This window comes from Nipponia nippon, unplaced genomic scaffold (genome assembly GCF_047370975.1).
Source record: "Nipponia nippon isolate SJK-2023a ecotype South Korea unplaced genomic scaffold, ASM4737097v1 scaffold_4, whole genome shotgun sequence".
Classification (NCBI taxonomy): Eukaryota; Metazoa; Chordata; class Aves; order Pelecaniformes; family Threskiornithidae; genus Nipponia; species Nipponia nippon.
In genome coordinates, this window is record NW_028262358.1 from 54906243 (window position 1) to 55008529 (window position 102287).

Here is a 102287-nt window from a genome sequence, read left to right on the forward strand (position 1 = left end):
ACTGACCAGGGCCAGGCCTTTGAGTATTAAACACGCTTCAGGGGACAGGCACAAAGAAGTGATCAGGTGCTGGGGAGCCTCCCGTGCGGCAGAACTCAGAAAATAGGTCAGCTGTCCTTCAGCTGCCTTGCAAAAAGAAAAGAGGGGGGAGGAATGAACTTGTTTTTCTTTCCTTCCTATCAACGTTCTTCCAAAGGCAGAGGGGGAAAAAATACCCATCTCCTACAAGCTGCACAACTACTGATGTTCAGACTGCGGGTTGTTTAATCTTTCTTCCGCTCCGAGTTCTCCGCTCCTTGGGCTGCTAAGGGATGCGGGTGCCCGAGCAGTGCTGGGGCAAGCAGGAATGCTGCCGCAGTGGATCTCCTCCTGCTAATCCCTCCGAGCACGATGGTGCCGGGGCACTGCAGTACTCTGCTCCTACCGCCTTTCTAAGCAGAATCACAGCTCTGTAGAAAGACCTCCTTTCTCTACTCTGGCTTTAATTTCCTCACTAATCCTGCAAACAGGGTTGGGGTTTTTTTCTTTTCTTTTTTTCCTCTCTGTACAAAGAAAAACCTCTCTATGAAAAAGAGGGCTTGTACTTGGCATGTAGCATAGTAACATGAGCATAATAAACAAGAGTGGCTGTCCCCATAAATAATAAAAGGAATGTTTCTCCTCACATGGCAGCTTTTCAGAGGAGAAAAGGCAGGGAACAGGTAGTCCTGCTCTAATGCGCACGTCACAAGCTCTAATCCCTGCTTCTGTTGTTTTCTTTGGCAAGCCACCAGCCAGTGAAGCAGGGGGTACCTCTCTGCTTCGCATTCCCTTGTAACTTTTACTTTGTTTCTTATCTCCTGTGCCTTGTGCCTGCTGGAAACTAGAAGGCTCCTTAAAAACACCGCTGTATTTCTTCCTTCTGTCTCTGCAGCGTTTTACGTTCTCACAACGATGGAGCCACGCTCTGCTGGCGATGAACTTGGACTCATAATACCAGCTCGGAGGTGAAAATAGACCGTTCTCAGCTTAACATCCTCCTGATTTATGCTACTGCAGCAAAGGTGATGAGCTTTTGATATACGTGAATAACTGTATCATTGGAAAATGTTTCTGATGTTGTTTCAGCTGCTTATGTAAAAATGTTAAGCTTCCTCACCATTGGGGACATGATTTACTGGCATGTCAAAATTTCCCTTTTCTGGCCACTTGGTTCAAACTTTGAATATATTGTCATTGGCTCCAGTCTTCAGAGCCATGTGTGAGCTACTGCAGTAGCTGAAAACACATGCAAATTATCCTTTTATTCTGGGTGAGATTACAACATTAAAACAACAACAACAGAGAAAGGCCTGTGCAGAGAGTATCATAAATAATTTAGCTTAAGTGAATGCTGAAATTAGTCAAGGCACCGCATTGCTTGGCTCCAAGCAGTCTATTTGCAGCCAGATATGTAGAGTACCCTCTGGCCAAAGCCTAGCCTTTCAAAAATGGAAAGCAGGAAAAACAATATGATCTTCTTTTAAAGAAGCATGTTGGAATGATCTGCGGGGTTAAATATACCTAGACAGTCCTCCGTGCCATAGCTCCAGTGATCTCGGGAGAAAACAGACCGTTTATAAAGAGCCCTAAGCTGGGGAAGGAGATAATGAAATGTGCTCGTGTATTATTGGCAAGTGCTCTGAATGGTACAGGCGAGCTAAGTGCATACAGTATTATCTTGCATAATTATTGGGTCACTCTACTGTAAACTAAGTGGTTGCTATACTTAGCTGTACTACTGCGCTCACTGCCTGGCTAAGGGCTAGATCCAGCTCTCACTCAAACCTGGCTGTATTTACACTGGGTTCAAAGGATTGAATCGGGGCCTAGTGATTCGTCTTGGGGTGGCCTTCATTTCTGAACAGCTGAGATGAACGTGGTGACAAAATAGTGACGGGCATTTCTAACCATAGCAGTAGGGATGCTCCCGCCGCAGGGGTGTCTGGGCAGCCCCCGGGGGTGGGGCGCTGGTTGCGGCCAGGCACCGCGCAGCCTTTCCCATGGAGTCCAGGGCTTGAAGACGCAGTGAGACAGCAGGTGGACAAACCCAAAGAGGTGACTTGGAGGATTTCAGAGAGAGGGAGAACTGATGTGAACTATGGCCTAGATTATTTTGCAGCGACTGTTTAGTTTGCATGGATCAGAAACCCCAGATAATCTCAGCCGGGGAGCAAGTGTGTGTTTCTCATAGGTTCCTTTGAATGTGGGCAGCACGTGCAGGTAGAGTTTGAGGTGAGACTTCTACCAGCAAAGTACAGGAGATCAGGGAGCAGGGCGCCTGGGCACTCACAGATTTAAAAATGGCTCTGACAGGCAAAAACTGCATTCTGTGGAAGGGGAAAAGCTGAGGGAGTTTTTTATTATGGGCACTTTCAGAACCACCCTCCTTAGCACATTTAAGAGTCCCGAAGTGACTGTGCAGTGGAATCAGTCATGGAGAATGGGGGAGACCCCCAAGATAGCCCGAGGCAATTAGTTAAGGAACAAAGTGTGTGTGTGTGTGTATGTGTCCTCATACAAAACCACACAGCCACTGAGAGTTCAGTAGGCTATTTGTACTGACACAGGACTGCACTAATGTCAAGAAGAGAGGCTATGAAAACAAGGGGCAAGAGAAGGAAAAGAAGCCAAGATTACAGATCGAGATGAGATGGTAACAAAGGTCAGGAACTGAGATACAGAAATGGGAAGTAGAAAATGCAGCAGCAAGAAATGAAGTTGTGAACAGAAGACAAACGGAGAGAGAATGGAAAATTAAAATAAATTTAATATTTCTGTTGGTTAAAGGAGGATAAATAGCTTGAGCCTTGGGAAATATACAAGGTGAGAGAATACACAAAACAGAAAACTTATGTAAGGAAAGCAGTGGGAGAAATCACTGAATAACACTCATGTGGCAAAGGAGATGAGAAATCTGTCCCAAGATGCTAGTGGCAGTATTTTCTCTCAGCTGACAGGTGAAAAAATGGGTTAGATTTTATACCCTTATTGCCCTTAACCACTGCTACCACTTTTTCTAAATGGCTATGCTGCATTGTGGCAGGCTCCTACCAGTCCTTACTCTGAGACGTTTGCAATAAAAGAGTGTATATAGAGGTAAGTAGAAGTGTAGGTTTTATTTATATACCTGTATTGCCTGACGTATTACTAATGCTTTTCAAGTCCCAGAGAAACACTCTGAATTACTAGATCATAAGGTCAATTTAAAAAGGTTCCTGATAACCGGGGCTTCTTTCAGTTCCAGTTTCATGGGAAAATGTAATGACAAACCCTAAACACTACGGATCCCCTGTGTATAGAGCCATCCTCCCCAGGGCAATCCCTGGGTGTATTGCATCAGGTGACTGCTGTAATAGAGAATTTCCTCTGCCAGGCACACCTGCCCTGCCAGTGGTGTCCGCCATCCAAACAAGCGGACAGGAGGAGGGAATAGTACTGCCCTCCGAGGAGGTGGTGAATGTGCTTTAGGTAGAAGATGAAGGATCTTTAACACCTCGTCACATCTAATGCATCCCTAGTGCCACTTTCATAGAGGGAAGAAAAGGCAAAAAGAGTCTGCTTTTATCAGTTCCACATGAAACATTAAATTCCGAGTCAGATTCTTCTAACCATGTGTGTTTTAAGCTCAATAAAAATATCTTTTCCAAAGATTTAATTCTGTTTGTAAACAATGTGTTTCAAAAGGACCTAGATCCAAATGACTATTGAAAGAAGAAGCCAAGATCTGACATAAAACTTTAGAAAAACTTCGGCAAGACGTTCAGCCTTCATATGACCTGAAGAGTAGCAGTGGAAATAGAGGCTTAACCCATTCACCTCCCTTCCTGTGTGAGCTGGGACATGGCTCGCCGCAGGAGAGCAGCTGTGGGCACGCACACGGGGAGGTGGCCTTCGCTGCATGACGATGCAGAGCACGCTGCAGCTCACCCCTTGCCATTGGACTCGGACTGGCTATGAACCTTGAGTACGGATACAGGGTTGTGAAATACTGTGGCAAGGGTGCTTCTGTTTCTTCCTTTCTCTCTTTTTTTAAGCTGAAGACTGCTGGTGTGGTCCTTGGGAGCCCAAAAGTATATCATCTTTATGACACAAAAATTCATCTTCCAACTACAGTGAACCAGTCGTCTTATGGCAACTTGCAGGTGTTTTTAATTCCTTGGATGTGTTTACCTGCTTCAGAGATGGCTAGTTATGAAAAGGTAGCTTGGTTTTTGAGACTCAGAGCTGCGGCTTTGTAACACTGTAAGTGAGGCCTGAGGTACACTTGCAAAAAGCATTTCCAAAGCAACTCCTTCATGAGAGCTGTTTGGTTTTTTCACTTTCAAAGACATGAATTCTGCCTTACGTATTCAAGATTAGGAAAAAACCTTACCTTATTGCACAGAACTATTTGCCTTATTAAGTCATGTTCACCCCATGTATATAACCAGAGCACCGAACAAGATGCCGTTAGGGCTAGGTACGGTTATTAGAAACTTGTTACAAGTCAGAAAATCTCACAAGAAGAGGAACTTGGTGTTTCTTATCAGCAATCTTCATGTCTCTCCTTGTGGAGGGGTCAGGATGCACAAGAGCCCCTCATGAATGTTAAGGTGAGGTCTAAATGAATGTTTCAACAAACAAAAATTATTTTTGGAGGTTTTTGATCTTCAGTAAGCTCACACATGAAACAAGTTGCCATGACTCAATAATCTTTTTTTCTGAATCCTTACAGGGTTTGTTTGGTTTGCTTTGGTTTGCTTTGGTTTGATTTGGTTTGGTTTGAGGGAATTAAATTATGCTTGCAGTTTAAACCTGCAGCGTGTGCATGCAAGGTAGAAGGAGGTTGCTTGGAGGGAAAGGGTTATACATTCAGTAACCTTTGTATATTTATTTGTTCAGCATGCTAGCTTTTGTGCTATTTGCTGGGAAGGAATGCCTGCAGAAAAAGCTATGAGGTGGCTCAAATAAAAAAGCCAAGAATGTTTTGAAAGCCTCCCCCTTGACTTCTGATTGAAGGGACCTGTAGAGTTTTTGGCACATTATAAATCTGTGTTTACTGAAAAGAAAAAAAAAAAAACAAAACACAACGCAACAGCCCCACTCTGATTCAGGGTTTATGTCTATGAAAGTCTATGCCAGCCCCAGTTTATAGAATGTCAAGCGCTAATAATTCACAATAGATCCAAGACAAAAGAAGACTTTAACTACATTTTGGGTCAAAACATGTACAGTATTAAAGTCTAAAAATACTATGCGATTCGATCTTAACAGAATGAGAAGATCCAAGCTTACTCCACGTTGTTCCAACTTTTCTCCTAGAAACTTGAATGTAAACTTTGTGTTTAAATATAAACCCACCTCTGGATTTGGCCTATTCTCTTTATTTATTTTATTTGCCATGCTGCTGAAAAGGTCATGCGCACTAAAAGACTGCCCCTCTCCTAATCTTTTTAAGCTATTGACGGGGTAGCTCATGCAGAGCACTTAGTTTCATTGTGCCTCTAGAAATGGAAAGCCAACTCTCTTTCTAATTCCTCAATCCCTTTTTTCACACTGCTGCATTTACATTTTTCTCTCTTAAATACTCATTCTGGCCTTTGGTTACTGACACACACATTCGGTATGGGACATAGATAGATACATTTCACAGTTTAGAAATAACTTGGGCACAAAACTCTTCTTCTAACAAGATAAAACCTTTCTTTATTAAGTCCTTGCTAATACCAATGGAATAAGTTGGCATTTCATTATGTATTATTTGTTTTAATCCTATCTGCCAGCTGTTCATACAGTTCCTGAGAACTGGGGCAGAAGAACTTTGGGAATAGAAGATTGTGTGGCTACCTGGGGTATCACCAACCTCATAACCTAAATCGGAGCTCTGAAGATGAAATCCAGCACTCAGGCACGTGAGTTTGTGTCATTTTCTGCACAGCGCCTTCTCATTTTTCTTAAACTTCTGTCTTCTGAATTTTCTTGGACATTTTCACACCCCACCTTGCCTATGTGTCCCTCATCGCTTGCACCCTGGAAGAGGTAGAGCTGTCTGCTTATAATGGTGATGTTCAGCTACACTGTGGTGAACACCTTTTGTGAGGCACTGGATGAATCAAGAAGTTCAACCCTTTGCTTTCATCCCCCCCCCCCGCCCTCCAAATTTTAAAAACTCATGTTTGATCGCTCAAATTAAAGAGTGAAAATGTAATGAACAGATGCTTCATTACATTATATAAGCATACAGACTGAATAAATCCTTTAGAGCTAGTTTCTCTCACAATTTAAGGAAGGTTTCTCTTGCGAAAGGGAAGGTTTTCCACCAAATGTTGGCATCAGAATACAGCTGCTGTCATGGATTTTAGAGGCAGAAGAAACCTTTGAGACAGAGAGGTTTATTAGCATTACAAATGATGATGATTTCTTTCACTGACACCCAGAAGCTTATAGGGACTCAGCAATAAGCAGAGGTGTTGTGTCTGAGACATCTGACCTCCCTGAGGCATCTCAGTGTGTTCTGCTCACAATCTACCCTCTTCTAATTTAAAATCATTACCCCTTGTCCTATTGCAACAGGCTAAAAAGTTTGTCGTCATCTTTCTTTTAAGCCCCCTTTAAGTACTGAAACGCCGCAATAAGCTCTCCCCAGAGCCTTCTCTTCTCCAGGCTGAACAACCCCAACTCTCTCATCCTTTCCTCATAGCAGAGGTGCTCCATCCCTCTGATCATTTTTGTGGCCTCCTCTGGACCCGCTCCAACAGGTCCATGTCTTCCCTGTGCTGGCACCTCCAGACCTGGACACAGTGCTCCAGGTGGGGTCTCACCAGAGCAGAGTAGAGGGGCAGAATCACCTCCCTTGACCTGCTGGCCACGCTTCTTTTGATGCAGCCCAGGATACGGTTGGCCTTCTGGGCTGTGAGCACACATTGTCAGCTCATGTCCAGCTTTTCATCCCCCAGCACTCCCAAGTCCTTCTCCTCAGGGCTGTTCTCAATCCCTTCATCCCCCAGCCTGTATTCATACCAGGATCTTTCTCTCTTTGTTTCTCTTTTGATACAAATTGTTTTGGAGCAGATGGAGCTATTTACAGGTGGTAAGTTGAGCTGTGTTGTATGTTATGAGGAAACATCCAGAAAGCTGATTCTGCATACAGCAGCAGGAACAGGGCATGCATTAAGGGGGGGCGGGAATTGGAGACTGGAGACCTGTAAATAAGCATAAGGGTGGTAACAAAAATTGCCAGATTTAGAAGTCTGGAAGCCTCGCTGATAACCAGAGCTTTACAAAGTTGCTTAAACAGAAAGCCTATGAGCTGCTTTATTCTGCTCTAGTGGAATACAGAGGCTTATTTTGTACTTGCTGGCCTTTTGATATTTATTTTGTGTGGATCAGGCAAAGAAAATGCTCAAATGAAGAGTAGGACTGAATCTTTAAAGCATGCTACATTGTTTTGTTTATTCCTGCACTTTATCACTGCAAACTCAATCATCTTTGCTGGCAATTTAGAGACTCCACAGTTGCTCTACTCTCAGCACTGCCTGATAATAGGAGATTTGTGAAAATATCTCTGTGCAAGGGAGAAGGGGGTGGACAGAAACAAACTTTTCACAATAACTCAGACTTATCTCAGTGGTAAGTTTAGAGAGAAACAGCTTTTTAAAAGCTCCTGCTGCCTTTGGAACAAGTTGGGAGGGGGAGGCAACAGTATCACTTACATTGTAAAGTATTTGTTTTTAAACAGAGAGAAAGAAAGAGGTATTTAAAGGGCGGGGGGGGGGGGAGGGAGGATCGTGTTTTTCATAGCAACACTTCGCTTTCTACCAGTAGTTCTAGAATTTCCATTAGACAGAAAAACAAATAACAAGGCTGCCAACCACAGAGATGAAAGAAGCAGCCAATGGAGAGAAACAGTTTTTTACAAATAGTACAGCGATGACAAAATATCAAGGCTCATTGACAGCACTGTCAAAGCTTAAAATTATAGTTAATGATACAGTAGTGGCTCTCTGACGTTTTAAAACACCACGGCACATAGATTTCTCACTGTATTTGCAGCTTCCTTCTTCTCTAGAGAGCAACAAACTTAAACTGATCCTGCTGCTAGGTGATAACAGCCAGCGTAAAACAATTATCGTCTCAGGCTATAGCATAAATTGGATCAGGCACTCCTCTGTACACGTTGTTATCAGCCTGCTGGGAGCAAATATAGCACTGTAGTATCAAGAGTCAGTTCAAGTCAGGACTTGGGTGACTGAGCAGGTGGAAGTTTTACATGTCAGATGGAGGAAGCTTAGTGCAATATTGAGTAGCAGTTACATAAACTCTGCTAGGACGTTACCACTCCTTTACAGACAGGCAAGCTGCAGAGGATAGGGAGTTTGAAGTGGTTAAAAAAGTCAGGTAGTCCACAGAGATAAAGCTTCTCTTTAATTTCTGTTGGACTCAGGTTTATCAGCAAATGGTTGATAACGAAGTAACTTTGTAAGCACTGAAGTGCTTACATTTGGTTTAAAGTGGAATTTAGGTGCTTAACTGTAGCCATGCAGCCTGCAAAACACCCAGCCTGCTTCCTTGCCTGCCTCTCCATCTGAAGGCACGCTAAGTCGCACCACAGCGGCGGGTTCTCTCTCCCGCACCGTCAGTAGGCACTGAAATGTGAATGAGACACAGGATTGCCCATTCGCTCAGGATGACCTTGTCGTGAGTCTCACCTTGGAGCACCCACCTCTCTGCATCTGATCCACAGAGAGCTGGCACGGACAGCCATTGCTGTGCACTACGCCACGTCTGCGTGAAATGCACTGGCAACCTGGGGACTACAGCTCAGGAGTCACCTCTGCCCAAAACCTTGACACCGGGCTGTAGACACAGGCTCTTTATTCCTCCTTCCACTTTTGGCACCAAGAAGTTTTTTTTATTTGAACTCTGCAGTAACTCAGGCTAACAGATGGGATGCGGGAGGCCCTGCATGAGAATTGCCTCTAGTGGGGTGGGTGAGCACACATGTAGGAATGACGGGGAACCTCTCTGGTTGAGGAGGAATCCACACCCTCGTTGCCTCCTTTCTGGTGAGTACTGTAGGCCACCACACAAAATGCAGCTGGTGAGAATATTCACTGGTGTCCTTTGGTTTAAATAAGTGCCAATAACCAACCATTTGAGGAAAGAAAGAGCATGGAAACAAGTAAAGGGAGTGAAAGTACAGGTAAAAAATGGGATTGCCTCTAAGTTACTGAGGAATACACAGTTTCAGGAGAAGGGTATTTAACACCAAGAAATTAAAATGAGCACACCTGAGGTGGCAGAAAAGCTGAAGGACCTGAATGTGCTCATTTGAAGGGTGGGACAGAGATAATACATTAAAATAGCCAATATATTGGAAGAACTAGCACATGAAATGGAATCCAGAAGTAAAGATTTTTAATAAATAGCTGAGACTTGGTCAGATAGTGAGGATAGGACATAAATAGCAAATACTGTGTCTATGATTAGGATGAAGCGAGACTACAACATAAGCAGCTGGATCCATTGATCATATCTCAACCCTATGCAAGGCTTGTAAATATTGGAGGAAATATAACTGAAGATATTGAGAAAAATTAAAAATAAGATAAAATACAACATATACTTTAGGAGTAGATGATGCCATACTGATGAGGTACATGTGTTTACCAACTGATCTTCTTGCTGACAAGGCAAGCATTGGATCCAATCCATCTGGATGTCAAAGAAACACATCAAGGAAAACAAGTTAATGTAGCAAAGATGAAAATTAGTAGGAGAAAATGAAAGGTGGCTAAGGGACCAGCTAAAGAAGAGACAAAAAAAATTAACCAAAAAACCAAGAGAGGATAGGATTGTTGTCACTGGGGGACAGAAAAGAGGTGTTTAAGGTAAAAATCAGCACAGGCGCAAGAGTGAAGTAGTATAAACGTCCCTAACTATATTTGCATTGAAAATTTAAGAAGTTTTGAAACATCAGAGGAGAGAGGTCTGGAACAGCTGCCCACTCAGTATAATGGAAGCAGCGTTTTAAGACAGAACTTTGAAAACAAATTTAAGCTTGATAAATTATAGACTGCAGGCCTGACTGATAACAGGGACCTGGGCTTCATGAGCCAGGAGATCCTTTCCAATCCTTTGTGCATAAATTGGAACACAGGAGCTGGAATACTCGTGGACCAGTCTTCTTACTAATAATGCATGAGGCGATAATTTCTAATACCAAATAGCATTAAAGAATAAAGGGACTTGTTCCTTTATCACCTGTTAGCCTGAGGGAAGAGGTAAAGAAGAGAAGTATAGCCTTTTGGGAACCATAAGACTTTGTACAAATGCAGATCTTTTTTCTGTTTACATTGAACAACATTTTTTTGCATGTATCTAACATGGTAGTGTTTTACATTGATAAAGGAGTTGATCACAACAGTAACAAATTGTGATAAGCTAACAAAAATGTTTGCATCTTCATTACAAATTTTTATTGTTTAACCAGAATCATGTATAATAGAAATAGGCCTGTGGAGGGACTTAAAGAAGTAATTTAAGCCATCCCCTGTAGGATGAACTATACCCTACAGCATTCCTGACAGATGTTTATATATTAACCTGTTTGTAGAAATCTCCAAAGATGGAACTGTGTGACCTCCCCTAGCTATTGCAATGCTTTTGTTGCACTCACTGTTTAGAAAGGTTCACTTAAGGTCTAGCCACAAACCTTGCAGCAATTGAAAACTTTTTTTTTTTTTTCAAGCAACTGTTCCATATTTGAAGATTGTTATTTTATCTGCCTTCAACCTTTTCTTCTCTTGATCAAACAGCACCAGTTCTTTCAATCTGTTCCTCATAGGTTGCATTTTTCTGACTTCTAACCCTTCCTTGTTGCTCTTCTCCAGTTTCAATAAAACTGATCTAAAGCCATACCGAACTCTGAAAGCCAGCACTGAGTAGGGCAAGATTACTTTCTGTATCTTGCTGACTTTACTCTTGTTTATAAAGCCTAATGTGACGTTGTTTACTCGGAAGTTCTTCCTGTTTTAAAAAAAGATCACTTCATGAAGGTGAGAACACGTGTCAGCCAGGCGTGTTCGAAAAAAAGAACTGAAAGAAACTAATGTGAATGATGACCAAGAACGGGCTCTTAGTAGACACGTTTTTAATAAGCTGTGAATAAGAAAAAAACCCACGCACAATTAAAAGCCATAGGTTTTGAGTTTCAAAAGGAAACACAGCAGCAGAAATAACAAGGAGAGTTGCTTGTTCATAAGTTTAAATCTAAGAATTGAAGAACTTTGCCAAGGGAGAGTACACTGGTAGAAATGAACCAGCAAACATCAGTAGAAATTTTAATTTCTTTTATTTTAAGCATGTTGGAAACTAAAGGAATTCTAATAATAGTTAGAATTTTATGTAATACAAGGCAGAAATGTTGAGAATATCATGGAAGCAAAAAAGTGTTCATATAATGGAACTGTTCTGTATTTTGAAATAATTCGGTGATGCATTTGATCTATTTCCCAGCTTTTGCTGTTGTTGGGGTGAGGGGGTTCTGTGTTTTCAGGTTGTTTTGTGTTGTATGCATGCCAAATGCCAGTGGCTCCGTGCTCCCCGTGTGCCTCCATTCGGCCTGGGTTTCCTTCACGCGTGCCAAGGAACCTGTTCTGCACTAAGGGAAAGGACCCATCCTTTGCCCAGGTAATTCTGCTGCTCTTTGTGGTTTTGGAGAGGTTTTTCTACATGTAGATTTGTTTGTTACAAATCTGTTTGTTGCTGAGCTGTCCTACATGCTTGCCTTTTAATTAAGACACTTGTAATGTCTCCAGAGTTAGGTGGATGGCACATTATTTTTTTTTCTTACCACAAAAGGAAATAAATATTTTACAGGTGAGCATCTTCCTACAGAATTAAAATGTTAGGAATTGCAGCGCTCAACAAATGTCTTTATTAACAGTGTTTTCAGGCATCACTCCTGACAGGAACCTCTTGCTCACTTCTGATTCTCTGGTTTTCCCATAAAAATAAGATGACAGCGTTACCTCTCTCCGCCTCTCCCCCCGCCTTTACTTTCCAGGGTAGCAATATAAACAGCACTTGCTTTAGAGCACATGCAAACAACTGCTCTGCATTATGCTATGTGATTAAAAGACACATCGTACTGTTTGCAGTATCTGTTGATTACATGCTCTTAAGTAGGGTGTTTTTAAGGCACGTGTTGCCGCCACGGTCCAGGTACTGCGTGTTGAGCAGTGTCATGAAAGAACTCTGCTCACAAAACTATCTTGATTAATAAGGGGTCTATTTCGAGCTGGGCTGCAGAGCCAGCTGGAGCTCTAGCTGCGCGCCGCAAACCACTGTCTGGTGCTTCCTGCAGCCCTGTGTTCCTCCCTCTACTTCTGCATAGGTTGTGAGAAGCCACATGGGAGAGTTTCTGCTTGCATGGAGTGATTTCACATAGCACGCATTGCTGCCGGTAGGACGCTCCGCACAATCTTGCCTAATACTACCTGGAGTTACGCCATGAACATCGGACCCCGCTACAACCTACACTAGTCAGCTCCACAAGGTCAATGACCCAAAGCCTTCAGATTTACATTTGAAATGCTGCCCTAGCTAGTACTAAACCAGGAATTAATGCTCACAGCACCACAGACTTTGTGGAGTTTAAAATGTTTATTTTTTGTATCAAAAACACAGTCATGAGGCCTCTTAAAATACATAACCAATTTGTTAAACGAATCTTTTTTAACTACTGATCTTTTCCTTAAGTACAAAGATTAAAAGCTGTATTAACGTAATGCTTGGCCAGGTACAGAAAGTACCAGAACAGAAAGTCTCTCTGCTAGCTACTTTACAGCGACACTGGAGCTGTGCTCAGCAAAATGTTTTAAGTGTACATTTGAACACCCTGATTATCTGATCTGCATATTTAAAGGCAGGGCACTGGATTATCTCAAGAAGACGTAAACTGATATGGATACTGCAACTCTCCTATATTTCAATAGCTATTTTCAGCCTAATTTCAGTGCCTAGAAGTGGTACCACCACAATACCGCTAAAAGTACTTCCCAAAGTAATATACATATTTTTTCTTAAAAGTTGTATGAAATTATTGCTGTTTCAAAATTACCCGCTTTTTATTGTTTCTCTATTATAAGATGGTTAGAGCAATTTCTAGGAATTGTTACAAATCAATACGAATAAAAGGCAATGTTTGCCCCAAGATATTCGTGAAAGAGTTCTTCATTTTAGTGAGACAACTGCAATATGAAACACCTTACAGGAAACGTAGGTGTACTATCTGCAAGCCAACTCCTTTATTGCAATGCCTTGTGTTTTAATGTTGTACACTATTATTTTATTGCATCATCTATTACAGCATGTCCTTGCATCTCAGCAGAAAATTACACACTGTACTGCAACTTTTTTCCCCTCCCTTTTACAACATTTCCATTTGATTCCATTCTGAAATGATACCAGGTACTGGTTTTCATCACTGCATTGCTTCAGGGTGACTACGTATATATAATTTTCCTGTACAACTCATCATACCTCTAAAAGAAACAGAAAACACTTGTAGTTATATTGCCCAGTTACATGGCCACACAGTCTATGTCATTCCTTTTTTGAAGCTGCAAACTACAAATTTACTTATGCTACAGGTATGAGAAATAAAGGCTGTAGATTAAAGTAGATGGAATCGTGACGCAAAAGGAATGGCTTATACATTCTTAAACTAAAAGTTGGATAGATTAAATTAGTGATTTATCACAGATGAACAACCAAAAGGAAACCTGTTAGTTAGGGCATCTTGGCTTAGACACTTTAAAAATCACCTCTGGCCTCCTCTTGTACAGTGTGCTGTGGTTACTTGTTCGTTATACAGGTGCCAAGTCTCAGCTGCAGCAGCTTAATACCGTGTCTTCATTGTTTTCCACATCTGTTCTTCTTTCATTGTGATCTTCCTTTGTTTTTTCAGGGTTAGGATAACTATAATCGAAATAATAACCAAAACCTAACTTTCTTTTCTGGGTCCTTTGTTGTATGTTATTTGGGGTTTTCTCCTCTCCTATATAACCTGATGGGTAGAAGCTAGTTTAGATTTAAAAGTACTGATTTGCAACCCCAAAGTTCCTAAGAGCACTAATCATACTTGAAACACACTTACTACTTGAATATTTATTGCCTTGGGAATGCACAGGTACTTTTGTAATTTAATATATGCATTGCCTTTGTAGATCTTCATTATTTGAAATAAAAATGTGTGCATAGTACTGTAGCAAGATTTCTGGATAGAAATATTACTCCTAAAAATAAAACCGAAACTCTCTAAATTAAAAACAAAGTCTGTTTATGCTGTTGGGCATCAGGTATTTACAAGCGAGCTGACAAGTGACTTATCATAAACAGAGAGTTATTAACAGCGGTTTTTCTGAGGGTGATGGTCTCACTAAAATAAATACTCAGTAACAATTATTTTAATCAGTAATAGTTCAATGCATGTACAAATTTCAGATGACTACCAGGTATTGGATTTTGGTAGCTGGGAAATGGAACCGGATGAGACATCTATGATTCATTGAACATAGTTCCACAAAGCCGCAATAATATGTTTATGTTCCATTTTGAAACTGTTTTTCACTCTCCGCTACTGTTGGAAGACTATTTCAGAACTTCATTTCTGTGATTAGAAACTTGTTTCTAATTTTTACTTTAACTGCAGCCTGCTACCCAGTACCGGGACTGATTCTGACAAAGATTAACTGAAACGGGTAGGAGTTTTCCTTGGAGAAGGGCTGATGATTAAGCTTTAAAATATGTAGTACATTAGGAAAAAGCTCCCAAACTGGCGACCTCAACCTGGTGGGAGTTTTTATGGTTCCATTACTACAGCTATTTAAAAACGCAGCACTGAGTTAACTGTTGGTGAATCTGAACTGCCATTCTGGCCGTCTCATACGCTAGCCTGGCATATGGGGCTGGTTGCTGTATACAGCTTGGCACATCTTGGCTTAGCTGGCCAGCCTGGCTTAGCCCCAGCCTTGCTGCTCTTGCCAATAAATCAAACTCCCCTTTCTCCCACGCTTCTGGTCAGCGCGCAGGTGAGTGCTGAGGCTTCTTTGCAGCACTGCCTAGACACAAAACCTGCACGCATGCAGCACAACACCATTTCCGTTTGTGCTCAGGTCTCCTGCCCATCAGTAGAAGATGACAGGCATACAATGGAAGTGAGACGTGACTGGTATGTGCTGTGGGTTCCACGGTGCTTATTTCCAGCTCAACAGGTAGCACAGCGGTTTACTAGAAGTGTGCAGTTTTAAAAACGATGCAACTTTACCTTGATTAATGATATCCGTACACATCACTGCCATCACTGCAGAAATCAAAATGGGACCTCAGACGTGTTGATAAAGGGGCGAATTTTGAAGAAAAGGCAACCTCTGACATAAGAGGTAGGAAGAAAAATGGATTTTTTTTTTTTTTTTACAAACCCTGCTAATTAGAGTCCCATAACTGTCTGTAAGGATTACCAGAGAAAACATTCTCTCGGAGCCATTTTTCTTCCCATCTGTCATCTCATAAGTTTTATGCAGTCAATAAATTTACTGTTTAATGTTTGTTTGCAATGTAGGGCATTGGGACCTTGAACAGGTCTTCACTGAGTAGTGGACTGTGCAAATAAGATATGAAAAGAGGATTGAGGATCCTGAGCTTTGAATCCCAGTAAAATCAGGAATTTGGTAACAGTGGAGTCATGAAACCTGTTTTTTCTACAGACCTGTGTGTCAAGGCTGGCATTCCCAGTGGATCCTCTCATGTGTAATAAGGGTGAGGGAAGCCCCATCTTTATTCTTCCCTTTTGCAAGGACACTACTGTCTCTCTTTGCACCCCAGACACTTATTTTCTGAAAAACTTGAGAATTACAAATGTCTCCATCTGGAACTGTCCAATGGGCTCAGAGGCTGTGGCTGGGAATGGGGGATGAGCACGAATACCTGCAGGCTGCGTACTCAGCAACCTTGTCCCCTTTGGAAAATTGGCTGTAAGGAGAGGGCTACTAAAGAGGGGAGAAAAAGCTAAGTTGAAAACAAATTATTACGTCTTGTCTTTTGAATGAAGGATTTTCCTTTTGAAAACACAGAAAATACAATGCACGTGCATTGCCTGGTGATCCAGGTGTGAAGTAATGCTAAAGGAATAAATGAAGCTGCTATTGCGAAAGAGTTTAACACATTTTCTGTGTAAGGATATTAGCGAGAGGATTGCCCATTGGGACTGCGCCATTGCTACTGGGGAGAGCCACGGCGCTCGTGCAGAGTAAGCTGCTGCGATCGCTGGCATCTCCATATATAAGACAGATCTGTTCTGAACAGGGCCACATAGCACTGCACTTAAAATGCCGAAGGAGCTATAGCTACACTAGAATTCATACTTTGCTGCACTGTTGTTAGCAACAGAAAGTTTTTGCTGGAAAAAATAAAATTAACATAGACACAGTCTAGTAGCATAGTATCCATTCTGGTTTTGCAAATGATGTAAGTTCTCTTTAAACTCTAGATGTACAATACCAAATATTTAGAGAGGTTCTTAGCATTAAAAATAAAAACACATCAGTGCACAATGCATACAAGAGAATAAGTTAGCTGACATTTATTGTATATATGCAATTATATGGTTTATTTGTTGTGTAAATCATTTGAATGAGCAAATTCAGGTGCATGTGTGTAATGGAACTCAGCGTTTAAAAAGCTTGGCCTCCTGTCTGTCTCCTTCTCTGGGGAATGCAACGGTATCTCTGGAACAGCCAGGCCGTTACTAAACAGTGGGAAAATTGCTTTTGAAGCTTGTGCTTGCAAAACATTTTTTTCTTTGATGTGTAGTTTAATTTGCTTTTGGGGATGCAAGGATGCAAAAACTGTTTTTCATCAAATTAAGAAAAATGAAGGTGATTCTGTAGGAGACTAATTAGATAGCTATCTAAAATAAATGTTTTGTTTAACGCCTGGTTTCTTCTTTAAATACATAAATACCAGCTAGTGTTTTAAAGCTTCTGTAGCTGTGAATGGCTCTGCTGTCCCCCACTGCAAGCTACGTTTTTATTACTTCTTCCCAAGAAATTTATTTTGCTGACATGGGCCCTAATCCAGTAAAGTGTTAACACATATGCTTAATTTTAAGCATGCGAGTAAAGCCAACAGAACTGTTCCTATGCCTAAATTTAAGCACAAATTTGTGTTTGGCTTAGCTGGGGTTATAGTTTCTGGGTTATGTTCTTGAGGATTGTGTGTATTTCGCAGAATGGGTGCCCTCCTGATGGAACAACAGACTTTCATGGGTTTTTAAGGTATTTTGTTATCTATCAGAAGATCTTGAGAAGAAAAATGTACCAACAAGTAAACACTAAAATTTTTGGACATTAATGCATTCCTTTAAATATGTACCTTATGCAACTCCTAACAAACTTCCCACAATTTCCTCTTCTACCTCTATGTGACATTGTAGTAGCTGCAAACAGCTGAGATACTAGCTGGCTGTTTTCATGGATGACCATCTTATTTTCTGTACTGGTTTTCCTAGTTGTATTGAGCATTGTAGCTTGGAGGCAGGGTGACCTTTCTTAATTCTAGCGAGCTGATGAGTTAGAAGTTCAATATTTATTAATATTTTGCTCTGTGATACTGAAATATTTTTAACCATGGGTACATACAAGTGATCTTTTCCCACAGAAAAGGTAAAAGCTTGAGAGATGATGGCTGAAACATAGCTCAACTTGGAACTTGAAAGTCACACAGATAGAACAGGAACTTGGTAATTTTGACACAGTAGCTAGAGGATAGCTGGTTACATAGTGAATTGTATTCCTGCAATTTTCACTCCTGCTGGCAACCTCAGACAGACCTAGGGCAGAGTGGACCTGGAATCCAAGCTGCCTTCTCCTTACAAGGGCTTGCATGAGCTCCATGAGGAAACAAACGGGTACAGTGCGTATTTAAGCTTACATGACTGATTCTGTTCTGTTACACCAGTGATTTTTGTACAGAAATGGAGAATCCAGTGCCGCTCTTCATCAAAATTTACTGTTTCTAATACATATCAGCATTAGAAAGCTCAGAGTTAGTTACTGTTTTCTTTAATATGGGGTGGCTTAAAGGCTTTGTGTGTTTCATTTGTACTATGCAAGCTGTCAAGCACCACAGCTGAAGAGAAGAAAGAATGCAGGGAATCTGTACTAAGCTTTAATTTTACTTAATAGCAGGCACAGGATTTGTTCAGAGAGTTTTATTATTGGGTGAGGAGTTAAGGTAATTACAGCCGTGGGCAGAAGGCCAGAAGATGATGGAGAAATCTAATACCATGAACCATTTAGGTTTAGAGAGTATGTTGGGTTATTCTTTAAAATATACTAGCCACCTACCAGTAACCTCCTCCACATTTGGGGGAATTTAAACACAATGTAATTATTGCACCTTCTGTGTTAACATATATAATAAGATTAAGTATATTGCAGTTTGCACTCTCACTCTCACATTTACAAAGTGTGTAAAGGAAAGGGATTTGGCAGAAGTCAATGAGACAGAAGAGGTTAAAATCAGTAGCTGGAAAATGAAAGAGCTGTAAGACGTTCTGCAAGGGTTTTTACTATGAAAACATTCATGCCCGATTTGAATCTGGAACAGGAAAGTCATTTGTTTGGACTTCAAGGTAGGTTTCCTGTCTCAAATCGGCAAGTTATACCTGTCCAGAGAAACACTTAAGCCCGTTCTTTGCCTCAAGTTTCAACACAGCATCAAGTTTAAGCAAATGGTTGAAAGGTATCCTGAATAAAGATGGACTTCAGCAAGAAACTAGGTGTTCTGCTGAATCAAGACCCTAAAGACATGCAGTGACTATATGCCAGTATTATATAAATCTTAAGAAAAGCAGTAATTTATTTTTATCATTACTTTCTACTGAATTTCCCACAAAGCACAGGAAACAGTGGATTTGGGAAGAAACATAACCAGCACTTCTTCTGAAGTATCTTGGAGTCTCACATGGTCTTGGCTTTCTGTATTTTACGTCACTGACTTATCAAAAAATAGTTTCATAAAAGAGGCATACGGTAGCATTAAATAATACTAAATTTGTCTCCCTAGTAGGTATTGACTCAACTGTATGTCATGTGGACATATATGAGCCTTTATTCATACATTTTTAATTCTCTTACTCAGAGCACTGAAAGATCTGTAAATTGTTGATGCTATCAATGATGCACTTTTTCCAACTTAGTCAAGAGATTGATTTAATACAGCGGTCTTTCCCTGTTTTAAAACAAGTATCTAAAAAACTTCAGAGTTGCTTTGGCTAGGCTAAGATATTTTCCTTCAAGTGTAAACATTCTTCTAAGACACTCATAATCAATATAAATTTCTTTAAGATATTGAAAAAGATATTGGGTCTTTTAAGATATTGGAAAAAAAAAAAAGGTTTACCAAGTCTCCAAAAACATATTATTTCGGTATGTCAGATTAATACATAGCCTACAATAATGCTTCACTCTAACACAGCTCACTATGTTTTTAAAATTGAAATACCAGGGTAGGCAGTCTCTCTCAATGGATTTCCCTTATGCAAAGGCCTTATCCAAATCTTGCGAGGCTGCTAGAACTCATGAACCACTAAGGCACCTCTTAATCACATCCTTATCTCAAATGTCATGTTTGCTCTCTACTCCTAAATAGATGAGCTGTTAGGAAGTAAAAAAGCTGGTGCTATCTTGAAGAAAGGAAGGGAGCAACCTGGAAAACCAGGGGAGTCTAAACAGTGATAGCAGAGCTGTTTGTCTACTGTGGATTGAACAGAAAAACATCAGGGCACAACAGCTTTTTGTAACTGCACACGTGCAATCTAAGCAACTGGCCTTCACTATAGTCTTTGAGTAATTTGACGTGAAACGCATTTCTTTACCAAAACATTTTCTTCTATTTGAATGATTATACTTGTTATTTTACCTGTTCATAAATTCTAAGCTCCTAGAGCTGATGTTTCTGGTTAAAGAACAGTGTTTTGGGTTCGATTTGTTCTTTAAACCAGACTTAGAATCACGCTGAGATTTAAAACAGAAGGAAAAGATAGTAAACTGGAGTATTGACACTACAGTTTCCAACACACTCCTTCAAATAAATGTCAATAGCTGGACTACTCCTAGACTGGAAACAAAAAGGGTTTTTTTAAGCTATTACACAGCATAAGCACTCATAGTGGGGTGGGGAGACAAGTGCTGAGAACCTTCACTTGAGCAAAGCTATGCTGCGTATTGATCACAGCTTTGGCTTTATGCTGAGGTTCTGCAGTTGAACTTACTTCCAAATCCAGCAATATCCACTTCTTTACACCAGGCTGGGCAAATTATTGCACTGTGGCACACAACTGATAACCTCTAGACAGAACAGAAAAAGTACAATGCATGAATCTTGTGAAATAAGGTGAATTTCTATATGTCCTTGTCACATAAAATTCTAATTGTTTTTATAGGAGAAGCTACGGACGTAACCTCAGACTGGGAGCTTCCAAGGACTGTCCTTTGGCCAGTGAATGCTACCTCTGTTTTTGTCAACCTGAAGACTGACAGACTTTCTGTCTGGAAGAATGAAAAAGAAACTGCCAGGTGAATGTTCAAGGGAAAAGTGGTGTTTTTAAAGCTGCCGATATCACCTTTTTCTACTGCAGAAAACTAATTTTAAACTCAGTTTCAGAACCAATTATGCCAGTTGTTGTGGATTGGTTTTAACTGGAGTTGTTCTCTTACCTTTTCTAAAAAGCATTCTTGGGAAATTTCAGCATCAGAAATGGCAGTACCAAGCTGACAAAATTGACTGTACTTTGCAGAAGTGTTTCTCCTGTACAATATGTTGAGAATAATTCCCCAATCCTATTTATAATTTCACTTGCTAGCACTGAAGAATATAAACAGTTTGATAAAGGTTTTAAAAACATGAACTCATACCTTGTATGGCCAAAAAAACGGGTAATATCTAAAATCTGCAGGGAAAGAAGCAAGGCTCTGAATCGACCGGACTGCTGGGCAGGCAGCTGCCTGTGCCTCGCTGGTGACTGAAGCCTTGATTTGCATCACGGTAAGAGTTACATCCAGATTTTAATATTAGATACAGCCTCCTAGTTCTTGTTACAGATACATGGGACAAGAGTTCTTTTCTGAATCTCAGCGCACAGAACAATTTTCTTAAGTACATCATTCTTTGATTTTGGAAAGGTATAAAAACTATTCAAAATCAGCCACTATAGAGGAGAGAAGAGCAACTTTAGCAACGGGCTCAGACACAGAGGCAGCGTGGAGAGTCTGGCAGAGGGCTGAAAGGACCGCGCAGCTCACTCACATGATCCCAGTGCTTAAGCATTGCAGTAAATACTGCCGATGGAGCAGTGAGAGATGGTCTTTCGCTTTCCTGTGGCAAATCCCTGTTTTAGCAACTGTAGGCAAAAGGGTCAAATATTTAACTTGGTATTAAACTTAGCAAAATAAACTCAGTTTCTAGTGCACAAAACGTATGCATGTAAGTATACTATCCTATCTGTCTGAAAGGTCAGGTATGGCTTAGCAAAGTTTGAAACAGTTGGGCTGGCAGAGTTAAACAGCAGTGTGCTTGAGCGGATGAGCGGGCAGATCATGAATTGCCTACAGCACAAGAGAAAGGCTTGATTAATGTATCTGAACAATTACAGTGGAGCAACCCCGGTACAGCTCTCTGTGATCTGATCTTTCCATTGCGTCTTCTTTCTAGGTGCCCCATTACCCATTTTTGGAAGGGACTATATTCATTTCTGGCTGGGTTTGGGGAAATACTATTTTGTTTACAATTAACAAACACATTTCAGCAGACTCTCAGCCCTGTATAACCTTGTCTCAAGACGGGCTCAGTAATAAACTTTGGGCACAGGCGTTTCACGCACCGTGCTGCTGATGTACAAAAGAACTGCAGACTTCTCTGCTGTAGCTTATGAAAATGACTGATTCTTACTGGAATGTACATACACACCTATATTTCCACATTTTGTGAGGGAAAAAAAACTGTCTTCCTTTTTCCCTTTTTTCTTTTTTTTGCCTCCCAACATAACCACTCGCTATTAGACTCGGTGTTGTGTTCTCTCTCTCCCTGCCTACTCCAAGCAAAGCCAGTCTCTGCAGTTGCTTACCCTGGGATTCCCTCCGTTTGACAATTTTAATTAAATGCTGTTGAGAGGGGTTTTTTTCACTTGTTAACACTTGCATTTGGAAAACATATTTTCAGTCATTTCTGAAAATATCCATTGTTGCAATGGCAAAGTCAACTTTATTCCTTGTAACAGACCACTTAGCCTAAGTTGTCACAAATAATTTACTTCCTGCCTAGCACATGTTAGGTTTTTTTTAGTTTATGTCATTTTATCTCACAATTGTCAATTGGCCAGTCTGACAACTGATGTCTTGTGAAGAAAGTATGGCCCTTTCTCATCACACCATTGCAATGGATAGTGCAGCTTTTAAGGTCTGAGATGACTGTGGCCTGGCAGCGTTGTAGTTCCTTTCATACGCTGGAGCACGCTGGAAATCACTGGTGCCTCTGGGAGTTAAGGTGGGGAACAAAGATCTCTCTACTGATTTCTGCACAGCGCCGCAGGGGAAATCTGAAAGCCCCACCACATCCCTGTCCCTGCCAGACCCCATTCTAGGTTGCAGGTTTTCAGGCAGTTTTCCTTCCGCTACAGGTGATAAAGATTACTTTTAAATGATTTCTGTTTCTGACTGTATTTTGCAGGGTAGGATTACCCAAGAACGGATGGATACTGTCCATTGTTAGACAGCGCAGGCAGCACCTGCTCACTGCAGGGAGGAAGGAGGATCCAAGAGATGCAGGAGGAAAGGAAATACAGGAAGAGTAAGAAAGAGTAAGCGGTGTAAGGTATCACACCCCCAAAACCCAACTGATTTACTGGATGACTGTACAAACTCATCTAAAAGTTGTCTTTTCACTTAAGATGAAACTTCCCGAATTATGGAGATACAAAGACCTACTTGAACACCCCGCTGAAGTCAAGGATGCATGTCTTTCTATCGTACGAGGAATTTGATCCCTATTTTCAAGTCTGCACGTTAGGACCCACGGGGCCTCCTGCGCCCGAGGCTGGCAAGGCTCCCCTCCTCGGGATCACGGCCTCACTGGCCCCGCAGAGCGGGTCGGGGATCCCTTCCGCAGGTGTTGGCGGCTGCTGAGCTGCGTGGGGACGAGGGCTTCACTGGCCGGCGTCCGGCCCCTGCTCGCCCGTCGGCATTTGGGGAAGAGAATTAGGCCGAGCTATACCTCAGCAGGGTGATGGAAATCATGTACTCCACATAACGCATGAAGAAATTTAGAGAGCGCACCGGTATTTCTGACAGAAAGCGCCTGGCAACTCCCTCTCAGAACAACTGTTGCAGATACAGGGGTGTTTTTTTTAATTAATCCTGCTTTTCCCAGCTTCTTTTTCCCCTTGCAGATGCTACCCTCTGCGGGGGCCGCCCTTCCTCCCTCAGCTCTCTTAAACCCAGCTTGGTTTCCCGCCGGCCTCCCCTTTCCCAGGTGGGCGGCCCACCGACCCACCCCCTGCTGCCGCCGCCTCCCTGCCCTGGCGCCGAGCCCGGCGGAGCGGTGGCCGCCGCCAGCGGGGGAGGGGGGCGGCAGCCGCCGGGGCAAGAAGGGGCGAGGGAAGCGAAGGGGCTGAAGGGGCCGGGGCGGGGCCTCCGCGCATCGCGGGGCCGAGGGTCGCAGCGCCGGGCCGAGCTGGGCCGCGGACCCCGCTGGCGGCCGTTACCCCACGCGCTCCGCGCGCGTGCTGCGGAGGGGCGGGGCAGCCGGCGCGCGGCACGGGACGCCCGCCCCCGCGTAACGGGGAGGTGGCGGCCCCTGCCCTCCGCCCGCGCCGCGCAGCCCCTCCCCCCACGCCCCACCCTGGGGGCGGGGGCGGCGGAGGCCCCGCCCCCGAGGCCCCCTCCCCCCCGGCGCCCATTGGCGGGCGCCGCATCCCGTTAGCACCCGGGGCCCGGTCTCGCGATGCTGGGCCGCCGCCGCCGCCGCCATATTGTGACACTATTTTGATTTGGAGCGCAGCGAGCGGGGGGAGGGGGGGCCGGGAGCGACGCGCAGCCGGAGCGGTTCCAGCTGAGGACGGGAGCGGCGCCGCAGGCACCCACCCACCCACCCCGGCCTCCCCGCTGCTCCCGCCCGCGGCGGCAGCACGGACTCCCCCCTTCCCTTCCTCCTCCTCCTCGTCCTTCCCCCCCGGAGCGGAACGGCGGCGGCGGGAGGCTGCGGAGCGGGTCGGGTCGGCGGGGTCCCCCCTGCCGGGCGGAGGCGGCGGCGGCGCTGGTGGCGGCGGTAGCTGCCGTGGTGGGGGAGGCGGAGGAGGAGGAGGAGGAGGAGGAGGCGGAGGAGGAGGAGGCGGAGAAGCGGCGGCAGCGGCAGGGTAAGGCGGACCGCGCCGAGGCGGGCCTGGTGGCAGCTCCCCGGGCTGGTTTCCTGGCGGGGCTGGTCCCATCCCCGGGGGGCTGCAGGGAGAGGCGCGGGGGGCTGGCCCGGCCCGGCCCGCGGGCCCGAGAGGGGCAGGGGCCCGGGGCGCTGCCGGCGCCCCTCTCCTCGCCGCGGGCTCTGGCAGGGCGAGGGCAGGGGAGGCCTGCGCGCGGGGAGGGGGCAGCCCCCGGCACCCCGCTCATCCCGGCGTGGTGGGGCGGGGTGGGAGTCCGCCTCCCCGGCGGGGTGGGGAGGGGAGGGGAGGGGAGGGAGGAGGGCCGGCCCGGCCCGGGAAGCCACCGCGCAGCGGGGCGTCCAGCGAGGGATGGAAACTTATTTTCCTGCGCGGGGAGGGGTCCGGGCCCGCCGGCCGGGGGGCGCGGGGCGGCGTGCGTGGCGCTGGCCCCGGCCCCGGCCCCGGCCTGCCCCGCGGCGGGGGGCTGCGGCGGCCCGCGGAGGAGCGGAAGCAGCCGGCCAGCGGGCTGTCGCCTTGCGGGGCGAGGGAGGGCCGGGGGCCGGCCTGGCGCCTGGCAGGTGACAGGTGTGCCCGCGCTGGGCGAGGCTCCGCCATTTGCGGAGGAGGAACCAAGTGTCAGAGGTGCGAGCGCTCGGAGCCTGGCGTCTCTGCGGGGGCTGGCTGGGCTCGATTCCATATATAGTATATTTGGGACGTTAGTTTCCATTATTCGAGTCAGTTTAATTGTTGACTAGAAATTCTTGAAATGGTTCTGATAAGAGGGAGTTCGAAGAGAGGGGATGCATACGGTCTTTTTTTTTCTTTTCCCCATCGCTTTTTCTGTTTCGTCCCTCTGAGAGCCCTGGGAACGCTGCGCGGAGGTGCGTAGTACTTCGTCTCATTCATTGAAACGCTTGCGTTAACCGGACTGCGCGTTCAGCCTTTTAGATGTTGCGAGGCCTTCAGGACAGGGACCTTGTGTTCTTTGTACTGTACCTGGCACCTCAGCAGACTCTGGTTTCTGCCCAGCACCTGTAGGTGTTTCTGTGTTAGTGATAGTAAGTACATACTTAAAAAAGGAATTCTGAAGGAGTACTTCTTAGCAAGGAGTAGGTTTCAGGTGTGGTTTTCTAGTCATCGTAAGCTTTTAGGGTATTTGATATAGACTGAATAAAGCTGTTTCTGAAGTTCAACTGGAGAATGCTGAAAATGGTGTTGCATGTAATTTTCAGTACTCTGACTTATGTAGGTGTTTAAAAGACGTACGTTTGAAACCGAGTCGTTCTCTTAGACTGCTCAAATTGTTTTATATCAGAACTTTAGCCACCAAAATGGTACTGCACATGCACTGAAGTAAGGAGGGCTAGCGACTATAGCAATACCACTATATTCGTGATTGGCCACGATTTGCTGAAACCAGGAATAATTTTCAGCTTAACTAATGATTTACCAGATAAGCAGGCATTTGCATTTCATGTACATATTTCAATTATTTGTTCTTTATCTGTATTATTGCAATTGGGTTTTGTCAAACCTCAGAATTCTGGTATCTGCCTTTGGCAAGAGGGAAGTTCCACTGACAAATTAGGAGACATGTCATCAGCTTCAGTAAGTTCTGCCCTTCAATTTAAATGAAAGTTTCAGTCACTTGTGGCTGTTATCCCTATGTTAAACTTAGAGGCTCATCTGTAGATAGTATCTTGGCTTGCGCTGCAGCAGAATGGATGCTGAGCTGACTCTCGATTTCTTTTAAAAACTGAGAAGACCTGGGTGGTTTTTCTCATGTTGCTTCACAGGAGAACCTGCAAAGGGGAAGAGGGGAGGAAGGCCGTTAGAGAAGATACTCAGTTTCGGTCATCCCAATTTTGTTTCTGAGAGATGTTTGATAAAGCATCATCCCTGTCATTAAATGTGGGGGCAGTGCCGCCATCTTGCTATGCTACCCTTGTTTACACCAGCTTTCTGCGAAATGTAAACCTTTTTCCTTCTCAACATCAAGAGAAGTCAAAGGGTTCTTCTGTCTTCCTTTAAATTTGCTGATATAAAAATAGAATTGTTGAAAATGGGCATTCTTCCTATGACAGTCTCTTGGTAGAAACTTCTCTTTTCCAGCAGTGACAGGATGGAAGAAGATGGTGGTTTTTCTCACCGTGGCATTGCTTTGAAGGCTGAGGTCCTGTGTTGTTTTGTAATGGTCTTTGGCTTTATAGATAACTGGTGTGCTTTTCAAGCCTTGTAGAATTAAACCTGTCATCTGTTGAAGAGATTATTCTCAGAAAACTTATATATATATATATATATTTTTTTTTTTTTTTTTTTTTTGCTAGGCAGCTTAAAGAGCTTTTGGCAAACTATTTCTTTGTGAGAGTGTGCTTTGAAACATAAAACTAGGTTGCTCTTCATCCTGTTGCAAGTGCCACCTCCTTATCGTGATCTCCATGGCTGGAAACACTGGAAGAAATAAGCTGGTCAGATGAGACCTCAAGTTTATGAAATGACTGTAAATTTAGGACTGAGGGATCAGGCTGATCTTTTCTGAACTGCTGCAAGCGGAATGCTGAACGATGTTGCTGTTGGTGCTTTTACAGGAAATAGAACAAAAATTCCAGTGATTCAGAACTGGATTTTTTTTAAAGCTGTACTCAAAACTCAAATATTTAAATGATTGAAATGAAAGTTAACTTTATTCCCACTAATGTGTACGTGATTAAGTTTTTGTTGTTGTTGTTTTCTCTTTAATTGCATAGTAGGTTATCTCAACTGGAAAAGTATACGCTTTCTATTTCAAACAGGAAAAATGCTGGTGGATGTTCTAAAACATCTTGAGCCCTGCTTAGCAAACTGACCTGGGTTGGATTCCATGTATTTAAATGCAACTGTGAGAGTGAGAAAGCTGTCAGATTCACAATTGGATAATATTTTTTATAAACTCTTAATTGTAGTCAGAGGTGTCAGTATAATAGTTGTTTCAGTTTCACCCTCTCTTTAGAATGCTTACCAAAAAATCACTGTCATAATTAGTTAATGCTGTCCCTGACAAAAGCTTTTGTAGACCTTTTTCCTCATTATAGTAAAATTAGGAACCTACTTTCATTGAACTGATCAGCAAGCTCAACTCTCATACAAGAAAGTATTCCAAACAGTATACAGACATTTACTGAGTTCTTTCTAGCTTTGTGTTATGCTGCCTTTGGATTTTGGTGTTCCTTAATCAGTAGTAATCGGGTTCTAGCGAAACCAAGTGAAATGCTTGACATAGTTAAAGTTGAAAGATCTGTGTTGTTTGTATATGGTATCCTCATATTCTTGGAACGTCCGTTGTTAAATGAATGGCATCACTCAGGATGTTCTTGTTGCCATAGGTGCAGTTAAGGTGTAGTTAAATAGTTAATATTTTTAGAATGTGTTAGACTTTTTTTTTTGGTGGCAAGACGTTAAGCACAGCTTATGGTAATATGCTAAATAAACTTTGTTTAAGTTAGTATCTGGCCACAGAATTTAAAAAAAAAAAAAGAAATCCTTTTGTTTAAAATATGCATTATATTCTTAGAAAAATGCTATGTGTAATCAAGTTCTGTAGCAATATGGAAAATGTATAGCTCTTTCCTATTCTGAGCACAGATGAAGATCAAATTTCACTGTCTTTAATGATGAGTGGTTTAAAACTCATTCAGATCCTGATTGTACTATGAGCAGAATCTAGTTTTTCCATTATTTAAAAATAGGTGTTTCAGAATGGATGCAAAACTTGTGCTCCCTTCAGTGTTTAGAGAAGCATTAACTTGGGAACACACAGTGGTAGGGAAAAAAACCCATACATTTCTGTAGGTTACATATACAAGTTTTAAAAAAAAAAAAAAAAAAAAAAAAACAAAAACCCCGAACAGCCAAAACTGTGCATCTATTAGTCATGATATTGTTAGGCTTGCTAGATTTTACAAAAAACAGGACAAAGCCACTACATATGCTCACTGCTTTGATTTTCTTGAGTGAGATAAAACACTCAAATACTAAGTATCTAAAACTTGTTCCAGAATTAATCAAATCTGGTGCTATGTGCGTGCTGGCTTGTTGGTCTGCTGGGGCTGCCAGTGGAGAAGGCAGAGTTCCACCTGCTTTTCCACTCATTGAAGGCATGAATTCGAGTTTCTTTTTTCTACGAAGCTGCCAGTTCTCATTAAATTCATGGAAGCCTTTTTTTGTCTTTAAGACTTTTACACCTCCTTTAAAATGCACTTGAAAATTGTCGAAGGATGCAAATACTTATTAAGAGGACAAATAGAACGTGTAAGTGCAGTTTCTTTAAGAAACGTTAGTTAATTAGACATGCTAGAAAATAAATTTTTGCAGTTTGGGAGTTCAGAATCAACTGTTCTCACATGGATAAGATGTTCAGATGCATCTATTTTGTGTTGTGGGGTTTTTTTTAAGAAATAGAGTTACTGTTTGGTTTTATATATTTGTGTAGTGTATAAACCATCGTTAATTCACCTTTCTAAAGACACGAATCTTGAGCAATTATGTTTTCTTTAATCCTATTTCTCAATAAATTTTGAGCTCATCAGCTAATTTCAGCAAAGAAATTAGCCAAGGGGCAAGGTCTCAAAGATTTTATATTTTAATAACATTTCACAAGCTTTCTTAAAATTGATGGATTTGTTGAGTAAGGTCATCTCTTTAGGGGAAAGTTTTGCATGAATTTAGCAGTTACCTGTATTTAGCAATATTTGGCCTGCCAGTTGGCCAGCAAACCGTTGTCTGTGGGGTAAAGAACTAGCTATGAAGCGCAGTACTCTCTTCTTCAGTCAGTAGTTAGAGGACATGAGAGGTTAAGTATATTGTGGCTAGTGCTTGGAAGAGAGGGGTAAGATAATAGGCATCTGGGATAGAGGTGGAATGTGACTGCTTGGAACACGGGGGCATGGTTGAGACAGAATGCAAATCTGTGGGAAACGGGGCTTTGTTGGTTCTGCTATTTATGGGACAATGCCTTTAAGAGGAAGGTTAGCAGCAGCTGCCAGTTTTGGTTTACTAAACAAAAAGCATGTTACAATAGGTTCTTAAGAAGATGAATACTGAAGAAAAAAAAAAGAAGAGAAAAAAGGGTGAGATGTGCAAGGTAGCTGAGCAGAGTGCTGGGCTGCTAAGATCTTGTTGTAACAGTGGTACGCTTCTGACTACAGTGATAGAAACTCTTAGGGTAAGGTGGCTGTTAGATGTTTGGTGATATTGTTGCTTTCACGTACACAGGGCCTCTGCTGCTGTGCCTGCATACATGTTTGTATGGGTCTGATTCAACACAGGATTTCCCTAACACCTAGACTGACACAGTGCATGTAGCAGCACAGGGCAAGAATGTGCACGAGTAAGAGAGGATTTACTTAAGCTGCATAAGAAATACGTGTTATTCTCAAAATACTTTATCAAAAGCATTATTTTATTGTTACATCATATATAATTATAGTTTCCTTAGATAACATGACTTAGATGTTTGTCTCATGCTAATAGTATAATTCAGTGATGTGTCTGTGGACTGTCGCATGCAATGGTGTATTTAATAGACTCCTAGGTCTAATAGATTTATCTATGAAGATGAGCCATGGTAGTATCAGATTGTTTTAATAAGCCTGAAAATATTTGCTTTTTATTAAAATCTTTAGTCTATAATACATCTTTATGTAGTTCATTAAATCTTGAAATACGTATTTATCTGGTATACCTCTATTTTGTAGGTAGTGCTAGTAGAAACGGATAAGAAATCACTGGCAGATATGTGAAATATTCTTAACAGCAAGCTTTTAATTTTATTTGCTGCAGCATATCTTTATTGTTCAAGAAGATGTTTTGCTGTTATCAGGTATTTTCATAGGTGACTTGTAGAAAGATCAAGCCTAAATGTTTAGGGAGTAATTCTTAGGAAAATTCTTAGAGGCTGTCAAAGCCAGGGTTTTAGAATGCATTTTTCAAAGGAAATTGCATTGTATGTAAAAAAAAAAAAAATCTCATTTGTTGATCCATCTGTTTATGAATAAATTCTCAGCATGTCTTACTACTTCAGCAGGATAAACTAACTGAAAAAAAAACCACAGTAAGTTTCAGAACCTAACCATCCCACAATACATTAGTACTTGTTACCGATCCGATGCCTCAGAAGCTATGACTAATATGTACATCCAGATAAATCATCTGTTTTCCTAAGGCTGTTGGGGGGGATATCGATTTCTACTTTGTACTGAAGGTTAGAAATGCGGAAAAGTATTTTCCCGTGTAGGTCCTGAGCTTGATTTCCCCAGGTGGAAAAAGTTATGAACTGTTTCACCTACATAGGAAAAAAAAAAAGGCACACTTAAGAAAGATGAAGTTGGACGGTGTGGCATGTAATTGTGTCCTTTGTCAATTCATGTTGTGTTTAAACCCTTAAGAAAAGTTTCCTGTGTCAATGCTGTGCTATGTATCTCTTCTTACAGTACTCTCCTGGCTTTTTATAGCATTCATATTTTTTTATGTTTATTTTTTCTTGACTCTTTAAAAATCTCTCCCATGTGGAATTTATGTCCTCCAACCACGTTTTTACTGACATCCCATCATATTTGTAAGTGAGCTAGAAAAAAGGAGATCTGTTCATTCATATCCTTTCTTCACTCTCCCTTTCCCTTTCCTAGGCAATATAGAATATATATTTTACAATTGAAACATTAGTGCCCTCTTGTTTATACTTCTCTCTGGCATTCTTTTTTGTTCTAATCTTTTTTCGTGGAAACTTTTCTTGCTTCTTAAGAGACAGGTTCAGCACTTGCCGTTTCCTTCTCATTCTGTTTCCTCTTCAGTTGTGAAGTTTGCCACTACTCCATTTAGGCTTTCCTGAGAGAATGAGAGAGAAAAAGTGTCATGAGGTCTGTACTTGAATTTCTTCTAATTCATTCAACTGGTTCAAACTGCTACTTTCTGTTTGTTGAACAAACATTTGTTTTTTGAAAGGGAATGGTAGGCTGTCCTTCTTAGAGAGCCTTCTTTAATTGAACAGGTTTAAGCCTAGGAACAGGGAATCTCCAGGGCCTCAGCAAAAGTATCCTTAAAAACGCATTTTGGGTTGATAAGTAGAAAGCGGTATGTTTCACATTGGCTTATGAAGCTGCTTCAGTTAAAAAATTTGGTGTTTTATTCCCTTTTTAAAATATTGGTCTTGTCTTTGGTAAATGGGGATAAGATTTTTTGTATGTGTGTCTCAAACTGTGTATTTTAAACTGTCTTGCTGGAATAATTGCCAATACCAGATTATTATATTTTATTTATGCTTTGGTATTGGCTAAAGAGCTTGACTTGGATTAGGCCCTTTTGTGCAAAGCACTGTATAAATATTTATTAAATAAGTCAGTCCCAGAAGAGTTTGCAGTCCCATGAATAATAAAATTTGTTTACCCACATGCATATATTGGATTAGACAAAGACATTTAACAAAGTATTTGTGTTATCTTTCATCTATTATGCCTGTTAGTTCTTCAGTCATTTTAAACTGTGCCAATCTTAAAAAATTAATTAAAACAGTCTTTAATAGCTGTAATTCATTTAGCTGTTTTGACACATGACTTCTAAGATTTGTCTGAACGATTCATGCAAGAATTATGAAATTACTTGGGTTAGACCCTCACCAGGTTGTATTCATTGGTAGCTGCTTAGAGTAAAGGTAGATGTATCAAAGCTAGGAATTCTGTTGAAGGTGGATCACATCTATGATGCTTGCACTTGGGGCTTCAGTCAGAATGAGAACATTTTTTTGTAAAATGAGTTGAATACAAGGAGGAACTTGACCAATAGCAAATTTTTAAGCAACATAACTTACTTTGTTGTGTATCTGAGTTATGATGTAGCTATGTATAAAAGGGGTTGCTAAAGAATTAGTTCCTGCTCCTCCACAAGAAGCACATTTTGATCTTCCTTTCCCAGGCCTAAAGAAGTGCAACAATTCTTAGATTCCTTTTCCACAGTATCTGGCGAAGGAGAATAAAATAAGTTGTAAGCAGCAGGAGAGAACTGTCATTCGGATTGTGGAAATTTCTGTTCTCTCCAGCCTCTTGTTTCTGGCAGGTGATGTGTTAAGCAGTAATGTTCAGAGAAAATACCCATTATTTGTTTCTTTTTTTTTTTTTTTTTTTTTTTCCCCTGCATGGGGTTGAAAACCCCTGTGGTTTCCAGACTGAAAGGAAAATATCAGTTCTCCCAGTAGTGCTTTCATACACATGCTGCAGAGGGGAAAAAAAAAATCAATATGATAATCTGTCATCTTCACTCTTCTGGTGATGTAGGTCTTGTCAAAGCTGTGAATGGTACCAACATGGCTGCATCATTATGGATGCATGAAAGTATCATCCTTCTGTAATGTAGCTGTGTGCATGCAGAGGTTGCTAGTGTAGCTGCAGTTATGCATGCAAAATGGTGTTATTTTTCTGGAAGAGCTTCAGCCTTGACTTGGGTGAGTAGTTTTGGTTTATTGATACAAAATATGCTTTTGCTGCCATGAAAGGAATGCTTGACCTCTTTTGTCAGTATTTCTATGTAAATGAGATACTCTTGGACTAATATAACAAAATGGCTTTGAGATAGCAGGTTTAAAGCAGAGAATGGAAGAATGCAAGCATTTGTGAACATCAGGGGGCCAGTCTGATAGTTTGCTGTGACTGAAGAGGGAAGATTTCTTTCACTGACACAAGCAGCTGGGCTCTGGTACTTGTCTCATCTGTCTGTGAGCCAGGTCAGTCTATGTACCAGGGGTTAGAAAACTAACTAAAAAAAGTTGATTGCTATTTAACTGTCTTAGGTGATCTCATGGAGTGAGACTAACCTCTTGATACTGAGGAGCTGTTAGATCAGTTCAGTAGTTTCCTATAACTTCACACTGTGGGGGATGTTTTGCACTACAGCAGTGACAGTGTATGGATTTGTCATCCTTTCTGCTTGGTTCACTGGTGTGGTTTATAATAAAGTATGATCCCACAAATAGGTTTTTCCACACGACTGAGGTATGGCGAAGAAGTAGAGGAAGAGATAAGAGTTTATTAAGCTGGTATTGTTGATGAAGAAAGCCTCTTGTGAAGCTGTAGACCTAAGAATGGTGCTACAGTAGACAAGCAGGAAGACCAGTTCAAGAATTCATCTCTGCCCGTCTGTGATACTGCAGCTGTTTACAGTGTCACCAACTGAATCGCCAAAATGATGCAAATTAAAAGCTAGCCCCTCAAAAAGTAGGGCAGGAGCTAATTGAACTGACTTCACCACAGAACCCACATATGTGGATTCTGTGACTGTGTGAAATATTTACCAGTGGCCTACCTGGGAGAAAGACAGTAACAGTAATCTTTCTTCTGTTTTCTGGAGATAATCAAGGAGTCTTAAATGCTTTCAGCAGGCATGTTTTAATTAGCGAGCTTTAAGTGATGGTGCCTGTAACAATCCTAGCAGTCGTCTTTTTGTCAGTAAGAATGCCTAGATTTTTTTAAGCTGTTTAGTCTTTGAATGTTGTAGTCCAGTTTTGCAGTGGAGTAGGAAATTCAGGTCCCATTGAAACTGGTGAAAGTGTGGCTAATAGATAAGCATAACTGCAATGAGGTATGTAAACTATGGAAAGAAAGATGGAGAGAATCATTTAGAAAAGAGGTGCAGCGCTTGTTGACACTTGAGGAAAGATGTGGTTAAAATGGAATAGCAAAACAGATGTTTTGTAAAGATATTCCTGTTTCACCAGTGTACTGCAGGGGAGTATTATTTGAGCTGGCCTAGAGTTAGAGGCTTTTGTAACCTTTAATGGTTATGAGAGGAAACTGGTGAATCTATTAAATCATAATCTGCTGTTCAGCCATATTAGTGAATATAAAGCTTCATTTGAAGATGAGTAAATTAAAGTTAGTGTGTAGGTGTTCTCTTTCTTTAAATTGCAGATTTTGGATGGACTTTAGAACGTAACAGTAGTTGCCAATCTGGCCTGCATGTTGAGATTTCAGGCTCACAGATACTAACAACTTTTTCAAGCTAAATCTTAATGTAAGTGTCCATCTGTGTACAAAATGCTGTACAAAACACAAGTGTTTAAGCCTTCTAGGTGCTGAAGTTCAACATTACTTCTTTCTTTTTTCTTGGTTGTGTTTATTATATTGGTTTTGCTTAATTTTTTGTTGTGGATTTCAATTGCAAGTAAATTCCCTGCGACAGAGAGTATCTTAAAGTCAAAGTACCACCTAATGGTGTTAGCAGAGTTGATGGAGCTACAGGCTTCCTTCCTGTTGAGACTGGCCAAAAGAACAGGCCAAACTGTAGCTTGTGTTTCTTCAGTGTAGAGCCAATGGCAACTCTCCGGAATGTTTTTTCCACTCCCCATCAATGAGTGGGGAAATTCTTGCCAACGCAAATGAGATCTTGAGACCTTCAACTTGACTCAACATATTATAGTTCATACTGAAAAAAATACTTTAGCTAGAAAAATATCCAGAGTTATACTAGCATGAGATCTGGTTAATTAAAAAACAGTTGTCTTCTGGTTTGAAGTTTTTATGAGACTTAGAGCAAAATAGTATTTCAGCTTTGTCTGTGTGCCTTCAAGCTGCTGCCTGTGATAAGGGCAGGTCATCACCTTACACTGTCATGTCAATGGATGTTGCAGAATGCCTACAGTGACTGCTCAGACTGTCAAAATTCACTGATTTCAAAAGCATGTTCTCATTTCACATTTTACTATTGCAGTACAGCTTCTCTGGCTTCTGTAGCTTTGTTTTCTGATGTACATGAATGGACTAGGATTTTAAATTGATTTAGGAGAAGCCTAGCAGTGCAGCTTTGTTTGCCTTCTAAACTTAAGAATTTATTGTCATTGTTTTGTCATCCTTTCTGAACCTTTTGTGAGAAGGAAACTATATGTAATTGGAAGGAATAATACTTGTTCTGCTGTTCATTTATGGGGAAAAAAATTGTGCTTTTATCACAAAATTAAAGCGCAAGGGGTTTTTTGGTACCTTTGTTCTTGCCAGCTCCTGTGAGAAGTCCACATCTGCAGTTTTAAATTATGCCTGCCTGTAACCCACAGCTTAGTATTTTTGCAGGACAAGCATTAGAAAATTGGAATGGGTGAAAAATTGAATCCTTCTGAAATATGAAGCTAAGTATAATAGTTACGAATCCTTTGCCACTTTATCTGCATGATATTGTTCATCTTATCTTTCAAAAGTCGGTCTACTTCTATTAACAGGCCGCTTATCTTCATTGCAAATGCAAGAAATGTGTTAGTAGGTCTAAGCTGTGAAGAGCTATCCAGACTAGCAGAGCTACTTTTCCTCCATGGAGTTGTCTAATATTTGTTTTTATAAAATGGGATCTCACTGCTATCTTTAGTTTCCTGAAAACACCTGATATCTGGCTATATCGGTGATTAGAAGAGTAAACTTAAACATGGAGGCTTAACTGTCCTCATTTGTATGTACTTTTTATATTTTCAGTGTTTAACTCCAGTTGTAAAGAAAAAGATAAAACACAGCTAATTTCTTAGGTAAAGGCTATAAGGTGGTGTAATATCCAGAAAACACAGACGAAAGTCAAAATCTGAGTGGGAAGATAAGTGCTTTATAAAGGGAGTGGGAAATTATCTCATTTTTAGAATAATTGGCAAGTTAATAAAAAAATTCATTATTTTAGTAATTAGTTAAACAATAACTTTTTTACTCTTGACATGTATTAATATGTCTAAAATATTGGTGATTTTATAATTTAAAATATAGTTTGTTAGATTTCATGGTTTAATAATACGTGTATGTCAGTCTCGGCAAGAACCCTTTTCTATTTTTGCTGCTAGATGATAGCGTAATCTTGATTTCTAGCTTTTTAAACAATGGTTTACTTCCGCGCTTTCCCTCTGCCCCGCTGTCCATAGTTTGCAAGAAAGGAATAAAGATAAGATGGACAGAATCTTAGTTGCAAATTTTCTGTATTTTTTAATGTGGATTTTAGTCTTCTGTAAATCTTGCTGCTGTTGTGGGAGTCTTTTCTTCCCAAGCAGCGTGACAAAGTGGAGGACCTTACAAGGTTAAAAGCTCTTTACTCGCCTTGCGCTGTGAGGTGTCTTTTCTGTTGTTTCTCAACTTCCCTCTATTACTTTCCTCATCTGCCTTTTTCAGAGCAGGTTATTTTTTTTTTTTCCTCTTGACTATCTACTTGTCTTGTTAGTCTGTATCTGGTGTCAGGACCTTTATAAGGAGATACTGTTTAAGGTATAAAAGGTAGAAGATAGGTTAATTTGTAAAAGGATTAGTGGCTATCTTTTAAAGGTTATAAGAGCAGGAAACAATATGTATTGAGAAGCCTTGAATACTGGAGGCATTGCTGCTCTTCCCAGCTTTCCTCTCCCTTGTTGATCTCTTCTCCCTGAATCGTGTATGGAGTAAAGTGCAGAAAAAAGGGTCGGTGGTGTTAGTCCCTTACAGAGCAGAAATGCAGTAATCACGTCTTTCTTTCCTTTATAGAAGGTTGGAGAACCAGTAGCATTCTTCTCTTTGTTGAAGAAAGTTCGTAGTGAAACATGGGAAACTCAGGGGGGGAAATAGTGAATTTTAAAATATATTATCTGTTCCTAGGTAGGAAATCTGTATTTTATACTAGAAGAAGAAAAGTATGCAAAAATAATTGGGAGCCAGAGGAACACCTGTTTAGACATCTGTCTGTTACTTTTCCCTACTTGTGTATAAAATATGCTCCTTGAAGAAAAGCGACAGGAAAAGTAAGTTGTATTGGCACCACCATGAGTATTTCTATTTGACTCTTGCCTATCAGTGTCTGTTACCTCATCTTGATGTAGGTTTTTTCCCAGGTTAATGGATTTTTGTTTATTTTTTCCTATTACTATGAAGTTGGCAGAAAATAAGTGGAAACTAGAGGCTTCCTCCTAAATGTTGCAACGGTAGTCTTGGTTTTGTCGTTACATATGTTAGTTTGGGAGCTAACAGAGAAGAAAAAGAAAACAACCCCTAGTTTCCATGACCATGCTTCTCCCTTTCTTTCCCCTTTTCACTGGCAGCTATTGGGTCAAAGTTGTCCTCGGTTACCCTAGGTAGTTTCATGGGTGAAGATAACCACACTTAGATACAAAGTCAAGCTCTGTTAGCCTAAAAGTATGACAGCCCAGCTGTATAGGCCTCTTCCTAATATGGACACCCTCCCTATCCAAGGGCCTCAATTCCCCTTCTAGAGAAGAAGATAGACAGAAAAGGGGACTTCTGTGGCCCTTCTGTTCTTTATGGTACTGTGTTAAATAGCTGAAGGTCTTTCTTCCCTACCTCTTGGTGGTAGCTTCCCTCTTGGTGGTGTCCTACCAGCCCTTCTGAAACTCCTCCGCCTACTCTCACTTTAGGTGCCTCTTAACACAGTTGTTTCCAATTAGCTCCTCACAACTCAAGGAAGTGGTTTGCTGTTATTAACTCTTTTTGTGTTGCTTCTGTAGAACTTGTATGTCTCTTCCTTCCTCTTACCCTACAGGCCCACATTGTTGGTTGATTGTAACAGCTGCCAGAGACAGCTTTGTGTAGTTGGGCTAGATGTTTAACTTCCTAAGTGTTTATTCTAGTGCTAAGGTAATGTAAAATCAGAAAAGTCTCTTTTAATGTTGAGTACAACCTTGGTTTTTTCCCCTCCTCCAAGATTGCCCTCAGGAAGACTTAAGGGTGTGATTTGTAAATCAGTGTAAGTTGGCTCTGTTCCTTTCCCTGTGTTCACGCTGACATTCATCTGACTCAAAGCTAAACTAGCAGAAAATTAACACTACTTCCCCCCCCCACCCCCGGTTTTGCTCCCTGAACTGGCTTGCTGCAGGATCGTCTGAGTGCCAGCATTGGCTTAGATCACAGGAGGGAGAGGGGGAATGCATGCCTGGGAGCCGGGGGAATGACAGTGGCAGTATTGAATTGTTTTGGAACTGCATTTTAAGGAGTGGCTGAAATACCCAGCCTTACTGTCATCGAAACATTATGAGTAAACAACTCAAGTCCTTGACTAAGATGAAAAAGGAATTTATTTTTTGCCAGTCTCGTTTTCAGTAGGTATTTACCCAAACGGTGGATTTACCAGTGACACCTCTCCTATCAATTAAAGAAATTCTGTAAGATTTCTGTAAAGAGGGGAAGAATGGAAAAGAAAATACTCAACCAGCCCGGAAGTAAAAGTATGTGTGTGACACAATCCTTTGTGCTTCTTGACCAGGGGAGAATAGCATGAGGGTTGCTGGAAATTCAGTCTCAAAGTTCATGAAATAAACTGAGATGATTCGCAAGGTGAGTCACCCATGGTAAATGAGAAGGGAGTAGAAGTTGCCCTATAGTTGCTCAGTTTATGATTAAAGAACAGGAGGGAAGCTGGAGCTCATGGTTCTTAGCTGCTTAGGTATCTGACTCCATGCCCACTGGTCCAGTTGCTTCAGACCTTTCATTCTGCTTGCATCTATTTCTGTGGGAAGTAGGTACTGATGAGACAGTCCCATGTCCTAAGTGCCTGATAGTGGTCACACGTTTTACTCTTTTGAATAATCAGTAGTGATAGGTGATACTGTCATATTTATTACAAAAGGCGAAAGTGTTTTGAAAATGGTCAGTGTACTTTCAAGGAGCGAGTAGATTTTTTTTCTTTGCTTATTAGCCTCCTTCCTACCCACCTCCCAGCTGATCAAATTGCTATGGGATGGGAGATGTCTGTAAGAGACTTCACCGTTTTGGAGGCTGCAGGACAAGATATCACTGGTCATGCCTGAGGAAAGCAAGAGAGTTTGATACTGCCTTGAGGCTTGTCCTACCCTGCCAGTTCCAAGTGTAATTGGAAAAACTTTTAAGTGTGGCAAAATGAAAAAAGGAGAGTTTTTAATTTTGATTATAAGTCATCTTCTCAGGAAAGTATGGGTAAAATAAAGTACAGCAGTGCACAAAACTGAGGATGTGTTCTGTTTGATCTTCAGACATATCTTTTAATCAGACATTTGGTTATTACACTATATCTTTAAGCCTGCTGTTCTCAGAAGATGACCTCTTTGAATAGACTCTAAGGATTTTCCCAAAATCCTTAAAATAGCCAAAAATGTTTGCCCCCATTAGAACAACTCTGCTTTTACCTAACTGAAGTACGAGAAACCTATGACTGATTGCTTCAGCCACTCATTTTCTACCTCAAAAAAACCTTTACGTTTCAAAAAGAAATAATTTTCTCTGACTTCTGCTTTTCAGTTTGATACAGATTTAGGCTTGACATGTATAATTTTGCATGGTATACTTTAATTGATACGTGAAACATTTTAATATACTGACAATGTTTATTTTCTGGATTGAAGTAGTCTGAGTGTTTCAAAGTGGTATTGTCTGTAATAAAACATTTTAATTGAAGCTGCTCTTGAGCAGAAAGAAATATGCTGTGTGTGAAAGGTGTAAAGAGGAAGACAGAGACTGCATTCTTTGAAAAGCTGGAGAACCTAATTTTCAGCCTGGATATTCTGAAGAAACTAGTTTTCGATTAGGCTTGAATGATGCATTTAATCTCTTTTATGGTTAGATTCCAATTCCATGACAATTCTGATTCAAGGTTCGTTCTTCACTTTTTAAATGAGGGAGAGGAGTTGGGAGTGTTTCATCACCAGTATTTTTATTTTTTTTCTAAGATGCCTGGTGATTACAGATGTTCATAAGGGAGAGGTTTGTTAAATTTCTTTCTTCAGCAGTTAAGGATAGTGATATTCTAAGTATCTTTGCTCTGTTCAAAGGGACCATGACTGTAGTTTTTAGGTATTTGCAATAGAATTACTTAAATGTCTTGGTAACATAATTCAATTATTTGGTTATTCCATGTGTTGTTTATTTTTACCTTTAACGTTATCTGTGGAGAACAGACGTTTGCTTTTATCAGTATTTGAGCAAATAGTGAGTCAGGGGCATCAGACTGTACAACTGTGTATGTGGAGCGAGGTCTTCTCTGATAATCTGTTCTGAGACTTTTACTTCTCTTTTCTCAGTTAGGATCATGTTGTTTACGCTTTTTTTTTCTTTCCTTGACACAAAAAGGGACTTTTTGTTGTTATTGTCCCTACATGTTTAATCCATCATCCAAACTTGTGTAGGTAGCTGCTGAGGCAATTTTCTTTTTGCAGCTCAGTCACCTCTCTCTTGGGACTGAGAGAATGAAATTTAAAATGTTGAAGACTGCTGGAATTGGAGGAGGAGAGACTGAACTTTGAGTCTTTAAATCGTGCTGGTGTCTTATGTTTTGAAGTAGATAAGAGTTTTAGCAGAGGGGTAGTAAAATTATCTTTCAAGAGCAGTTGCAGTTTCCAAGAACTGGATCAGCAAGTCATTGTAGACACATGGACTTCTATATTGGGGACCTTGTAGTTATAAACAGTACTTGGTAGGATTTATATCAATAACACACAAGTTAGAGGAATACTATAGAGGGTAGTCAAAGACTGTTGCTGGTAGGCGTTATTAACTCACCTGTCCCCCTCCAAAAGTCTGCAGTTTAAACTGTCTGCTATGTGAGGTTTTTTTCCCTTGCCTTGTTCTACACCAAAGCTGAAAGGTCCCCAATGGTCATCTGCTTTTTGTTTTTAGGCTGAAGTTTGGTGATGCCAGGTATCTTACAGCTTGTTTCTGTTCAATAGAAGAAATGATGAGTAGGCTTTATTGACAGTTTCTTTTTTTTTTTCACTTACATGGCATGTATATAAGCATCTTTTATCCTGAACAAAGTAGGAATCATAGAGCAATTTCTTTATTTGTATCCCTGTGCCTTTGTAGCTAACCTTCCCCCTAGCAGAGAGTATGCTTTTATGACTAGGAGTTATGGGCCCCGTTGATTTGGAGGCCAGTCTGTTTGCTGCTGATTCTCACCTTTCCCAGGCCAACAATAATAGCCTTTAGACACTATGAAAAGCTTCAGATTACATCACTTTCATTGGTCGTCATTTCTCAGGACCTTTCTCCTCTGGTCTTCATTTTCCTGAGTGTCCTACAAGGGAATCTATGCTGTGCTCTTTTCCTGTTTTTAACCTTTTCCTCCAGCCTATAGTGACAGATCTGTTTCAAACTATATCTGTACCTGGTTTTGTCTTGCTGATTGTAGCAAGTGGGATTTCTATTACGATTGGAAAGTGAAATTTCTTGTTGTGGTTGCTCTTTAACAGATGAGAGAGTGGAGAAAAAGGGATGTAGAGTAATTGAAGTGTCGGTTTCCAAATATATTTGTTCCGTGATTTCTGAGTATATTTTTTGTTTACTGGTGGGACATGCATGAAGAAATGATAGGAACAAGTAGCAAAAGAAACACTATGCCAACTCTAGTGGTGTTTCAATGAGCTGCATGATACTTAGTATTCTTCGATCTCCAGCTCCTGAAGTCAGAACTTGAATCTTCTTAAAACACAAGCCTCTGTCCTTCAAGGCTGCAGAACATAGCCTGCACGTATAAAAATTCAAGGTTAAAAATTTTTGGGGAGAATCTCTTTAAAAACCAACAAAAAAAAAATCCACAAGAACCCAGTGTTTTCTTGATTAATCTTTTTTGAGAACCAAAAGATTTTCAATGTTTCTATTTTTTCTTTTATTTAATCTTTGGAGTAGATGGGCTCTGGGTGATGTGGAAACGAAAGGGGAAGAACAGGAGAGAAATGAGGACAGGGCTGCAAAAGTAAGACAATTCCTTCCCTTCCAAGTCTTTCAGTCAAATAAAATTGTCAGAATGTGTAGAAAAGCATTACCACCGAATGTGAAACTGAAAGTCTGTGCTGAGTTTACAACTGCTCAGAGAGTTCTAACCTTCTAGACTGGTTTTACTCTTTTGCCTTCTGTGCTGTCAGGCAGAGACTGTGTGGAGCCTAGTGTCTTCCCATATACCTAGAATTTTCAAAAACTTAGCCTCTAATGCTTAATCTGCTCCATTAAAGGGTATAACTGCTGCTTGTTTTGAATGAAACAAAGTAAAAAAGAGAAAAAGAAATTATACTGATAAGAATTCCTTTCTTCTTTCTTTCTTGTCTGAAGCCTTTCAGAAAAACAAGGCTCATTTTTATGTGGTAGTGGCAATCTTTTTTTTTGATGACTGTTCCTTACTTTTAAAACCGGAATTGCAAACACTTCTAGTCAGCTTCATGCTGATGATGACTATAATTGATGTAAAATTACAGTTGTTGTGAAGCTACAATTGTGAAACTATCCCATTGAAAATTTGGTATTCTGAAGGGTTTTCACAACTGAGTGGTAAAGTACAGATCTCAGCAAAATTGTCACCATTGCACGTCTGGTGCCAAGCTTGAAACTGTTATTTTTGTGAATTACCAGATACCTGTACAGCTCAGTTACTTGATACGCTTTGTTCTTGCTTCATGATGTGGACAACAGGTTGGTTTTTTTTTTTTTTTTTTCCTCCCCCCATATTGGGATAGAACTGCTCTGTGGATGTGTTCGTGGAATATCTAGCACTTAGGCTGACTTGATTTTAGTCTCTTTGCCTCAGTTCACTTGCAACTTCAGGGAACTTAATTCAAATTTTAAGGAGATCAGTGGAAAGATGAATTGGTGTTTGGAGATTACTTTCTGTTCTCTTGCTGGACTGATGGGTACTAGCCCAATTGCTAACAAAGATACAAGACCAAGAATTATAGAAGGTACCTAAAGTCAGCTAAGTGTTTATTTTTAAAGGCTCAAGTGTCATTAAATGTGTATATGAAAGTGGCAGGCTTGAGAAACTGACTTCTTATGGTTTCTGTAAGCAATATTGGTATGGTTAGATATTTGTTGATGATAGCAGTGGTCACTTTATTTATAACTAGCAGCATGCTATTTGGTTGTTAACTCCAGAGTTCAGCAGTCATTCTGCTTGTTCATGTAATTGGAAAGAATAGAGTGCCAATCTAACAGTCCCCTCCTGTTAACAAGGGAAATATAGCCCCAGTCTGTATTCTTCCCTACGTGTGGGCTTGTATTGGCACTTCTTAGGTCCCTTTTCCAGCCAGCTCCATTTGCTAGAGACTAATTCAGGCTCCCCCTTACCCACTGAAAAATAACTTTCTGCTGTAGGAGCAGATGGAATTGCCTCTTGGAAGTGTCCAGTGAGCAGAAGAGCCAGAGCAAAGTTACCATGGAGGAGAAAGGCGAGTCAGACCTCCTCCGGTAGGTGGCAGCAGCAACCTGTTGAACTGGGCTCAGCTGGAGGTGCGAGGGGACAGAAAAATAAGGACAGGTATATGGTAAACATGTGAAGAAAGTTCACTTAAGTTAACTTGCTAGCTTTTAATAAACAGTGTCCTGTTAAAGGATTTCTCTCAGAACTCTGCAAAAGTTGTTGTGATGCAGAACACGTAACTTGAGGACACTTACCAAAAGAACGCTGCAGTAGTATTTAGAAAGGAACCCCTCCGAGTGACAGCAAGCTGTTTTTATTTGCTCAACTACCTGTTGTAGGATATTAGTAGATTAGGTAGATTAATTTAGGTGCATCTATGTTACCATAATGATATGGTAAGACTTACGTAAGAGGAAACATATGACGTAATGTGTTTTCCTTTTTGTGCATAAACAGGTAATACTTGTGATGGGTGATGTATTTGGGGACATCAAAATTCATGACTTTTACCTGGTCTTATACAACCGTGATAAGATGCTAGAACAATTACTTAAATAAAGTTGTATGTTCACGGGCTCCCACAGACTACAGTTTAGTTTAACTGTGAGTTTATCAGAATTCACACTGTAACAGAGTAGTGCAGTGAAACCGGACCCCTGAAGAGGTGCGTTCAGACCAGACGGGAAACCAGCCTACTGTCTCAGGACTTCAGTCTGGTGTTTCCTTCCTTTACGATACGGACTACTGCAGAGTTACACTATAGGACCATCGGTAGTTGGAGATCATTTGGTCTAGGTGTGACAAATACACTGCTTATCATTATTTTGTGCCTCTTAATTGCTGAAAAAGTGCACACTTCTGGCTAGTATTTTTATCCGAATGGATTTGGAATTGCACAACCTTAACTCCTGGGAGGATAAGCATCTGTGGTGGGATAAGTTGTATTCAAGATAGAGCGTAACTCTGTCGTAACCTAAATTAAACCTGTGTAAGCATTTGACACTAAATTCATCCCTGCTTGAGGTTTTAAAAAAAAAAGTCCTGAGTCAACAGATTTTCATGTATTATTGTTACTGGTTTGTTATATTGTAATATCTCAAAAGATCAAAATACTAAACAAGACCTATTGCTCATGGTCCATCTCTGAGAAGTGCCCTCTACCCAGTGATGGCTGGAAAGAGTACAGCATATTCTTGGCATTAATATTGATTCAGAATAATTTTTATAATACTCATTTTTTAATTACAGTGTTCCTCTCTTGAAATTCTAAACTGTACTTTGAATTAAATCTGATAAACATTGAAGTTAACAGGTGAAAAAATGCATTTATTCCCTTATTCTCTAAGTTGATAGCATTAAAATGTCTCATGAATGCTTTGAAGCAAATCCATAGAAAGAAGCTACAAAAGTCGGACTTGGCTGTTCGATATATTTTCAATTTAAACACTTGAAAAGATGTATTTGATTTATTAGCTTTTCTGAGATGCGTACAGAAACTTGCCTAAGTGTGAAGCACATATGTGTGAATAAAATATGAACTTAAATAATACTGTTCCCCAAATTAGGTTTTTTTTGCTTTTAAATGAAAGCATATACTTGCTTTCAGGTATTAACTGCAATCCTTTCAAAAACTGTGCTGTAACAAGGAGGAGGATTATATGCCAGGGATGCTGCTTTTGAACATGGTTGAGACACAGGTGTGTGCTCCCTGTATCTTGCATACCATGATATGATGTAAACCAGCTTCTGTCTGGAAGCCTTATTTACGTAGTGAGAAACTTGAGCAGTTTGTATGCTAATAGCTCTTGTCTCCAAGAGTGGAAGGCATTTATATCCATAGAGCGCAACCAGCAAGGGTTGATACCTTTTCGTGGCCTTGTAGACGTGTTTATCCAGTAGTTCCTTTGGACTGAAAAACTTGAGGAGTAAGCAGATCTCTAACAGAAAGGCTTGTCCTATTGCTGCTGAAGGTTAAAATCTTATCAAGGAGGTAGGGCGTAGCCCTTACACAAACAGGGTAGCTAGTATTGTGAGATGAGTTGTATTTTTTTTAGTATTGTTGTTACTTTATCATGGCACAGAAAATGTGCTTATATATTAAGGTGCTGTAAACAGATATTACTGTCTTAGCTTACAGTTTATTTTCCCCTCCTTTTCTATTGCCCAGGATTTGTTAAGAGAACAAATGCAGTAGCATCTTGCCCGTTTGCCTGAAGGGCAGAGATACAATACCAGGTTTTATGTGTGAACTAGTGCAAGAAATAGTAAATGATGAAATACGCTTATTCCATACAAACAGGGAATGATATGGGGGGGGAGGGGGAAGTGGAGCAGTTTGCAACTTCTATTTTAAAAAAAATAATAGTTTCTAAGAGAATTTCTTACACCCCTTGCATAGTATTTACTGAAAAGTAAGTGGGAGCCTCCTGCGCTTTTTTTTTACACATTTGTGAGGTAGCATTCTTCTCTTTTATTCTGTGCTGTTTGGATAATGCACTTAATCAGGGAATGCCAAAACATTTAAAGACCAAGAGCGTAGTTTCATGAGCATTTCTTTCCATGTCAGCACTGGCATGAGCTACTCTGACCTTAGCTGCTTATTCCTGTCTTGCCCCTCAGTTGCACTAGTATAACTAGTTAATGTTCCAGGTGGCTATGCAGCAAAGCAGATTGCGGAATTTACCATCAGAAAAATATTATTTTTAACCTGGATCGATTCCCTGACTGGCCTCACTGCTCAGCTGCACAAACAGTTGTGCCAGCACAGCTGAGGGATGAGGACTGCTTAAGCTGGTACTGCAGTGGAAAAAGTGTTGTGAAACTATAGCCTATGGCTTAATCTGTGTATTCTAGGTGTTTAGCTGGTACAGTTATACTATACTGGCAAAATATTTCTCATACAGATGCAGCTTTCATCAGTACAGTTTATTTTGATTGTGGGATGGAGAAAAGGATAATTGTGGGTTTTGCTCTGATACTTCTATGTTGTCAAAATAAATAATAATAGAGCATATGTCTGTCAATTCTGTATAAAAATTATTATTTATGTAAAAAACTGATTTGAACTACTATAGAAAATGAGAAAATGTAAGAACTATAAAATCAAGGCATTGTCTGTTTTTGTGCTGTCTACTTGGAATATGTGTCATGTTGAGATATAGCTAATTGATATTAATAATTGCTATTGCGATATTGCTGTATATATTGTATTGTAATATTGTATATTGCAATATAATTGATATTGAGATATTGCTATTGATAATGCTTCCATCTTTAGCCCCATCGGTATTCCTGCAGATGATGAAAGATCAATAGCGATCTTTATTTTTGAAGATGAGGGCAACAGGAAGTCTTACAAGAAACGAAATTCACAATTCTTGAGTAGATACAATAAGAAGCTAGAAACTCTCAAGAAGAAGCTTAAGATTTCAGGAGATAATACAGGATTTCTTAAGAATTCTTTTTTTTTGTCACTACACACTTAGAAAGATGATTATGTAGCTATGGGTCCACTCAGGAAAGAAAGCATCAAATTGTTTTGATTCTTTGTCCAGAAACTTGGGCTCTCCTATTACTTGTCAAATTTCCTGCACCCAGGCAATTAGATTCTTTAATTTCTTTTCTGATCTGGTTCTTCTGTCGTTTTAGGGGTCGGTTTACTTCAGTTCTCAGTTCATGCTATAAAGCGGGGGGGGGGGGGGGGGTATTCTCCCTTACTTGGAATAGTTAAAGAATTTGAATTTTTTTATGCTTTGCTTTTTAAATTTGAAATTCTGCATATTGCTACACATGATACACGCTGAAGAATAACTTAATACTGTTGCTACATTTCTTTGTATTCAGGTGCTATTCAGCTATGGTGGACTTCCTTCAATCATATTTGACTAATAGTGTATTTATAGGATTTTTTTTAAAAAATGCTACAGTATTTCATATTTTTACTCTCTTTAAGTTGATAAATATCTTAGCTCACGTGGGGCTATAAAACAGTTTCATTGATTTCATTTGGTGATTAGTGTTTGGAATGCCTTCAGCCCAATTCAACTTCCAAATATCAATCTGGAATGGGCGTTGTAATACAGAGGCAACAAGAAATGTTAGGTTTTGAAACAAACTAGTATTCTAAATGCTTTTATCAAATGCGACTTATCATGTAACGTTAATGCCGGACAATTACAAATTGATTGCAAGATATAAGGTAGTGTTACAGTAGAAATTTGTGCTTTGCATATTCCTTTAAGAGTTCACTGTCCCTATGGCAACAACTGGAAAGAGCTTTTTCTAATTATGCAAAGTTTAAGGTTTCATTAAAACGGAGGGGGGAAAAAGCAGCTCCTAAACTTCTACGTTTTGTGGCTTGAAAAGGAAACACAAATCTGTTCTTTGTAGACAGTTTTTCCTGACTCTTTGTAGCTTTCCTAAGCACTGAAGAGAAATTTTAACATGTGGGTAAACTTACTGATCTGCACAAGAGTGAAATTGCTAAAATCACTGATATTTGAGAAAATTATGCAATAGTTCAGAAGCTACAGAGAAAAGTCATGCAGAATTTCTTCTAAAGTTGGAAAAAGGCACATGGGCAACTCATTTCACCGTAATACTAGTTTCCCTTGCTCTTGAATCTAGAAGAAATATATTTCGAACTGCCAGTGTTGTTTGTAAGGGAGTTTTCTTTATAGAATTTTAAGTTATGAGAAGAACTGTTTTTTTGTCTCTTTTATGATATAAATTGAGATACAAGGAATACTTTCTAAAAAAGGCAAGTTACATTTTTTTTTATTGTTGTAGAGTTCAAGTAATTTATTGTTAGATTAGTTTTTACTATGAAACGTAGTGGATAGAATATATTTTAATCCACTATTACACATACTAATTTTACTACTAACCCAGGCCTAGGAGCATTTCATAATTCTTCATTCTAAATTCATATAACTGAAATGGCAATGTTCGTGGTAGATTTTATTGTTGTTGAAAGTATGTTGGTTTGGTTTGTTCCTGAAAGTTACGGGCCTGTAGCTTGCCTCTCAGGTTGGTGGTATTGGTGTTGGCATTTAGTTTTGATTTGGCTGGAGCAACCAATCCTGTTAGGACTGACTGATGGTGAAAAGGGATTGAGTTTACTGCAGCTGAAACGATGAAACAAGTGTGAATATTTCAGAATATGTTTTAACATTGTGAAATGGAATGGCTGTAGGTTTATTAGTTTTAAATTATTTATGATAACCTTTGTTGCATTATGACAAATTCAGTGGATTCTGTGGAAGACTTGCTTTGTCTTTTACTTGCTTCCTTGGATGCCATCTGTGGCCAGTGTCACTAAGCCTCTCTTACAGGGATTAAAATTAGTCATGTATTTTAAACCTATATAGCTGCCACTGACATAAAAGGGCACAGTATGGTCAAGATTCATGCTGCAATGTCTTGAAAATTTGTCTGGATGTGATTTAGTTACTTATTGTTACGCAGCAATCAACCAAGCTGCTGTATCTATCCCCTGTGGCTCCCAATGAAATGGTTAAGATGTCTTGGTCAGTGTCACTAATGCTATTACATAGTAATAGGGGGTGAGAGGCCTCATCTGCAGACTGGGCCAGGTTCCAGGGATGCCTGGAATTTTATGCTGTTTGATTCCCTTGGTGACCCAATCACGAGAACTAGAACTTTTTTAAGATGCGTATAAGTGTACCCTGACGGTGTCAGAATGACGATGTGGCATTTCCAGTGGCAGATTACAGACTTCTTTACGGCTTTAACATAGCTTTAAGGGTGAGGCAGAAAGACATTTAAGCTGAAAGGCGGTGTAGTCTTTCAATATTATTTTATAGGCTGTTGTCTTTGCTTTTGTTCTGAGGACTTCTCATGTAATGACCGAAACTGATTGCATGTCTGTCTGTCTCAAGACTAATCAGTAGGCTTTCTGGAAGATCTGTAGGGTAAGAGGAAGCCACAGCATTTCAAAATATTTTTAATCAATTTTTTTCCGCATAAGGAATTAACTATACTACCTCATTTGAAATAACTAACCAATCATTTGCAACATGGTGGTAACTTTTATTTCATGGAAAGTGTAGCAGTTTACGTTCCTTATTGGCAAGAAGCTGCTTTTCAGGGCAGTGGGAGGAGGGAAATGAAATTTAAAAGTCCATCTGAAACTCTTCTGGTTTTGGTCTGGGTTTTTTGTTTTTTCTTGGTTTCATAATGGCTGGTGCCCATAACTCAGAGTAGCCCCTTTTGATATCTATATGCTCTTTCACTTACAAGGTTTGTTGTTCTCTTAGTCAATAGATGGCCATCCTGCATTTATCTACAAAGGCAGAGCAAGGTTTGCTGGGTGCTATGACGTGGGAAGATGTGGGGCTTGACAATTTTTTCTGAACTTCAGTGTATGATATTGAAAAAGGTTTTCCACTGTCTATACTGGCATCTAAAACTTTCCTACTGTGAAAATACTGTTAGCAGTGGCTTTGATTTTTGGCATTAAGAAGTTTGGCATTTTAAAATTTGAATTTCAAATATTTAAATGGGTTCTCTGTGATGTCTAAAGAAGACATTTGTCTGGGCTAGAAAGAAATAAGTCTTACTCAAATGGAAGTAAATTCCACTGAACCATGTAAACATCTAGTTAGTGGTGAGGGACCTCCAGATCTCTGGAAAAAAGAGTTGGGGCTCACATTAGGGATCTGCATAGATCCCAATGGTAGCAGATAAATACTTCACAAAAGCACAGAGCTTTGAATTTAATTTGGGCTCAGCGTCACAAAATGCATTGAGGCTTATAATTTTTCCTATAGCCCTTCCTCATAGCATATTCAGCCCCATAACTTTCATTTTTCTCTGGGTGTTTTTACACACTTCAGTTTCTTCAGTAGGCAGCTGTCAAACTGAATGCTTTTCTCTAGGTTCTGAAGGTTGTGTGTGTGTGTGTGTGTTCATAAAATAATCAGAAGTACATTCAAATGTTGAAAGTATTACACATGTTAAAGTAGAGAAAAAGTGTTTCTATACTAATTATTTTATTTCTTTAGATACTTATTTTTACTTCATTTAGAATACAACTGGTGATGCAAAAGCACCGTAAAAGCTTCAAGTGAATTAACCTTGCTTTAAAAAAAACGTATTTCAAACAGCAGCTGTGAATCTACATGGGCTTCAAAGTACTTCCCAATGTGTCAGTCTTCTCAAAGCATAGGCAAAAGGGCTTTTCAGACTGAACATAAGAAAGAGCATAGCCAGCATGTTGTAGGATGTGATTATTCCTTCTATTCAGCACTTGTGAGGATGCATCTGACAGACTGTCTTGAGCCTGCCATTGCAAGAAATGCTGACAAACCAGAGCAAGTTCAGCTGAGGGCAGCTAAGATGGTTAGCGATACATGTGGAGAGGCTAAGGAAACTTGGCACCTTTCATGTGGGGAAGAGAGGGCTAAAGGTGGACTTAGGTGTAGTCTTAAGTTGTTTTAATGGGAATTACAGGCAAGATGGGGGAAGCATAGTCTTTTCAGGTGGTGAGCAAAATGACAAGAGTTAAGTCACAGATTGCAACAAGGGAAATCCCAATTAGACATAAGGAAAAAGTTGTTCTTAGTGGGGGTGATTAAACACTGGGGAAGGTTTTCCAGAAGCCTAGTGGAATCTCCATCCTTGGGGATTTTCAGAATTTGGCTGGCCAAGGCCCTGTGCACCTGGTTTAAACCTGAAGTTACTCCTGCTTTGAATAGGTGTTTGGAGCTGTTGACCTCCAGAAGTCCCTTCCAACCTAGATTTTTTCAGTGATTCTATGAAAATAGAGCTGGTTTTTATTGCAGAGTATTCCAGAGTTGTGGGTCCAAGTTTAGAAAGCGTTCCAGATCAATACTGCTTTAGCAGGGATGCTGTTGGAGGTGGTGTGAGACAGAGCAGTCTTAGATTGTGTAATTCCAGTCTGTTTGAGGCTGCATAAATCCAGACTGGTGCTTCCTAGAATATGTTTTTACACCTTTCTTAGAAATGGTTTTGGTTTGGTTTCTTTTTAGGCAGTCACTGCTCTTATGCACCTATTCTAGTTGTAGAGTTGGTTTAATGTGCAATCCCACAGGGAGTTAATAGGAGTAGAATACACAAATAGTGCAGTCATACCGCTGATCCAATGCTGGCTGCTAAAATAGTATAATACATGGCTCGTAACTCACTACTCAAATCAACTTTTGGTGTAGCCACACTTACAGGGTCTGTAATTCAAATTCTTAGTTACAGTTCTTGGAAAGTGGGTATAATTTATGTCAGCCTCTTTCATTGTTCCTCTCAGTTTAGCAGTGAAATCTTTGATTTCAGACTAATGTAATTCCAGACTTTTTGCACGGTAAGGTCTTCCAGTGTTCCCTAGTATCTGCTGGATGCAACACGGGTGAATGTACCCAAGACAGTCTGAGCTTATGCAGCAGCTCATTGCTGCTGAAGCATGAAGAGTAATCCAACAAAAAGAAAGGTATTGTCTTCTAATAGGTTAATCTCTTGAATTTGACCTGGAGAAGAGGTCAACAAATATCATGGCCAGAGCAAGAAAGATGGCAGAACTGCAGCGTCTGGAAACAGAGTGGAGGGAGAAGGAAGGATACGTTCTCTTACCGAAGCTTTCAGTCTGCTCAGCTTTCTCACGTAGTTTCACCCTAAATCTCTAAGCACTTCATTAGTAAAGGAGGTTGACTGTTACTGCTAGACAATTAACTTGCAGTGCAGATCTAGAGTCTTTTCGTAGGGGAAGAGTCACTTAACAATCTTATCCTCATAATGAGCAAGAATAGTGATAGTGGACTTGTTGAGCATTCCTCATAAGCAGTCTGGAAATTGAAGTTAGAAAAACCAAAATCAGCTCAAGGTGGTTCTGTCCTTTCCCAGCTAAGGTAGGACTTGTGCTACAGGAGGCAGCTGACAGATCTAATAATGTTAATGCTGGAGCTTCATTGTTTGCATCTGCAACAATGAGTGGCCTTTGTACGTGGTTTGAAAAGGTTCATAGAGATTTTGGGCATATATATTCAGACGATTTTTTTTTCTACTCCTGCTCCAAAAGCAAAGTAGGCTAGATTGTTAATTCTGAAATTACTTTGAAGAGTTGAAAATCAGAAAACTCTTAGGTGGCTGACTAGTCAGCTTTCATTTGTACTGAAGCCAGTAAATTTTAGGTAAAATATTTTGAAGTAGTGTTTTCTTAGGGGGGGGAGGGAGATGGGAATGGGGAATTAGTGAAAGGCCTTAAATAGTTTGTTTTGGTAAAACTTGAGGTGACTATTTTGCATTATTACGTTCAAATAAACTTTGTTATTTAATTAACAAAGAACAGAAAAGTTATGAATCTTCAGGAAGAGTGTGATGAATGTTACCTGTGGAGTCCTTAATCTGAATGAGCACAATTCTTTTTTTTAGCAATGAATTTTTTTCTTTTTTCTTTTTTCTTTTTTTTTTTTTTGCCATAAATCATTCTCCTAGTTTGGCAGTCTGAATTATAGGAAAAGTCTTGCTTTTGACATGTTATGGTCTTTACCGTCCTGGACTGATGATATAAGTTACTTGATTATTTTTAGATTATTTTAATTGATCTGATTGAAACGATTTGTTCTTGAGATGTGAATATAGAAAATAAATCACTTTTTGCATACAGAGCAGGGAACTGAGAGCACTTTCTGAAAGGAGTATGTGGAAAGTAAAGAGAATACTTGGAGTTACTCTTAAACTTTTTGGATTCCTTGTGGCTTTTTGTGACACATGCATTCACTACTTGGTGAATGCCAGAGAAAGTGTAATTTGATCATTGAGCCACGTTTGGTAAATCCTAGTTTTGTGGGGACAGCCTGTTCTGTCCACAGGGCAAAAGCTCACTGCCAAAATCTAAAAGCTTTCTCTTTTATTTGGTTCTCTATTCTTTTACTCTAGACTACTGAAATACAGATTCGTGTTACTCGTAACACTAACAGCATCTATATTTGCTTTAGTTGTTGTAGTGTTTGGTCAGTAAGTTTTCAAACTATACTGTTGTTGAAATCTGGCTAAATAATTACTTTGAGAAAATATTTTGATAAATGATTTTGCAAAACTTTCACTGATCATAGGTTAGAGAAACACTAAAATCTGATGTGATGCCCGTAGCCTGCTGCTGCTTAGCAACTGTTTGAATACTTTCTCAAGTCTGGTATATATGAAATAGAACTATTTCTGTTCTGTTGTTTGACGCTTTCTGTAACAGTCTAAAGCTACTTCCAGTTTCTTTGTCAATAGTGTATTTTAAAAATTATTAGCTAGTCTTCCACATGTAATTTATACTGCGGGTAAGGTTGAAAACACTAGCTGAAAGCTCTTTAAGTGTTAAATTTGTGTTCCTTCCATTTGGATTGTAAATGAGAATACAGTACCTGTCTTGCTAGACATACTTTTAAAAAACATTCCAAAAGCTTATTTCTTTGGCACTAAATAATATTTTTTTTTCCTCTAGGGAAGAACAGCAGGGAAGAAGGCAAGCATTAGCATCCTGTGAAATAGGTTTTTCATCTTCAGATGAGTTCTGAGAATGATTTTAGCTGGCATAGCTTCTACCAGCCTCTATTGCTCCAGTTGGCATGAGCATTTGATTGGCAGTGATGAACAAGGCTGGGAAACTGATTTAGGTTAAAATTAACCTAGCCCCAAAAAAATGGGATTACTAAGTGGTCTAAGATGTATTCTGAATAAGTGATCTAATTTTCTCATACAAGTGCTTGCTCAAGGGAGAAAGGGGAAGTGCCAGGCCAGGTACTAATGGAGAGAAAAGCAGAATCTTACCCTTGAGAGAACCTGGACCTCAGACTGTCCTAAATGCCTCTTGCCCTAACCGTCATGCCATGCCTGGTATAAATCTACTTAAATTACACATATGAATGATTTTGATACTAGTATTTCATACTATACTTGACTACTAGGAGGAAATTGTGTGGTGTCATGATTATATGTGACTAGTAGGAGGACGCAAAGCAGCTTGGTCCTTCCTCTTCTAGTGCAGTGCACTAGCAGTCCAAACACAGCTATGGGTTGGTGATGATCCGTTTTAATGCTTTGAGCAATGGCTTTCATGTAAATGGGATCACAAATTCCACCACCAGAGCATCAAACTACACTTGTATGTGGCATATAACGTACATTTTTACATACAGGTAACTGTTTATACTGTATAGGAAAGAACACTGAAGGTGATATGTGATTGATTTACTTTTCTTCTAAATCATGCAGTTTGTAACTTGTAATAGCTTACAGACTTGCTGAAAATACTGTTGCTCAAGCTATCCTCGGTATCTCTCTGCTTTTCTCTAAGCAGATAACCCTTCTAAAGCTAGTAGTACTACTCAGGAATTTTTCACTTCCAACGCTTTTCTTTTGAGTGGTGTTTTGTATAAACCAGGCATTCTCAAAGTAGTCTGTGAATCACAGTGAAATGCTACATGAATGTGGCTTCAGAGAGCTGAACGGGGTTTTTCTGTGCACGTTGCATACCAGTGCTGACAGTTCCTGGTTGTACGACTGCCACAGATACGAGAGCCCTTGCTATAAATTTTTGCAAAATGTTAGTATTCTTCTCTTAAGTGCCTGCTTAGCATATGGGGAATCAGAGATTTTGACCCTATGACCTGGAAAATTCTTGTTGTTTCACAAGTTAGAATTGCTGCTATGTTTTAAAATGAGATCAGCAAAGAGACTGCGTTGATAAGACTATTTGGAAGATATCATAGTTCAGAAGTGTAGTGTTTTGCCTAGTGAAATACAAAAGAAAGATGATGAATGAGCTGGAGTATGATAAGAAGAGAGAAATTGTCTCTTTGGTTGCATTCCAAAATGTTAAAATCAGAGCGTGCAATTCTATTCCTGGCATTACTGTGGAGTTATTGCATGATGTTAGACAGGGCTTGAGAGATGTGCGTGCAAATACATGTCATATGTCTTAATTGTGATGTTACTCATTTTTTTATTCTTCTTAACTTCCCAGTGCTTGATTTTTTTTTTTTCAAAAGTAATGTTATTTAAGTGGATGTGTATTTAAAGTCTTTACTGACTTAAGTCACCATTAATGTAGTCTGCTCTGCAATAGATGTATCAACTGTTGAACACTACACACCAATTTAAGATACAAATAACGAATAATTAAAAGCAAGATATATTTAAAGTAGGTACTATTTCTGGAGTTTGACTGTCATGATATGACTGAACCACCCTTAAATTTATAAGTAATACAGAGTATCACAACTAGATTCAATTTGCCTTCTGTACATTCATGCTTTTTTGAGGCCTTTTATTCAGTTATTGTGTTAGTCTGACTTTCATTTGTAGAATATGATGAGCAGTACGTAACATGACTGAGAGGGCAAAGACCCAGCAGGAATATTCTTCATAGCAATTTTATTGTTCGTAGTAGCCTTATTGTAACAGGAAATGAGAACTTTAAATGCTTTCTTTTTATTGTTACTATTCTAATATACCTATTGTCAGAAGCTCATTTTTAAAATTTGGTAATGAGAATTCCTCAAGCTAGAGACCTCTCTTGCTTGCCCTGAGAAATGTTATTGCATCTCATTGGCTGAGTTAGAAACTTAGTAAACTAAGTTTCCCTCCTAATTGTATGGCTTGAGGAGATTTCGGCACTGTGCCATGACAACTACATTCAAAAGCATTAGCATTAGTGTTGCCCTTGCTGCAGTAGTAACAGCCCTTAGAGCAGTAGTATAAATGAAGGATGGAGAGATCTCTGACTGGTTGACTATTCTGAGAACATTACAAAGAAAACAAGAATCTTGTAAATCTTAGAGCAGAGGTGGTAGTTCCCTCCAAATCAGTTTTCCAGACCTAGCATTTTTGTTTCTCCAGCTTCTGCTTATGGCAAGAGTTAGCCTTATATCCTTTATATTCCCTTATACCCTTATAGTTACCCTTGCGTTTCATCCTCAGTCAGAGGATTGAACGGTCAACCTTTAGACAACCGCTTGCCACTCTTATTGGTAACTCATGGGACTGTACTAACACCTTTTGAATTTTTCATCTGCTTTTCTAAGCCACAGCTAAAGTTACCTACTTACCTGGTTTAATCAGATTCAAGAGACCTAAAGGGACCAGGGGAAAAAAAAAAAAAAAGACCATACTTGCCAAAGGTGAACATTTTCCAAATAAGAACATGTAGTTTTGATTTGAATTCTAAAGAACTAGAGTGAGTGTCAAAGGTGCAACTAGTCCTGAACTTGAAACGTGTGTTCACCTTTGTTTCTTTCTGTAGTCATATAAACATTTGAAATATAACAAAAAAAAGAAGCAGTGAGATGTGAAAGAAAGGGATAAATCATAGCCTATATTTTGGAGGTCAGTGAAAATATATTTTATATATTGCGGCTTGGCTTTTCTCCCTCCTTCCCTTCCCCTCAGTCCCATGCTGGCTAGATCAGTTTCTTAAAGATGAGACCAGGTTTTGTTAGAGTAGGACTTTTAGATCTTTGCTTCTTGTATCTTTGTTTCCTGACAGTGGACACCACTGTCTTGCTGGGCCACGTTGCAGTGGCCAGTTTGTGCCAAAGTGAGTCACTGTCTAGACTGGGATTGCACGTCTAAGGAAATAGTAGTTAAAAAGCAAAAAAATGGAGACTGACTTAATGAAATCAGGGAAATAATTAGAAAAACTTCCTCATAAAACCAGGAAATAGCCTGTACATTGTGTGTGCCTAAGACAGAGATGCAAATAGCTTATGATTTTTCCATAAATGTGTTTGGTCATAGCAGCAAGAATGCTTCGTCTTAATTTTTTCAAATAATTGGGGTGAGCTTTTTTGTTTCAGAAAATCTCATTGTTGATACACTAGGTGTGCTATAACAATATTTTAGGCCAATATTATAAGGAAGCCATTTCTTTCCTCTAAGGAAAAATGTAACACATGGATTAGAAAAAAGACACAGCATAGAACGTGAATAAAAAACCAATTGACATACCTTGTTTACTACTAGGATTTTTGTGAATATGATTTTCTAACATCATTGTATACATACAACTTGCTATACAACCTGACTTCAGCAACATCATCTAATTGCAGGGAAAAAAATTCTTAAGGCATTACTTAATGCATTGGATTTTGATGCAGTTAAAATGAGTTGCAGTTATCTTTGGTTTGGATGTCACTGATAGATTGATAGAATGGTTTAGGTCTGAATGGGCCTTTAAAGATCATCTTGTCCAAGCCCCCCTGCTGTGGGCAGGGACATCTTTCACAGGATCAGCTTGCTCAAAGCCCCATCCAACCTGTACACTTCCAATGAGAGGCATCCACAACTTCTCTGGGCAACATGTTCCAGTGTCTCACCACCCTCGTCATAAAGAATTTCTTCCTTAGGTGCAATCTAAATGTATCCTCTTCTAGTTTAAAACCATTACCCCTTCTTCAGAGCTGTTTGTCTGTAGGTATGGGCAATTATTGAGATGTTTTGGTTCTGTAATGTTGCCCCTAAAATGCTGTCATGCCCCTTAATCTCTGATTAGCTTCATTTCTGGATTACAGTTTTAGGATAATGGAACTTAGCATTTTTTAGGGGTACTTGCTTTAATATCGGTACGAAGCACAGAAGGAAGTCTTTCAAATACCAATCTAGTTGTAAGCAAAACCACTGTAGGATTGGCTTACATAATGGAAGCTTTGAGATTTGTAATGCTGTGGCTGACTTCTGTATTGAACTGCTGAAGTTCAGATATTTGCCTTGGTACGGAGGCTGTCCAGAGCTTCCTGCTATGAACTGAATAACCCAAAATACATATCAGAAATGGAACTACCAGGCAGGCAGCTAAAACATGGCACAACAGGGCTTGTCTTGTTTATGTTCTTATATGAATTGTGAAGAAATATGGTGATACTGTCAGCAGGAACGTATTAAAAGGGCACAAAATTCACTCCCAGACTTTTCACTGTTGTGGAAATGTGACAATGGGATAATTTGATATCCAACAATTGTAGGTCACCATAAATGAGAGCAAAAGCATTATATACCATGGATGTAACTTAGCACTTCTTCAGTCTTTTGCATTCTTTCATCTTTGAATTGGCAATACAGGAAGAACAGTAATGTAGTTTCAGTTACGAAATTGAAGATTTTTTTTCCCAAAACTCTTTTCATGGATAAATCTGACAGCTATTTCAGTTTCAAACCAGTTGGGTTTGAAGTGCCTCTCTGGTACAGTCTTCCCACTGAGAAAGGTGTAGTAACAGTACTTTTATTTAGTTCTGAATTGAAGCGATGACACTTCTTGCTGCTGTGTTTAGAATGAGAGCTAAGATAGGCGAAGTAACAGCACGCTATGCATAACTTTGATTTCTGAGAAACTTTGTAGCAATGCGGTAATAAAGGGTGATCTCTGCAATGATTGTATGTTAATGCATAAGTACAGTGTTTCACAGAATCTGTTGTCTCCTCAGTATGAAACCCAGCGATTGTTCTTTACCTAAATATTTCAGTGTGGATTTGATTATCTTTGTGCGTTTTAAAATCCGATTTCAAACTGTTTCCATCTAGATTTATTTCTCTGATAAGTCATAGTTCTATCTCCTAAAAATAAATTGTTTATGTATAATTTCGAAGAGAGCTTCACATTGAGGAAGCCTGAGATATTCCTGGCCGTGTGACCCTTTAAGAGCAAAAAGCATCATGCTTTTCCTATGTGCCGCCTCCTTTATCGTGATGTTGTGTGGGCGCTCTTCAGATAGTAATCACGTGCATCAGTCTCTTCTGAAAGGTTTGATGTCTAGTTTGTGTGCTCTCTTGTTTTGGTTTTAAACTGGGAAATCACTCCCAATAAGTACTGCAAAATATCTAGGGTTACGGCTTCCTAGAAATTGTGATTCTTGTTTCATTAGATATCTGTTTCATTTAGGTGAAGATTTTTAAATGAAATAGGGGCTTAGCAAGCGTAAGCTGAATCTTACCTGGATTCAGTGAAACTACCCCGGGACTGGTGACTCGAGTTCGGAGCGGCAGCTCTGAAGCAGCCAGTCGTGCTGGACTCTGCTTTGCAGGGGTGGAGCCAGAAGTCTGAAAGCGCTGCAGCTCCAGGTCTAATTGGAGTGTGGTTTCATACTATTGAGAGGATGTTTGGAGCCAAGAGATTTTGAGATGGGCTTCTGTGTACTTAGGCTACAGGGTAGTCCCCTTTGGCCCAGAGTCAACTATTGTAGAGGTTCCTGAAGCTATTGAATGAGCTCGTCATTCATGTCCGTTTTATTGCTGCTGTTGGCAGTAGGTTACTGGCAAGTTCCCTGAACATCTACAGCTTTTTAGGGGGCAACTTGTTCAAGGAAGACTTTGATCTGATTTGGCCTGAAGCCAGATATAAAAACTGGAACTTTACAAATGGTTCTGCAGCCAGGTCTTTTTAGAATTGTTCTGTGAGTAGAGTAGCGATTAAAGTTCATGAAAGCAGGGGGACAGAAATAAACAAACTAATGCTTTCAAATGCCTTTCACCCTACTTGTTATTGTGGTCATAACCAGCATGTACAACAGGCTTTGTACCACAAGCTTAACACTTTTCTGACTTTGAGGTACTAAGGACTTTGTTGACTATCACTCTAACTCTTCTTTCTGTTGCAGGTTTTACCAAGCTATCTCCTACTCAACAAACTAGGAGGTAGTAAAACATTGGAAAATGTTTTAGAGTTTCACAGCTAATGATGTTTAGGGAACTAAATATGGAGAAGGAAAAGCACAGGTGGGAGCGAGGGGTAGGAATAGGTGATTAAAGTTGCAGTATGCAGCCTTGTGGTGTGTAATAGGCCTGGTGATGCTTATAGGTACTATATTCAGAGCTCTCATTATAGTTCAGAAACGAGAGATCCTGGATTCGTGGCAGTTATGTGAAACTATTGGCTCAGTGTTCAGCAGCAGCCAGAAAAGCCTGCAGGGGTGTTGGGCATCATCAGAAAGATACTGAGGACATGAGAAGTAGTATCTTTTTGTTCCTATGTAAAGCCCTGGCAAGCCCTCCTCTTGAGTACTGGGCGCTATGGTCCTCATATTTCAGGAAGGATATATTGGTATTACAGAAGGTAGAAAGGCAACTTTTCTCTCCTTTTTTTTTTTTTTTTTTTTTTTAATCAAGGTGACAGCTCTTGCCTTTCAAGGAGGGACTTAAAAGACAGACTTCTAAGTTTGGAGAGGTAAAGGTTATAGGAGGATTTATGAGTGAAGCTTACAAGTTCATGAAGGTGGTGAATGCAGAGCTGTTACTCACCAAATCCTGCAACCTTAGAACTATGTAGCATTTAAAGCTTATAGGACTACTAGTTGGAAAGAGTCTGAGGAAGATATGTGGTTGATGATGATGATGATTATTATTATTCTTATTTTAAAATGTACAGAGTAGTAAATTTCTGGACTCCTTTCCCACAGGGTATTGTGGAGGCAGATGATTTCAGCAGGTTAAGAAAAGGAATTTGATGAATACATTGTCAACAGGACTGTAAAGAGAATAGACAGGGATCTGCTCTCTAATTTCCTTAATCACACAGTTGTAGATACTGAAAGAATGAGAGGAATGTACTACAAAAAGGCTCAGGCTTACCTGTTCTTCCTGAATATCACTTTTTGTTGCCCCTGTTGGAGAGAATACTGAGCTAAAATGTTCATTCATCTGACTCGGTGGGATATTTCTTATGTTGTTATATTAGTGCACACTGTCATCAGAGAATCTGTAAGAGATTATAGCATCTAGTTAGATTTAAACTGGTTGTTTAAAATCATCACTTTTAGGAAGGCTTTGAGTTTCTTTCTATTTGTCAGTCATCAAGCAAAAACAGATTTTAAAGGAAATCTAGTCAAGTGAATTGAAAACAAGAGAAAAATAACAAGCTTAATTAAGCAAATATTGCATCTGTGTAGATTATGTTGTTGTTTTCAAACTATTTTTTAATAAAGCCTGGTCATATAGGTGTGTGTATTCCTGCCTCTTTTTCCGATTGGCATTTTTTGTTTTTAAGTTTTTTTTTCTCTTCCTCCAATTCTTAGAACAATTGCAGTAGAAATAATGCATACTCTTCAAAATAGCAATACCTACATTTGACAGTAGACTCCAGGGAGTTCATAGAAGATTATCTTTATGAAAGCTTTATGTTGCAGCCATAGTAGAAACTCGAGGGTGCAGAAGGAGAAAAAATGTGGAATATACTTTGCAGCTTTCTCATATTGTTAATCTGTGGAAGAAACCAGATACAGTCATGGGGGGGGGGTGTGAAGATTAATACTTGCTACTTGAACTTCCTCTGAATTAATTATGGATTTTTCTTTGGGAAGCAAATAGGTAGATGTATAGAAAAGAAGGGAATAAGTCTGCTTAAAGGTAGAAGGAATTGATTTACCTGAGTGAAATTAACATGAAGGATGCTAAGACTGGAATCTTAAAACGGGCAGAATTTAGAGTTACTATGGAGTTCATTAATAAACAAAAATACCCTGTGTTATGTCATGCAATTTTTACTTTGTCTATTTCATTTCCATATGACAGCCTGCAGTTGCCATGAAACAGGTGCTGCAAGACCTGTGCAAAACATATCGTTGCTTCTGAGGTGGAGAAAATGCTTCATCAAGATAAATTTATAAGATTCTGAGATTTAAAGTTTCTGAGTTTCATCAAGTACTGTATTTAAGGTACACATGGCATTCAGTCATTTTGATTTTTATCTTCACATATATTCCCAGTGTAACTTATTGGGTAGAGCCTCTATTTTCAGATTCATGTGAATACCTAACAAATCATTGGTTATTTGATAGCAATTAATTGCATTTTCACTGTATTTATCAGGAAATAAAAACGAAGAAAAATAGCATGCTTACGTTTTCTCCTTGTGACCTTTTCATTTCAGCTTGGTGAGATTAATTTGATTCGATGGGGGCTGCTATGTTCCCTTCTTAACCAGAAGGTTAACTTGTGATGCAAAGCTTTTAGCGGTTTTGGAAGACCTGTGTGGACAGGAGAGCACAGGAGAAGTATTGCTCCTAAACGGTTGGGCGTGCCCTTGAGAATAAGCGTAGAAAGAATGCAAAATGCCTTCTCGGCCGTCTTAGAGATGCTTTTCTTTCCTCACCTCTACTTCATCTGCAGTAAAAATGAATTGAAACTCTTTTTACAAATTTCAAAGCTTTCAGATCCAGATTTCTGTTGTTAACGTGCTGTGCAGAGAATACAGGTCAAATTTCAAACAAGCTATAACAATAGCTTGAGGTGAGCTTGACAACTGTTGTGATAGATTTTTCTTTAATGAAACCATACTCCATTATAGCGATCTGAGAAACCTCATTTTTAAGGTGCTCATGTATGAAGTTTGCTAACGTATTGCTGAGCTATGGAAAAAATACAGCTATGCCTTGGTAGAATCCACAGAATGGCCCACAGTAAAGGAAGGTGGCCTTGTTTTTACTTCATTCGCTAAGGGGGGAGGGGGAACCAAACCCAGCTTATGTAAAATCCATTAATAGAATCCCTTAATGTGCATGTTAGCATGGCTGACTTAACAACAATTAAAATAATTCACAATTAAAAACAAAACCAAACCCTAGTTTTTTATTTGTACAACACGAAAAAAGTACAACCCCAACTAACTAATTTTCTTTGAAAAAGAAGTTGTATAAGTGCTCATAGTTTCCAAGGAAATACCTGACAGATTAAATCCCTTTAAATGTTTTATATGTGCATACTTTTGCTGTAGGACCCATTATTCTTATTCTGGCAGGAGTTAAAAAGACATTATGAAATGTGTTAAATGAAAGTTTATTTCTGGAAATGAGTATTTGTGATGAATTTGGAGGAAGAAAAAAATACCAACTTGTGCTTCAAGGTATGAATCGCTTCCAGGTATGGTCACTTAAAATACATTTTTCCATAGGAACAGATTATTTCTTTGAACTGTTGCAGTTTACCATCTTGCTCTGATGTTGCTCATCATTAATTATTTAATAGTAGTCTTTTGGTCTAATCCAGTCCAGTAGTGCATTTAGGGGAGAACTCTTAGTCATGCTTATTTGTAATTCTGATTTTTTTTTCAGTTTTGTGGTCATGTGATGAAATCAGGTTTATATCCTCTCTCATATTCTTGTTTGGATTCAGCATAGTGCAGAGTAGAGATCTGGCAAATAGTTAAATAGAAGTATCACTGTTTAGTAGGTTGAGGATGAGACCAGAAACTAATTGTGATGAACTGAATTTTTTTTTTTTTTGAGGTGGATGGTAGGGAATAGAGGATAACTTGTAGTTTTGATAAGAAGATTATTCTGTTTTAAGTAGAGATACTGTTGAAGGACTGTTGAGTTGGTTCAAAATAGCCATGGAAAAGCTGGGTAATGTATTAAACAAATTAAATTCTGCTAGGAATATTTAATAATCCTGTTTCCATCATCTAGTTCTCACACACTCTTTCTTTAAAAATATGCATTTAAAGTATTAGTGATGTTAGTGTAAGCTTTTATATTCTATCATTTCACTTCTTAATCTCTTTTGCAGAGAGAATATGGGACTCTCTGGTGGAATGTTCTTGTTTCTATATTTTCTCCCTTTCAAAATTACTCTGAATTTTAATTTTAAGAAAAAAGTGTGTGTTCAGGCCGCCTGATATTGTACTTCATGTAAGCATTCACAAAAAGCGTATTAGGGTTAGATGGGGGGGAGGCTATATCATTATCTCTTGCTGTTTAATTTCTAAATGTATTTTGTATGGTAGCTTCTCAGAGAATCATATGATTTTGGTTTGATTATTCTTGGGCTTTTTCTTTTTTCCTGCCTGCAAGTTGTCAATTTTATAGTTAAAACTGTGAAGTCCTCCCTGAAGCTAGGAACCTATTTCTTTAAGGAAAGTTGGCCTTAAATGAAGTGGTATCTCTGGATTTTTATTTTTTTTTTAATTTCCTCCGTTTGCTTGGCACATTGAGTGGGAGTTTCTAGTCTCACGTTTAACAAGGACTTGCAGATGTAGGTGAGGAAGGAAAGGAAGGACTAATAGGTGTGGAAATCAGTATGTAAGAGGTTGGAGAGGCAGGTTGTAAGAGGAGAATATTGCACTTAGTCTGATTTTTTTTTTTTTTTTTTTTTTTCTTCCCCGCAAGCAATAGGGATACAAAAATATACCCCTAACCTACTTCTAAGGGAGAGTGTTGACATATAACAAGTAAGTATAAACTGGCAATGCCTCTTACTGCCAGAGGAATGAGATCCCGCTTGGGAGGTATGTTCTGTGGATAGAGATTCATAAGCTTATAATGTGATTACCAGTCTTAATTATAGACCAGAGACATCATTATATTCTTGAAAGAAAGCTGAAAGAAATGCTAGCAATATCTGTATCAGCCATACTTCATAATTCAAGCTGTTCAGTGTAAGGAAATCCTCAATGGAAAGTGGTGGGTCTGCAGTTGAATTAGCAACTTGGAGTGGTAAGTCAGAATTGAGGTCTGGCTGAAAAGCAGGGTCCATAGGAGTGGACCTTTTTATTTATTTTAATATTTGTTGACCTGGTGCTTGGATAGGTGTTTGGATAAGATAACAGGAAAAAAGTAGCTAAATATATGGGGAAGGTACTGCTCAAGAAAGCATGGAGTGGGGAGAGGAGTTTGAACTATCCAGTGGATAGGTGAATAGTTTGGGAGAACTGGGAAGCTACTTAGTCCTGCTGAAGGAACCTGAGGTAAGTATAGAGGGGTTAGGGGGTTGGGGTTTTTTTGTTTTGGAGTTTGGGTGGGGGTTTTTTCAGTTGTCTTTACAATTGCTTATTCATTTCTGCTGTCTTTCTGCATCGCTTGGATCCAGCAAAAGAAATGCCAGAAACCCCTTGGCTGCTATATCAACAGGCACTTTAGCAACCTCTACTGGTCTTGCATTGCAACTTGTTGCATCTAATTTGCTGTCATTACAGCAATCTTTTTATGCACAACATCTATAATCTGCACCATTAATGCTACAAGGAAATGTCCTCTTGTTTCTGCACCCACAGCACCCTTTTAATAAGTATTTACAGCCAGGTTTCTAAAACAAGCATTTAGATGGATTACTTCTATAGCATTTTTAGCCATGTGAGTAAAACACAGATCAGATGTGATCAGATTAAAACTACACAAAAGCATGAGCAATTTATTAGATGTAGCTGAAGTATAAAGACGGATATAAAGGTTTCATTCATTTGATATTGGGGAAGGTGAAGGGCATGCTGTTTACTGTTGCAGTGTTCTGCATATTTCCAAAAGCTGTTCTCTTGAACTCTTAAAGGCTGTTTCCAGAGTGGTAGCTGACCGTAAATGGGACTTCAGTCATTATGAGTGCATTGTAAGTTCAACTGGAATTGTTCAATACAGCAGTTATGCTAATATTTGCGCAATTACTTTTGATATTTCTTATGGCATGGACTGTATGTGAAGTTGCGGTAAGAAAAGATTAATAATGAACAAGAAATGCAGATAACATTCTAGACTGTCAGCTTCTTTGTTTAGATTTTGTTAGGTATAATTATTTCATAAAATCAGTTTTGGCAGAATTTACTCTTGAAGAACACTTGCATTATAAGTGTTTTGTAAAAAGTCAATGTGATATTAAGCTTAAGGTTTGTATTGAAGAATTGTCTCTGCTCTGTTGATGTTGAACATGTGCTCTGTCAGAAGAAAGGAGATTTAAAATTTATTTCTAAACTAGCTATTGGTCCAGCATTATAACAGCCTAGTATTTGGCATTTGAATCATATTTCACATTAAATCTTCTTTGGATTTTTTAATAAACAAGATAAGCAGTTTGTTTTGTGTCTCATACTCATGGTTCTGAGTAGCCTTTGGGAGATGGCGCATTGTTTACTTTTTGTATCAATAGCTTTCACAGAAGAAAGCTTTAGCAGGAGCTCCATCATGTTACAATTGCCAGGCCTTTTAAGTTATCTGGGGATCTTGCCAATAGTCTTTAAAAGAACACAGCTAATTAATTCTTCCATTTGCTTAGTATTTCTGGCATAAGTGAGCACTAGGATCTTTGTTGTGCAGGTCTCTCTTCAACAGTATAAAGTCACACTGAAGGGTTTTTTGACATAGCTAAAAGCACTATGTAAAAGGATTAGTAAATGGACATTACTACAAAAATAACTTTACATTGTACTGCACTCCAGTATTTAAAAGTTTTTCTTTTTAAGTAAACTCTGCTTTTAATGATTTTAGGAAGAGTTCTTTCTCCAAGTCACCATTGCTGGATTTTGTTTCTGCTGATAATTTCTTGAATAGATTTTTCAGTTTACTCCTGTAATGCTGTATTGCCCTTACTTTATGCCTGAGTCTCTGAATGAAGCCAAAATGTTGCTGCCAGCAGTTTCCCTTACCTCCTGTTGGTACCCTTTTCTTCTACAGTCTATTTACTGGCAGTCTTGGCTGTTCACTCTTACATTTGTGCCTTTTCTTTTCGACTGGTATATATAACTTTCTGACAATATTCTGGATGTCCTGCTGCCGGATTCTGAGGTCCGTGGCTGACAACAGCACTACATTTCTGTTCATTAGGCATGCATCTGTCAAAATAACTTTCAGTTCCTTTAGGCTTTCCTCTAGCAAGATGAATGCTGAGTTATCTTTATAGTTCCTTTGCAACATCAAAAATTGGGAAAAAAACCTTTTAATCTGTCTGTACTAGAGGCCTCATGAGGCCTCCTGGCTTGCCACTTCAGACTTCCTTTTATTTATTAATAAAAAAAGAGTTTATTAATAATCTTCAAATATCTTTGAGCTCTGCGGTAGGTTTTTCTTTTTTAAATGGCGATTGGAGTGAGACCTTAATATTCATATGATACAAGTGCATTTTTCATATGTTATATTATCAGTAAAGCCATATTAGTTACCTATTGTAATTGAAACCGAAGGGGAAAAAAAAAAAACTTTTTTTTGTGAATGTGGTGGATATACTGCCTACTGGACTTCGAGTATATTTCTCTGTGAATGAAGATAGTAGGAGCAGAGCCTATTGCATTTATTTTCTCCCATACTGCAGTAAATATAATCGTGTTCGACCATGTTGACACATTTGATGCATGTGTACAAAAATTTCTAAGTAACTTTAGTAAAATGATAGAGTAGATATTACTTCTAGCTCTTCCTGCGCTAACTGCATGCATCTTCTTGGTGCTAAGCCACTGAAACTTAAAAGTGCAGTAGTAAAGTAAAAATAAGCACTCTCCCAAGTAATGCATGCTACCAACAAATAATTGGATTTTGCAAACATTGGGTGATGCCCCATAAGTCATTTTATGCCTCATGAAGATGCAGAAAAGCTTCTCTGCAGCACTTCTTTGAATTTTAAGGTAATTATTATAATACTTCGCTGTTTCAGTAATAAATGGAAATTCTGGTCATTGTGTGTTTTGTCAAGACTACAGAAAAATGAGCCAGAATACAAAGTATTTTATTGAAATGAAGCACTGGGGTGACAATGTGGAACATTGTCCTCGCTTTAAATGTTTTAAATAATATTTTTTAATCTGTTCTCTGTGTTTTTTGTTAAAAGAGTGGATGCGTGAATCTTTTTCCATGCAGTTTTTGCTGTAAGAGCTGTGAAGGTGCTGGTTTGCAACCTGATATTTCAGCCAGAAGATTGAAATTTATGTAAAGAGTAAATACAAACTTTTTAGAACTATACAGGGAATTTGAGATGGAGAGTATAGAATTTACTTTTCTGATAATGATATAGTGTATTGTGGTATGGATTACTTTAATGTAGGTTAGAGAAATTGGAAAAAAATTAAGAAGTCTTAGGAGGATTGGGAGGGTTAGCTGTTTATTTAGCAGGAAGTTTAATGGGCTACTCAGTATAAGGGGGTGGAAAAATGTCATTTGATACTGAACTAAGGTAAACCAGTTTCCTTCTTGTTAATAGACTCCTGTATTTTTTCTGGACTTGCTGTGGTCTTGCCAGCTTGGAATTTGAGAAGCATTGCAGTACAGTTATCATTGATAAACAACTGAATTATTTAATTGCTTAATTTGTTGGGTTTTTTCTCTGAGCAGTGTTTTTTCTTAATAGTTGCTTAAAAGAAAGTGTAAGATCAATAGTGTTTTATCACTGCTCAGATTTGTCTAGCATTCTAAACCATTGAAGAAATAACAGGGGTGATTTCTTTTAGTGCGGCATGGATTCATGCATTTTTAAAATTGCACTACCACTGCCACGGAGTTGACTTTTTCAGAGTTTAAGAATGTAAGATTTCGAAGCAGTGTCAACCCAGCTCACGTTTTCTGTCTGCAGGCATGTATTTTAAACCCTTGGGAGTGGGATCTCCCATCACCGTTAATCCAGGCCGAGGGCAGGTAGCTGCTAAAGGCGCTTCCAGGGGAGTGTGTGCACCCTGTGCTCACGGGCCTGCTCTCTGCTTCGGATGAAGCTCGTGTGCTCTGCCTGCATCCGCAGCTCTTCCTTCAGGTCTGCTGTAGTGAACAGCCATTTGCTCCAAGACTTAAGGGACTCCTACAGTATTCTTTGTTCCTAAATCTTTATGAATTGCTTGCTTTAAACCCGAGTAAATGTAGACAGGCTTTAGCATCGTTTTAACAGTATATGTACATACTGAACACTGTGCTAGCCAACGCGTGGGAGCAGGATGGAACTCTCTAGTACTTGAATTTGTGTTTAAAGACTGCTTCATGACTTCATTTTAACTTTCGCAATTCTTATCCTGTATTTTAACCGTATTAATGTTATATTTAATGTAGCTTTTCTCTATAACAGAGTAAAAGCCTGATGCTTTTTCTGGTAGAAAATAAGTTACTGCTTTTTGTGTCAGATGAGGTATTTACTTGTGTTTCTCTCTGGGCAGGGTGATTTTTCTCAGTTGTGTAAGCCAAGATTTGCTGCTTCAGTTGGCTTGTGAACATGGTTGTTCTTCAGATGTATAGCTTGAGTTGTTCGAAGTTGAGTTGTTCAAGATATTCTGATGCTCTGCTTGTCCAGCATTACAGTTTCTGAGGCCTCTTAGGTGTGTCTAAACTTCAGTCTAAAGTATGTCCACAGCTCGTTTAGGCGTATCCGAGCTACCTTTAAACTAGTGATCTTGGGTACTGATAGCAGCAGCCGCAGGGCGCCTTATGGAGCAGTTGTCTTCAATATTTCTGTACACCTTTGAGATAGCACTCTTGGTATGTGCAGAGTAAACTTGTGCAGGATTAGTGCAGGCATATATCTAATTAAACAGTAATCATACTGTGACTGTTAGCTCTCTACTTTTAATTTACTTGTGTAAGGTTCTCAAAATCCTGTCTTGCCTGCTGTTTTCACAGATCTTCATACTGGTCACCTCTTTGCAGGTAGTTGGGTTTGGGGTTTTTTGTTGGGTTTTTTTGTTTGTTTTGTTTTAATCATACAGGTCTGAAGGGTACCAGACTTCCTAGCTCCTGAGGAGTTGGGCTGCTCTGGCTCCATTAATAAAGTGCGTGAAGAGAAGGGAAACTGAACTTGCGTAGTCAGATAAACAGAGCGTGTATTCTGAGAAGGAATACCATAGCCTGAGTTTCCAGTTTTAGCAGTCTTGGCTGGTACTTGTCATACAGTTGTGGTACTGTTTTCGGTAGTGGAATATTGTGTTATGTACACTAAAAACTGTGGGTAGGATTGTGATCTGTGTTTTATCAAAGCATCTCTGAATATTCTAACAAAAATTTCTGTTCTTGCTTGTATTTTTTATTAAGTATGTATTGTGATTATGTCAGAGAAGATGGGATTTATGGGACTATAATAATGAGCAGATGTTTACTGGAATATTCTTAGGACTTTGTCTTCGCTATTTTCTTAGCTAGCGAGTTGTTTTTTCCCATGTGTAGTGCATGTAGATGGAGTCTCCAGAGTAATGTGTATTTTGGGTTAGTTTGGTTTTTTCCTTTCTTTCTTCAGAGGTGTTCTTAAATTGTTGGCAGAAAGTTGAGCTGGTTAATATGTTGCATTTCAGATCCTGTTCAGCTGTTATTGCAGGTGTTCTGGTTCAGGCCAATTACCAGTTGACTGGTAATTGTATCAGTTCAGACCAGAGAAGACATGGGAGTTGAAAAAGTCTTGCAATAGAGTGGTTCAGGACTAATCCATAATATAGTGGGTTCAGTGGTCCTGGAATAGTATTATGCCTGTCTTGTCATCCCTGCTGAAAATCATGTGCTTTGTGTTTTCCCATCAATTCTTTGCAGGTTTTTCTCCATCTTTTCAGTCTCAAGAGACATTGTAGCATTGCACTGCATTGCATTTGAATTGCAAGTGGTGTTAACGCACTAGAAAATTGTGATCACTGCTCCCCAATTAACTTGCCACCAGTCCCCTTTTAGTGCATAGAAGTACAGAAACACAACCACGTAGGCTCACTTACAAAGTGAGTGTGCCAGTGGGATTGTGGGGAAAGAATTTGGGCTGACGGGATTCAGGGAGCAGCATGTACAAGTGCCTCACGGTACTGGAGGCAGTTCTCTGCGGCAGGTTGCTGTGAGTCAGCACATGAGGTCATAGTGTGTGTTGAATGAGGCAAAGAAAAAAAGAAAAGAAAAGCAGGTAGAGAAGGGGAGGAGAAAGTGAATAAATGGATAGAGATGTTTGAATAAGATTTGCTATCTTAGGAGGTAAATGAACGTTGGAGTTTACTTTTTTTTTATGAACCATATGGTCACATGTGTTTGTAATATTAATTTATTTGAAGAAGATACCATTCCATTGCTTAACACATAAATGCGTTTTTCCAGACTTAACTGGTAGAAATTCTTCTTGGATACCATATGGCCAGGACAGATAATTTGTATAAATGTGTTGATTGGGTGCTTGTGATATAATCTTATTCATAACTCTTCATAATTTCCTTCAAAGGAGAACAGAATTATTTGAAGAAACTTGAGTTGTTATAGGGTTATTTCCTTCTAGTCATAATCTCAGAATATTTCTTAAGTATGTTGGATGAAAAACAAGTAGACTATTGCTAGTGAATCCTGAAACTTGGAGACACTGAACTTCTAGCCACAATATCCTGATAGTAAACAATAACAGTGATGGTAAAGGTAACAGTGTAGGTACACTCAAAAGCTGAATGAACACTGTTTTTGATGTGGACTTCTTCGTGTTTACTTATGTTTTAAATAAGTAAAAATGCTGTTCTTAAAACCATGAATTTTAATACTTCGATAAATCAAGTATTTTTTTTATTCTTAACATATTTTATAATGTCAATATAAAAACCAAGATAGAAGGAAACTGATCCTGAGATGTGTCTATAAATGGGCAATTTTCAAGGTTATGAGTGTGTGAAGGACAATTAGTTAGCTAGAGATGTCACATGGGAAAACATTGACATAAAATACAGACTTATAATTGGAAAGGGGGGTTGTGTGTGTGTGTTTTTGTTTTGGGGGTTGTTTTTTAGTTGTTTTTTGTTACATCAAAAGTGTCTGCTTTCAGTGTCTTAAGGCTTTCTTTCCTCTTCCAGAAAATGCTGGGACAGAAGAGATGAGTACTCCCTTTACTAAGGCCTAAAACTGCCTGTTGAAAAACAATCCTGACCAGGCAATATACGAATGGCCCAAGGAAGCCAGCAAATTGATATTCAGGTTTTACATGACCTGCGACAGAAGTTTCCTGAGGTACCTGAAGGTGTTGTATCCAGATGCATGTTACAGGTCAGTGTTCTGTTAATGACTGTACCATAAGCGGTGTTACTTATTTTAAGCGTTATCTATGGGTGTCTCCTTTGAAAGTAGACTTTCTTCTTTCCATTTTCCGTTTTGAGTGAGACAAATATACACAGCTGATTTCTTTGTGTGGCACAGCAAGCTCAGTGTTAAATTGGCCTCTCTTTTTCCATGTCTGATCAGGGGTGGCCCAAGGTAAACCAGCCTGTAAATCAGTGTGTGCATGGAGACTATCGTCTCGCCAATCAGTATGCTTGTGCCTTTTGGCCATCTCAAGAGCCAAAACTAACTGTGGCAAAAGGAGGGATGCAAAGCCAACTTGAGTCCAGCAGGGACAATTTAAGGCAGTGCTAAAAAAACACAGCACTTTTTTGCTTTAAGGGTCAGGGCAGGTCCAGAAGCAACTTTGCTACCTGATCTCCATCAGGCTTCAAGGTAATTAGTGGGCCCTTGCCCACATGCAAGTTGGCCCCACTGCTTTCCGCTCCCAGCTCCCTTGGCCTGCAGCGCCAGTGCTCGTGGCCTTACGTATCTCCTGCAGCAGGGAGGCTATGAGTGTAATGCGGGCACACCTAAGTTCTCTGAATCGGGCAGGGCTAGGTTGTTGTACCCTAGCACCCGGGCAGGGCTAGGTGGTTGTACCCTAGCACCCACCCTGTTAGACCTGAGTGGGTGTGATGCACTGGTGTGCTTCTGCCCACTGCTTCCCAGGGCTTTGGCTGCCAGATGGGCTTCGTTTGTTTTGTTGTAGCTTTGGAGTCCATGCTGCTAATCTATGGGTTTCTGTTGGGCTTGGAAGTAACAAAGCATTTTTGTTTGGTACTGCAGTTAGTGCTAAGGCTATGGACCGCCATATCATCAACTTCTACCTACAGCTGTCTGTTTTCTATACTGCCACTATTAGAATACTTAGATGCCCATATTCTTTATCAACTTCTGCTGTATAACATCACGTTACTTACTTTAGCAGATAAATTAATGTGTCCATCCAAAGCCCACCATAGGGACACCTGAATGCCTAGAGTTAACAAATGCTGATAGACTTAACTGTGTTGCTTAAACATGTTTGCTTTGCATTTTCCAGTGATCCCAAAGCATCCATACTGATTGGATTTTTTTTCATTATCTAAGGTATTCAACCTTTTGAGTACTCTGGACAATAAGAGGATTGTCTGAATATTCATACTGATCATCAGTATACAAAACTTGATTGGAAAAAAGATGGGTCAGGAGTTCCCAGAAGCTAGCTGTCTCTGGACTATGGCTAGGACATCGGTGGTTATGATGCAACGTTCTTTATATCATAATTGTTTGTCTTGCTTTTTTATATGTATTTTTATTTATAAAATACATGTATGTGTATACTTACATATGTATATGTAGTCACACACACATGCATCCAAACACAGTGTTTGTATTGTTGGGAGTAGAAGTGTAACTGTGCCAATTTAATGGTCATATTTTCAAGGCTTTATCATGACTCTCCATTCATACTAGAGTAAAGCCGTGAAAAGTGCAGTTCTTGAAGAGAATTGGTTTTGATTTGCAAGAAGGCAAAATTCTGCTTGGGGCTCGTGAGGTTTCAAGCTTTCCCCAACCCTTTCTCTCTAATTATTTAGCTGAAGAGGAAACTGAACCAGACTATAAATTGCCTGTATTTGTTCTCAGGATTGTACACTGCCATTTTTATATTAGTACTCTGTAAGACTAATCTCACTCTTATACTACAAGTACAGTTTTGCTCTTCAAATATGAGAACTGCTTGTTGAGCAAGGTCAATGGACTTGACTGAGTGAATGCATCAGTAATCACCTTTTGATTGTAATTCTTGATAAATTTAAAAGCTAGTGCTTGGCTCTTGAGAGATTCAACAGTCTTCATAACATTGAATAGTGGATTATTTTTTTCATAAAAAGGAGCCTTATAACTGTGAAGAAAAGATACCTTACATCCCATACTTTGACAGAGATATGGGAGAAAGGTTTAGATTTTGAGGGAGTGTTTTAGGTCAGCTTTCATAAGAGGATTTTTCAAAAATTCTGTAGGGTAATTAATGTTCCATATGTGCAATATTATTACACTAATTCATTACACTAGAAAGCTGCCTTTTTGTTAACTGAGAGCTTCTAAGAGTCACCAACAAAATCCTGTCATGTTGGTCGTTCTCTGAAATTTCATGAGCTCTGGTTTCTCTGAATCAGTTAGCTTCTAGATATGCTAGTCCTCTGAGACTGGGGTTTTTTGTTTGTTAAAAAAGAAGCCTAACATGGCCTCTTTAAACCAATGAATTTTGTACTTGGGAGTGGTGGTAAAGATTGGAAAGCAGAATTTGAGAGTAGTTTTGCATGTGTTTGCAATACAGCTGGAACTGTCTGAATCCCGAGTTCTGCCTTCTCGTAGTTGAGCACAGCAGAAGGCATTTCTGATAAATGCAGTAACTATGGTTTAGGCCAGAGATAAGCACTTCAGGACATTATGGGGTATAAGAAATGGTGTGTTCGCCTTGCCCCCACGATACCTGATGGGCAAGCATAGTGTGTCAGGGTGAAGTTGTTTTTGAACCAGGAAGTAGAAGGTATCCCAGGAGAGAACCTGAAAGAGTTCAAGCAGTTATGCAGTTTATCATGATATTGACAAGAGGCTTTTGTAACAAGGAAAGTTCCTTGTTTTTCCTGCACTGTGAATTGTGCAGGAAAACTATACAGATACTTCAGTCCTACTCTTTTGAATTTATCTTTTTTTAGCCAAACACTTTCAGCTTGTTTTTAAAGGAAGGTTTATAACCTTATATGCTTGTAATGAAAAGCTTAAGGATAAGCAGAGTATGCAAATGTCTTGAGGTGAATAGCCCACTGTTGAAATATCTAAACAATATCTAGTATACTAAAAACAGAGGACCACCAAAATATAATAGGATGAAATTTAAACCTGTGTAATCTAGAGAGTAAAAAGTTTTATTGCTTTCTTGGGCTGACAGCACTGAATGTTCCTGAGAAGTTTCACATCCATCCATTCTTCCCAACAAGCCTTCTGCATTCAGCTCTCCTTCTCCTCATTTAAAGGAGTCACTGCAGCGCTCCCAGTCTGTGGACATTGTCCCCTTTTGTTCTTTTTTGCGTCTGGAGCATTCTATAACTACCTGATCCTCAAGTCTACGTCCTCTCCTTGCTTCCTTGTTTCCCTCCAACATTCTTATTCTTTCTTTTTTTTTTCTTTCTCTTTCAGGGTGCCAACATTTTAACTCAATTGGGACATGGGCAGAGCTAAGATGAGGGGTATTGTTTTGCTGGAATATGCTCAGTTCTGCCATCAACCGGTTCTCTGATCTATAAAGAGCTAGAAGCGGTTGAAACTCTGCCTCTGCCAGCCAGAAGATGCCAGGGGTTCCATGTGCCCCCGTTTCCCCTTTGAGTTCTCCAATTTGCTCATTGACGTCACTGAAATTTTGGAATTGATTGGATGCAGTCATAAAAAAGAAAAAAAAATTGTCCAAAGAAATGCATTCAAGCTGAATGTAAGGGCCTTGCAAGCTTGGCCTGCTCCTTTTTGGTTTGGTATTTTTGGCCTTTCTGTTAATAATTTTAATTCACTTAAGTTCATGCAAAATCTGCCTTTAAGATCTTTCTAGCTTGTTTTTCTGTGGCATCCTATCTTTTTTTTTTTTTTTTTTTCCTTTTCTGGCTCCCTTTTCTCCTTTGCAACAAATACAAGGCTATTGTTTTTATCTTTTCTTACCCACTGTTCTGTCTATGTGTGATTCCTTTCTTCATTACTAACTTCATTTGATTACTTTGTCCTCTGGTGCTTATTCCAAACTAGAGCCAATATATATACCATCAGTTTGGCCCATTTTCATATCTCTCAAGACTTTTCTGCAGCAATCCTTATATACAACTGGCTAGTTAGATAGCCTTTAGGGAATCCTGTTATTTTAAAAGGTTTTGTGGCTGGGGTTTTTTGTGGGATTTTTTCTTTTTTTTTTTTTTTTTTTTTTTAAGAATTCAGAACTGCATCTGGCCTATATGAACACATAGCTTTGGTTTTGTGGGTGGAGTTTAGCCTTGTCATCCCTCTCTGACTTCTGTTATGTCTGTCTTTTTTAATTTTTTTTTTTTTTTTTTTTTTTTAAATCTGTAACATAAAGACAGTCTTGCTATGTCTGCACAACACTGGCCTCTCATCCTCGTTGAAGGATGATACTACTGTCTGCTGGTTTAACAAAAATAACTTGATATAAGGCATGTAGCATGGATCAATTTATCTTGCTTGTGTTATTCTTTAACTGATAATGTTACTACTTGGCATATGCAATTTTTTTCCTTGATCATATGCATTCTTTCTAGTAACTTCCTGTGTGCTGGATGAATTTGACACCTATTTAGTTTTAATAACATCTGGGCCTCAACAGATGCTCTTCTGGCTGCAAATATTAGCCTTTATTTCTTGGGAGGGGATAGTTCTGTAAGAAAAGTGATATGGACAGAGCACAATATTAAGAAATTATGCCACTAATGCATGTTCACTCTTTTCTAAAAACATTTATGTCAGAAACTAAATTGGGAAGACCTGAGTACAATATTACTAAACATGTGGGAAAAGAGAAGAGGGATTAGCAGTTTGCTTCTGAAATGTTCTTAAAAAGTGAATTAGCTAGGTTGTGGTTTTTGTTCTAAGTCACCCTATTACAGGTTTTATACAGTGATTTTGTACAAATGTAAGTATTTAAAAGCTTTGCAAGCAGTGGTTTAAAATGAAAATAGAAATGTCCCCTGGGTTTTCCATTAATAGTTTCAGCTTTCAAAAGAGTAATCCTGCTGTATTTGTATAAACTGAATTTTTATATTTCTTTTGAAGTCATATACAATTCCTTGGGTCAGCATGTTTCTTCTCTGCATAAGATTCACTTTCCGTTTTCAGTAGGAGGTAATGCATAACTGGAATTGAAGTGTTTGGGAAAACATTTTTAAAAAACATTTTGATTTTTGCTTTTAAGTTATTAACCAGTAACATGCAGGTGCTGTGAATCCATTCCTTCTGTCATTTTCCCCCTCAAGCCAGAGACTTGGTCATTGAAGATTGTTCTGAAGTTGAGAAGGAATAGCAAAAATATTCATCCAAGGTGTATCATACTGTATGGTGTTTGCTTGTCAAGGTCCAAGATCTCCCTGTCGTTGCTTCAGTAGCAATGCAGACCTCCGCCCTTGGTGCCAGCGACTGAGTCGCTCCTGTCAAAATAGTAAGCTTCACATGCAAGCCCCTCGTGCATGTGTAGCAGCTATGCTAGCCAACCACTTAAAGCTACGTTGTTTATTTTTCAATGATGAATGGATGCATATGTATGTAACTGTGATGGTATTTTATCAGTAATGTCAAACTTTCATCTGTCTTTTATAGAATAACAATAATTTGGATGCCTGTTGTGCAGTTCTCTCTCAGGAGAGCACAAAGTATCTCTACGGTGAAGGAGACCTAGGTTTTTCGGATGATTCTGGGATTCCTGGACTACGAAATCACATGACATCTCTTAATTTGGATTTGCAGTCACAGAACGTGCATCACTATGGAAGAGAAGGAAGTAGAATGAATGGAAGTAGGACTCTAGCTCACAGCGTTAGTGATGGACACCTTCAAACCAGTCAGTCCAACAATGAACTGTTTCAGCAGGAACCACAGACAGCACCTGCGCAGGTTCCACAAGGATTTAACGTCTTTGGGATGGCTAATACAGTTAGTACTTCTAATCCAGGGCAGCATCTTGGATTTCACCTAGGCAGCAAAGGAGTATCTAACTTGTCTCAACAAACACCCAGATTCAACCCCATTATGGTAACTTTAGCCCCAAATATTCAGCCTGGTCGCAATACCCCTACGTCTTTGCACATACATGGTGTACCTCCTCCTGTACTTAACAGCCCACAGGGAAATTCTATCTATATTAGGCCTTACATCACAGCTCCTAGTGGTACCGCTCGGCAGACACAGCAACAGCCAGGCTGGGCATCTCAGTTTAATCCCATGCACCCTCAGCAAGTCTACCAGCCTTCGCAGCCAAGCCCCCGGACTACTCTTCCTACATCCAGTACTACGCCACATACCTCATCGCAACACTCAACGCAGCCCAATCAGCAAGGCCACCAGACTTCTCATGTCTATATGCCTATCAGTTCTCCTACTACTCCACAAGCACCTATGATTCATTCATCTGGTAGCTCACAATCCTCTGCTCATAGCCAATACAACATTCAGAATATATCCACAGGACCTCGCAAAAACCAAATTGAAATCAAACTTGAACCACCACAAAGAAACAGTTCTTCTAAGTTGCGTTCAACTGGCCCTCGCACCTCCACTGCTCCCTCTTCCCTCAACAGCCAGACATTAAATAGAAGTCAACCCACTGTTTACATATCGGCCAGTCCTCCAAATACTGATGAAGTGATCACACGCGGTCAGCCCAAGGTCTACATTTCAGCAAATGCCACAACAGGAGATGATCAAGTTGTGCGGAACCAGCCCACGCTTTTCATATCGACAAATCCTGGTGTATCTACCACTTCTAGGAATATGTCTGGTCAAGTAAGCATGGGTCCTGCATTTATTCATCACCATCCACCCAAGAGTCGAGCAGTGGGCAACAGCACCACTGCAACCTCTCCTCGAGTGGTGGTTACGCAGCCTAACACAAAATATACTTTTAAAATTACAGTTTCTCCAAATAAGCCCCCTGCAGTTTCCCCAGGGGTAGTGTCCCCAACCTTTGAACCTACAAACCTTCTAAGCCTTCCTGATCACTATGCTGAACCAGAGGGTATCCAGCATCTTACTGACCCTGTTTTAGCACATGTGGATAGGATCAGTGATGCACGGAAATTGAGTATGGGATCTGATGATGCTGCCTACACGCAAGGTAATATTCTTAATATAAATAGTAGAGATTTCTACCAGGTTGTCACTTCAGTATGTAGACTACAGAACAGGAAACAGTCAATAACCTTTGTGATGTTAATACAGTATTTTCAACTTTAGCATTCATGAGCATTTCTTAAATAAATAAAAAAGCTTTATAAGCAAATCATAGATTTCTTTTTATGGTGAAGACATGTAAGTGAATACTTGGAGATAATTCTTCTGTTTGTCTTAAGTAGATATGTTATCTGTTTAATGAAGTGGAGTCATAGTGTCTTCGTTTTTATGTTGTTCTGAAAGAGACATCTAAGTCTGTTCAATTTGTCGGGATGATTTAAAGTTACAAGTCTACTGGCAGATTTTTGAATCAGTTGAGATACTGTTTCCATTGGATAATGTTCCCATTTTTTTCTTTGTGCGATTGTTATTTAAGAAGCTAGAAAAGCAGACTTCAAAAGCCATTAGTGGGACGAAGAGTTGGCCTCCATGTTTCCTGATGCGTGCCTGACAATAAAATATTTAAAGTCTTGATACTTACTTCTGTTATGTTATGTTATAAAATGTGAGAAGGAACACCACACCAAAGAAAGCTGTTTTACAGAATCAGTGGTAACGGGAGGGTAAAACTTAAAATATGTGATATGGCAACCCAACTTGTTAATCTTTTTCTCCCATTTTCATGTTTTTGCGTGCTTTTATTATCAGTTCGATGGTTTATTAACCCTCCTGTGGACTTTATATAAAAAGATGTTGAATGAGTCCTAGGATATTTAAGCAGTATTCAGGATAGGCTGTCAAAATAATTTCTCTTTGACCTCATTGGTCCTCTTTAGGCTTAGCAAACAATTTAGCATTAAAAAACTGGCTTGTTCCGTGACCACTCTAAACGTTCTTCAGATTAATTTAGCCATTTTGTTTTGTGTAGGTAAGTAGAGTGATCAGGACAATGGAAGTCTGGTCTGCATCTGGAGTACTATAGTAAGGAAGTAAACCAAAAATTGATTATAGCTTGTTCACTACTTCTGGATGTAATTATATCTTTGGTGAGAGAAAAATCCATCCTAACTCAAGTGTCTAAAGGTTAAGTGTCAAAACCAAAAAACTACTCATCCTAGACTGTCTTTTACATCAATGAAGAGTTAAAGAACTTCAGAAAATTTCATCTGTAGATAAGCAAAACAAGTTGTCCTCTAGAAGTGGTATTCCCTTTCCTTACTCTGAAGGGAGACTTGGCTGGTTGTTTTAGTCCTAGAACACTTCAGATACCCAGAAATTAAGTAATCAAAATCTTGTCCTTAGGCTCTAAATACTCTTCTAGATCATGAACTTGCTTCCCAAGCATTCCGCATTTTAGGTGCTTGTTGAGGAAGAGTCCTTTTCTCCTGTTCTGCCTTTCTGATGGAACTGACTTCTACCAGGTCTAGCTCTTCATTTCTTGTACCCCTGATAGTGATGGCTCCCTGTACGCTGACTTCCCGCACAGCCTCTACAGGCTGTGGGTATCAGCATCCAGTTTATCAAGCTGAGGCAGGCTTGAGGCACCCATTTCTGCTATGCAGCCTAGAGTTCAAAAGCGTTGACTGGCTTATACCTGCTGTGGAGCCCAATTGTTCCTGAAGCCAAGACTTAAATGCAGTGTTTAAATGAAGTGTAGATGTGGGCTGGTGCAGCTGTAGGGACCTTAGGCAAACACTGTCCTTCTGTGTCCTTTGCTAGTTCATATAAAGTACACTCATGCTTCTGAAGTTCTTTGCATTCAGAAGTGTTTCGGATTTCTGGCATGTGTTGCTCCATTTCTGCTGCAACAAGTGCACTATTTTTAAAATTGTTGGTATTTAATCTTTGGAAAGTTGAGAAGTGTGTGATAGACTGACTTGTATGATCTTGATATCTGGAAGTCCTAATTATTGCTTTTAAACTTGAATCTTTTTCTTAGAGGTGCGTTTTCTTTCTGTTACATACTAAAAGGGATTTGAGTTACTTGATGCTTTCTGTTGTAAGGCCATGTTCTAAGCTGCTTATAATTTAGCCAGACTGTGCAAAAAACCTTCCATGCTAGGTGCTTGTCTCATTTTCATTTTAGCCAGAACAGATGAGTAGTTTCTCTGGCCATGATTAGAGAAAAATGTGTTTTCATCAGCTTTTCCGTTTCTGCCCAGAAGGCTCCTTATTTTGGCGTGGAGAGCTGAAAGTGGCTTGGGGTAGAAGGAATGTGGAAGATGGAGTTGCTTTGGAGACAAAGGAGATTTGCTTTACTTTGTTCCAGTGAAATAGATTCACATGTGTGGTCCAACCCAGGAGAATAGAAGGTGTGTTGGACCTATCTGCAAGTGCCACTGCCTGCCATCTGAGAAGCTTTATTTCAGTTATGGTGTGTGTAGGCACTCCAGTCTCTTTCCATGATTAGATTTCTGCTTTTCCTCCCAAGTAAGTCACTGTGGGTAGTAGAAGGCTGCCACAGATTTCTGTCTGGTTTGCTGCCAGAACTGGAGGTTATATGATGTGAAAAGGAGTAGGGTACTGCTCAGATAAAATCAGTGTAGTTGCTCTGGAATGCTAGGTTATATCTCCACCACTGACTTTGTGATGCTAAGAAACTCACGGTTACCAGACTTTTCAGAAGTGGTTGCTAATTGATGTTTCTCATTTTCTGGGATTCCAGTTTGAGATACGGCGGACTTGCTTCTGGAAATGTTGAGAGCACTCATCCACTACTGAAGTCAGTAAGAATTAATAATGCTGCGAGAAAAGTAATGCTAGGTGCATGCCCAAAAGGACAGCCAAAAGAGGATACATTTTTATGCTAATCTATTTAGTATCAGTTCTACGTGTGTGCAGGAGTATCAGTTCCCATTACTTAGCAGAGATTTCAACTTACAATATAATTAGTTTTATTAATATGAAGTAATTACCTGAGATTTCAATATAAAATCTACTTTATACTGAAGTGTCTCATGGATGAAAAACAGTGAAATCCTGTTAGAAACTGAAAATTCTGTACTCAGAAATGTTTGTGATGTACACTCACTATGCATGCAGTCGTATGTTGAATAGGGAGGCTAAACAATTATTTAATAGTTGCTTATTCTGTGTATAGCTTTCCATCTGTATAATGGGCAGGCATCCTATCAAGAAAATACAGAATTGTGTAATAAAATCTTTAGGTTGATGTTTTCATACTAGGGAGCTTAAGTCCTTTAGTTCAATACTACTTTGCTTTTGACTGTCTGACTTTTTCATATTATTTTCTTTAACTTGGGGAGGGGATGGTATGCATAGTTAGTTAATCATTGGTACCAGCTATAGGTATGTATGTGGATGTACATTTACTTAGCAATTCTTGCCACTGTGTTTTTAATGCAAATATGTTAATTGATAAACTAGTGTAGTAACTTGACACTTTGTACAGTTTTTGCTTTGCTTTCTTAGAGCTTTTTAAAATTTTCAAAAAGAAAAAAAGCTGCAGGAAACAAATTTCTTAAAATCCTAACCAGTCCTTGTAGATGTTAAAAAAAAAAAAAAAAAAAAAAAAAAAAACCAAACCACAAAAAACACACCACCACAAACCTTGAATGAGATGCAGCTGTGCCCCATGCTCCAAGGGGCCTTAAGCCTATTACATCATGTGATTTAAGAAAAAAATACAGCATTATATTTGGCTCCGTATATCAGGCCCCACTCTTGAGTGACATTCTTTTTAAAAAATAAAATTAAAAGAGTATTGGAAAGGGAGGGGAAAAAAAAAGGCAATGTGAACTGTTGAAATTGCATATTAAATGCATAACAAATAACTGAATTTCATGCAGCTTCAAATATGGATTTTGAAAATGTGCACAAACATAAGCGTGTCCTGAGAATTTCACGAACCTACTGCCACAGAGTAATTGCATTGCCAGAATTCCCCTTTCCTCCATATTTGGCAAACTAAGACATTTCAGAAATTCATAGGTCTGTAGAATAGGGCGCAATCATTGTGTTCCTAGATTAGCTTTTTTCTTAGAAAAATTTGCAATAACAAAAAGCACTCTAAAGCAGTAATTGTTTAAAATTCAGGTGCACAGAGGCTTTGAGAAACCAATTGCACATACATTTTCAAACTTACAAGTATATTTAGTATCTCTTTGAGTAGGTCTCCAGGAAAGGAAATGTGAACTTTTGTCCTCCAGAGTTTCATGCTCCCTGTAATTATAATGATTTACAGGCTTTTTGTGGGAAATGTGCACTTTGAATGTCAAAGGAAACAGTGGCATCTGCCAGAGCATTGAAGTGTACTGTTCTTGCCAATCTGCTGAATGTGAACATGCAGAAGCTGAAAAAAAATTAGTTTGCACTTCGAAAGTTGAACGTGAAATCTATTCTGGTTGTGGTGCAATACTGACAAGTCAAGGAGGCAATCTTTGTACTTCTTTTGCTAGGATGATTACAGTAAACAGCTTCTTTTTAAGGATGTCTGAATAAACAAGTGCCAGCCTGAGGCTTTCTGGCTTGTACTCCAGATTAGTCTATGTAGAGTAAACTTGGGTGTGCCTGTGCTGCCTGCATACGTGGAATCCCCTTCCTGCAAGAAGCACAGGTTAATGAAAAGACCATTAAATGTCTCCTTGTGGACAGTGTAAACTAGATCTAGTAGCTAAATTGCATTAGATTCGGAGATGCGCTGCAGCTTTTTCTTAACATTTTTGGTTGCTCTGATCAACACTAGAGGGAGCTGAATACTTAAATTGCTGTTTTCCATTAATAAATACTGCAGTGGGATATGGGGAGATTTTGTCTTCCCCACCCCATTTTTTCCTACAGCTGCCAAATTGGTATTTAATCAAAATTACCAAATTCTCTGTGAAAACCACCACTGAAACCAATGTCTTGACAGTCCCTTATCCAAGTTATATTTAATAGTAGAATTTTAGCGTAGCAATATCAAGTGATTCTTCCTCTTTAATCATAATGGTAATTTTATAATGATTGTGTTTAAAATCTGTTGGGATTTGAAATTGTAAAATGATAAAGTAGTCACAAAGCTTCTAGGAGAATAAATTGGATCATGTCTGGAAAGTGATGTGAAAATGGAGAGCATGTAACAGTGCTGTGGGCATCCATCAGTGCCTTCTGCTCCCTGTGCGGTTCCATAATGACAGCTTAATTTCTAAACCACAGAAGTGGGAGAACATTGAAATGAGAAGCTGTGGGGTTTTTCCCTTTACAAGAGTAGCTTAAAAAAAGGGGAGGGGGGGGGCAGGACAAAGTTTTCCAGAGATGCAGCCTTGCTCATAGTCTTAGTCTTGAGGCCAGGCCATGCCATGCGTCCTGGAGATGCTCTGGTAGCGCTCTTCCTCGCTTACCCCATCCAACGTACTGTCTGCTCCCCAGCAGCCTGCATCCGTGGTTTGACAGGTCTGAAGAGTTCCGAGTTGGGTCGGTAGAGCATAGCTGTGTTGCTGCAGGTCAAGTACCGATAACCTGGGCTTCAAGGAGTTGCCTCAGCAGTAATACCAAGGCAATGAAACTAGAAGAGACTATCTAGAAGTGGAAACAAAGCATAGAAGGAAAAAGGGCTTGTACTCTCCCTGCAAGAGTATAGAGGCAAGGTAGTCTTTCATTTCCTTTCTTTACAGTTGGAGCTACATTTGTAACTCCTGGAGCTTGTAAATTGGCAAAAATTCCTTCAGCTGTTTCTAAAAGACTTTTCAAGAGGGGAGGCTGTCTTTTGAGACTACTTACCTGATGATTCCAAGTCTTCAACAAAAATCTTTATCTTGGGATTTCAGTTACTATGTTTTTATTACATATGAGCACAGCTGCAATTTCAACTATAGTGTAACTAGTAGCTACCCCAAATAAAGGTGCCTATTTACGCAAACATCTCTAAATTGAACAAAACCACGCAGAAGCTCAAGCAGCTCTATCATTTCAGTATCTTTCAAACACATGTGACTCAAAAGCCTAGGCTAAATCTCAGTAAGGCCTTGCAGTTCTGTAACACTGTACAAAAATAGTTTGGCATGGTTCCTCCTTTTGAAGAACCTCTGGAAGACAAAATATGATGTGTGAATGAAATGAACAGGCAGGAATTGCAAAGAGGGCAGTTCTGCTTGCCAAAGATGTGGAAAGTTGCATCTTTTTTGATGTGCTATTTTTTTCTTCTGTTACTACTCAGGAAACCTAAACAACCAAATTTGAGTGCTTCTGATTTTTTGGTACCTGAAGAAATTGTGGTGAATTAAACATCACGTTCCAGCCAGAGTTTGGCTTAAACCCTATGAGGCAAATTCAATCTTTTTAAAATACCTTGTTGTTGCTACTTTTTTGTAATTCCCACAGTACTATAAAGGTATCCATAGTCTGTGAAACTGATCCCAGTTCATATGAATTAGTAATTTAATGGATGAATGAATAGCTGTGCAGAAGTTGAAATGATTGTTGGGTTTATTTAATGAAATACTTTTTCATTTTTTATAGAAGGTGATTATTGCTTTGAACAGTGTTATCTCCTCATGTGGTGATATTTAATAGCGTATCTACCTTTAATGAAATAAACTCCTTAAATTGTATGAATTTGATGGTGTCTTCTGCTACTTATATTCTTTATAGCTTTAAAAAGCTGTGGTTTGAATGCTAACTTCATCGTTTCTACATTAGGTCTCCTCATGCTATTTTCTTTACAAGTAGTAAGCAGTGTTAGAAATTAGAAGCTGAGCTAATGGTTCTGCACCATAGTTTAAGGATAAAATAGCATACAATCCAGCCTCTGGGATAAATATAACTGATGTTTGCCGGTGGTGTTGCTTATAGCGCTTTCTGGTTTAGTTTCATTTGAAGTCTCCTGCTGTGGCAAGAACACTGGATTATGTTCCAATCCAAATAGCAATAAAAATCAAAATCTTGATGCTTATCTAGCATATATAGTGCTTTGTATTGGAGCTGTCTCTCTGAAATCCTCTTCATACTACCCGTTTTAGAATGATTGGGCTGAATACAATGCAAGGGAACATCTGTTGTTGGTTTCTGGTAGTCATTCTTGTAGATTGGTTGGGTTCTTGAAAAATTTTTACAGATTACAACTAAATTTTGCATGGTCATCTGTTATATTGTATGACTTTCTCATTGTATTTGCTTGTTGTCTGTAATTGATTTGTGCTGTTTTGAAAAATACAACGCTTTCTGTCTTACGGCAGAGATTTTCTTGTGAGGAGAACGGAAGAGCAATCTGTAGCAATGTTTTTGCCTGTATTTTCCCAAAAGAATGCTAACTTTCACCTTTATCTAATGTTGCCATGTGAAGGATAATAAAGTAGATAAAATGGGACTTTATGTATTGCAGCTTTACTGGTACACCAGAAGGCCAGAATGGAGCGACTTCAACGAGAACTTGAGATTCAAAAGAAAAAGTTGGATAAACTAAAATCAGAGGTCAATGAAATGGAGAATAATCTAACACGAAGGCGCCTGAAAAGATCGAATTCTGTTTCCCAAATTCCATCAGTAAGTTGAAACGTCTGTAGGCTATAAACCTAAACCACAAGCGTGGTCTGTCACAATAAATTAAAGGAACAGTTGCTCATATATTGACAATATACTAGTGACAGGCAGTATAGCTAGAATTAAACTGGTAAACAGTGTAGTTTAAATAACACATATTTAGTCTTTCCTCTAACCACAAACTTTCAGTTCACTAATTGCTTTGTGAAGTGTGGCTTTTAAAGGCAGTCACAAAAGGTTTGACCTGGTACTCCTTCCAGGTGTTCTTAAAGTCATGATCACCTAACGTTTCAGACTACAACTCAATACTCATACTGCTTTCCACACTAAGTATTTTTTGGTCTTTGTGTATATACCAATCTCAAAGAAACTGATTAATGCACCAGTTTCCAGTGCCAGAAGATCAGCCATTGATCTGGTGGACCATTGGCTGTGTCCTGACCACAATCTGGAGTTGTTCAGTCAGCTCTGAAGTCTGATGAGAGACAAGAATTCGGTGTGTCTGAATGCTTTTTCTAAGATTATGCTTGGATTAAAAGAAAGATCAGATTTCTTTTCATAAGGGAAGATTCTTTTACATTCACTTCCTGAAATAACTAAATGCCGTCTACCTATGTGTGAGTGATAACTGATAATAAAATGGGAAAATTTAGTCTAACAGGCAGATTTATTTTTTCAGCTGGAAGAAATGCAACAGTTAAGAAGTTGTAACAGACAGCTGCAGATAGACATAGATTGCCTAACCAAAGAGATTGATCTTTTTCAAGCAAGAGGTACAGTATGTCTTAGTACATCAGCAACTGTAAATGTTGATTTTTTTTTTCTTTTTCCTTTCTTCTTGCACTGTCTGCATGTATCAAAAGCGTCTGTGTTGTAGATGATGGGTATACACACTATTTGCAAAATCATCACATTAGTTTGAGTGAAACGATGGAAATAATTGTCTTCTAAGCCTGTTGGTTTTATTGGCTTTATGATTTTCCTAATCCCACGGTCCTTCCTATCTCATACTTGGCTCAGAAGAGAGAAACTTGTGATGCCATTTATTTAATAAATGCTGGAGGGAAAAAAATCTGGTTATTTGAGTATCAAAGAAGGAGGAGAGGTTGTTTTCTAAATTATACAATCATGCATATGTGTCCATCTCTCTCGTCTTCCACTTCTGTCTTCTATTCAGCCTCTCAACTTAGGAAATATAAAGTACAGTTGTAACTTCCAGTATGCTCTCCTCCTTCCACTTTCCTTGTCTGCAGGGACACAGCCTTTGGTCACGAAGGTGCAATTATGAGACAGCTGAGCCAATTGAAGAGCTGCCAACAAGAATCCTTCTCTCTTCCTGCTCCCCTCTCTTGCCACTTACTGGGCCTCTGGCTCTGTATTAGCTTTTTAGACCCTTTGCAGAGCTTATTCTGTTCACTAGCCAAGCAAAAAATGTTGCATTGCTGGAAGAGCTTGCTACAGCTGATGTGAGGGAGAGGCATGGGAAGGGAGAACTGAGACAGTGAGAAGGGAAGGGACTAATGCTTTCCACTTTCAGCAGCAGCAAGCTGTTAGATCAGTTCAGTCATGAGCCATGGAATTTATCCTTCAGACAATGTACCTGCAGATAAGGAGAAAGTACACAGGTGTACTGAATGTAATGCTGCACTAAAAACTTGACCTCAAATAGAATATTCAAATTGCATGAGATTTTATATCTGTTTGTTACAGTAAATTAGAGTTAGGGGTTCCTCTAAGTATTAAATCTAAGCATATATTATATACTGCATAGTAGATAGCACATGTCTTTCAGTATAGTTAAAATTTAGAATAAGTCTCAGGTAAAATTTGCTAATTAAATGCTGTTAAATATTTAAGAATGGCAAAAAAAAAATTTAAGGCGTTTGGTCTGCTCGATTCTGTTTCTGACTTTATATTGCATATTTTGGGCAATAAGTTTCTTCAAGTGTATTGTTGACATCACTAGTAGACATCACTCAGGTCTGTATTGACACCTCGATATAAAAGGTGATGAGTGAATAATAGTACTGTTTCAGAATTACTGCCAAAAAACCCTGATACGCTTTCCTACCCAAGTTTATTTTTAAAACTGCTGCACTTTCTTTTTTTTTTTATTTTATTTTTAGGACCACATTTTAATCCCAGCGCTATTCATAATTTTTACGATAATATTGGATTTCTTGGTCCGGTGCCACCAAAACCCAAAGGTACTGTACTGGTAAAATTTAGATTTAATACTAATATCTTGTTTGCATCTAATATCAAGTTCTAGTCTATGAATCTACTTTAAATGTTGATTATGAAATAGATTACTTCAAAAGCATACAAACCTTGCATTTTATTTGTATTGGCAGTAAATATGCTTCTGTTTGCTCTTGTTTCCTCTCTATTCATACATTCAGGAAAGAGAAGTGTATTAAGTGGGGTATGTTTAAAGGTGGATAATATGTTGGGGGAGGTATTTTAAGTAAATGGAAGCATCTATCTTTTTTAAAAAATGAGCATGAGGTGCATTGCTTAGGGATGAGTGAAACTTGCTTAGATGACTTCATCATTGTCCCTGGTGAAGAGTGGATTTATTTACATGTTACAGTAACTCAGTTTGGTTACCCTGACTGGACTTCCTGGCTACTGTAGAATTTGTATTAACAATTTACATAAAAGCCTCTTCTGACTATTGTTAAATACAGTTTTAAACAGTTGAAGAGGAAAGGAATGCTGCCCAGTAGGGCAGTCAATATTGCTGAACTTATTAGTCGGTCTTGAGCATTCTGCTTGTCATTAAGTTTTGCACATTACTTATTTTTTTTTCCCTAATGGGATGTCAAACAAAACAGAATAATTGCCTCTTGTGTGTTACATAAAGCAGAGAATGAAATTAACTTGTTTGCAACAGCATCACACTATGACCTACAGGCAGATCACCAAATGAAATAGATAATCCACTGATGTTTCTGTGCAGTCTTTCTGTCCAGGAAGTTCTCCACATAATATATATATATATCTGTGTGTGACTGGTCCTTGTAGTGTGCAGTAGCTGTTGTTACAGAACCTCATCTTCCGGATTTCTGACCATTCTGTATTTCAAAATGGTCTAGATAAATTGGATTTTATTTGTCTTCCAGACTGTTTGTAACTCCTCCAAACTGATACTGTTCTTCATGCTTTAAGGGGTTTTTTTTATCCTTCATTATCCAAGCTGTTAGTGAAAATACTGAGTAAAGTTAAATCCATACGCAGTCCTATTAGACACATTTTGCAGCTGAACAGTGAAGAATTTATTAGAAGTTCTGTCAAGTACATAGTTCCCTTTACAGTAAACAAAAACTAACCTGTCAAAGAAGAAAATAAAAATTAATTTTCTGTGACTAGTTGTTAACATTTGCGTTGACTCATCTTCTAGGAACTCACAAATTTAAGTGTTTAATAATTTGGTACAACCTATCTTGAAAATGCAGAGTTAACCCTAACTGGTTTATAAACCTCTTAAGTCCCTCTTATCCTTTCTCTTTCTTTTTTAAAAAGTATCATTACTGTATCTTAGTCCTTCGTTAACTTTCATTCTCAGTTCATTTTATGTTTCCATTTAACTATGATGTAGGCTGTGACTTAAACCAGAATTACCCCTGTTCACAAAAGAATGACAGGATTCTTTTTGCAGTTGGGGTCAGTAGTATTGTACTTCCTGAAGCTGTCGCTGTCATTTTGCAGCAGTTGCAATTGGCTCGTGGCTAACGAGATTTCTCCAGTTGGAATAATTGGCCGAAAGACTTGGTTGCAGTTGCCTAAACCAGGAACCCTTAACTTCAGAAGTCACTCTCCTCTCTTTTCATCTTTTTCATCTCTTTTCATCCTTTCTCTTTTGAAGTAGTTGAAGGTTGTTGTCTAACACACCATGCAAAAAGATGCACTTGTATGCTTGGAAGGATTATTCTGTAGCATGACAGAGCTGGGCACTGATTTTTCTTTAGTGTATCTGACTGCTTATCTTCTTTGAGGAAGAACTGCTGATACTCATTCTAGGGTCAAAATGTTAAATATGTCAAAAGGTTACAGAGCACTTATTTCTTGTCGTAATGGATTTTAGACTACTCCATAGACCTCAGGCTTCTAAATCTTGTGCATGTTTCATCTGTGCTGATTAATTTCTAAATTTTATCTCCTTTGCATGCAACAGCTTTGAACTGAGACCAAAAGGGAAGAAAGAGTGAAAGGATGAGAAACTTGCTTTTTATAGTTTCACCTTGTGCCATTTGGCTGACTTACAACCAAGCTGTAGTCAAGGGGGTGGTAAAAAGCTGCCTCTGTCACTTGTAATAACTGTGCTGTTCTCAGAGGAACAAGATAGTTCTCAGTTCCTGAAAAAAAATCATCTCAAAATTCTTTCCATGCTGTTCTTGGTTAGTAACTGCTTCTCTTATCTTTCATGTCACAGATCAGAGGTCCATTGTGAAAACACCAAAGACTGTTCCAGACACAGATGAAGATGAGGGAGCTCAGTGGAGTTGTACTGCCTGTACATTTTTAAATCATCCGGCCTTAAATCGCTGTGAACAGTGTGAAATGCCCAGGCATTTCTGAGCCAACAGGCCCGTTACCCTTTGTAAAACCATAGCAAACGTACAAGGAACTATCCAGTCATTGGGGGGCAAAAAAAGCATTTATGCGTAGGATTTTGTAAAATTGAAGGTGTGACGAGATGGTATTTTGCTAATGTTAAATGTCAGCCCACAGAGCTAGTAATACCTCAGTGTTGTGTCACAGGCAGTTGAAATTGATCGGCTGAAAGGTAATCTGCTGAAAGACTCAGTTGCCAGCTGCCTAAACCATGTACAGTATTACCAGTATCCCAGTAACACACACCATGTTCAGTGCTTGGGTGTTGCCCATCCTCTTCTCTGCCCCAGTGTCACTACTGAATTTTGACAGGGGAAAGGAATAGAGTGCTAGCGTTTTTGTTTTCAGAGCTTTCAGTGAAACACTACATGCACAGAGGAGATCTAAAAGGAACAAGGTTTAACTATTTGAACTGTTTGCTGCCACATAGTGCCTTCGATAAAGGGAAGAACGTCACAAATCAGTGGTACTCTTTGCCTTGTCTTCCCTGAAAACATCTCTGTGAAGCCAGAAATCAGTACAATCACATCTAAAGATGAAAAGGAAAAACTGCATGCGTTGTCTGTACAATACACACAGTGAAATACCCCAAAGCTTTTCCTACTGTACATAGCTCTAGAGCCTGCTTTAAGTGATTTCTTTTCTTCACCTTTATTATTTTCTTGTACTTCTGTATGTATAGTGTAATAGTCTTTTTGTTAACTTTCTTTTTTTTCCCTTTAAGTGATTAAGCACGATCATGTCCCTTTTTTTAAGCTTTTATCTGAGAGAAGCAATGCCTTAAAATAAGAGCATTAATAAGAAACTATGCACAAAATAGCTTTCCTCTGCTCATTCTGTACATTGCTCTTGTAAATGCTGATGATCTGTGAAGACCTGCAGATGCAGCGTGGTAAAAATGCAGGAAAAGATGGAAGAGTTATGCATATAGTTCACTCTGTACACTGAGTTTTACGGTGGGTGACACAAGGTAGCGTTTTGTCTGGCGTGAGGAAACTTTAATACTAAGAAACTTTCAACCCACCAACAGATCAGCATCCGATTTAAGCTTGCTTCATCTGCTGGGTATCTTGCAGACTCCTGAAGAGAGATTCATTGGGGAAGTACATACAGTGCCAAAATCAACAGCAGCAGCATCGTACAGCTTTGTTCAAGGACTTTAAATGCTTTCCTGTTTTGGCAGCCAGTTTCCAAACCTGACTTTGTGGTGAAGTCTCGTATTTATAGAAAACAAGGATAGCAATACTTAGGACAACTGAAATAAAGGCTGGAAAAGAGAAATCAAATAGACTTGAACACTGAAGCAACCTCAAGCATCTCTTTATTTTGATGATCTATTTTTTTAAGGAAAATATTCACATGATCGGGGATGTATGTAACCAAGATCAAGAAAATGGAATTCCAGTACAGTATGCATGAAAGACGGCACGCAAAGAATTATGTAGCAGCACTTAGCGTGAGGCTGGAGGGAGTGCTAACAATGTAGCAAGAGACAAAGTAGACTGTCACCCACTGTAAACATTTGCCAGTGGACACTTTTATTAGGAGTTTTACAAGTGATCTATGTGAATGCACAGAGGCCTTTGTTTTGAAGGCTTTGCATTTTTTTTTTTTTTTTACGTGGGAAGAAAATGCCAATCCCAGGTAATTAGGCAGTAGACCCAAAGCACTTGCATTCAATGCATTTTGTTTATAAAATGAGGCCTTGTTTTTCAGCTTCATCTGCAGTTCTATGTGAAGATTGACAAATGAGTTTTTACCTGTTTATTAATAAAACCTAATTTGGATATCTTGAGTTGATGGTTTTGTGATTTAGCTGGGTAAACTGCCTTTGTAACAGATAAGTTATTTATAAAAATTAAAAAAAATTATATTCTAATGTTTGGGTTTGTGATTTGTTTGCTTTTTCCATGCTGTGGAGCAACAGAATACTCAACGGAACGATAAGCATTAACAGTATTAAGAGTAAGCTGATTTCTTGTGACCAGAGATTTTATTTAAGCCTTTGTTTTGTTGAATCTTGTGGTTTTCCTCCCATGCATTATTCTGTTTAATTCAGTAGCTGTAAGGAATGTATTTCGTAAAGTTGCACTGACAAGACTGTGTCCTGACCAAAGAACTACTCACTTATTCATAAAGTAAAAAGTTAGACACGGGCCCTTTTTACTTCATGTTTTAAGAGTTTATGACTCTCTAAATATTTTTCTATTTCAAAATGGGCAACCACTTTGTCCAAGGTAATAGATATGATATACTTTGTGTACTGTTAATAGAAGCACAGTTTAAGGATTAATATGGTTAAACTGTATTTTGGTGCGATGTGTATTATAGTGCTCTGAGATGCAGAGCATTCCTGGACATCTCTTTCCTGCTTGGACCCTGCCTAGACAGACATTTGGTGTGTGGAGCTGGGCTTTCCTGAGACACGGTGACGCTGTGTAAAAGCCCTACAGGAGGCATCTGTAAACAGATTAACTACAGATCCAGCAAAAAACATTCCTCGGCACAGATTAATCAACTGGAGTGCCTTAATCTGCTATATAAAAAACAGTGTTTGGCATGAGCAGGGCAGCTTATTTAAAAAGCAAACAACAAACTCCAGTCAGCTGTGGGGTAGAAAAAGCGTGCTTAGGGAAATAGGAAAAATGGAATTCTGTTCATCCGATCAAATGTGTAGTTGATCCTTTTCCCTGTGTTTATTTGAGTGTTTATTTTCTGAAGGAAAAAAAATGAGTATTTACATGCTAGCTCCAGCTAGCTATGCAGAGCCATTGACACATTAGTGTGAGTGTATCGGGCAGTATTTTCAATAACTGATCCTGGAATAGTGGGACAAGAGAAATGACATCTCCAGTGTTGCCTGTTCCACAGACTTTTACCTTCACCTTCAGGGGTTTTATGTTCCTCCTGTATTTCAGGTCATGTATATTGTTAGCTCTTCCTTCAAGTTGATACCAGTATACTAGCATATCACTATTGTATGTTTTTAAAGGGTAGGTTTTAAGGGTTTAAATTTTAAAGGATGAAATAGAACTAGATTTCACTGCGGAATTTTTTTCTTTTTCCTCACAGAAGATAAATATTAACTTTACTGCAAGTGTTTAATTTTTAAACTTTGTATTGTGAACATCAGTAGTTTAACTTGGATGCTGATTCATGACTTTACATTTCTGTACTGTCTTTGTCAGGGATATCTACAATTGTAACAAAAATAATTATTTTACCCTTTAGCAGGAAGGGAGAAGTACACTTCTTGGCTTTTAGAAATGCTCCTGTTTGTTTCTTGTGAATATGTGAAATATTCTTCACTTGGTCAAGCTTCAGAATTGGGATAACTTTAGAAATGCAGGCAGCGAAACTGAGGCGAAGAGCTGGTGAGCAGGCTGCTGTCTCATGTCAGCTCTGTGGAACTGACTTTAATTCACGTTGCTGCCTTTCTAGATAAACTAGAAAAACATTTGTCTTCTGCAGTCTCCAGTCAATAGAGCTGTTCTCTTGCCCAGGAGTAAGGTTGCATGCGGCACCCCTGAAATTCAGATTAATTGAGATTTGGTATCTTCAGTATCAAGCTAATGATAGATCGATTTTAAAACTGCATGGTCAGTATTTGTGCCTGTCTGTGTGTATTTGCTTTATTTGTGAGCTTAATTAATTTTATGATCTTGAAATGTCTACCTTCAGTGTATTTTTTAGATGCCCAGGGAGAATACATCTTTCATTTTAAGAAAAGTATCCTTATCAATACTGCATTTCTTCAATCAGATTCCTTTACCTTGAACGTACATTGGAGCCTGGACACAAATTAAAGGAAGACTTGATTAAAGATGTTGAACAAGCATTTAAAAAAAAAAGTATTGAAATCTACTGAGTGTTTGCACTTTTCAATGCTACTACTTTGGTATTCTAAAATCGGGAGTATTGCTATAAAACAGTGGCAGAAACTTTTCAATACAGTTAATTAACAGCATCTATAGTGTAGCTTGTGAATCCATGGCAACTCTTACTAATATTTAGTTCTGAATTTAAATAGCAAGGAAATGCTTTGACTTACTTTATTTATCTCTTATTTGTTAAAAAAGTCCTGTAATTTGAACAGAAAATACAAATTGAACTTTCGATTCCTTTCATTGGTACAGAATAGGATGATTACAGTGCACTCCTTTTTCAAGCCTGACTGCTCAAATAACTCTTCTGTTGCTAACTTTGAGGAACAGCCTTTGATTTGTATGTAGTCCAAAATGCCTTGTGAGGCTCGTATGTTGTGTAAACTACTTAAAAATTATTGGAGAGCGAGAGAACAGGAAGAGTTAGTATGAAATGTTTGAGGCCTTGGGGCTCCATGACGAGCTGTAGTGCCGTAGGAACACTTGGGAATGACGATGCACATTGGGAACGATGTGATCAGACTAAATTTTGCCTTTTTTTCTTTTTGATACGATTCTCAGGGGTTTTATTTGGTTTTGTTTGAGCAGTTCTGTGTCAGTGATATGCTTGCTTCTACAGTAGAGCTGCTCAAACAGTGCCTCCTTCAGAGGCAGCACTGGTAGAACTCAGGGAAGTGCTTGCTTCAGTCCGACTTTAGACTTGTTAACTCCCAGCAGTGTAAGTGGATGTAATTATGTTTTCATCAAATACGCAGACATTTTTAATATTTAACCAAAATGTAACAGTCTCCAGCCAGTGCGATGCTGCTGCAGGCACGAGTTTAGCTGCCTGTTTTTCCTAGTGTCCCCTTCTGTTCATTGATTTAAGTTGCAGGTATCTATGTGTAGTTACAGAGGACTTTGACGTGGGTTCAAACTGCCTATTATTTGCAAGTTTATTTAAAATAATAAAACACTGTGATATTGCATGTGAATGCAGATTTTGAAGGAGAAAAGTAGTATATCAATTTGGGTACTATTCAGATGATCAATTTGAGATGCTAGTATAAACCTAATTCCATTTTTTTATGAATGTGTTATGGCTTTAAATTCTGTGACTGCATGCTATTTTTGCACACCGTTTATGGGAGCACAGTGCCAATATAATATTGATGTAGTTGATTTGGTAACAAATGAATGGAGAAAATGTATATTAAGCATTTTTAATGTGGCTTTGTCTTAGATAGCAGCAGGCCACATCCAGCCTGTGACTGATTAAGCTTTGCCTGAATTCAACTTCCTATTGCAAGTGATTGAGATCCAGGGCTAAGAAATAGGGTGATGGAGAAGACACAGAAGCAATGGACTAAGGAATGCTCTGTCCTTTGGTCTTTATATGCAGAAGTAAGTGCTTTTCTTGCACCCCACTGTAACACACAAACTAAAATGTGGCAAACATAAGGCCTCAAAGGTGCAAAGGCTGTAAGCGTTAGTCAGGAACTTGGAACGTAGCACCCGTAGCATGCCTGGCCGTGGAGACTCGTCGCGGGCTTGGTCTGCGGTACCTTAGAAGTCTTGGTACAAGTGAACATGTTCATCACATCATGTAGCCAGTCGTCAGGGGACATTGCTTGTTTTTGTGGTGGTTGGTTGAGCTGGTTGGTGTGTTGTGTTGCTGGGCACGATGACCAGATGCGTTTCTATCCTGTGATTCCTTTGCAGACTTGTACAGTACAGTGCTAGGTAAGGTCAGCAGAAGAGCAGTAAGCTTAAGGAACAGCAGCATCAGAGTATTCAATTTACATGCGTTTTGAGAGGAGAGGATGGCCGACTTGTCAGGCTCACCTCAGAGGCAGCGGGCGGTGCAGTCTGCATAGGAGGCATCCAGAAAGAGTTCAACGCAAAACTCATTTCCAGTTACATGAGAGAGAGGCAGGTGTCACCGCTGCGCATCTGCTCACGCGACAGCCGTGCCTCCGTGGCGTGCCGGGGTGTTGCGCTTGGCACGTTTGGTGACGTGCCGAGGAAAGGTTCACGAGGTCTTCCTAAGAAAAGGACGGCGGGAAGCGAGCCCCCGGGGCGCCTCGTCTGGCTGGTACGCGGCTGCTGACCCTCGGTGGGGGAGAGGCGCCTGCAGGTAAGATGGGTTGTCCTGCCTCTATGGCTTTGGAGGTTGGACAGTCATTCTTTAAAATAGACACCTCATAGTCTCAAAAAGGAAGGCCAGTGCATCAGTAATTCTGTATTAGCTTTTTCTGTATTAGGTTTTTACCATCATACTACAATAATAAGCTCTTAAAAGTGGTGTTTTCTAATTAAGGTAGTAAATTTAGAAGTGAGTTCAAAACAGGTTAGTGAATACTGATAGCTTTTCTGATGTGACAGGAATTGTGTGTTTCAGGTGAGAGCATGAGTGTTTAAAACTTGATTATGAAAATTACCAGCCCAAAAATTTAAAGAATAGGTTTCATAGTGGCTTTATATTTATGTTGATCTAAGATTATAAGCAAAGCAATGTTTGTATGTACCGAATGTTTCTTATCGGCTGATATAAAAAAAAAAAAATCATTTACAAACACTACTTGACTCATGGTAGCAACTCTGTACTTCATAGTTAGCTGTAAATTTTAGGTTGGGGAGCCCTTTTATGGTGTTTTAATTATTATTTTTAATGTTTGGCATTTCATGTGTTGTATCCTGGGCAGATTAATAATTGGATGAATGGATTTCTTTTTTATAAAATCTTTTCTCAGTTATGCTTTTGTCTTCTGTTTTGTGTTAGTCAGATTTCCAGAATGACTTGCTTAGTGTCTTACAGTATTGTAGCGGAGGCTTGCAGCCAGCCAGTCTGGGGAGCTGCTGTTTGGAAGAAAGACGCAGAAGATACTTGGATGCATTGCGCCCCTTCCCACTCCTCCGCTTACTTTGGGGCTGGAGCTGACTGGGAGCCTGTGGACAGTAGTGAAAAAGTGTGAAATGCCACTCAGAAGGTATTTGGCCAAAACTAAGTTTGTCTAAAGGGACCTGTTAGAGAGGACAGGGAAGGCAAATCGGGAAAGTTGTAAGAGCCACCTTCTCGTGCAGCAATTGAAGCAGCAGCAGGTCCAGCGCTTCTTTCTGCTGGAAGATTTATGATGCCACTTCAGGGTTTGTACGCTTCCTCTCATGTACAACCTGTAAAGACATCCTAAAGATCATAGGTGCTTTCTCACAGTCTTTATGTTGCAGTAGCATTTTTTGCTGCTAATGGGGGCGGAATGGGGCAGGGAAATAGTCAAAGGATCACAGAAGATAGTAAATAAAAATTGTAAAGATACCACAGATGCCAGTACCACCACAGCGATCGTTTATCTTGGGAATATTACTCCATCACTGGCTCACTTTCTAAAAGATGCTCTGCTCTGGTGACATGGCAGCTCTGCTCCGTGCGGTGTGCAGAATGTGAACCCAAGATTTTGCTGTTCCCTGTGCCTGCCTTCATCTGTCCCGATCTCTGTCTTTTGCTTTTCTCTTTCCCCTCTCTAATTTAGAGACTTGACCAACTGCTCAAGCCAAATTTCCTATGTTTTGTTGCAGCTGTGGGGTAGCTACAGTGAAAATTTGGATTAAAACTGGGATGTGTCTTTTGTTTTCTTTCATGAGCATTTTCCTTCCCTCTGTGTTTTGGGGCCAGAAATCAAATTTAAATGTGACATGGAGAAAGAAAACCCCATCTTCCAGCAGAGATACCTGACACAATTACGAGGAGATTGTCATGAGGCGTCTTTTCTGTCTGCAAGACTCACTTTTTGGTAGCCGCAGTCTACAGATTAAAATGGCTGTCGGAGAGAGGATGTTGGATGCTGTCATTGGGCATCCAGCTTGAAGCCTGAATGTGGTTTGATGCCGTGTCACAGACTTGTCTGGTGGTTTGGAGAAAGTTGCCCAGCTCCTTGTCTATCTGTTCCGCGGCAGCAGTATGACCTTTCTCGTTTTTGCAGTGTTTCTTGTGCCATTCCCCCGTGATCGTGAAAGCATTTGGAGGTACGTACCTCTTCTTTTCATGTCTTCTATCCCTGTTCCTGAATGTTAAGGTTTTCAAGAAATGGGGCTGTGTACTAGAGGTTCATACTATGCCAGTGCAACTAAGCTGCTGCTGTACTTGAGTGGGGGAAAGAAAAAAAATTGAAAAGGCAGTGTAACTCTTGGCTTTAGAAACCCTTCCTAATCCTTGGCACAGCTGCCCTGTACATGAGAAAGAAAATGTCATGTTAGTGGTTTTTGAGCTGAAGGACATGACAAAAGCTTTCCCTCTTTAATAATGATTAGCAATGTGGGTTTTTTTTTCTGCTGAGCTTGATACTTTTAAATTAAATTGCTTAGGCTTTTTGAACCCCTAAGGAAACCGAGTGCTGCGCTGCCTGGCCAGGGTTCTGGCCCTACAGGCTTCACTTCTGGTGCCGGGACTCTGGACTGCGTGGAACGGGACAGCCAGTTAGCCAGGGCTCAGGCTGGATTTCCTTTTGTTAATGGACCCGACAGCTGCCCCGGGGATCTCACCAGGGAGTGCTTTTCTGCCAGCCCCACAACCCTGGCCTTCAGGCTCCACGCTCCAAACTTATCAGTAGTTTTGCTCTGGAAAACAGACTTTACCATTTTTCAAGGCAAGTGTGATGTGTTCCAGTTCTCAATGCCTCCTGAAGCAACAGTAGAGTTGGGCGATGGAGAGAAATACTTTACTGCTAATGTGATTTACAGTTGTACCCAAAACAACTGTCAGGCATAGCTGTGCCACGTGATGCAGTGCTCGAATACCTCCTTCCCACTTCGAGAGCCCAGCCGTGTTCAAAGTGGATATCAGATAAGTAACATGCAAAGGTATGTCTTACCTAGTTTTGTTGAAGTATGTCCATCTCCTGATCTACTGCTTCATGTTGGTTTTCATTTTCTTTCACTTATTTGATACTCTCCTATCTTTTTATCCTGTTCTTTTCCTGGACCAATACCTGTATTGTGATAATCAGGATTGAACCTCTTGATTTTTGAGTGCATACAGTGGTTCAAGCCTTGAATCAGCATCTGGATCTCACTTGAACATCAGTCACCCGATGGCAAGCATGCTTTTCTCTTGCGTTTTAAAACACTTTTATTAGCTCTAGTACTGTCCGAGAAGGTGGTAGGCTGCTACGTGGTGATTTCAACTCGCTTAATATCTTTTCATTTCACATGTGAAATCCATCTTATGAGACTTCAAGACGAAATGCATTAGTAACACTTTGGGGCTGGGATTGCATCACACCCCCCCAAGCTGGAAGTGTCCTTGTTACTAGTTCCCAGGGTTGTACTCCGTGATGCTCCTGTTCTCCGGGGAGCCATTAATGAGCCATTCCTCCTCTGTTTCGGCATCAGAAGGGCACACACCCTCTCTAGGGGTGACAGGGAATGGCTAATCTCAGCATTGCCCACCGTTTGGCCACAGACGCCATTTTTTAAGTAGTGTGGAAGGGCTTCTAATTCTGAGGCCAAAAGGAAGATGTTAGCAAGTGTTGATTAATTTTTTTTTTTTTCTGAATTTTGATGGTATGACTAGCCAGGTCTCAGAAAGGTGACACAGCTCATTTCACAGTGCGATTGGATTCTGCTGTTGCTACCATAACCTTTTTTCTTTTCATCTTTCTAAGAGCAAAAGCGTTTAACTGCAGACTTACAAAAGACCGATGAGTGAAACACACCAGTGAAGAAGTTACAGACAAAAGCCTGAGGTAGGTGGCATAAACTGGATTGCTCAGAGGCTTGTTTCATCTGTCATTAGTCATCTGTCAGCAACTCCGGTGTGATCCTCTAAAGCAACAGCCATCGCTCATGTCTGAAAGGGTTGTTTTCTGTGGTCTTCTCCACCCTCAAACCCTGCTGTATTGTGTTTAGCTACAAATTGGCTCTGTACCTGCCGTTTCTGTTGGCTGCTTCTGGATATTTTTTGTTTGGTGGTTTGAGAGGGTGTTTGACAGCCAGCTGTCAGGCCGCAGGCACAGTTAGTTCCCTCTGCGTGTCCTCAAGCAGTAACGCGAGCCAGTGTGCTCGCTGACCTTTTCCAGATGTTTTTTCATCAGCCTCCGATATTGGGGCAGATGGAGTTTCCTTCCCCTGCCTTTTTAGCCCTTTCCAGCCTGGAGGAGGTAAGCCTGCTGCAGTGTTGTGAGGGGTTATACCATGGTACGGTCGCAGAGAGCTCCCAAACCGTGTATGTTGTCGTTCCCTCTTGACTTTCCTGCTGGCATGGGTGATGATGCAGGGCTTGATGTAATGCACAGGAGCTGCTGAGTCAACCCTGAGCTGGCAATGTTTTATTGTACTTTTAACCCCATATAGAGCTGTCTGGTCCCTGGGCGGGCAGGAGAGGAGCCGGTGTTTCCTGCTTCATTCGGAATCGCATCGAGGCCAGCCCGTGGGAACCCTTGCTTTCAGCTGCGTGCACCTTTCAGCGCAGATTACCCTGTGCTGCGTACCGAGGAGCAGCGTTTCCAGGCAGGGCCACAGCAGCACCCCTGCGTGCAGCCTGGGTCGTGGGTCCTTTCGGGTCCCAGCTCTGTAGCAGTGCAATGTAGCCTGGCTTTGTGCAGGGGCTATATGCATCATAGTGTCGTCTGTGTCCTCTAGCAGATTTGCTCTGGAAGTTTTGCAGTGGATTTATATAGCTTAGAATTTAATACCCTGTACAACTCGGTAGTTTTTTTCAACTTAACTGTTTAAGAAATCAGTTATAATTGAGGCATGTTTGTTTCTGATTCTTCTTGCAGTCTTTGCTTTCACCATGGCAATCTCTTGAGAGCAATTTTACTAAAAATATGGAAGTGTAGAAGTTTCCTGTTAGACGTGTGCAAAAAGGATGGGGATGGCTTTGTTTTTACAAATTCTTGTACATACAATAAAGTCTAGAAAGCATGTGTAGCTTTTGTAATATTATTACTAATGACTATGATGCAATTCCGCCTTGAAATGGGACAGAAACTGCATTTTCCAGAACATAAAAAAAGACTACACTATGAGCTCTGCTGGGTACCACAGCTGCAGTATTTAAAGCAGGCCTGAACAAATGCAAGTGAGGGTGGCACAGCATTGGGAAACAGCTGCTGGCCAGTGGGCAAATACGGGCTTCAGCAAGAGGCTCAGGAAATCCTG

At 39.7% G+C, this 102287-nt stretch overlaps 2 protein-coding genes across 24 annotated transcripts; both read left to right on the forward strand.

The window, feature by feature from the left end:
* The first annotated feature begins 851 nt into the window (after positions 1-851).
* Positions 852-23392, forward strand: LOC148053309 (uncharacterized). Of its 7 annotated transcripts, XR_015708396.1 has the most exons (6): positions 852-1043; positions 5784-5912; positions 11591-11691; positions 20510-20642; positions 21023-21111; positions 22792-23392. XR_015708396.1 is itself a non-coding variant. In XM_087775601.1 (5 exons), exons 1-4 carry the CDS (start codon positions 15147-15149, stop codon positions 21090-21092), a joined length of 408 nt encoding a protein of 135 aa, XP_087631727.1. In that variant the 5' UTR covers positions 15102-15146; the 3' UTR covers positions 21093-21111; positions 22792-23392. The 7 variants fall into 7 exon arrangements, 5 of the variants coding, with proteins under 5 accessions (XP_087631727.1, XP_087631725.1, XP_087631726.1 ...); XM_087775601.1 differs by lacking the exons at positions 852-1043; positions 5784-5912; positions 11591-11691 and adding exons at positions 15102-15278; positions 15374-15446; XM_087775599.1 differs by lacking the exons at positions 852-1043; positions 5784-5912; positions 11591-11691; positions 21023-21111 and adding exons at positions 15102-15278; positions 15374-15446 and having other exon boundaries at positions 22792-22935; positions 23012-23392.
* Positions 23393-24027: 635 nt separating this feature from the next.
* TAB2 (TGF-beta activated kinase 1 (MAP3K7) binding protein 2) lies at positions 24028-102050 on the forward strand. 17 transcript variants are annotated; one of them, XR_015708237.1, is made up of 9 exons: positions 72112-72255; positions 75493-75781; positions 77662-79174; positions 86492-86652; positions 87329-87422; positions 88776-88856; positions 91085-99986; positions 100790-100870; positions 101478-102050. XR_015708237.1 is itself a non-coding variant. In XM_087774834.1 (7 exons), the coding sequence occupies exons 2-7, from the start codon at positions 72154-72156 to the stop codon at positions 91228-91230; spliced, it is 2097 nt and encodes a 698-aa protein (XP_087630960.1). In that variant the 5' UTR covers positions 24028-24475; positions 72066-72153; the 3' UTR covers positions 91231-102050. The 17 variants fall into 17 exon arrangements, 3 of the variants coding, with proteins under 3 accessions (XP_087630960.1, XP_087630961.1, XP_087630959.1); XR_015708242.1 differs by having other exon boundaries at positions 91085-98119; positions 99110-99152; positions 99492-102050; XR_015708231.1 differs by having other exon boundaries at positions 91085-100870.
* Positions 102051-102287: the final 237 nt, after the last annotated feature.

Coding starts and splice junctions, on each gene's coding strand:
- LOC148053309 (XM_087775597.1), top strand. CDS start 15,147: ATGCAGCACAACACCATTTCCGTTTGTGCTCAGGTCTCCTGCCCATCA. Junction 15,447..20,509: donor GGCAACCTCTGACATAAGAG/GTAGGAAGAAAA, acceptor TTGTTTTTATAG/GAGAAGCTACGGACGTAACC. Junction 20,643..22,791: donor AATGAAAAAGAAACTGCCAG/GTGAATGTTCAA, acceptor TGTATTTTGCAG/GGTAGGATTACCCAAGAACG.
- TAB2 (XM_087774833.1), top strand. CDS start 75,656: ATGTGCCCCCGTTTCCCCTTTGAGTTCTCCAATTTGCTCATTGACGTC. Junction 79,175..86,491: donor TGATGCTGCCTACACGCAAG/GTAATATTCTTA, acceptor TATGTATTGCAG/CTTTACTGGTACACCAGAAG. Junction 86,653..87,328: donor CTGTTTCCCAAATTCCATCA/GTAAGTTGAAAC, acceptor TTATTTTTTCAG/CTGGAAGAAATGCAACAGTT.